Here is a 142,425-nt window from a genome sequence, read left to right as displayed (position 1 = left end):
TGTGTTTATTTAGCTTCTAACAATCCCAGTGTAAATGACCCAGGGCTGGTGCAGCCCCTCCATGGGATCAGGGGCCCAGGCACCAAGAAATCTCTTTTGGAATTCAAAGTCCAGCCAGAGGTAAGGGAGGGGAAGGAAAGGAGGTTGTATTCATTGCTTTCTTTCCATTGGTCAGAACTGAGTCACATGGTCACATTCAGCTCCAAGGGAGGCTGGGAAATGTAGTTCTTTTGTCCATGCAGCCCAGGGCACAGCTAAACATAGGTGGCGGCGGGGGTTGGGGTGGAAAGGGGCCGGTAAAGGCTACAGGAATAAGCAGAAGTCTCTACCATACCTATGTGAGCTCACTTTTCCTAAACTCAGGAGGCCTTCAAAGCCTTTTTCCATGCCACTTCCCTGACCAGGCTTCCCTAGACCAGGGGACTAGAGGATATACAATTTCTATTCCTGGATGTGAGACACTCAAGGCAGGTCTGGCTCAGTCTCCTGTGGCATCACTGCTCCTTTCTCCTGAGTCCTGGTGTGCACAAGGTTTTGTTTGTGCCCTCCAAGAGTCTGTTTTCCCGGTCCTGGGGAAGTGCCTATCTGGGCCACCTGGTTTGCCAGGATGGCTCATACGCCAGGCCAGAATACTGGAGTGGGCTGCCACGCCCTTCTCCAGGGGATCTTCCCGACCAAGGGATCGAACCCAGGTCTCCCACATTGCAGACGGAGTCTTTACCGGCTGAGCCACCAGGGAAGCCCAAGAATACTGGACTGGGTTGCCATGCCCTCCTTCGGGGAATCTTCCCAACCCAGGGATCAACCCAGGTCTCTCACACTGCAGGAGGATTCTGTACTGACTGAGCCACCAGGGAAGCCCGAATGTGAAGCAGGCACTGTCATAGTGGGATGGGTACCAGTGACAGGCAGACTGCAGGGGGCACCCCCCCCCCAGGAGGGTGGCAGGGAGGGGGCAGCCACATCAGGGCAGGGGTCTGCATTGCATTCTCCACCCTCCATCCCACTGCCCGCTCTTTTTCTCTCCTCTTCATGCCTAGTGATACCCGGAGCTCAGCTCTGGGAAGTAAGATTTAGGGAGATGACTCTGACTCATTTCTGTCATGCAGACATGAGTTTGGGGTTTACAGAGGGCATGGGGAATGGGGTGGGAAAAATCAGCCCATCTTGGGGGGTTCACCTATGCTAGTCTGAGCCAGCAGCTAGTCTGAGCCATCCTGGTAAACCAGGTGGCCCAGATAGGAAGGAGTTGGCCAGATCTGGACCTCTTTTGGGCCTCAACCCACAGGAAGTTGCCCAAGGTAGGCTGGGCCAGGGGGAGGTCAGTGCAGACTTCAACCTGACCCAGAACAAGAGATTATGACCCACCATGTGTCTTCAGAAGCAGAGGCTCTGAACCTTGTCCCTGTAGACACTTCCTAAGGTTACCTGGAAAAGACCAGAGCCAGCGACAGCTTACACTCACTGAGAGCTCACCATACTCTGGCATCATTGCCCCAGTTGCTTTCACACCAGGCCTTTGAACCGGATCCTGGGCTTCCCTGAGAGAGCGTGCTCTCGTGCACACCCTTACTTTCAGTGCTTCCGTGGAATTGTGGAATCGGAGCATGTGTGCAGGTGTCAATCACCTCCAGTCCCCACCCCAAAGACAGTCCCTTAGGATTTGAAACACCCCGCTTAGGAATCTGCTCTCCAGAAGGGGTCATATTAGCATTTTAAATATGTACTACTATTAAAACCTATACCCCAGAGTTGATTCATTAACAAAAGGATGCTAGAAATCATTTTTTGTAGGAGAAATATGAGGTGATAGAAATTAATGATTGATAGAAAGATCCCCAGAACTCTGCATCTCTGTACCAACTGGGAAGAGAACCCAAAGCCAGAGACTGTACTCTGGGGTCACTGGGGTCCTGAGTCCCCCAACTCCCTGGACAGACAAATGTTTTTAACCTTTTGCACCTGCTTGCTAGTACATATTTGGACATTTGGCAGAATTTGACCTAAAACTTGTTTTTGTTGTAACATTTCATCTGGTGGGAAGACTGCTGGGAAAGGGCTGTGGGGTCATCACCTACCTCTAATTAGAGCCCACATTTTTACCAGAAGACCCTGTTAGTTACAACTTGTGCCCAATGTCAAACGGTGGCTGAGAACCAGGGCTAATTCTAGAACCTGCACCCCTAACCACCACCCCACACTGCCTTCACATGTTGCCTTTGATTCACTCCCCTAGGTCTGGAGGACGGCTTCCCAGGTGGCGCTAGTGGTAAAGAACCCACCTGCCAATGCAGGAGACATAAGCGATGGGGGTTCAATCCCTGGGTCGGGAAAGATGCCCTGGAGGAGGGCACGGCAACCCACTCCAGTACTCTTACCTGGAGAATCCCGTGGACAGAGGAGCCTGGCGGGCTACAGGCCATGGGTTCGCAAAGAGTCGGACGCGCCTGAAGCGACTGCGCATGTGTCTGAAGGAGCGCTAGTGTCTTGAGCGAGGCTGGATGCTGGGTGCGCGGTGCGGCCACGGAGAGCGCCATCTTTGTACCCTCTTCTCTGCGGCTGCTTCAGCCTCCAAGTGGGAGTTACGTCGGGCCGTCCTCCAGCTTTGTCCCCCAGGTGGTGTTGGTCTGACGATTCCTTTCACAAAACCAACTCGGAACCACAACCTGTTCTTGCAGATGGCGGCTCGTTCTAATGCTGGCAGCTTGATCTCCTCAGCCTACACGTGGGCATGTCTTTCAGGAGCCTAGGGCCCAGAGCGATAACGTATTTCTAACCAGCAGTTATGCTCTTAATGTGACATTGCCTTTTATCGTCCTCCTAATTAATGCTTCCGCAGCAAACTCCAGAAGGCAAGGACTGTCCTCTCCTCTGATCCCTCCTCCCCCAAACACCCGGCACATGAAGGGACCACGCTGTGTGTGTCCAGCAAACATTTGGTTACTTAACTAGAGGGGAAAGAGGGGGTCCCTCCAAGATCCCAGGTTCCGGGCAGAGGGCAGCCATGCCGACCGCCAAGCCCTGGGGTGCCTTTCTGAGAGCCCCCATCAGGGCTACTTAGCTACCCACCTCCCCTCCCAGAACACTCCTCCACTCAATAAGCGACAAGTCTTTGGGCCCTTGTGCCTGACAAATGACAGGTGCAAAAGTTACATGCAGTTGAATATTTAGCCTGAATCCCCGGCAAACGGAGGCTGGACTCCTCTTTAGAATCCAGTTGGGGAGTTCCCTGGTGGTCCAGTGGTTAGGACTCAGCACTTTCACTATCAAGAGCCTGGGTTCAATCCCTGGTCAGAGAACTAGGACCCCACGAGCCACATGACGTGGCCAAAAAAATAAAACAGAACTCAGCTGGTTGTCCCCCAGTGTCAACAGCTCCCCAGGGGTTCCAGCGTGTGATCCCAGACCAGCAGCACCAGCAGGGTCTGAGAACTTGTTAGAAGTACATTCCTAAGCCCCAGCTCAAACCCAGTTAATCAGAAACTCTGGCGGTGAGGCTGGCATCCTGGGTTTCCACAAGCTCCCGGGTGATTCTGACAACACTCAGTCCTGAGCACCATTTGTCCGGGCCCACGTTTTCAAACATTGTTAAACCCTGTCGAGACCTGCAAGAGATGAAACAGGTGGGAACGGAAACACTGGGAGTGACTTGTGGGGTGGGCTCGAGGTTCATGCTGCTGAACCCATGCCTTCCACAGAAACTCTCCTGGAAACACTCTGGTTTGCTCACTATACCCAAGGTTCTCACTCTGCACATTCTTTCTCTCGGGGCAACTGGGTGGACAGCACCCAAAGCAAGAGAAACGGTGTCACAGGAGGAAGAAGAAACCTACCGTGAAACGAAAAAGAAACAGACAAAGCAACAGGTCCACACAAGGGAAGCAAAGACAAGTCAGGAAGCGTGTTTAATTGGCGTGACACGGACAACATACAACGGGAGCAGGAGAGGAGGCCTGGGCATGCTACGTGGCTTCTGTCCACCCCGGGTCCCACCCCACCCCCCAGGCGCACCACCAGGGCAAGGGCCTGCCCCTCCCCCAGAGACACCCACCAGCAGATTCAGACAGGACAGCACCCCGAAAGAAGTCCAGAGGGACTGGGGAGGCAAACAAAGGAAATCACCACCCAGGAAACATTCCTTTTCTTTTTTTTCTTTTTTGGTAAGAGTTGTCCAAATGCCTTTCCAAAGTCACAGGCTCTGGGTGGGGGGCACCATGACCATTCACATCTGCACTGGCCTTTCACCTTGACCAAAGGCTCTAATGGTTCCACTCATGGCTGCTCCCCACAACGACCCTGTGATAGGGCTTGAACAGAGACTCGCTCCCATCTGACGGATGGAGAAACTGAGTCCCAGCGAGCAGCAGAGACTTGCCCAGAGTCCTGGAGAAAGCTGATCGCTGAGTCAGACTGGGAGCTTGTGGCCCTCCCTGGGGCCGCCGGCTGTGGCAAAGGCACAGGGAGCACAGGATGCACAGCTTGGGTGGAGGGTGGGGGTCAGGGGTGGGTGGGGGTCAGGGGTGGGTGCGTGGGAAGGATTCTGAGTTCGTCCCAATTCCGGGGAGCAGACAAAGCCTGAGATGCCTAGATGCCAAGACAGAAGCTGGGACCAGCTGTTTATTCAACAAAAGCCTTTTTATTCATTCAAAAATCAACCATTGGGTTTATTCCGCAGATATTAAAAAAGAAGGGGGTGGGGGGCAAGGCTTCCCATCACAGTGCCCTTATGCTAATTCACTTGCTACCCCTGGGGTGGACCTAGAAGAGGGCCGTGTGGGACACATGCTGCCAATGAGGTGGGGCTGGAAGCCCAGGCCTGGGTGAGATCTTGGCCCCCCTCCTCAAATCCCCATCTGCAGCCTCCTTCTCAAACCATCCCTTTGGCTGAGCAAGTCCCCCAAATGTCTTTACTGCTCATCACCACCAGGGGGCGCTCCCTGCATTCCCCTCAATCAATACTTAGCCGCTGAAATCACTGGGAACCCTGTAGCTGTCACCTTGAACAGTGAAGCTGCCACTTCCCAGGAGACCCAGGACTCCCACCCACCACCACCCCCCAAACCCCGAGCGAAGAGACAATGTCCTCGAAAACCCAGGTGCATCCATCATCTAGGAAGTGTCTGTCAAAATGAAAAAACATTTCAGGGGATGGAGAGGACACACGTTTGCCTTGACCTTACTCTAAACATTGCTTGGTTGAATACTGGAAACGCATGGCGTTCTAAGTACCATCAACACGGAGCGGGGAGCGGACACTGTGAGGAAGGAGCCAGGGCTGCTGCAGACGCGCTGCCCGAGGCTGATTCCTGCTCCTGGGCCGGGGAGCAGGGGGTGGGAGGGGGCGGGGGGAGGCGAAGAGCCTGGCTTCCAGCCGGTCTGGAAGCCCCGGAGAGCAGCAGCTGATGGGGTTGGGCCTCGGGTGGGAAACGGTGGCAAGGAGACAGGCCCACGGACTGCTCGGGGTTCCAGGGTGCCGAGGCTGGAGGCCTGGTGAGAGGAGGCGATAGGCTTGTTGCTGTCCACAACCTCGGGCAAAAACGGCCAGTGTCCAGCACTCTCTGAACGGTCTCCAGGCAAGGACCCAAGGTGTCCTTGGGGCATGGGGCCACAATACCTCCTGCTAAGCCACACCTGTGGCTCCACACTAAAGGCCAAAGGTGAGAAGGTGGGAGGAAAGTCTGGCACTCAGATCTCCCCAGACACCTGGGTATCAATGCCTCAGCTGGTGGGACCCACATGCTGAACCCTGGAGAATTCTCAGCCACAAGCCCTTTCCGTGATGCCCTCGGGACAGTTGCACAACCGCTCCTGACCCCTGGACGAGAGACACAGATCGAGTCTCAGAAGTCATCTGACCTCCAGTCCCAAGTCACCAAGCTCACCTCCCACCCTAGGCCCCCAGGTCAGAGCCAGGACGAAGAATTGCAGGACTTGGTGATGAATCCCAGGGCCTCCTGAGTCAGTGGCCTGAGCAGGAAGGGGACTGCAGGATCCCCAAAGAGCCCAGGTTTCAAAGTTCCCCTTGAAAATGGAACTACCGATCCCACTCATGCAGGGTCTGTCTGGGGGGCTTCCAGGGGAGGCGGAGGGTCCACGAACGTCAGGAGGGAGAGGTGGGAGCTGGCTGAGTGGTCCAGCCTAGGGAGTGGACGCGCAAGGCCCACGCTGGCAGAGCTGCTCTCTGGCAGAGCGTCTGGTGGCTGAGGACTAAGGAGCAAGGGAATCTCTGGCCTCCTGGGAAAGTGAAAAGTAGAGGGTGAGGGCAATTCCCAGTGGGGGCTGAGCGCCAGCTCCTCATCTCCTGCGGCCGGGATAAGCAAGGAAGGGGTCAGCTGCTGACTGTGCAAAAAAGAAGCCGGGATTCTAAACTCCAGCCTGGCCCTACCACAGGCTGGGAGGCTGCTTCTGGCCCCCGAAGCCTTCCCTGGGGGAGGACAAATTCTGAGCCTGGAAGCTGGCTCAAGAGCCCAGGAGGACCAGGAAACTCTGCGGGGAGGGACAAGGCGTGTCATCGGACCCCACGCAACGCCACCAGGGGCTGCCGTGTCCCTGAAGAAATGTGCCAAGAGATGAGATGGTGGCTCAGACGGTCCCCGTGTCTGCTGGGGTCTGGAAACTTAGCCGCGACCACAGAGTCACAACAGCCGGAGACCCGGGCTTAGAATTAGACAGTGTCGGCAGGGATGGAGAAAAGCCTTCATATCCTCCAGCCCAGCCCCACCCCCGGGTCTGCAGCGACGGTGGAAGCTGGGGCCCAGAGAGGGCAAGGGGGTGCCCTCGATCACAGAGCAAGGGCCAGCCTTGGGCTCCCAGCCTCTGCTCCAAGGTCATCTGACTCTGGGGTTGCTCTGTCTCAGTGGCAGGCAGAGCTAGAAACTTCCGTGAGCACAGGCAGGTCACAGCCGGAGATGCCACCTGAATGGGATTGCCTGCAGCTCATCTCTCCCTGCCCCCTCCACCCTTCCTGGCTTTTCAGCTAAAGGAGGGAAGGGTACCGTGGTCCTCTGGACGAGGCAGACAGGGAGGCAGGAAAGCAGAGTGATCGGCGATTCTCAAAGCCCACCGAAGAGACAGAGTACCAGCCCTTAAACGCTGGCTCACTCCCTCATCACCTCTCCTAGCTTTGCGGTCTACCCCCCTCCCCCACCGGCCCACCTTCCTGGCTCCCAGTCTCAGCACAAACCTCGCAGCAGCAAACACCAGAGCGAGAACCAAGAAGCTCAGAGCTGTCCCCTGTCTGTCCTCAGAAAAGATGGGATGGACCCCGAGGAGGATACAGGACAGAGAGAGGTGTGAACTGGGAGCAGAGAATAGAGATCCAGAGAGGAGGCATTCGGGCAGAGGAAACAGTGCATTAGCCGTTGAAGAAGCCCACCTTTCCCCTCTCCAAACATCAAGCAAGCACAGTATCTAAATTTTAAAATTAAAAAAAAAAAAAAAAGATTTTTGGCTTCTCGGCCGCTGCAGGCCACCATCCTCCCAAGCGTGTGGGCAGGTGGGCGAGGGGTGCACACATGTAAACGGTGGGCCCCGCATCCCTGGGACCGTTGGACACACAGAAGCAGCAGCAACAGTTAACAACCAATAAATAAAAGATATCAATTATATATGTATATATATATATAAAAAAAAACCTCACTTTCCCCACCAAAAGCACAATACTGTTATCACAGAAAATCAGCATCATCGTAATTAACCATCCTAGCCAAGCAGGCGGTCTTGCTGCCCGAGGAAGGGGGGCGGCAACATCACATTACCCCCCACGCCCTGAGGCCCCGCAGCCGAAGCCAGGACTCCCGGGGCCTCTCTGGCTGCAAAGGTCAAGGTGGGAGGCAGGGTTCTCCGAGGCCTTCTCCCCATCTGTCAGTCGGAATCTTCTAGAACAGAAGGTAGTTTTGTTTTGTTGTTTTCTTTTTCAATGTCTGTTTGAAATTAAAAAAAAAAAAAAAAGCACACACGCAAGGAGAGCAGGAGAGACCGAGAGGCCCCTCCTGCGAAGCAGACGAGTCCTGGGTTCCGCAGAGGGCCGGAGCCTTTCCCATCCGTGTGGTCAATTTCCGGACAAGCAGAGATTGTTGGCGATTGGAGCCGGTGGCTTCAGGCGGCGGGTGGGTGCAGGGATGGGGGGAGCCGGCCTCGCGATTCCAGGGCAGCTCGGCTGGGCGTGGATGTGGAGGAAGGCTCGGTGGACACGGGAGTCGGGGGCGGGGGAGTCAGGGCGGAGGTGGCCTCATGGCACGGGAGGAGGTGACTGGTTCCCAGGCATCTGGAAGACACAGGAGGCGGGGCGGGCTCAGTGCTGGCTGCCAGGGGCACAGAGCGGGCGGGAGTCAACTGGAGGGGCCGTCCCCAACCCTGTTGGCACCAGGAACCGGTTTCATGGAAAACAGCTGCTCACTACATGCTGTGCAGCCCAGTTCCTAACAGGCCACCGACCAGTACCAGTCCATGGCCCAGGGACTGGGGACCCTGGAACTAGAGAATGAGGTGACGAGTCCTAAAAACGTGCACGCCCTCCGATCCCCACATTTGGTGCTTAAGTATGTGTGCTTAAGAAATAAACGCGATGCTTATGACAGTATCACCTGTAACAACAAAATTAAACAGGAGAGAACAAACAGTGTCCACGAGGGAGGGACGGGTTGGATCAATAAAGACAGAACCATGCGATAAAAGAATGCACAACCGTTAAGAACAAAGTGAGCAGGGGCCAATAAGCACAGGAAAAGATGCTCGACAGAATCAGCCATCAGGGAAAAGCAAACCAGAACCACAGGGAGGAACTGCCCTGGTGGTCCAGTGGTTAAGACTTTGTATTTCCAGTGCAAGGGGCCACAGGTTTGATCCCTGATCAGGGAACAAAGATCCCCACGCCTTGAGGAGAGGGGAAAAAAAAGAGAGAGAGAGAGAGAAAGAAACACCACTTCACAAATACTAGGATAAAACCTAAAACTAACAAGCGTTGGTGAGGGTGTGGAAAAATTGGAACCCTTGATCATCACTGGCAGGAACATAAAATGATGCAGATACTGTGGAAAAGTTTGGCAGTTCCCCCACCCACCCCAAAATAAACTCATCAAATGCATTTAAATCCCTAAACTCATAATTACACATATTGTTTTTATAAAACATCACTGGTCACTTCTAAAGGATGTGGGAAATCCAACTTGTTTTGAAAACTGATAAAGAATCGAGGATCCATCCTGCCCTCCCTGTGAACACTATACCCTGGGGATAACCCACGAGTGGATGAGGGGATATCTCCCTTTATAGAAGTGACGCAGCCAGCCATGAAGGAAAGACACCTGTAGGACATCACCATTTTGCACGACCTGATGAATGGATGCGGGTGGCAGTCAGCAAGAGCTGCTGATGTCACCGACATCACGGGTGCCTGCTGGACACACACAACCCCAGACACGAGACGGTCTCACCAAAAGTGGACCAAATCCAGTGGGAAGATCAACTGCCATTTCCAGGAAGAACAGGAAACAGGAGTCTGTAAGCAGCACGCCGGGGCACCGTTAGCAAACCCCAGACTGTGGGGACCCTACAGAACGCGCTTCTCAACAAACAGTGAGACGGAAAGGGATGGGGGAAAACTTAGAGATGAAAATAAACTTAAGAGGGGGCTTCCCTGGTGGTCCAGTGGTTAAAACTTTGCCTTCCAGTGCAGGGGCTGCAGGTTCCATCCCTGGTCAGGAAGCTAAGATCCCACATGCCTCTCAGCGAAAACAAAAACAAAACCCATGAAACAGAAGCGATATTGTAACAAATTCGGTAAAGAATTTTAAAATGTTCCACATAAAAAAATCTTTAATAAAAAAGATAAATAAAAGAGACCTACCAACCAATTGCCACCTGTGGCTTTTATTCCAATTCTGACTCCAATAATCAAAGTAAGAAAAAAACTGTGAAATAATGGGAAACTGGAATTTAAATGCTGATGGGAGCGTATTAAGGAATTACTTTTTTCTTGGTATTATGGATTTTTTTAAAGAATAATTATGTTTTAGAAATACATTTTGAAATATTTATGTATTAAATGATATGATGTCTTGAATTTTCTTCAAAACAACCCAGCTTGAGTGGTGTGTGGGGAGGGAATAGATGGTCAAGATTGCTATGAATTGGTGATTCTGAAGCTGGGTCAGCCCTGGGTATTCATTGGAGGGACTGATGCTGAAGCTGAAACGCCAATACTTTGGCCACCTGATGAGAAGAGCTGACTCATTTGAAAAGACCCTGATGCTGGGAAAGAGGAGAAGGGGACAACAGAGGATGAGATGGTTGGATGGCATCACTGACTCAATGGACATGCTTTTGGGTGGACTCCGGGAGTTGGTGACGGACAGCGGGGCCTGGCATGCTGTGGTTCATGGGGTCACAAAGAGTCAGACACGACTGAGCAACTGAACTGACTGATAGGTACATGGAGTTACATATTCTCCACTGTTGCCTGAGAATGTTTCCATAATTAAAATGGTTTTAATTCATCCTCAAATTTCCAACAACCTAAGTCTCCCATACCACAACACTGGTTAAAGTATGGTCCAGCCATAAATGGAATACTATGCAGCTATTAAAAAGGATGATCTCAAGCAAGATTTAGTGATGCAGAAAATATGCATGATCTCAGTTCCTGAATAATTCAATGAATTATATAACAGTAATTTATCTAAGAATTATGATACATCAGGAATCTCAGAAGGCAAATAAATCACAAAAACGACAGAACACAAGTTGGATGTAATTACAATCAGACAGGATCTGGGAAAGCCTGAGAAGAAATAGGAAGGGCAATTTTCGGGAAGAGCTTTAGAAAAGTGAAACTTGTCACCCTGAAAAGCTTGTCATGGAAATAAAGTTACACCGTCTTGGCCAACGCGGGAGGGTGAGGGTAAGATATATGGCTACGTAAATTGTGTTAAGGAAAGCCAGTGCAGACAAGCTGGATAAAACACGTTACAAACCTCTTGGTGTTGAGTCTCTAAAAGAAAAAATAAGTGTTTCCTACAAGTTGTTCTTTGAAAACACAAAACAAAAAAAAGAGAAAAACAGGCAACAGCATATGGCTATGAACTCATTGTTGTTGAGGAAATATGTGTATATATATATATATATATATATTCATAGAAAACTGTGAGGCAAAAACAAATAAGGTAATTCAAAAATAATCACACGCTTTAAAGAAATGAATTACACTGTACAACTTGTCCTTGGCGGGGAATACATCAAAACCCATGTTTGCGCCACTTTTCCATGGCCTGGAGGAAGTGAAGCAGTTGTTAGGTGGCAGTTGCTAAGAAGGCCTCTGGTGGTAATTCACAAAAAGGGACCGTGGAAATTAGACAACAGATCAGGATGTGCTCCAGGACCCAGAGCTGCATACTGAGCGTCTCTAAGATTACAGAAATATCTGTCACAGTTCCTTTACAAATTGGTTTGATTATTATGTTCCTATGTGACCTAGTTACTGAGCATTAAGTTTCTGTAAGTGTTCAATTCTTTCTGAATCATTCTAGACACAAAATGTTCACAGTGGTTATTTCTGGGCTATATGTGTGTATGTTCAGTCACTCAGTCATGTCCAACTCTTTGCGACCCTTTGGACTGTAGCCCGCCAGGCTCCATTGTCCATGGGATTTTTCAGGCAAGAATACTGGAGTGGGCTTCCATTTCCTCCTCCAGGGGAATCTTCCCGACCCAGGGATCAAACCTGCATGGCCTATGTCTTCTGCATTGCAGGTGGAGCCCCCACTCACTGAGCCATCGGGGTTATATATGAAGGCTTTTTTTTTAATGATAATTTTTAATGGAGGTTTTCTTTTTAAACATATTTTCTAATGTCCCTTCAATGAAAAAGGATTTAGTATGCAAAATAACATTAGAAGTTTCAAAACAGGCCTCCTAAACAAAATATCAGCAAATCAAATCTGATGATACATAAAAGCTTATCATGAGTGGCTTAGCATGCAAAAATCGATTGGTGTTAAGTCAGAAGGGCCATCATCACAAAATCCACAAGCAATAAAGGATGGAGAGGGCATGGAGAGAAGGGAACCCTCCTACGCTGTTGGTGGGAAAGTAAATTGGTACAGCTGCTCTGGAGGACAGTATGGAGGTTCCTTAAAAAACTAAAAATAGAGCTACCGTATGATCCTACAATCCCACTCCTGGGCATATATCCAGAGAAAAACATGGTTCCAAGGGATACATGCACCCCAGTGTTCACTGCAGCACTGTTGAAAACATCCATCAACAAATGAATGGATAAAGATGTGGTGCATACACACAATGGAACATTACTCAGCCGTTAAAAAGAACGGAATAAGGCCATTTGCCGCAACATGGATGAACCCAGAGATTGACTGAGTGAAGAAAGTCAGACAGAGAAAGACAAATACCATGTGGCCTCACTTATATGTAAAACTGGAAAAAAATTATACAACTGAATTTATTTACAAAATAGAAACAGACTCAGAGACTTAGAGAATGAACTTTTGGTTACCCAGGGGTAAGGCTGGAAGGGAGAGACAGTTAGGGAGTTTGGGGTTGACATGCACACGTTTCTATATTTAAAACAGGTAACCAAAAAGACCTACTGTATAGCACAGGGAACTCTGCTCAATATTATATAGCAACCTAAATGGGAAAAGAATTTGAAAAAGAACAGAAAAAGAAAAAAAACATAGACTATCTAAAAAACATAGAATATTTAAATAGGCAGGACTCCATGGATGAGCCACACAATATATACACACACACACACACACACACACCTATCACCTGGTGCAATTCATCGTCTTAACAACAAAGAAAGACAGAAAAGTCATATACGAATATTGATAAATGCAGAAAATTTTGATAAAATTCAACTCCACTAATGATTAAAAAAAAAAAAACAACTCCTAGAAGAAGAAAACTTCCTAAATCTGATCAAATCTATCTAACAACCTAACTAATAACAAATAACCTAACTAATGGGAAACCACTGAAAGCTTTCCCCCGACAGTTAGACCTTCATCACTCCTGTGTGACGGGAGGGCCCAACCAGCAAGGAAGCAGAAGAAAGGAACAAAGGCAGAGAGATGGGAAAGGAAGAAAGAGAATGGAAACAATCCAGAAGAATCTAAGGCAGAACCTAAGATTTAATAAATGAAGTTAGCAGGACCATGGTTATAGGATCAGTTTAAAAAAAAAATCACCTGAATTTCTATAAACCAGAAACAAATAGAAAATACAATTAAAATTACTACTTAAAACACTGTCAAAAGCATCAAATACCTAGGGATAAATCTATTAGAGATGTGAAAGACCTTTTAGCTAAAAAGAGCAAAATGCTACCAAGACAAAAATTCAAAGGATGGCATCACCAACTCAATGGATGTGAGTTTGAGTAAACTCCGGAAGTTGGTGATGGACAGGGAGGCCTAGCGTGCTGCAGTCCATGGGGCTGCAAAGAGTCGGACACGACTGAGCGACTGAACTGAACTGCACAGAAACAGACAGATATACCATCTTCATGGATTGGAACACCCATCATTATAAAGCTGCCAATTTTCCCCCAAGTTAAACAGTAGATTCAACTCTTGTATGCATGCTAAGTCACTTCAGTCATGTCCAACTCTTTGCAAGCTTATGGATGTAGCCTGCCAGGCTGCTCTGTACATGGGATTCTCCAGGCAAGAATATTGGAGTGGGTTGCCATGGCCTCCTCCAGAGGATCTTCCCAACCCAGGGATTGAACCCAAGTCTCTTACATCCCCTGCATTGGCAGGCAGGTTCTTTACCACTAGCAACACCTGGGAAGCCGAGATTCAACTCAGTCCCAATCAAAATCCAAGTACGTGTGTGTGTGTGTGTGCACATAGGCATTTATAAGTTGATTCTAAAATGTATATAGAAATACAAATAGCTTAAAGTAGTGAAGGCATTCTTGAGGAAGAAGCAATGGGATCTTGCTTCTCAAGATCGGGTTATAAAAAGACTGTGCTTTCACCTTGGGTTCTCTCCCTCCCAGAAATCTCACCCTCAGGGAAGCCAGTCACCATGCTGTTAGGCAGCCTTGTGCAGAGGGGCATGTGGTGAGGCTGCCAAGCCAAGTGAGTGAGCTTAGAAGTGGGTCAGCCCCAGCCACACCTTCAGATGAGACCACAGCCCTGGCCAACAGGGAGTGATCACTCTGGTTTACCTAACACAGAGGGGTTTCCCAGGACATAGGGCTTTCAGTGCTAAATTCAGGATTCTCTTGGGCCAACTGCGATGGGTTATCACCCTCCTGACAGCTCGGCTGTATCCTCATGACACACTTTGATCCGAAGGCACCAAAAAAAGCTGTATCCAAATTCCTGACATTTATTCTTTCCGGCTGCTGTTTTGCAAGATCTCAGTATGCAGCAACAGACGACTAAGACAGCACTGCAAATAAGGTGATGGAAAAAGGGAGGATGCACGCATAAGCTTCCCAGGTAGCTCAGCTGGTAAAGAATCTGCTTGCAATGCAAGAGACGCTGGTTCGATTTCTGGGTCGGGAAGATCCCCTGGAGAAGGGATAAGCTACCCACTCCAGTATTCTTGGGCTTCCCTGCTCAGATGGTAAAGAAGCCGCCTGCGATGCGGGAGACCTGGGTTCGATCCCTGGGTTGGGAAGATCCCCTGGAGAAGGGAACGGCAACCCATTCCAGTACTCTTGCCTGGAGAATTCCATGGACAGGGGAGCCTGGCAGGCCCAGTCCATGGGATCACAAGGAGTCTGACACGACTGAGCGATTTTCACTTTCACTTTCACATATGCCAATGTGCCCAACTTAAGCGCTCGTCAGAGACATGCAGATAAAGATTACAACAAGCTATCACTACAGGCTCACCAAAACGGCTGAAATTTAAGAAGACAGAGAAGATCCAAGGCTGGCCAGGAAATGGAGCACCGGGAGCACCCATACAGCACGAGTGGGAGTAGGGGATGGTACAACCACATTGGAAAACTGTCTGGTAGTACCAACTAAAGCTAAATATATACACACATTCTATGTTCCAGCAATTCTACTCTTAGGTCTGTACCGACAGAACGCATCATCCAGGAGACACGTACAAGAGTGCTAACAGCTGGACAAGACATGGGGGTCAGTTCTCTGCCAGCAACAGAAGCCTCTGCAGGCTATCATCCAGCACTAAGAGAAACAAACCAAAAGCTTATGGGTTAAAAATAATAAGAAACCATGTCTGAGCTACTGATCAAGAGAGTCAGAAGCTGAGGTCTTCAGCCACCCTGACCGAGAAGGGAGGAGAAACTTCTATTCTCCTAGGCCCCTGGCCTTGACTGGGAACTGGGATGCTATTTCAAAGTGTTTTCAACCCAGGGAAATTTCTACTCAAGTCAAGTCTCTGGCTGAATCTAGGTATATAAAAACGACAAAAACAGGGGAGCCCTGGCTGATCTGAAGGCCCTGCCTCCTGGGCCTCCCCCTACTAGCTGTATTTCACCTGGGCAGACCCCAAGGGCCCCTGAGAAACCCAGGCACTTATCTGCCAAACCCAGGTGTCCTCCGGCTGGGTGTGCCCCCTTGCCCCCACCCCACCCCCAGGCCCCCTCCACTCACCCCAGCTCTGGGCCTTGGACTATACCAGCCCATCATAGAGGGACAGTGCCTGCACGATGGACGGGTCCGCCTTGGATCCTTCCTGGAACTCCTGCAGCGTCAGCTTCCCATCGGCGTTCTGCAAGCAGAGAGGTGGGTAGAGGGGAGAGGGTGGCCAGCCTCCTAGGACAGGGGCCTCTGGCCCGGACCCTAAACACGCCCTCCCCAAGCCCAGCCCAGGGCTGGTCCCCAGAGTGCTTGCAAAGTTAGGTCAGGAGGGAGGCAACGTCGCTCATTAGGTGGGAGGAGCTGGGCACAGACAGACCCGGGCACTTCCTGGCTGCCTCACCTTGGGTGGGCGACCCACCTCTCGGGGTTCCTGTTTTCGCATCTGGGGAGTGGAGAGAACTGCCCTGCTTCTTCGGGGCACTGGGTGAGCCATCCTTGGGCTCAAGCTGTTGTAAAGGGCTTGGCTGACTGGCAGCGCCCCTTAGGGCCATGGTTATCATCCTTGCTGCTGTTTGTCCCCACAAAGGGTGTAAATCCCACAAGGCTGAGGGCCTGATGCGTGTCTCTGGGGTCACCCTTGGAAGGGTGTTTAAGCCGTTTCCTGGGACCCAGAGATCGGTGAGGAGGCTGGGCGGGACCCACGTAAGAGGGCTTTGGTGGATCTCTTGTGGGAGGAAATGATTGGGGCCAGAACTCCTTCCCCTGAAGCATCTTTCAGGGAAACACGTGAGGGCAAAGGAGAAAGGCCTTGGAGGCACCCCCGACCCTGCCACGTCCCACACCCAGAGAGGGGAGGCGTGATGAGGGTTCCACAGACTCAGCAGGCAGAGCTCGAGGGGTGCCCACTGTGGGTCCCACTCATGCTACACGGGTGCTTGGTCTAAGAAGAGGGGCTGGTCTTATCACCATCTTACCGGTGAGGATGCTAAAGCTCGTCACTGCCCAGGCCCCCTGGCTGCTAACTGGGGAAGCCGGGTTTGCACCCAATCTGACCCCAGCGTGTGCTTTGCTTCCCAAAATAAGGGAGGCCTGACTGGGGGTGACGGAGGGGGATTTAACACCTTGCCGTTGAATAGCGCTGAACCTCTCCGCAAGAAACTAGGATTCTCAGCCCACGCTCTGTGGACGCGTCTTTTGATTGTCACCAGGAGCCCAGCGCCGGCTGAGCCTCCGTGTCCGAGCCTCTCTGACATGAGCTGATCTCACTTTTTTAATTAAGGAAGTCAGGCCTCAGGCTCAAAGCTTTCAGGACAAGCACCTGCACCCTACCAGGATGTAATCACAAGCCCAAGGTCACTCTCATTCGTATTCTTTTTTGAAGGCAAGCAGTCCTGGGTTTCCGTACCATCCTGCTATCCAGTTACTATTTAAAAACAATGCTATTTCCGCTTTTAAAACTTTGGTATAAAGAAGGGTTTCTTATATGATATTGCTTATATGCAGAAGCTTAAAAAACTGATACAGATGAACTTATTTACAAAATAGAAACAGACTCACAGACTTAGAGAACGAATTTATGGTTACCAGCAGGGGAAGGGTCGGGGAGCAATAGACTGGGAGTTTGGAATTGACACATATGCACTGCTACACTTAAAATGGATAACCAACGAGGACCTGCTGTATAGCTCAGGGGAGTCTGCTCAGTGTCATGTGGCAGCCTGGATGGGAGGGGAGTTTGGGGGAGAATGGTTATGTGCTGAGTCTCTTTGTTGTCCACCTGAAACCATCACAACATTGTCAATCAGCTATACCCCAATACAAAATAAAAAGTTAAAAAAAAAGGATAAGAATGAACTTATTTACAAAACAGACTCACAGACTGAGAAATGAATTTATTCCCCCAGTGACCAGCTAGGGGGTAGAGTGAGGGCTAGACTGGGAGTTTGGGATTGCCAAGGACACACTGCTAATATTTAAAATAGATAACCAACAAGGGACTACTGTAAAAAATAATAATAAAAATAACAAACTCATTTTAAAAAGAAGGGTTTCTTAAACTGGGGTCTGTGGACAGAATTCAGCAGGTCTGTGAACTAAAATGGGAAAAAATGAGGCCATCCTTTTTGCTAACTTCTAACTGAAATTGAGCCCTTCCTTCCATAATGAATCTAGGTGACGATCCCCCACGGGACCGGAAGTACCTGTGACTTTGTCAACCGTGGGGATCTCGGCATTTTCATGACACATCACAGCTGCTGCAGGACCACCCGTACGTATCGCCCCGCTTCGGTATTACCGGATGCTTAAACCCACCTCTATATCTTATCCAACGTATTCATAAAGAAGCTCACATCACAAATTCTTTTTCAAAAAAGGTCTTGCCAGCTGTATTCCAAATAGCTCCCTTCGTAACCCTGTGGGTTTTATCTAATGCACTTAAAAATCATTATTCTGAGGAGTCCACAGCCAACTTGTCCAGAATGCCAACATCTCTGGTCCATGGCAAAAAATTTACAAGGTTGAGAATCTTAGTGGATCAAAGAGAAAGAGCTGGACAAATTTATTTAAAATGCTTGATGTTCAAAGGGGATGGCTGCCAGCCAGACCAGTGGACATCACACCAGTCATGACGCCTACCTGGAGCTGGACCCCTAGGTGGTCAGTGGAGCCTATGCGAGGGGTCTCACCTTGTCCATCATGGCAAAGATCCGGTCCACCCTCTTCTCCGGGGTGTTCTCCTCCTCAGGGAGCTCCACAGTGTTCCCCTGCCAGGGACAGATGAGGTAGGGACTGGCCCCTGCCACACCTGACCTGGGGCCCCTTGTTCAAAAATACACCCTCTCCCCAACCCCAGGACTTCCCACATGGTCCAGTGGTTAAGACTTCACGCTTCCAGTGCAGAGGGTGAGGGTTCGATCCCTACTCAGGGAACTAAGATCCCACATGACCTGGGGCACAGCCAAAAAAAAAATATGCCCCCCAGACCAGGGCAGTTCCAGATGAGGCCTGCCTCTCCCTCCCTCCGATTCCCTACAATGCCCCCACCATCTGTAATTCTGCTCCAGAACATCCCCTCCACCCCAGCCCCCATCTGCACAGAGCAACCCCGGGCAGTGACCCTCATCGGCCATCTCTTACCCCTGGCAGGAGAGCTGCCCCAGGGGGTGCTTCCTCTGGGCCAGGGCCAGTCACTAAATGTCATGTCCCTACGGCCTCCCCCAACCCCATACGACCCAAGCTTCTCACCACCATCTGGTAAATGGCGTCCACAATGTCCAGCATCTCATTCCTGGTGATGTAGCCGTCGTTGTCCAAGTCGTAGAGTTTGAAGGCCCCTGCAATCAGCCAGCCAGGACGGAATCACCCCTGGCCCAGGGCAGGGGAGCCGTCCCACCCTGCATCTCAGCATGCAGTCCAGCCAAGAGCCCCATCACTCATCCAGTCAATGAATATTTGTTGTCTATTCGCTCAGACGTCTCTGACTCTGTGCGACCCCACGGACTGTAGCCCACCAGGCTCCTCCTGTGCGACCCCACGGACTGTAGCCCACCAGGCTCCTCCGTCCATGCAATTCCCCAGACAAAAATACTGGAGTGGGTTTCCATTTCCTACTCCAGGGGCTCTTCCCCACCCAGGGATCAATCTCACATCTCCTGCATTAGCAGGCAGATGCTTTACTGCTAAGCCACCTGGGAAGCCCATTGAATATTTACATCAACACAGATGGGAGGAGACAGAGAGACACACACACAAAAGGGACACAGGCACCATTTCAACCAGAGTTATTGAAGATATATATATGCAAAGGAGACACCAGGTCTGCAAGAGCCGAGGCCCCAGGAGGATCTCCCAAACCACCGCTCTCCCTCCCCACCCACCAGCCTCTGCCTGCTCTCAGTCACTCCCTCTCCACACTGATGCTGTATCCTGCTAGGGTCACCTTAGAAAATAAAATCATATGCCTGGGAGACGGGGAGGAGCTTCTGCATAAATAAAATCCTCTTTTATTCCTAAAAGAAACCGCTGCATTTTCTTGGTGCCGATGCAAAGCGGTGAAGATGTCTCAGTGAGAAGTGGTGTTCAGTCGCTCAGTTGTGTCCGATTCTTTGTGACCTCATGGACTGCAGCATGCCAGGCTTCTCTGTCCTTCACCATCTCCCAGAGCTTGCTCAAACTCATGTCCATTGAGTCGGTGATGCCATCCAACCATCTCATCTTCTGTCATCCGCTTCCCCTCCTGCCCTCAATCTTTCCCAGCATCAGGGTCTTTTCTAATGAGTCGACTCCTCGCATTAGGTGGCTAAAGTATTGGAGCTTCAGGTTCAGCATCAGTCTTTCCAAAGAATATTCAGGACTGATTTCCTTTAGGATGGACCAGGTGGATCTCCTTGCAGTCCCAGGGACTCTCAAGAGTCTTCTCCAGCACTACAGTTCAAAAGCATCAATTCTTCAGCGCTCAGCCTTCTTTATGATCTAACTCTCATATCCATACATGACCACTGGAAAAACCATAGCTTTGACTAGACAGATCTTTGTTGGTAAAGTAATGCCTCTACTTTTTAAATACGCTGTCTAAGTTTATTATAGTTTTTCTTCCAAAGAGCAAGCGTCTTTTAGTTTCATGGCTGCAGTCACCATCTGCGGTGATTCTGGAGCCCGAGAAAATAAAGCCTGTCACTGTTTCATTGTTTCCCCATCTATTTGCCATGAAGTGATGGGAGCCGATGCCATGATCTTAGTTTTCTGAATGTTGAGTTTTAAGCCAGCTTTTTCATTTTCCTCTTTCACTTTCATCAAGAGATTCTTTAGTTCCTCTTCATAAGGGTGGTACCATAAGGGTGGTGTCATCTGCATATCTGAGGTTATTGATATTTCTCCCAGCAATCTTGATTCCAGCATGTGCTTCATCCAGCCCAGCATTTCACATGATGTACTCTGCATAAAAGTTAAATAAGCAGGGTGACAATAGACAGCCTTAACACACTCCTTTCCCAATTTGGAACCAGTCTGTTGTTCCATGTCCAGTTCTAACTGTTGCTTCTTGACCTGCATACAGGTTTCTCAGGAGGCAGGCAAGTTGGTCTGGCATTTCCATCTCTTTAAGAATTTCCCACAGTTTGTTGTGATCCACAGAGTCAAAGGCTTTTGTGTAGTCAATGAAGCAGAAGTGGATGTTTTCCTGGAATTCTCTTGCTTTTTTCTATGATCCAACGGATATTGGCAATTTGATCTCTGGTTCTTCTGCCTTTTCTAAATCCTGCTTGAACATCTGGAAGTTCTTGGTTCACATACTGTTGAAGCCTAGCTTGGAGAAAGCGTGTGAGATGACTGCAATTGTGCGGTAGTTTGAGCATTCTTTGGCATTGCCTTTCTTTGGGATTGGAATGAACACTGACCTTTTCCAGTCCTGTGGCCACTGCTGAGTTTTCCAAATGTGCTGGCATATTGAGTCCAGCACTTTCACAACATCATCTTTCAGGATTTGAAATAACTCAGCTGGAATTCCATCACCTCCACTAGCTTTGTTCATAGTGATGCTTCCTAAGGCCCACTTGACTTCACATTCCAGGATGTCTGGTTCTAGGTAAGTGATCACACCATCGTGGTTATCTGGGTCAAGAAGACCTTTTTTGTACAGTTCTTCTGTGTATTCTTGCCACTTCTTCTTAATATCTTCTGCTTCTGTTAGGTCCAAACCATTTCTGTCCTTTATCGTGCCCATCTTCGCATGAAATGTTCCCTTGGTATCTCTAATTTTCTTGAAAATCTCTCTCGTCTTCTCTCTCGTCTTTTCTGTTCTATTGTTTTCCTCTTTCTTTGCATCCATCACTGAGGAAGGCTTTCTTATCTCTCCTTGCTATTCTTGGGAACTCTGCATTCAGAGAGGAGTGAGTTCTAGCCCATGGCCTTTATCTTCTCTCCAGAGTCCCTCACTCTCTGCTCTGAATCCTTCTCTTGACCCTCTTCAGGGCCTCGCACATGCTGTTGCCCTGCCACGAGCGCTCTTCCCTCCAATCTCTCCCAGCTCACTCCCAGCACACAGCAGGGTCAGTTCCTATCCAGTCAGCTCACATCTCGCGCTTCCTGTCTCGGCTGCAGTTTTCTGGGACCTTATGGATAACGCCCCCATGCTAGACTGACAGCCACTAAGGCTGTCAGGCACCTGCCTGTCTATCTGATGCTCCAGTGGGTCCCAGTCTCTGTCCAGTACTGACACGTGGCCATGTTTGGTCAGTATCTGTTGGCTGAACCAGTACATAAGTGAATGAATTAGATCTGTCATCAAAACAGCCTCCAAAGCAGTGGGTCCAGCCCTGGAAGTGGAGCTCTTAGCTCCTTGCTGTCTTGCCTGAGGTCCCATGTCTGTGTGTGTTAGCCGCTCAGTCATGTCCGTCTCTTTGTGACCCCATGGACTATAGCCTGCCAGGCTCCTCTGTCCATGGAATTCTCCAGGCAAGAACACTGGAGTGGGTTGCCATTTCGTCCTCCAGGGGGCCTTCCCAACCCAGGGATCAAACCCAGGTCAGACTGCAGGCAGATTCCTTTACCACTGAACCTCGCATGTCAGCACCTGCTCAAATGTCCCTCTGCTCCTGCCCCATCTGTCCACCCGCCTAAAGAAGCCACGTTCCTCCTGCCTGGGCACCCCTGGGAAACCGCCTCTGACCTGGAAGGACAGGACATCTGTGCCACTGTCAGCCCCGGGCAGATGGCCTGGGCCCGGGTGTTTGGCCTCCCTCCAGCCTGGGACCTCCAGGGAGCGAGACTTACACCGCAGCTTCTCATCCAGGGTTCCCCTCGAGGTCACCGACAGCGCCTGGATGAACTCGGAGAACTCGATCCGCCCATCCTGCAGGAGAGAGAGGGGTGGGCGTGGCCTCAGTTAGTGGTGGTCAGGCCCCTCCTCCGACGGGTGGTGATGGACGGACGGTAGCAGGTACCAGACGCCCAAGTGCAGAGCATGGGAGGGAAGGGATGAGGTTCGGAGAAGATGGGGAGGGGCAGGGGAGGACTAGAAATGGGACAGGCCAGTAGGAGGGGCAGTGCCAGGGCAAGCCAGGGGGAGAGCCTGACTCCACAGCTGGTGGAAGGAACAGCCAGTGGCTCCATCAGCACAGCACACGGACCGCCAGGACCCCCTTCTCCTCAGCCTAGAACCACAGGCTCAGAGGCTTGAGAAGAAGGCGGGGCTCCGGACTGTCCGATCCTATTTGGTTTGCAGCTGAGGACACTGAGACCCTGGAGAGGCCACCGGAGCTCTTCCCAGGGCCAGGCAGCCTGCGGAGAAAGCCAGGGCAGGAAAGAGCAGAAACAAGCCTGAGTGCCCGACAGCATGGAGTGTGGAAATAAGTGATGGGACATCCACCGCGAACACGGGGGAAGCCAGGACACATGACGGCGTGGGACGGAGTCCAGAGGGCTGCAGACGCCCCGGCGGTGGGTACATGCCGACTGCCGGGCGGCCATCGCCTGGGGCGCAGGGGTGGACACCTACAACACGGATAAGCCTTGAAAACGTCACGCTCAGTGAAAGAAGCCAGGCACAAAGGATCTCATGGTATATGATTGTCAGTTTCCTCATCTGCTAAATGGGGGTAATTAAAAGGCATCCTTTACTGGTAGTCGATTGTAAGGTCTCAGTAAAAACAATGCACGTAAAGGGCTTAGTACGTAGTAAAGATTCAGTAAATGCCTGTTATGATTACAACTCCTATTATCATCCCTGGAGGCATTTGCCGTTCGTCCTTGTAAGAAAAGGGTCACAGCAGATGTATATGCGAGCATGTGTGTATACACACGTCTGTGCGGACGGTATGTGCGTGCGTACGTGGATCTCTGCGGGTGCCTTGTGCACACTGGAGCTCATGCAACGTATGCACGTGCATCATCTGTGTGCAATACGAGTGCATGTGTCAGTGTGTATATGCGTGCGTGTGTGCGCGTTTGTGTACAGGCATGTGTGGGCTGCATGCATGCGAGTGCATTTGTGTGTATGTGTATGTGTTTCTTCTCCAAAGGGAACATCAGCGGGTAAGCGTGGATGTGGAGACGCCTCAGGAAGGAGGGGACTCTGGGCTGGTTGTGGAGGGTGGAGGGGACTCCAGGCTGGTTTTGAGGGGGTGGGAGGGGACTCCGGGCTGGTGCAGGACCCGTCAATCACCAGCTCACCTTGTTCTCATCAAAGACATTGAAAACAAATGTGGCGAACTTGGTGGGGTCCCCAAATGGGAAGAACTGCTTGTAGATCTTCTGGAAGCCTGCCGCATCCAGCTGCCCGCTGGGGCAGTCCTTGATGAAGCCCTTGTACCTGGAGGTAGAGACCAGGCGAGAGACGGTGAAGGAGACTCCAGCACCACCACCTGCTGGGAGCTCCTGCCCAGCGCCCTGGAAGCCGGAGGCCCTGTCCTGGGAAACTGTCACATGGGGTCGTGAGCACAGACCTGGGCATCACAGGCCTGGGCTCATCCCACCCCTGCCTCTCGTTAGCTGTGTGACTGGCAAAAGGTGGCCACATCTCTCTGAGCCTCATCTCTCCCAGTGGGTGAGAGTCACGTGGCCACCTAACACCAAACTCACACAAACAACCTCCTCGAAGCCTCACTCTTGTGCAAGGCACTCCCGCCTCCCCCACTTTCTCCACTGAGCCCCTCCTAGAGCCGGGAAGGCTGGCAGCGCTGGTGGGCAGAGCCACCATCTGGGGCCTAGCAGCTGGCTCCTCCCACATGCCTGCACCCCCTCCGGTGTGCACACACCCGCTCCCCTGCCTCTGTTCCCAGGAAACTGGGTAAACAACGCAGGAGGAGCCCAGCAATCTCCCAGGGCACCTCGGGGGGTTCCAACTGGATCTGTCCCCCTGTATTCCCAAGGCCCATCACGGGACCCTCCAGACAGCCGGCCAGCTGATGGCAACGTGGCTTCGCAGCCCGCATCCTGGCTCTGCCATTTGCGGGCTGTGCATCCTCAGGCAAGCGGCTTCACTTCTCTGAGCCTAACTTGCTCCTCTACAAACAGGCACAGGTGTCACATCCGCCATGCAGGGACTGTGCGAGATGCTGACATAGCATCCTTGGCACAGGGGTGGACATAAAAAATAATTGATGGCAGGATCTTTAGTATCATGACCTCAGTGCTCTTTTAAATCAGTTCACCAGCTGGCTCCTGCATGGAGCTTGGCAACTCCAGCCAGGACATACCTTCCTCTGAGAAGGATTCCCAGCACAAATGGGGGTAGAGAGACGGATCAGCTTTTATCGGCTACCAGCTGTTACCTCCGCTCAGCCACTGTCTGCTGGGAGCTTTGCAAACCTGATTCTCTTGGGACACCCAAACAGGCCCACGAGCAAGGTGTCATGAATTTGGCCCTCCCACCATTTCTTTTTATGGTGTGGCATGTGGGATTTCAGTTCCCCGACCAGGGATTGAATCCCAGCCCTTGGCGGTGAAAGTGCAGAGTCCTAACCCCTGGACTGCCAAGGAATTCGCAAGGCCAGTTCAAAAATGAGGAAACTGAGGCTCCATCATGGAGAGATTTGCACGCAGCCTAGACTGGAGCTGAGGCAGGGTATGAAGTATCCACTGAGAGGGTCAGCTGCTCAGAGACACCAGCCCTGAAGATGTCCCCAGCTGCCCCACCCTTCTGCAGTCTTCTGGGGCCACTCTCCGATCAGGCCCTGGGGAAGTTACTGGAGACGTGTGACTGGGGGCCAACCAGGAGCCTGTGGGGAAGCCACAGTGCCCCCAGCCTTGGAGAACAATCTGAGGGGCTTGGGCTGGGGGAAGGGACGTGCAAGGCATAGGAAGGAGGGGGGCCTTGGCAATCGTGAAAGTGTTAATCGTTCAGGTGTGTCTGACTCTTTGCGACCCCATGGAGTGTAGCCTGCCAGGCTCCTCTGTCCGTGGGGTTCTCCAGGCAAGAGTACTGGAGTGGGTTGCCATTCCCTTCTTCAGGGGATCTTCCCCATCCAGTGACCGAACCTGGGTCTCCTGCACTGCAGGCGGATTCCTTACCATCTGAGCCACCAGGGAAGCCTGGGACCTAAGTGATTGAGGTCAGACATCAGAAAGAAAGCAAGACTCTTGCTAACATGTCAGTGTTCCTTCATGGGTGAAGGAGAGGCCGGGAGGAAGCCAGGAGATGGAGCAGGGCTCGGAATCCAGCTGGTGTGAGTTCTCATCATTGGCAGTGCCCATCACAAGCAAAGGGTCATAAAGGAGGCTGGGCCTCCATGTGCCCTCCCACCCACCCCCTGGGGCACCTCGAGGGGCCAGAGGCCCAGGGAGGTGGTCCAGGCTCAGTTGCCCTGTCTCATTACCTTTGACAACAGCCCCATGCTGGGCACTGGGCTAAGCCTTCGTGGACATTTCCTCCTGCAATCGCCACTCAGCCCTGCTCAGTGGGTTCAGTGACCCCACTTCACAGATGAAGGCACTGAGGCCAGGGCCCCTCCCACAGCAGGGACCAGGAAAGGGCTGGTCCCCCCCACAAAGCATCCTTCCCAGGTGTGTGTTCCAGGCACAAATCTCCACGCCTGGGCCAGGATGAAGAGCCAGGGAGGAGCATTTCGGAGCCGAGACCTGGTCTGTGACCCTCAGCTCTGGGTCAGGATGGGTCCCTGGGCATGAGGAGGGGGCAGGCCTGGCGCCAGGACGTGATGACCCACATCGGGGCACAGCAGGCCCTGGAGACCCAGATGGGGGCCACACTTCCCCTGGTGTCCCCCAGCGCTTCCCATTCCCCCCCAGGGGGCTGTGTGTTACTTGAGTGATTCTAAACGATTATTAAAAACAATAGAGGGAGACCTGAAGGTGCCCAAAGCCTTCTCCTGGCCGGGTCCCTGTGGCTGCCTAGCCCCTGGGAGAGGAAGGCGGGGCGGTGGGCAGGGAGCTGGCAGTGCTGTGTTTGCCTGCAGGGGGTGCTGGCAGCGGGGGCCCTGCAGCTTTCCTGGGGGTGCAGGGAGGCTGGCCTCAGTAGGGAACCTTGGGCTTGGGGGCGGGTGTCTAGTTTCCCTGGCAGAGACTGTCCCTGTCCCTGTGGGGCCCAGCCTCCTTGGTGCCATCAGCAGCAGCCCCACCCCAACCTGATGGCCCAGCCTCTCCTGCCCACTGTCCCCCCAAGGCCCATATTCCACACCCTGCGGCACTTTCCAGAGTTGTCCATGCCAGCCACCCCCCCGGTCTTCAGACCTGCAGGTTCCTGGGCCTGCAAAACACCTCCTTCTCCTCCTCTTCACCTGGCTAACGCACTCATCCACCAGGTCCCAGCTTCCCTCCAGGAAGTCTGCCCAGGCCCCCCCAGGGGCTGCATTGCTCATCTGCTCCCCCAGCCCTGGAAAGACCCCAGAGCAGCAGGACCGACACCGTACCACGCATACCTTCAGGCTGTGTCCCCCATCCGACTGCGAACCTGACGCCACAGTGCCCCCGTGCCTGGCCCAGGGCCTGCACGTAACGGGGGCTCAGTAAATGTCCACTGAGCTCAATGAATGAATGAATGAATGAATAAACACAAATAAAATTAATAAAAAGAGCCAAGGTGTCGCGGGCATTCTTCCTGAGCCCCGGTTCCCTCGTCGGAATCTGAGAACTCCAGGCAGATGGTTAGAGAACTACAGGTACACTCCCACCCCGCCATGGATCGATGTGAAACTGGGGGCCCAGAGAGGGAGAGAGACTGGCCCAAGGTCACACAGCAGACACTGGGCTCCGTCCCGGGACTCCTGCTTCCCAGGCTTGCTCTTCATCCGCCTCTCCTGCGAGCCAAGCTGCATGAAAGGCAAGTGCTTGCTCTCCAAACACTGTAACCCCATCATCAGAAGATGGGGGCACCCCATCTCACTGAAGCAGAGAGGAGTCTGGGCCCAGACGCTCCAGTGGCCCCCAGGGCCCTGAATTTGCTCTTCAAGCCCTCATGGCTCTGAGACCAGGACTTCCTGCCAAGGTCCGGTTCTGAGGTGCAGCTCAGCACCCCTGGCTGGCAGAGCCGGGACACACACCCCAGGCACACACCCCCTCCCCACCGCGGGCACGCAAGGGAGCCGCTGCTTAATAACTGAGTTCCTGCCCAGGAATTCCATCCCAGGATAACAAGAGACATACGTGACTGCACCCCCATCCTCAGCCCTGGCTCAGGTTCCAACAGGCCCAGGACCTCCTCCCTCTCCCCCCACCACCCCTCTCTCTCTGCTCAGACACACAGCTGCCTGGAAACCTGCTCCGGAGCCCGCCCTGTGCTCCAGTCCTGGCTCATTGTGTCTCACTGTAAGAGGGGCCCGAGGAAAGCCCTTTCCCGCAATCTCCCACAGTTTCTCTGCTGGTAAAATAAATGGCTTAGACTAGATCAGGGTTTTCCACCAACACTATTGACATCTGGAGTCAGATGATTCTCGGTCGTGGGGGCCTGTCCAATGAGATAGAATATTTGACGGCCTCCCTGGCCTCCCCCTGATAGATGCCAGAAGCATCCCCACCCCAAGTTATGACAACCCAAGGTGTCTCCAGACAATGCCAACATCCCCCCTGGGGCAGAGCCACTCCAGGGGAGGACCAGAGGACTAGAAGGTCTCCGGGGAGCCCCACAGAGCAGAGAGAGGATCTTCCCCAGTGTCTGCTTTCCAGTGGTCCAGGATTCCTAACAACAGGGACCTGGGCTTCCCTGGCGGCTCAGTAGTAAAAGAATCCGCCTGCAATGCAAAAACCACAGGAGATGCAGATTTGATTCCTGGAAGATTTCCCGGAGGAGGGCATGACAACCCACTCCAGTATTCTTGTGTGGGGAGTCCCATGGACAGAGGAGCCTGGCAGGTTACAGTCCATAGGGCGGCAAAGAGTTGGACATGACTGGAGTGACTTAGCACGCATGCACAGACATGGGGCTATGTGATTTCCAGGCACCATTTCACCAAATCGTCCCAACAAACCCAGGAAGTGGAGACTATTACACCCATTGTATAGATGGGGAAACTGAGGCTGGGAGCGGTTACATTTCCTCTTGGCTCAGGGCCGCCACATGGCATTTCTTCAGCCCAGCAGACTCCTTCCCTCCTCCTTCCCTCTTTTGTTCTTAGCTTCAGTGCATCTCCCCTAGAGAAGCCCTCTCTGCCCACCCCAGACAGAGCCAGGCTCCAGCACACACACTCACAGCACCACAGCACCCTGTCCCTGGCCTGGGCCTCGCAGTGGTGCCCGGAGCCTCTGTGATGACAGGCCAGTGAGTGCATCACAGAGTCTATTGAGGCAGGAACCCCACATCTTCTAGTTCACCCTGAATCTGCAGGGTGTTCTGACACACAGCAAAAAAATAAATATAGCGTTAAGGCATGTCCGACTCTCACGATCCCACAAACTGCAGGCCGTTAGCGTCCATGGGATTCTGCAGGCAAGAATACTGGAGTGGGTTGCCGTTTCTTCTCCAGGGGATCTTTCCAACCCAGGAACTGAACCCAGGTCTTCTGTATTGCAGGCAGATGCTTTACCGACTCAGCTACGCAGGAAGCCCAAGACACACAGCAAGGGCTCGGTAAACACCTAGCAAGTCGCACAGTGGGCAAACGGGGGGACCGAAGTGGAGCCCCACCACCACCTCTGTGTGTGGCCAGTCACCAGCCGTGGCCCCAAACCTCCACAGCCTGTTTTCCTGGGCGCCTTCTGCCTGGTTCCAGCCCAGTGGCGGAAGCGACAGAAGCCCTGGCGTTGATGCTGGTGAAGGTCAGGCCGGGGGAGGGGAGAGGCACGAAGCGTCCTCACACAACCTTGTCTCAGAGCAGGGGTCTTAGCTCCCTTTAGGAATCAGAGGAGAAGCCATGGAGCCGAATCCAGGACACAGCCCTGACCCAGAGCTCCGCACATGCGACTTCCAGCCACCAGAGCACAGCCGTCTGACGAGGCTGACTGTGCCTGAGAGTCAGCTCTCCACGACAGGGTGGAGACGAGCGAAGAAAAGCCTAGATTCGACAACTGCCTTCTGACGCCTCTTTAAGAGGGAAAGGGAAGGAAGAGAAATCTGTCATTTCATAAAAACACTGCAGGCTGAATACCACTTACAAAACACTCCTTCCTGTGCGCCTCCCACCATGGCACCAGCCTGTGTCTGCCCCCCACTGTGCCAGCCTGGGCCCCCGGGAGATTCCAGCGCCTCGTCTCCCCCAGCCCCTACTGCCTCTGGTGCTGGGAAGGTGCCTGGCACAGAGTAGGTCCTCAGTAAAGATTTATTGAATGAATGGACCAACAGATGAATGAATGAATGAGGGAGTGAAGGAAAGGGGGAGTGGGTGAATGAATGAAGGAACAAGGAAGTAAGTGAATGAAAGTGAGCCAATGAATGAGAGTAGGGCATGGATGAGTGAATGAGAGAGTGGGCAAATGAACGAAGGTATAAGGGAGTGAATGAGAGTGAATTAATGAGTGAACGAGTGGGTGAAGGAATGAGGGAGGGAGGGAGTGAATGAATGAGGGATGGTGAATGAATGAGTGAATGAGGGTGTGAATTAATGAATGAATGAGCGATGAGGGAATGAATGAACACCGGCCATGACCCACGGGTCTGATTCCAACTCAGCTTCCCATTCTCTACAGGCCCCGCGGCCCCAAGGCCACCAAGGCCTCATTCCCCAAGGCCCGGCCTTCCAGGCCTTCCTGGGATCCACTGCTCTCAGATCCCACAGAGCCTTGTTCTCTAGGACCCAGCTTGAAGCGAGTCCTGCCATACTCACCCACCTCCCTGCCAAGGGTTAAGTGTGGCGGACGCTGCCTTCTGCAGTGTGAAAAGCGGGAAATAAATAGGTGGAGGAAGAAGAAAGCATAACCCCCAGCTGCAATCAGCCAAACACAGCTGGGGCTGCCTACCGCAGCATCCCTGGCAAACGGTTCCCCATTATCTTTTCAAACACCTCCTTTCCCATGGCATTCCCCTCCCAGCTCCCTGGAGACCAGCCTTCAGACGATCCGGAGGAGGGGCTCAAAGACTTCCCTGTGGCTGGGGCCTCTTCCCTGCACCTCTCCCCTCCCCCTCCTAAGTCCTCCCACCCTCCCACCCTCCGCAGCCCTCAGCTTTGTAAGATTTGCCAAAGCCAGAGCGGGCAGGGCTGAGCCCCTGTACCCCTGGCCACGTAGGCCAGCAATCTGGACCCAGACTCCACACACACACCCACACACAGAGCTGGGTGACCCAGGCAAGTGTCTCAGAGCCTCAGTTTCTTCATCTGTAAAATGGGCTGCTCCTAACCTGACCTCACGGGATTGTTCTAAGCACCTGGCCCACAGGAGGCGCCCACAGATGTTAAGGAGAGGCAGCCTCCTGACCCAGGGCTGTGACTGCGGACAAGGATCCAGGATTGACAGCTGGCCCTTTCGAGCCGGCTGCAGAATTCTTCCTGCCTCGCCCACTGTCTCTGTCACAATGCCATCGGGCTATTTGGTTATCATAAACATAATAAAAAGCGTTACGGAAAACTTATAAAATAGAAAATGTGAGAGAAAGAAAATACCCATAATCCGTGAGGCCACCACCCCCAACACACCCACTACCAGCCTCTGGCCAGTTTCCTCCCCATCTGCTGTTCCCTCCGCACATTCTTCATCACAAAACTGTGTTGGGGGCACTATTTATGCCCTGTTGCTCCCATTCGGGATCATGTTCCCTTCACTCTCCAGGTGACCACGATGTCACAATCGATTGTAAGGCCTGGGGCCTGCTATGGCAGGGGTCCCCAACCTCTAGGCTGCAGATCAGTACCTCTGGTCTGGTCAGCGGCAGCATCAGATTAGAAATACAGCGCATGATAAATGGAATGTGCTTGAATCATCCCCAAACCATCCCCCTGCTTCCTGGTCCATGGGAAAACTGTCTCCCGTGAAATGGGTCCCTGGGGCCAAAAAGGTTGGGGACCACTGTCTGCGGTTTCCTATTCAGCCCCCATCGAGGTCTTCAATCTTCCATTGTGATGAATGGAGCTCAGGGCAGGAAATGAGATGGTCACGATGGTCAAGGGGATGGCTGTGGACCCAGACCTCACACCAGCCCCACCTCCCTGAGCCCCCAGCCTCCCTCTCTGAGAATACAGAGCTGGGGGCAGCCGAAGGGGCGACGAGCATGAAGCCATGTGGGTGGCGAGAGCCCACATGGCCCAGCCCAGCCTCGCATCACTGTGGCCTGGTTTGTGCTCCTGACCACCTGGGACCCAGGCCTGCCCGGGGGGACCTGGCACCTGCCCAGCTCTGCTTCTGCTCACTGCGTGGCCCAGGACCAGTCACAGAGTCACAGAAGACCCTGGGCCTGGCTCCTCTTCTGTGGAGCAGCTAGTGAAAGTCAGCCCCAGACAAGACCACCCTGGGACGGGCTGGAGAGACAGGGAGGGTGGTCAGTGTGACCTCTCCCACAAGGTGACGCTGCAGCAAAGATGCCAAGATCTGGGGCTGAGGGAACAGCAGGAATGGAGGCCCTGAGGCAGGAAGGAGCCTGGTATGGCTGGTGCCTGGTAAACCAGCAGATGAGGCCGGAGACTTCGGGGAGCCTTGAGGGCCAGGCAAGGGGTTGGGCCTTTATGTTAAGTGCAGTAAGAAGCCATGAGGGGCTTTTTAATATATATATATTCATTTGTTTGTTTGGCTGCCCCGGGTCTTAGTCGAGGCATGCAGGATCTTTGCTCTTCATTGTCGCATGTGGGATCTAGTTCTTTGACCAAGGATGGAACCCCCTGCCTTGGGAGCTCGGAGTCTCAGCCACTGGACCACCGGGGAAGTCCCCACAAAGGGGCTTTAAGCAAAAGAAAAACACAGCAGGAAGGCGGGGTGAGGCGATCCAGGAGGGTGAGCCTGGAGGATAACGACCTAGAAGCAGGAGTATTTCTGGAACGCCCACCTGGGGGAGTGGCGAAGCGGAAAATGAGGTCGGAGGTGGGTCAGGCCCACCTGTCAGGGCGGAGGACATGGGGAAGGAAGGAAGAGGCGGCATTGCTCCCGCCCACCCTCCATCCCTGCAGTCAGCTCACCGCCCAGGGGCTGCCCACCTGGCCGGGGTCTCTGGCAAGGGGTCAGCCGAGCTGGGCAGGGCAGCCACAGCTCTCCCCCTCTGCCGCCTGGACTCAGGGTCAGGGAGGTGTAGGCAGGGCTCCCCCAGGAGTCTCGGGGCCTGCGGCCTTCCCAGGTGTGGCCTCCGCGGCCTGCTGTGATGGAGTGCACGTCTGAACAGTGGACGGAAGACCACCGTCAACGGCTGTCAGCCCTTGGGCCCTGTGCTGTGACCTTTACAGGGACTACCACTGCAATCCCTCATTATTCCTACACAGGGAAACAGAGGCTCAGAGGCCAAAGAGATGGGAAGAGGCAAGGTTGGGACTCTAGAGTCCATTTCTAAGCCACCAAACTTTCTAGAAGGTCTCCAAGCTCCCCTCCTTGCTCACCTATCCACTCCCAACTCAGGTTCACCTAACAGTGAGCCTCCCCTGGGGGCTTCAGATTCACCATTCTCCCCTCCTCGCCCCGGGGCAGGCATCGCTAATCCATCACAGACCTCATTGATGCCTCACTGCAATACTTTCCATTTGCTCCACGATGTACGGCCTCAGAATCCTCCTTAACACACCACTCCAGGCAGCTACTGTGGACTGATCAGAGCTGGCATTCAAGAAAAAAACTATCTACCATCCTTGATCCAATCTATTCAATCGCTTTACTAGAGAGAGTGGATGAACCCCAGAGAGGGGAAGAGATTTCTCAAGACCATGTGATAATCTAGTGACAAAGCTGGGCCTGGGATCCAGTCTCCTGACTTTTTTCTGGTTCAAACCCCTCCCTCGGGTGAGCAGCGTCTGAAATTAACACTGGTGGTCCTCAGAGATGCCATGCGGTCACCACCAACCCACCACCATCCCCAACCACAGTTCAACTGGATCTAAGTTAGTTCCTTGTGAACAAAGGAATCTGAACCCAAGGCTGCCTGGACCTGTGTGTGGATAAGCCCCTCTCAGAGGGCCCTCCATGTGCCCCTGACCTGGGCAGCTGGGCTGCCGGCTCATCAGCACGAAGCCAACACTCCCAACCCACCCAACAGTTTTGGGAAAATGCGGCTACTCACCACTGCTGAACTTCCTTCTCAGTAACTGCAAGAGAAAAGAGAAAAGTGGCCTTTTAGCTTAGGGAGGTGTCCTAGAGGACAGACAGACACAGGGGAGCCTCCTTCCTGCCCTCCCCGCCCCCACCCACGGCCATGCTGCCCATGTCTGGACATTTCTGGACACCAGCCAGCTCTGAACAAGAAGATGCCTGCGGTCCCCTACTCCCAGCTGGTGAGCAGTCTTAGTCTGATCATCCTGACCCCAGGGGGTGACCATGGCCCATCCCTTCCAGATGTCCACTGAGCTGCTGGGAGGACTGTCAAGATCAGCTTCTTGCAGGCAGGGGCTGGCCTCTCCCTGCTGTCCTGGGCAGGGCAGGCAGGACTGCATGCCTGGGCCAACACGGAGGATTAGTCGTCCCCATCTGGCATCCCTGGGGACAGGATGGTCAGAGAAGTCACTGGTGTCCCCAGGCACTCAGCCGCCCTGCCAGCACATGGAGGGCCGGGGCAGAAAACCTGAACCCCCTCCTCCGCCCTGGAAGCACCCAGCACCCTCCCCTCCTCCACCCAGCCCTCCAGCCCCTCAAAGCATTCAGCCCCAGGTTCTTTTTACAGGCAAGGCAAGAACGGAGCCATGAACAAAAAGCTAGAACGAGCCATATAAAGTAGCAGAACCTCCAGCTGAGCCCAAATAGTCATTCTTTACTGAACCGTGAAATAAACAACAAAAAAAAAGTTTTTTTCTGAAAAGTACTGAATCAGTTCAGGTTGGAACAAAACCAGTAATTTCTCTAAAGTCACTGAACAAGAACATCTAACCACCTCCAAGGCCTCACTCATTCCCAGGGTGGGGGGTTGACCTTGGGAGAGCACCTCCAGCACTCTGTGCCTCAGTTTCCCTGTTTGTAAATGGGAATAACAATTACAGTGCCTGCCACACTAGCTGTCCTGGGAATTCAATCAGAACAGGTGTGAATACTCCTGAGCCCCCAGCACAGGGCCTGGCACTCGGATGTGCTCAGTACAGACTTGGAGAATGAATGGATGAGTGAACAGACAGGAAGGTGGGTGCTGGGTGCAGGTCAGGTGAGTAAAAGAACTGAAATCCCTTCCCAGCGATGTGGGAAGGGAGGCCCAAGGGGGTCCACCTCACCATGTGTGCCTGATCAGACTCGATCGAGGTCACTTTTCAAGAAACCATTCAGAGCAAGCTCGTAACAGCTGCCAAGTCCCGAGCGCCCACCACGAGCCTCGATCTGGAGCAGGGCGGGCCTCTGTGCTTCGGTTCAGCCGCCCTGACGATGCTCCCAGGGAAGCCACCACTCTGCCCTGGTTGCTGATGGGGAAACTGAGGCACGAAGGGAGGCAGGACGTGCCGCGGGAGGGCGAGGGTCTGCATTCGAGTCTGTCGCTCAGCCACCCGCCCACAGCCGGACCCTGGTGGTTAGACTCCTGGGGCAGGTGGCAAGACTCCGTCAAGCCCCCCTGGTCAGCACTCTCCTCCCACAAGAGGCTGGAGGAGATGCCCTGTCCACGGGCACAACGCTGAGTCTGCCATACAGAGTCAGGAAAACAAATGTCATATATTAACACACACATGTGGAATCCAGAGAAATGGCACTGGTGAGCCTATTTACAGGGCAGGAATAGAGACGCAGACAGGAGAGAACGGACTTGACACGGAGAAGGAAAGGGTGGGACGAACCAAGAGAGCGGGGTTCACATATATCCACGACCGTGTGTCAAACAGACAGCTAGCGGGAAGCTGCCATGTACATAACGCAGGGAGCTCAGCTCAAGGCTCTGTGACGACCTAGAGGGATGGGATGGGGTGGGGGAGGGAGGTTCAAGGAGGAGGGGATACATGGACACAAATAGCTAATTCTCGATGTTGTGCAGCAGAAACCAACATAGCACTGTAAAGCAATTACACTCCAATTTAAAAAGAGACAGACAGCAAAGGCAACAGTGAGAGTGTAGGTTACCAGGAACAGCCAGACCTGGTGTAAGAGAATGCAGTTTTCCAAGAGTTTTGGCAGAGGGTAGAGAGTCCCTTGGACAGCAAGGAGATCAAACCAGTCCATCCTAAAGGAAATCAACCCTGAATATTCACTGGAAGGACTGATGCTGAAGCTGAAGCTCCAATACTTCGGCCACCTGATGCAAACAGCCAACTCGTTAGAAAAGACCCTGATGCTGGGAAAGATTGAGGGCAGGAGGAGAAGGGGACGACAGAGGATGAGATGGTTGGATGACATCATCGACTCAGTGGACATGAGGCTGAGCAAACTCCAGGAGATAGTGAAGGACAGGGAGTGCTGCAGTTCATGGGGTCACAAAGAGTCTAACATGACTGAGTGACTGAACAACAGGAGAGTGGGAAGGGAATCAGGCAGGAGGGTGGCGAGGGAAATCGTCCCTGGTCTAACAGAGACTGGGCAGCCCTACACTCACCACCCATACTTGGTAGAGAAGGGCAGCGGGAGCCAAGGGACTGATCCTTAAATATTCAACCTGGAGACACAGGAGATCCATCATAGCATAGCCAGGAGCTTAGGGTCTCATACTCTGGAGCCAGAATGGACAGCCCGAGTTTAAACCTAGCTCCGCAGCTTACTAGCTGTGTGTCCCCCGGGTGAAGTACTTCCCCTCACTCGAGCCTCAGTTTCTTCTTCTGTCAAATGGGCTAACTGTGAAGATTAAAGTGCTTGGTGCTCTTCATAGGCATAAAATCCCATGGATAGGTGTGATCCTGTTTTCCCAATGAGGAGATTGAGGCTCAGGCAGACCTGCTTACTTGGCTGAGTTACCTGAGGTGGCTGGGTGGGGCCAGGGGCAAGGACTATGCCTTCAGCGCCCAGGACGGATGCCCAAGTGGACGCCTCCCACTACTTCGAGTCATCCAATGAGCTGTGTGACCTTGTGTGACCTTGGCATCATATGATATAAACAGGAGGAGCAGGGTAGCAAGCGCTGGGGTGCTGGTCCACTGCTGACCTTAGGCGAGGCCCCCCTCAAGGTCAAAGGAGGAGACTTCCCTGGAATCTCCCAGCTCAGAAGTCCTGACCCTCTCCTGACCATACCCCCTGCCCATTCCCCAGCAGCAGCCCCACCCCAGGGCCTCTCAGCCTCCACCTCCTCCCCCGTGCCCTTCACCAGCCCCCGTACCCAATAAGCCCTCAAGACACAGACACAGTTGGCTGCCCTTTCCCCATTACAAGGGCCCCCAAAACAGAGCGCAGAGTGGTTAGCAGGCGGCCAAGCTCTGTGGGCTGTGAGCTGGGAAGGGGGAGACAGGCCCTGCCCCTGCTTTATGCAGCTAATTAACCAGGATACAGGTATCCCCTGGCCCCATGCCAGGCCCAGCAGCTGCCACTGCTTCACTGCCTATAGCCCTGGGGTCTGTTGCAGGGGGGGTGAGCAGCAGGCAGATCTCAGAGGAGCTTGGCCACCTGCCCCCGCTCCACAAAGGTCAGGCAGGCCTGGCTCCAAATTCCAGCTCCCAGTCTAATCATGAAGATACAACCGGACAAACGCAGAATGTGGGACATTCGACAAGACAACTGTCCAGGATACTTAAATGTTGGTGCGGAAACGTAGAAAACAAGGCAGGGGATTGTTCCAGATGAAACAAAAAAAAAAAAGATTAAAGAGACAAGGCCATCAAATGCAACTCAAAATGCCTGGCTTGTGTCCTGAATCTGGAGTCAAAGACCAGCTACTCTGGGTGCAGATGACACCACCCTCATGGCAGAAAGCAAAGAGGAACCAAAGAGCCTCCTGACGAAGGTGAAAGAGGAGAGTGAAAAACCTGGCTTAAAATGCAACATTCAAAAAATGAAGATCATGGCATCCGGTCCTATCACTTCATGGCAAATAGAAGGGGAAAAAATGGAAACTGGCAGATTTTCTTTTCTTGGGCTCCAAAATCACTGTGTACAGTGACTGCAGCCATGAAATTAAAAGACGCTTGCTCCTTGGAAGAAAAGCTATGACTAACCTAGACAGTATATTAAAAAGTGGAGACACCACTTTGCCGACAAAGGTCCATCTAGTTAGTTTTTCCAATAGTCACGTATGGACGTGAGAGTTGGAACATAAAGAACGCTGAGCACTGAAGAACTGATGCTTTCCAACTGTGGTGTTGGAGAAGACTCTTGAGAGTCTCTTGGACTGCAAGGAGATCCAACCAGTCCATCCTAAAGGAAATCAGTCCTGAATATTCATTGGAAGGACTGATGCTGAAGCTGAAACTCCAATATTTTGGCCACCGGATGCGAAGAGCCAACTCATTAGAAAAGACCCTGATGCTGGGAAAGACTGAGGGCAGGAGGAGGAGGGGACGACAGAGGATGAGATGGTTGGATGGCATCACGGACTCAACGAACCTGAGTTTGAGCAAACTCCAGGAGATAGTGAAGGAAAAGCAACCTTGGCGTGCTGAAGTCCATGGGGTCACAGAATCGGACACGACTGAGCGACTGAACCACAACAACTATGGGTGTGAGAGATATGATGGGGATGGTGGGGGAAGCTGCCCAGAGGCAGGCACTCAGATGCCCGGACAGACTCACTGCTCGTTTCGTTAGGAGCAACTGCAGTACGGAGGTGACGTGGGACCGTGTCCTCTTCCCCTGGGATGTGCCCTGAAGTATTTAGGGGTGACAGTCAGGATGCCTGCAGCCTCCCTCGAGAGGTTCAGAAATACACATGCACATATTTAGAAAGAGACAGGAAGCAAACGTGGCAAATGCTGACAGCTGGCGCATCGAGACGACGGACACACAGGTGCTCACGGCCCCAGAGCTGCGCTTGAGCTTTCAAGACAAAACGCTGGGGGGAAGCTGTGGCCTCATCAGCCCACCGCCTGTGTGCACCCGCTCACAGCGCCAGAAGAGCTGAGGGTCCTGCTGGGGGGCCACGCCCCCGGCAGCTCCAAGGACCACAGGCAGTAGGAGGGAGGAGAGGGCGAGGGGACAGTCATGGGGCCCCTCCGTCTTCGCTCTCTGCCCAGATACTAGAGAGACATTCCCAGGCTCAGGCTCCCTGCTTGGTCCCATCCCCCCATCCCTCCGAGTCTCCACTCAAGTGTGAAATTAACATGCGTCCACCGTGGACTCCGCAGGTCCGTGCTCAGGGCTCAGGGCCCAGGATGCATGAAGGTCATTTTCAGGGCGACCAACCCCCGGCCCCTGCCCGCCCCAGTCCTGTGACGCCCTCAAGCTTCTCTCATCGGTCCCACCTCCAGGCCTTTGCACTGGCTGCTCCTTCTGCCCAGAACCCTCGCCCTCACCTCTGTCACCTGGGTAACCTCTACAACACTTTTCAAGTCCCATCTAGGAAGCCCCCTCTTTGGGAACCCCCTTTGTGTGTGGGAAGCACAGTTTACATGGAGTCTTGTCTTTCCATCAACTGTACAACAGAGGCTCAGACAGGGCGCTGCAGACAGGGCCACGCCAGGGAGAAGGGGTTACAGGACATTGGAAAAATAGGGCAGACCGCACAGAAAGCTCTGGCCGTGTGCCCCTGGGCGAATGAACTCACATCTCTGAGCCTTGGTTTGCTCATCTGCGAACGTTAAAGTGTTAGTCGCTTACTTGCGTCGGACTCTTTGCAACCCCATAGACTGTAGCCTGCAAGGCTCCTCTGTCGTTGAAATTTTCCAAGCAAGAATATGGGAGTGGGTAGCCATTCCCTTCTCCAGGGATCTTCCTGACCCAGGGGTCAAACCCGGATCTCCTGCACTGCACGTGGCAGTCTGAGCCACCGACGGGAGAGCAGCCTCTCTCTGAGAGAAGGGGTGAAGTTAGAGTGCTTGGTGTGACGCCTGGCACCCAGCAAGGGCTCATGAGAAGCCCTTTTCCCCCTCATTTTCCCAGATGGATGCTAAGCCCCCAGTGGTCAAACGCTTCTCCTAGCATCACCCTCAAAGCCCAGCCCCAGTGTCCCGACGTGGGAGGCAGAGAATAGACCCTGTTGATTCCCACATCGTCACCACACCACTCGGCTGGGTTGGGAACGTGTCCTAAAACATATTTCTCACAACGTGTTTACCTTCACCATTACGACTGGCTCCGGCCAGTTTTAAAAACAAGCTGCCTTTCTCCAGCTTGCTCCCACCTCCAGGCTCATTAGGGAAACCGGTATTTTAAGACCACACGGCCCAAACTTGGAGAGGCTCTGGGTCAGCAGCCTGTCTCAACTGCTGGTAGACTGGCTGGCTCCAAAACAAGTGACTTACCCTCTCTGCGCCTCGGGGTCCTCATCCGAAGGATGGGTACAGATGCCTAGCAGGCAGAGCCATCGGGAGGATTCTGGATAGAAAATTCCCAGCTTAGAAGACAGCTGGGTGTCCACTGGACTCCCTCCCGCTGACCTGCCCTGAGCACCGGGAGCAGCGGAGCTAGAACGGGCTGCTGGGGGCTCAGTGTGGAAGGCAGGGCCTAGCCCCTGCCCCCCAATCCAGTCTTCATCCCTGGCTGTGGTGGGGGTCCGCCCAGGCCCCCTGCTCCCCTCCCACGCCCAGAGCCATGTTCCCGGGCACTCCTCCTCCCTTGCCCACAGCTCTGTCTGCTGGGAAAGAACATGAGAGCCGGTCCCTGGAGTCCAGGATAAATGTTGAGTCTGATTTTGATTTCCCTAAAGCAAAATACCTCTCTCCTGATGGAAGCTCAGCTCAAACACGGTGGGAACAGACAGCAGGGGCTGCAGCCCCCACAGAGGCGCTTGGAGGACCCCCTGCGGGTGGCCTCCCCGGGCCGTTCTGCGGGGGTCCCTTTCCATCTGCAGGGACAAAGGCTGCAAGAATGTCGGTCATGCCTCCCCCGCCCCCACGGCGGCTGAAGGAAAACCCATCAGCAAAGGGGCGTCCGTTTTGATTCACACAAAAAGAAAACATGGGGGCCGTTTGGACCTGGCCACCCGCAACCCCTCATCACAGAATCCCACCCTCTGACATCACAGATCCTGCTCCTTCCGGAAGTGCGCCCCACCCCAAAGCTCCCCCCCAGGCCCCGGGCCTCCTTCTTTGCTAGGCCTCCAAATATTGGGGTTATCCAAGTCCCCGCCTAGAGCCGTCCTCTGTGCTCTCTGGGGGGGTGGCAGCACATGCACCCCACACCCCTCCCTCCAGACTTCTAGCTCCTCTTGACAACCCAGGGACCCCTCATGGACCACATGGCCCAAATGCACCCCCATCCCAGACCAGACCTCCCCTCCTGGGTCCCCAACCTGTAAGCACTCCTTCTTCTTGCCTTACCAGGCAGTCCCACCCATCCTGGCTCCCTGAAGAACACAAGAACACCCCCACCATCCAGGGCCGACCCGGAGACCCTAACCCCAGCCCAGGGCTGTGCCAACCTTTTCCCATCCTCCCATCTGGGCCCCACCCGGCAGTGGCCAGAGGCCCTAATTTGGTCACGTCCCTCCCCTCCCAGCAAAGCTTCTTCAGAGAAGGGAGGGAACGTGCTAGTGGGCCAGGTTGCAGCCCCCTGCACCGCCGCAGCCTGGCCCCCCCAGCCCAGGGTCACGGACACCCACCCTCCCCCAAGGGGCAGTTGCCCGTAGGGAGGATGGTGGCCTTGGGACATTGTGGATTTCAGGGCTCTGCGGCTCCCTTCCTGAGTGACCTGTCACTTCCCAGGTCTGGGCCTCAGTTTTCCTGCCCCTCCTGCTGCTCACGGCAGTGTCACCTGCTGTGCCAAGTGTGAAGGGTGGCACCAGGGGGATGGGAAGACAAGAAAGAGTGTTCGATAAGGCCTCCGAGGTTTCCCACTGGAAGGGGCTGGCCGCCCGAGGGCTGTGTGAGCAGGGCTCTCTCTGATCCCCCAGGAACCACAAGCTCCCCGAGCCCCGATCACTCCCCACCTGAGCTGTCCCAGACCGATGGGTCACATACAGGTCCTGGGGTGAGCCCGCATAGACCCCATGGGCACATCCCGGTGCTCCAGAGAGGAGCAGACGAATCGTGGCTGCCCCCAACCTGGGGCCACCTGTGGCTTCCCCTCTGCGGGGGCAGGGGTGGGGGGGGGGCTCCTGAGACCTCCATGCCTCCACGAGTCAATGACCATGGAGGCTCACAGGCCCCCAGGCAGGAGGCCCCATGGGGGAACACCAGGAGGGGGCTGAGAGGAGACTGCAGGGTGAGCACCCGCCCTGGAGCAGATGACCTGGTGACCTTGGCCAGGGGCGGCAGGCGGGCTCATCCGTGACACGGACCCTCCAGCAGAGCCGCCGCTAGAGGAGAGGTAAGGCGTGCCTCCCACTGCCATAGCCCTGCAATGAGATCGGACCGTGCCTCTACCGAGCTGGGCACAGAGAGGACCGGGTGCCCTCCAGCCCGCCCTGCACCTATTTTCCATAAATGCCCAGATGCGGGGGAGCTGGGCTCCAGGGCCAGCCTGAGTTTCATCAGGAAGGAGGCCTGGCCTCCTGCCCAGGCCTCCCGCCCAGCACTCCTGGGCGCTCCGGGAGCCCCTCGCCCTCACCCAGAAGGAGCCAGTCTCCCAGAGCCCAGCCCGCTCAGACCTCCCCAAGGGTGGGGGGCAGCGGCCCGGCCCCCATGGCTATTTCCACCCTCATTGGCTGAGCTCCGGCTGGTGGGGGCCCACGGCTCCCTGCAGGGGCCCCCCTCCCCTGCCTGCCTCACCACCCTGCACCCTCTGTGCAGGCTCGCTGAGGGGGAGGACCCAGGGCCTCAGACTGTCAGCCCTGGGGAGATAAAGACCAGAGCCGTGAGCCACTATTACAGCCGCCGGCCCTGCACCCTGCCCTCCACGTGGGACCCCGGAGACCCTCACAGAACCCCAGGCTCCTGGGGTGTGCAGGGAGCCACGTTTATAGTCACCCATGAGCTGACCCAGCTCTGACCGCTCCTGGCCCCTGCTCCTTACCCGCTCACGGTGCCCCCATCCTCCACACTAAGAGGGATCAGGGTGCTGGGTGGCAGGATGACTGAGCAGTCCTGGGGCTGCTTCGTCTGCCAAAGGGCCCACTGGGGGGTCTGGGGAGAGCGCCGGGGCCCCCTGACTTCAGGAACCCCGAGTAAATGTCAGTTCCCTGACCACAGAGGGTGGGTTCGGGCGGGGAGGGGCCCAGCCAGGCCCCAGGCTCCCAGACCTGTTCTTTGCTACCCTGAACTCAGGCCTGGAGGACCCTGACCGTGGCCCCAAAGAAGCTGGGCTCTCTCCCACTGCGGGGACGGGTCCACCCACTATGTGTGTCCCCGGTCAGTGCAGTCCCCTCTCTGAGCTGTGGTTTCTTCCTCCATCACAGGGCTGCTACTGCAGCCAACAAGAAGAGGTTGAAGGCGCTGAGCCCAGCAAGTGATGAGTGCTCCACATGGAGCCATGGACTCGCATGCCAACAGTCACGGTATCGGTAGAAAACGTCAGGGGTCTCACTGCGGTTGTGGCAGGATGGCACAAGTGGCTAGCGGAGCCGGGCGGTGGGGCCCGGGCTAAGACTGGACGCAGAGAGGAGAAGCCCTCAAGGGAACCCAGGCCTGAGAGGCTGCTCAGGCCACTCAGATCCCAGTTCAGAGGCCCCTGATCCCACGTGGCCCCTCAGGTTCCTCCCTGAGCTCCAGACCACCCCACTGGCTGAGTTCTCGGGCTGTACCAGCCCTTATGCTGAGAGGTGAAGGGTCCCCAACAGCCCAGGCTTCACAAGAGGCAAAGGCCCTCGTCCCAGGTCACGTTCATGGTCAGTAGTGGAGGAGTGGAGGTGGGAGGTCAGGTCGACGTGACTCCAGAGCCCAAAGGTAAGAAGGCTTTAGCCTGGAGATGGTCATCTCCAAGAAGAGAGCCACCCACCCTGTGCCCCCAGGCCACAGCAAGCCTCCTGCAAGCACCTATTGAGGGCCAGGCACTGGGGTGCATGAGACTTGGAGAGCAGCAGCTCCTGCCCATCAAAGTGCCCCTTACCTCTCCTGGAGAGTAAGGCCCCCAAACCCCATCTTTCTCCTGGATGCTGTAATCTTTCTGGCTTTCAGATTTCCCAAAGAGCTTGAATCTTTGTGATTCATTTCCCACTCCAAGCCTCAGTTTTCTCCTCTGACAAATGGAATAGGAATGTTCACTCGGACCCACTCACAGGTAGGTTTCCAAGGTCTCCCCAAAGGTGCCCTCCCCAGATCCCTTAAGGGAACAGGGCCAGGGCCCCCCACCCCAGGAGAGAGGGGCAGGGTCCAGGAAATCACCGAAAAAAGGTGTATCTCAAGTCATGTGTTTTAGTTCAAATTTTTCTTAGTTCAAACAGATTTTGCAGTCTATTTCATCATTTACAGATGTTTGTTTTGCTTTAAAATTAAAGTTTCAAAATGCACTGATTTTAATTTCTATGTAAGTTGAATAACTGTTCCCAAAATGTTCTCAAGTCAAACTGCAGGAAGATGTCATTTGTCTCGTGGCTTCCAGGAATAGCAAGATGAAAGAGCTGCCATATATCAGGCATGACTCTGTGTGTGTCCTAGACAAGGAACGTCTCATGCCTGAAGCTCATCCAGTGCCCAAATGATGCTGTGAGGCAAGGATTCTGAATATCCCCATTATACTGATCAGGAAACTGAGACCCCAGGGGAAAAGCCATTTGCCCAAGGACCAAAGTTAGCCTGCAGTGGAGCTGGAGCCAGAACCAGGGTCTGAGTGACAGCAGAGTTTGTCCGGAAGTGCGGTGTTTGAAACATCACACAGATGTATTCTGAGAATAACCTTGCTTAACATGCTGCCTGATTCCTGCACTTCACCATCTGTCCCCCTGAATCTTTGGCTTCTCTGAATCCCCAGAAAAGGGCCACCAGGGCTGGGAAGCAGAAGTCCATAGTATCTGCTGATCTCTTAATGACTTGCTTTGATGAGGGAACCAGACCAAGGCACACTGACACAGGTTCAAATCCCGGCTCTCCCGCGTCCCAGCTGTGCATCCTTGAATGAGTCGGTTAACCTCTCTGAAGCTCATCTGAAAACTGAGCGTGCTAAAACCTACATACATAGCGAAGAGGCTAGAAGGAACTGGCAAAAGTGTTCACAACAGTGACATCAGAGAAACGGTACAAGGAATGCCTGTATCTTCCAAGTTTGTCCTTCCCCAGCGGCTGAAGCTGTGGGCAGGATCTGGGTCTGCCCACATCACAAGCATAGAACAGCATCCGACACACAGTGCACGCTCTGCGCGTGTTCGTCCTTGTAGAAGGCACGCGTTATGCTTGATTTAGGTGGGTAAGTTGGAAAGTAGACATGCCTACCTTTAGTGTCTGAAACTCAGTTATTTCTGGCTAATAATGGACTGACCTTGGTGACTACACATGTGTTCGCTCACTCTCTCACACACGCACACACACACCAAGGTAAGACTCCAATGACTCCCTGGTTCAAGTCCTCTCTACTGACAGACTCTGAATCTTCCAGAAGAGTGGTTGATCCTGAGGGATGCGAACCACACCTTCTGCTTCCTTTGAGACCTTGAGGAAAGGCTGACATGCGAGATTTTCTCAGGACTCCTGGGGGAGAACCTCTCAAACATTTCAGAGCAGAGTGGAGTGCTCAGGGATTTGGTGCAGCCCAATTTCACGAATATTTTCCAAGCACCTGCCAAGGTCAGGGGCTTCCCTTGTGGCTCAGCTGGTAGGGAATTTGCCTGCAATGCAGGAGACCTGGGTTTGAGGTCAGAGGCTGCAGGAGGGACTGAAGCACCTGGCCAACAGGAAGGGTCTATTTCTGAGTCGAGTAATTCATTCTTTAGCTCCTATGTGACCTTGAGAAACTGAGTTCACCTCTCTGAGCCTCAGTCTCCTCACCTGTAAAATGGGGATAGTGGTGGTGGTGCCAAAACCTTCCTTCCAGGGTGGTTAGAAAGAACAAACAGGATTTCTCACCCCTTCGTTCATCCAGCAATTAATTTCTGAGAACTCATATGGGAACGCAACAGTGACCTAGACACCAGTCCTTGTCCTCCAAGGCCCTGATGGAACTGTAGATTCCGACCTACAGCAGGGGACTACAGGGCTGTCTAATTATCTGTCATGTAAAGCAGGAAACTGACCCAAGTAGGGGTCAGGGTGTGCTCCCCAAGGACGGGGCCCTTACACTGACCTATAAAGGCAATCAGACCTCAGCAGGCAGAGAGAAAGGGCTTGCCAGCACTGGGGCTGCTGATGTCCAAAGTTCAGAGCATGGTGAGATCTGGGGACCACCAGAAGGGGCCAGGGAACATTCAAGAGGAACAAAGCACTAAGCCAGAAGAAGCACCATGGGACACACCTGGTGGTCCAGTGGCGAACACTCTGCACTCCCAATGCAGAGGGCCCAGGTTCGATCCCTGGTCAGGGAACGAGATCCCACTTGCCGCAACAAAGATTGAAGATCCCACGTGCCACAACTAAGACTCAATGCGGCCAACTAAATGTTTAAAAGAAGAAGCCTATGATCCAGGCAGATGGAGCACAGCAAAGACTCCAAAATGTTAGCAATTGCTACTATCATTAATAAAGATGTCACAACACACAAAGGCAGGGCAGAACCAGGGCTGGTAACATGAGCGCCTGGGAGGGGAGGGGGCAACAAGAGCCACGGATAGTCACCCTCCGCCTATCCACCCTGTCCTGGGGCACATGGTCTCTGCCTCCTCTGACCCATAGCCCCACTTACTTGCTTTGTTCCTAGTCCTGGGAAAGGGAGGGACATGCGGGCTGGCCTTCATCACAGGGGCCCCCAAGGGTTCCAGGGCACACATCCCAGGGCCTGCGAGGGTGGAGCCCCAGGAGCCCAGGGTTCACGGCCCTGAGGGTTCCAACTCCAGCTCTGGCCCTTTAAGAGCTATGAGTGGGTCATTCATTGTCCTGGACTCCGAGAAAGTCACACCCGCACACCCGCCAGCCTGACCAGAACCCACCAGAGGCAGGACCATGCCCCTGAGCACCCGCTGCTGCCTCCTCGGCCAAGGCGGGCCCCCTTTCTCCTTCCCTGCACCCCGTGTCCTCACCGGTTCCCAAGGCTGGCCCCGCCAGTGTGGCCTCTGGGTGGAGCCCTGCCTGCTGGTCAGCTGCTTCCCGGAAGGGCTCCCCGATCGGCCTCTGGCTCCGGGGCACCCCCTCTATACTCCCACCCCTGCTCCTTCGGGTTTCCAGGGCCTCCAAGTTGCCACAGCTTGATGCCTCCGGACCCAGAACACACTGTTCCTTCTCTGTGAAACACTCCCAGCATCTCCCATAAACCACCCCTCCCCCCAGATCTCCCGTGGCTTCTCAGCTCCTACGTCTCCCTCGGGTCACACTGCCAAAGTGAGCAAATCAAAATTTAGATTTCACATAAACAACGAATAACCGTTTAGCATATCTGGCAACCCTCCCCTTGCTGTTCTTCCGTTGCTAAGTCCTGTCCAACTCTTTGCGACCCCCGGGACTGCAGCACGCCAGGCTTCTCTGACCTTCACCATCTCCCGGAGCTTGCTTAGATTCATGTCCATTGTGTCGGTGATGCCATCCAACCGTTTCATCCTCTGTCGCCCCTTCTCCTTGGCCCTCAATCTTTCCCGGAATCAGGGTCTTTTCCAATGAGTCAGCTCTTCGCATCAGGTGGCCAAAGTATTGGAGCTTCAGCATCTATCCTTCCAATGAATATCCAGGGTTGATTTCCTATAGGATTGACTGGTTTGATCCTGCTGTCCAAGGGACTCTCAAGTGTCTTCTCCAGCACCGCAGTTCGAAAGCATCAATTCTTTGGTGCTCAGCCTTCTTTATGGTTCAACTCTCGCATCCGTACGTGGTAACCGTCCCTCCTAAAACACTGCCTCCTCCAGGAAGCCCTCCCAGGTGCACCCTAGACCCGGTGGACTCGCGTTGCATCGCACAACACTCTATCTTGTTTCCCTGCCAAACTGAATACCAGGAGGGCCAGAAATCCATCCATCCAATCTACCCTATGTCTTGGCACTCCCATGACTTTCTGGATTGGGGAGTGAGAGGTAGCATAGTGGCCCAGGGATGCCCTTGGCCAGATTCGCCCACAGGGGCACCCAGGGCCTCCACCCGTTCTCGCACGGCGGGCTGGCCCTCCTTCTCAGAGATGTGCCCAGAATGCTTCTCATGACCACCCAGCCCCCTCCACGGAGCCAGGGCAGAGGAAACACGCATCAAGGTGGGAGCAGCTAGCAGGCTCCTCTCCTTTATTTTGACGACTACTGTTGGTTTTAATTAAGATCCCATTCCGCTCAGGCCTAGCAAGGAAACAATAGCTGCCCAACGTGGCCGTGTGGGCTAGCGAGCCATGGAGAGTGGCAGGGCCACAGGGGCCTGGGGCAGGACCCCCTCCCTGCCAGCAGAGGCTTTGAGCTCCGCCAAGCTCTCCGCCTGCCCAGCACACACACCATATATTTTTGAACAGAAGGGAAGCATTCGTTTTTTTTTCCCCCACAGTGCCAAAAATAGCCCCATCTCCTGCCTTTGAACAGGAATCTTGTGGTTCCTACAAAGAGACAGGGGCAGGAGGGGCCTCAAAGGAGGGGCTGAGCTGATTGGCTGGACCCCCTCCTTGTCTCCCCAGCCCCAGCAGGAGACAGGGGCTGGGGTCCTCGCTAGGCCTGACCTGCTGAGGCCCAGCCTCCCAGCACCTCTCCGAGGCCCACCTCTCCCCAAGATGTGGCAAGCCCCCTATCACCCGGGCCAGGAGGTGGGCGGAGGCCAGGCAAAGGAATAGCAGAGACAAAGATGGATGAGAAGAAACGTCCCTCATCCACTAGCGTGTGAGCTGGTGGGTTTGTTTCCTTCCTTTTGACAAACGTATTCCAGGCTCTGTCCGAGGACCAGGGGTAGAGCAGTGAACTGTGAGACCAGACGCGGTCGCATCCACAAGGTGCCCACAGCCCGATGGAAGTAGGGTGGGTTACACGTGTTCTCATTGCCAGATCTGGGGCAGGCACTGGCTGGGCCCAGGGCACCTGTGTGGAGGGGACTTGGGCGCTGGTTTAAGCCGAGTGTGGGCGGGGGTGGGGGGTCCCGGGGTCAGAGGAACGAGACAAATGGAAGGGTCAGATGAAAAGCTGTCCTAGTGGGCACTCATCCCTGGCGAGGACCCTCATGTCACCTGGCTGCAGGCCCGCAGTGGGGGGCATTTTCCCATTTTACGCGTGAGGCCCCCAGGACTCAGAGAAGGGTTTTCGAGTCTAGGATGTCCAGGCCCTCTGGCCAATGTTTTCCACCTTCATTTCATCCACCACCCCGGGAGGCGGGGCTATCGTCACCGGCCCATTTTACAGATGAAGTGAGGAGGCTCCATAAGAAAGGGCTTCGCCAAGATCGCAAAGCTGACAAGAGGAGCTGGGAGTTGTACTCAGGCCTGGCTGGTCCCTGAGGGGGAACTCCTGACACTACTGACAAGCCATCTCAAATCCTGTCCCCTCCCCCGCCTCCACCAGGTCACTGGATCTCAGATCCTATTTCCTCCCCCACCCCTAGTAGAGAAAGCAGGTGTCAAGGTCCGAAGACCACAGGCCTGGGAAATGGAGTTGTCGTTGTCCAGTCACTAAGTTGTGTCTGACTCTTTGCGACCCCATGGACTGCAGCACATCAGGCTTCCCTGTCCTTCACTACCACCCACAGTTGGCTCAAACTCATGTCCATCGAGTCGGTGATGCCATCCAGCCACCTCATCCTCTGTCATCCCCTTCTCCTCCTGCCCTCAATCTTTCCCAGCATCAGGGTCTTTTTCAATGGAAATAGAGAACCGGGGATGTAAACCCAACCAACTCTGCCTTCCTCCAAATCCAGGGTCCTTTCTGGTTCCCACAGCAGCTTCCCAGTTTAAAAAAAAAAAAAAAAAAGAGGCCACTTTTTGCCCCCAAAGGCTAGAGCAGTCGGGGAGCCAGAGGCTGAAGAAAGAGAGAATGGCACTCTGAGCCCACTTCCTAGCTGAAAACCCAAGCTTGGAATGAAAAAAAAAAAAAAAGCAGAGTGCTATTTCTGCCTTGGGTTAAACATTCCTCAAAGCCACATTCCTCTGCCCTCCTCCTCCTCCCCTGCCAGGGAGTCCAGAGCTCAGTGTGGCCCGGACGCCCCGCCAGCTTCCGGGGCCACCTCGTGAGAGCAGGAGTGCCGGAGCCAGCAGCTGGCCCGCACCCGTCCCGAGCACCCCGCTGGGCTCCCAAGGTAGGGAGCACGGCCTCCCTGGGGGCACGGTCAGTCAGGCTTCCCTGCCGCTGAGAAAAGGCCCATCTTACTGAGAGTGCAACAGGTGGGGAATGGAGACCCTGAGAAGCGCCACCCAAGGCCACGGCAAGTCATGGGCTGGAACGGGGATCCCAGACTCTGACTCCCTGGCAACTCCCCGCCCCCATCAGATGGCAGGGCTGGGGCACAGATGGGTCCCACCCAGGTCATCGGAGGAGCAAAACAAAGCAACACGTGGACAAGCACGTTGGGAAAACCAAGCTTTCTCCAGAAGCACACACAGGCCTGCACGGTGCTCCAGGCTGGGCACTGAGCAAAGCCCTAAATCCACCAGATGTGTCCCAGCTCTCAAGTCGCAGACGGTGACCCAGGGCCCTGCGACCTGGCCTCCAGACCCCACGGTCCTCTGTGTCACTGTGCCTGTGAGCCCCCGTGAGGACTCCGCGTCTTCCTTGGTCCAACAGACACTTCCCAACGCACCCCACCCATGCCAGGCAGGGGCAGGGCAGGGCAGGGTGACCGGGGCACTCTGGGCCTCCACGGCCTCACCTTGGGCTGCCCCTCCTCAGGCTGCCCCCGATCAGCTTCCCAGCCCCCAGTCTGTAGGCTCCCTGAAAGCAGGGGACACTGCACAGTGGGGTGCTCTGCTCCAGAGCTCACAGGCTGGGAGGCTTCCCTGAGGTCAGCACAGGGTCCACACAGGTCAGAACCCAAGGCCCCCCCATGGATGGGGCAGAGCTAAGAAAGCCTCAGAGACGGGGGTGCGGCCCTGCCCACTGCATGCACGCTCCTGGTGGGGCTCCCTGGACTCGTCCCAGCCCTTCTCCTGCCACCTGCCTGCAGGTCTCAGCTCTGCCCCAGAGGAAGCCAAGCGCAGCTGCCTCCAGTCCCCTGCAGAAATCAGAACAGCAAGACCAGTGGGGCTGGGAATTCCCTGGCGGCCCAGTACTTTGGACTCCACACTTTCACTGCCAAGGGCATGAGTTCAATCCCTAGTGGAGAAACTAAGATCCTGCAAGCCACACGGCACCATAAAAAATAAATAAGATCAGTAGGGCTGTGTGTGTTTCCAGCTGGAAGGATCCTACCACCACCCCACCATCCAACCTCCCATCCGGCCCAGGCATCCAGGAACACCTTGCAATGTCTGATACTCTGGCAGTTGCTTGAATGCCTCCACTGATGGGACACTCACTACCTTCAGCCCAGCTCCAAGGTTATAAGGCTCACAGAGATGGGACGCTGGCACGGGGTGGGAAGGGCATGGCGTTGGCAAGACAAAGGTCTAAGTCTAAGCCTGAGCCCCATCTTGGCCGCTGACTGGCTGGGCGGTCTTAGGCATGTCCCTGAACCTGCCTGGGCCTTGTTTCCCTCATCAGTAAAATGGACACAATAGTTCTCACTGCAGTGAGAACACAGGAGGGAATTCTGTACTCAGCATGCTTGGCACTGAGTGCCCACTTGGTAAACAGGATGCATCCTTACTCTCATTCCTCCCAGTGACATTTCCCCACGGCTCGAGGGCAGGGGGCTCCCAGAGACCAAAGCCTGGAGGCCAGGGCAGGAAGGGAGAGACGTGGCAGCCACGTCACCTGGCCCTGGGGCAGGCAGTTGAGCAATGAGTTCTGGCCCAGCCCCAGCCTGTCTCTGCCTCCCACCCAAGTGCCCCCACCCCCACTCTCCTTGCACACCTACATCACAACCTGCTCAGACCTGCCTTCACACACACCGACATGCCGCTCACCCACTCCTGACACACGCCACGACCCCATCACTCACACTCGGTGCGTGCCCACGTGAGCCAGGGCTGAACACCCACTCCCAGCACCCACAGTCACTCACGCTCACCCACACCCGTGCCCTTAGCGTCTCGGCGCACCCCCACCCCCAGCCGCACAGGACCCCTCCTCCAGGCCCAGAGTCAATTTCCCCCACACCCCCCGCCTGCATCACTCACCAGGTGTGTGCCCTGGGCCAGCTGCAGTCCCCTCTGAGCCTCAGTTTCCTCATCTGTAAAGCGGGGACCACGTAGAGCTCCCAGGAGGAGTGGGTGACAAACATGTGAACCCTAAGCTGGGCCTGCATCCCACAGACGTGATTTAAGGCCCAACTCTTGCTGTGGCGACAGCTTCTGATCCCCACGAGTCACTGCTCACAGGCCCCCCGTCACCAGTGACGCACTCAGAGGGAGCACCGAGTGAGCCACCAAACTCAGTGTCTCTGCCATGTCTGACCTCACACACAACACCCTGTGTTATGGGGGGCTTATGATCCCCTGGTGGCTCAGAGGTTAAAGCGTCTGCCTAGAATGTGGGAGACTAGGGTTCGAACCCTGGGTCGGGAAGATCCCCTGGAGAACGAAATGGCAACCCACTCCAGTACTCTTGCCTGGAGAATCCCATGGAGGGAGGAGCCTGGTAGGCTACAGTCCATGGGGTCGCAAAGAGTTGGACATGACTGAGCAACTTCACTTCACTTTCACTTATGATCCCCAGCTCACAGATGAGAAAACGGAGGCATCAGTAGAGGAAGGACGTGCCTGTGGCCAAGCCAAGTCATCAGACGCCGGAGCCCAAGCACATCCCATCCCTGGGGTCCAGGATGGGGATGGGAGGCGCTTCCCCAAAGAAAGTCCCACCATCCGGCAACCTGAACACTGTACAGAAAGGGAAACCGAGGCCCAGAAGGGGCTAGCGACTCCAGTCGCTGTCCAGGCTGCAGCGGTTCTGGGACAGAACCCCAGGCAAATGTGTCTCCAGTCCCCCCAGGCCCACGTCCACGCTGGATCCTAAAACCCAGCCTTCAGGAGCCGGCCTACCCTCCCCACCTCCCAGAACAATCTAGCCACCAACCCGCCAGGCCAAACACGGAAGTCTTCTGCATTTGCCACTTACTCCCAATTCAGTCAAGGGCCCGTGACACTCTACCCCGTAACCTCCCAGGGGGGTGGCCATGAACTGTCCCCTGATTCTGATGGCCAATCAGCTTCCATCCCGTGAGGTCAATTACTGGCACTTACTGGCATCGGTTCCTGTGCCTGCTGATGGGCACACACCAGGCACCCAGAGCTCAGAGATACACGGGGAAACACAGCCAACACACGCTTGAGCCCTCACCACTCTGCTGTTCCATCCCTAGCTGGGAATCTGACCCCAATTTCACATTATCTAGAAATTTGGAGTGTTAATTTATGATGATCTCTGCCCCGGCTTCCCTTGTGGCTCAGATGGTAAAGAATCTGCCTGCAAAGCAGGAGACCCAGGTTTGATCCCTGGGTCGGGAAGATCCCATGGAGAAGGGAATGGTAATCCACTCCAATACTCTTGCCTGGAGAATTTCACGGACAGAGGAGCCTGGCGGGCTACAGTCCATGGGGTCGCAAAGAGTCAGACACAACTGAGCGACTAACACTCTCACTTTCTTCCCTGGTAGATAGGCCACATGCAATACCAACTATTTCATCTCATAAGGACAGTAAGAAGGAATCTCTTTTTAATTTCTGTCTGTTTGTTTTTCCTTACCTGAGAGCAAGAGAGATTTAGGACAAGATGAACCCCATCAAATTCAATGACATCCTCATCTCTACCCCAAAGGCCAACTCATCATGGCACCGTGGGAGGGACCCGACGGGAATGAGCCATCCTAGGTTCCTGCCCTGTGTATTTGCCACGTGGCCTTGGGAGAGATATTTCACCTCTCAGGTACTCGACTGGTCCGCTAGTAAAATGAGAACATTGAACTGCCTGACCCCAAAGTCTCCTCTAGCTCAAAGATTCCAGGATTTTATTTTATAGTAATCAAAGAAATGCATATTGAAATAGCGAGCTACTTTTTTCTTCATCAAGTTGGCAATTATTAAGAAAAGAATAATACTCGGTGCTGGCAAGAATACAGTGAAATAGGCACTCCCTCATCCACTTTTGCTGAAAATATAAATGGGAACATATTGATACTTTGTGGAGAGCAACTGAACAATTTTTCAATCAAAGGCCTATTAAGATGTTCCCAGCCTGTAATGCCACAACTTCATTTGGGGAAATTTATCTTCAAGAAGAGACACGTGCAAAAATTTACTACAGAGATGTTTATGCCAAGATTTGGTACAAAGATGGTTGTCACAGCACTGTTTACACTGGGGAGAAAAGAGCAATCTACCTGTCCAGCGGCCTGGGATTAAATAAAATATGCTGCACTTATATGATGCATCATTTAAAAATCATGTTTTAGAAGAGCAGTTAATGATGTGGGCAAACATTCACAATTGTCAGATTTTTAAAAGTTAAAGAGTATATAATCTCAAATTCACAAGGTAATGAAACCTATGTACCAAGTCCTATTGAGTCTTCCTCCTAAATATATGTAGGATCTGTCTTAACACCACCTCCTCTGATGAACCCCCAGTCTATCACCACAATCACACGACTTTGATTGCAACCCTCTTCTCCAATCCACTCACTGATAAAAGGTAAAGATGCTTGCTCAGTAGCGTCTGACTCTGCGATCTCATGGACTGTAGCCCACCAGGCTCCTTCGTCCATGGAATTTTCCAGGCAAGAGTAGTGGAGTGGGTTGCCATCTCCTTTCTAGTGGGTCTTACCGACCCAGAGATCGAACCCTCGTCTCTTGCATCTTCTGCATTAGAAGGCGGATTCTTTACCACTGAGCCACCTGGGAAGCCCTCCATTCATTGGACTATGTGCTAAAACCATATCTAAACCCAAATCTAATGTCTCCACCACCTCCATCCATGGACTCCCATCCCACCCATCTCAGAAAATGTCCAAGTCCCTTCCTATGGTCTTTGGATGAGGGATGGCACGAGCCCCGTGCACTGGCCGGCTATGTCGGCCCCAGAGGGGCTCAGGCCTGGCCTTGGGAGCAGAGGAGGCTGGGTCCAGTCCCGAGGCTGCCACCAGGAGAAAGAGCTTTCCCTGACACTGTGAGATGTGAGATGCCAGAACTCTCTGGGGTGGGGGTGGCGACAGATGGAGCTGGAGGAGGCAGAAAGCCGGAAGAGGTGTTTGGAGGTGGCCCGGGCCCTGGGGGCATCCCTGCCCCTCTCTGGCCTCTGTTTCTCTCATCAAGGGACAGAATGTAAACCAGTGAGACTGTCCCGCTCAGGAGGACAAGGACTTGCCTCCAAGAACCAGCTGCGTCCGGGAGAGGCTTAAAGGGTCCCCCCCAGAACCAGGCAGTGTGCTAAACCCTCTGACTCTGGGGCCCCTGTGATGTCTGTTTTTGAGAGGAAAGTGAGGCCCCAGGACATGAGGCTTGCCCAAGGAAAGGACCAGAACCCCAGCACATCCGGCCCCTGGGGTCTACGGCCCTCTCAGAGACTCTGTGGCTGAACACCCCCCACTCCCCTCCAGCCCACGCTTGGACCTCAAAGCCCTCTCCCCTTTAGACCCACAGAGTCACTTGGGCAGGTATTGCAGATGAGCAAACTGGGCTCAGAGAGGGTGAGCGACTCGCCCAAGGTCAGAGAGCGTGAATGAGGACCCGGCCCCATTCTCCAGAATACGGAGTTTACAACGGACTTGATATTTCTTGCCCAAAGGCCCAGCCCAGCATTAAGAGTCTAACCTCGATTCCTCCTGCTGGTGCTCTGTTTAGTTTTCAGTGGAGTCAGGGAGCAGCCTCCTGGGTCTTACCCGTATGCACATGGGATGCAGAGGGTTTGCAGAAGCCACCTTCCTTCCTAAGGGCCTTCCTTGTCCTGAGTGGCTTATCCTTTGCCTGGTGGTGGGGCCCTCCACACCCCGACTCGCTCATTTATCTTAGATCCTGCCTTCCCCACGGCAATGTCTTGCCCTCTCTGGCCAAGCAGATTGGGAGGGGGAAGTGACCCTCAGAGAGTATCCCTTACCCTATAGGAAGGGACCCTCTTGGATCCTTCCCAAAGCCAGAGAGACTGGTGACAACCAGCATCTCTCAACCAGACCTGGGATCCCCTTCTCTGCTCTGGGTCGCAGAGGCCTTAGCTGCTGGCTCCCCCAAAAGCCCAGCCAGCTGCTCCTCCCTCCACATTCTGGGCATCAGGGAAAAGGCCAAAGAGACTCCAGGCTGGCGACCAAGAATGGAGGGAGAGGTGACCTCCTTTGAGTCTTGGAAAGAGGGTCCATGGGGAGAGCAGTGAGCACCGTGAGGAGAGAATAAAGGGGGAGAGAGGTGGAGCTTTCTGCCTCTTGGAACCGGCTGGCCTGGGTCCAGAAGCCTTTAAATGGAGGCAGCTCAGATCACAACAAATGGCTGAGTCCCACAAGCTCAGATTTCCGGATGACCTGCCTGGTTTCCACCTGAGGGCAGGAATTACATCTCTCTCATTCACATTTCCATCTCTGGGCCTGGCACAGAGTGAGCATTCAGGGAATGGTAGATCAGGGCAGCCTCAAAATTAACAAGTGCTGGGGATGGGGGCAGGGAGACTGCTGCGGGTACAAGAACCTGCTAAGACTCGGGCCAACCAAAAGTCTCATCATTCTATGCCCCCTGAGTGCCAGGCACAAAGACCAGGGTCATGGAAGATTCCTCTGCAGAGAGATGAGAGGTACTTTGCCCACAAGATATATCTGCGACCAGTTCAGGATGAAGCTGAACTGTATAGTCAAAACAATGCATTAATTATGATCACTAACATGTATCCTTAAATCCTTGACAAGTGTGTGTCACATGTTAAGGAGCCAGGTGGCTCAGAGTTAAAGAATCCACCTGCCAACGCAGGAGACATAAAAGACGCAGGTTCGATCCCTGGGTCAGGAAGATCCCCTGTAGAAGGAAATGGCAACCCACTCCAGTATTCTTGCCTGGGAAATCCGATGGACAGAGGAGACTAGCGGGCTAGAGTCCATGAGGTCACAAAACAGTCAGACACAACTGAGCGATTAAATAGCAACAACCATTCACCTTGTATCATATTGTGTGCAAATTATCTTGTTGCCTTGTCACATACCCTCGGAATCAGGTACCATGAGCACACCCATTTTGCAGATGAGGAAACTGAGGCTCAGTTAGGTGAAGAGCTGGCCTGTCCCATAGCCTGGGCACACAGGGTTGACAACAGCCTTAACAACAAGCTGGACACGAGCAGGCCAGACCTCATAGAAACCAGGCCGCTGGCCACACCGAGCACTGTTCGATGAGTCCCAGCTGGGCAGGGCCTGCACCTCCCGCAAACCCCCTGCTGCCCCTGGATGTGAACTGTGCCGGAAAGGGGTGAGGATTGGGTTACGGGGTGCTGATGACTTACAAATTCTTATATGCAGGGGAGGAAAGAAGTCTGCTTTGCAGTGTCAAGGCTGAATGATGAAGCGGTTCAGCTAGGCTGAATCCAGATGTGCCTAGGGAGGGCCGCATAGTGGGAGCTTCAAGACTGCCTCCTGCTTACACACATACATACACACAGACAGACAGACAGACACACACACACACACACACCACCACCACCACCAAGATCGTCTCTTCCAAAAACAGGAGACTCCCCACCAAGGATGGCAGCTGGCACTGAGGCATGAACATCTGGGGATCCCCTGGGGGTCCCCTGTAGCCTTTGGCAGCGGGTTGTGGGTCACCCGAGGTGGTGACCTAGGCCACCAGGTGATGCTGACACATGCTGGGACCCCCAGAACCAGCTGTGGGTCTTGAGCCCAGAATCCTCGGAACCAAGGTCTGCATGACAGACACTCGTCAAGGAGACAAATGCCTGGGCCCAGCTCAGACTCTGAGAATCGGAAATCTGGGAAGCAACCAGATCCGGGCACCTTGGTATTTAACTGGGGCTCTCCAGGAGATTCTGACATTTGAGAGTCCTCCCTAAGTGCTCCTCTCTGGACCCTGTACAAAACACAGAATCCCTTGAACAAAGAGCAGATGGCTCCACGCCCTGTCACCAGGAGGCCCAGCTGGGGGCTTTAGAACCAGCTGGAGGCTTTCTCTGCTGTTCCTGCTGGGAGGTTCTTCATTCAATAGAGACCTGTGGCCCTACTAAGTGCCAGCACAATCAGAGAAGGAAGGGCCTGCCCTAGGGGAGCGGACACCGGCAAGGGAGACAGACAAAAGGCCCGTGAGCCCGCCACCATCTCCGTCAGCCCAAACCCAGTAAGAGATCCTGAGAAAAAGTACCCAGCTCATTCACTCCCTCAGCGAAACGGTTCCAGGTCTCCAAAGGCCTTTAAAAATAGCCCGGCCCGGCCCAGCACCACGGGGCTGGTTCCCAACAAGGCCTTGTTGACTCAACTTCTTCCGAACTTGCTAGATCTGCCCAGAGAGAGGGGAGTGGACAAAATGACCTCCCCAGGAACCTTCCCATCTGAGTCTACCAACATGAGCTTAGAAACCAGAAAGAGGAGAAGCGTCTCTGGATTTCTCAGGGTGAGTTTTGAGGTCTCTCGAAGGGCATAACTTGGGAGCCGGACAGCCCTGGGTTTGAGTCCTGGCATCGCCTGGTGACAGGGGTGCTGTGGGATCTTGGGTCCTGGGACCACTGTGAAGACAATGCATTAGCAAAGCAAGGAGCGTGCCGCGTGATGCGCTCCAGGGGCAGGAACCTGGGCTTCACTCAGCTCACAGGACCTCCCCGCTCCCCTCCATGACGGAGACACCCTGGAGCACCCAAGCCCACCCCTCCTTTGAAGCCCACTGTGCTCTCTGCCTGGAAAGACCCTCCATGCAGCCTGCCTGCTGACAGCTATGGGTCACATCCAGACGGAGCCTGCAGGAAGGCCCAGCAAACCTCACAAAACCGCAGCCGAACTGGAAAGGACCACCTGCCCAGCTCGGAAAGAGGATGAGAGGAATAAGGATGGAGTCCTCCAAGCCTCACTCCCTTTGAGGAGCAGCTGCTGGGATGTGAGCACTGTGCTGCAGAATTCCACTGGAGAAGAGCCAGTACCTCTAGCGGACGAGCTCCCACTCAGGAAAGCCCCCTTCATTCCAAGCACATGGGGACCAAGGGGCACGGACTGGAAGTGTGGGCTCCGGCAGACCTGCAAACGTGCTCAGAAGATCAACGGAATGGGGTTGGGGGGCGGGGAGCAGAGGTTGTGCAATGCACCACCAGAAGCGGAGCCTCCATCAACGGTGCAGCTGGTGGTCAGTCTGCCACCTCCAGGGACGGCGCAGAGCTGCCGGATCCACACAGCTGCCCAGGTACGGGTTCTGAATTCCAACCCAAGCCCAGAATCTCTGCCCCCTTCCCAGTCAGATCCAGGCAGAAGCCCTTCCCCACCCCTCAGCAGTCTTTCTTGAAAGCCCCCAAAAGAGAACCTCTGTGGGTCAGGACCCAGCGCCATTAACCCTTGGCGTGCCAGGGGTATCTCCCAGAGGCTTGCAGGGAAGGGAGAAGTCTAGGATGGAGAAACTGGAGATGTGAGCGAACTGGAGAGGTGTGGAGTCGGACAAGTGGAGAGAGACACACTGGGACAGACCTAGCAACATCTGAGATGGGCAGACCCTCCTCTCAGGGGTGCCCCAGATGGTTACAGGATGCGTCGGGCCAGATCACCTGGGGCTGCAGAAACCCACTTCCCAGTCTGGCAAGTAGAGGTGGAAGCCAGGAAGATGAGACCAGGGCCAGAGCAGAGATCAGCGCCAGAGGAGAGATCAGCCTGGAAGTCCTGCAGCCAAGAGTGCGCCCAGGACCCTTCGCTGCCGCCACCTCTCTGGCAAGTCTCGCCCCTCCCCAACACCCCGCTAACACACGATCAGGGCCAGGGAGGGGGCGACAGGCCAACCTCGCAGCAGTGATAGCGGCAGTAGCAGCAGCGGCATCATGATGCATGAATCACCCGCCCCGCCGCCAGTCGGCTCAGCGCAGCCGGAACCACCTCGCTAGCGGGCGCCCCCTCCGCGGCCCACCGCCCCTCGCTCGTGCCCATCCCTGCCCTTCTGGACAGCTCTGCTGGGAGGGGGCCGCGAAGGGGCCGGGGCCTGCCTCCCGTCCCGGGGGTGGCCCGGCGCACGCTGACAGGCGGCAGACGTCCGGGGTGCGCGTGGAGACGGGGTGGGAGGGAGGGGGTGCCCTAGAACAATAGGGCCAGGTGTGAGGCTGGGGGCGCGGCCGCGAGCTTCCGAGGGCCCCGGGGCGTTGGGGGGCAGAGCAGGGAACGGCCGAGGAAGGGTGGCTGCCTCGCGGGGAGCTGGCCCCTTGGGGGCGGACACGGGGGGCGCGGAGCGGGCTGGTGGGGGCGGGGGGCGCGCGTGGGGGGAGGGGCGCGAGGGGACGGAGGCAGCGCCCGGGGGCGCGGGGCGGGGGTCCCAGCGCGCGCACTCACAGTAGGTTTTCCTGGTCAGCTCCTCCACAACTTCAGGCTTCAACTTGCTGTTGGATTTCCCCATCCTCGGCGGCCGCGGCCCCCGCGCCCCGGGCCGGACCCCGTCGGGGCACCCAGCGGGAGCGGCTGGGCCGGGGCGGGGCGCGCGGAGTTGGGGGGGCGGCGGGCCGGGCCGGGCCGGGGCCGCGCCTTTGTCTGCGCCGGGCCGGCGGGGCCGGGGCGCGGGGGCACCTCTCGGCAGGCCCGGGCCGTCCGGCCGCCGCCCTCTCCGGGCGCCGCGGCGCGGAGCTGCGCTGGGCTGGGCGCCGACGCGGCCGCGCTGTCGCCGCGGTCGTCCCTGGTTACTGAGCTCCGCGGCACATGCTCGCTGCTGCGCTTTGCTCTCGCCGCCGCCCCTGCGCTCCCCGCCTCCCGCCCGCACCGGCGCGCCGGGGGTGGACCCGGAGCCGCCACTCAGCGCCCGGCGCCACCTCCCGCCCCGCACCCGCCCGCCCGGCCGGGCCTGCGCCGGCGGATCGGCGGCCCCGGGGAGGGCCGAGCCGGGCCCGCGGAGGGGCGTCCCCCCACCCCCGGCTTCATCGGTCCCCGGGCCGGGAGGGCGAGGTCACCCCCACCCCCGTCACCTCCCTGGCGGCGATCCGCGGCGCTCCGGCCCCCGCACCCAACCCCACCCAGGGCGGAGCCGGGCCGGGGAGGGCCCGGAAGATCTGACGTGAATGAGGCCGAGGCTCGGGCCCGGAGACATTCATTCATTCGACACGGATTTGTGGGGCGCTGGGGATGCCGTGGAACAAGACCGGCGCGGTCCCAGCCCTCATGAGGCGAGGGGTGGGAGAGGGGACCACAGGGCTCCGCAGGATGGCATGTGTGGTGGCGGGGGGCACCTACCTGCCCGGGGAAGGTGACCTCCAAGCCCGGAGAAAGAGAGGGGGGCAGGGTGGCTGGGAACATGTTCAAGGCCCCGAAAACCTGGAGGAGGGAAGGAGGCCTGAGTCCCAGGAAGAGCGCCTCTCGGGCACATGCACATCCCGGGGGTATGATGAGCCAGAAGGGCGAGGGCCGGTGGGGACAGGCCTGCCCTCTCACCAAGGAGCTGGGCCTCCGCGATTTAACAGGGTCAAATCTGCCTTCTCTGCATCTCCGGCCTCAGTGTGGAGGGGCTCTCTGGGCCTGAGCTGAGGCCCAGACCAGTAGCCAGGGCTCCACCTGCGTGGACAGAGGCCACGGATGCGGTGGGGGGAAGTGAATGGTTAGGGAGCATCTACAGGGCCTTCCCCGGCCACCTCATCTCCAATGTCAATGTGATGGGATCTCTCCTCTCCCTTCCCCAGCTTCATCTGTTTTTCTCTTTAGCAACCATCACAGATTTCATTAGCAGATTTTTTTCATCATGGTTCGCTGTCCCCTCTGCTAGAGTACCATCTCCACGCCCCCTGCCCCCACCCCAGGGAGTCTTGTCTTACCTGTAAATGTATCTCCAACACCTAGAAGGCCCCTGACTTGCAGTGGCCATTCCGCAAAGCTCTGTGAAGGACGGAAGGGCTTTCGGAGGAAGGACACCAGTGCTGGGGCCTGGGGGTGGACAGAGCGAGGCAGGAAGTGTGGCCCTCCCTTAGGCCCGAGGGGATGAGGTGGTGGGCTTGGTCTCTTTTCATCCCCGTGTTGCACAGTGTTCAGACCTCAGGGGATCCGGGAAGCCCAGAGGAACTGGGGAGACAGAGAAATCCTGCTTCCCAGCCCCTCCAATTGCTTCCTCCTCCCTCCAGATATGTCCAATCCAGCTTTTCCCCTGAAGGCCTTGCCTGGGTCTCTGGCCCAGGAGGACTTGCTGGCCTCCTGGAGTTCATTCTGTCAAGAAAGTGGGGAGGGCATGGACCCCAAGATCTGGGCCCACAGTTGGAGGCACCTGGGTTAGACTTGGGAGCAGGATGTCTCAACTGCAAGGCCTGGCTCAGAATGGACCCCAGGGAGGGGCTCGGAGCTGACCAGCCCAGCCCGAGTGTCCTGTCTGGGAGGAGGGGCAGCCAATACGGGGACCAGGGGCAGATCAGGATGGCAGTGACAGCTGTAGCAGTTGAAGGACTTCCCCTGGTGGTCCAGGGGCTAAGACTCCACGCCCCTACTGCAGGGGGCTGGGGCTCCATCGCTGCTCAGGGAACGTAACCCCACATGTTGCAACTGCGAGTGTGCACGCAGCAACTAAAATTCCCACGTGCTGCAATCGAGACCTGGAGCAGCCAAATAAATACAGAAAAATAAATGTTAAAAAGATATCGCTTTACTGGGGGGAAAAAAGTACTCGATTCAGGGGAAACCTGTGGTCCATTTCCTCAGGGAGCTCAGGGACCCCCTCCTCCCCTGCCTGCCCCACAGCGGTCCCCAAATCACACTCATAACGAATGCCATGAAAGGACGTGAACCAGGCACAGAAATGCCTGTGGGGGCAGGGAGGCTCCTGGGGGCTTCCCAGATTCACAAATGGTCACTCAGCAAATATTTACTGAGCACCTATTATGTGCGGGGCCCCACAGGATAGAGACCAAACTCTTCCTGTTGGGGAGCACACAGTTAACGAGTACTTTTCTGAGCTAAGTCGCTTCAGTTGTGTCTGACCCTTTGCGACCCTATGGACCATAGCCCACCAAGCTCTTCTGTCCTTGGGATTCTCCAGGCAAGAATACTGTGGGTTGCTGTGCCGGAGAGTGATATAAACATAAAATTCATGAGTGAAATATATAATGTCAGAGATGAAAACATAATAAGGCAGAGAAGGGAGATGGTAAGTGCTGGAGCGGGAAGTCAGGGGTGTTCACTAGCAGTGAGGCCTCACTGAGGATGTGCTGTTTGAACAAGGACCTGAAGGAGGGGTCTCCCTGAAGTGGAGCCCAGTCGGCCTCTGGGTGGCCTGGCAGGGGTGCAGCGAGGTGAGGCTTGGAGAGTATAGAAGAGGCAGGAGATGAGGTCAGACTCAGAAATCTGTTGATACTCACCTGGATCCCTGGGCTGCTGAGCACTGATGCCAGGCAGGCAGGGTGAAAACAGGGACCTTTGGGAGGTCACAGTCATCAACGGGGATGGTGGTGGGCGGGCCTAGCGCGGCAGGGAGGATATGGAGAGAACTGGTTAGACTCGGTTAAATTTTGGAGGCAGCGATGGTGAGATAACTGAATAGATTGGGTGGGGGTGTGAGACAAAGAGAGAAGGGAGTCAAGGTCCAGGCTTGGGATTTGATCTGAGGAGTGGGGAGTGGTCGGGTTTGCAGGTGGGAAGAGCAGGAGTCTGGTTCTGGATGCTAGAGGTATGAGATGCTTCTTAGATGCCCAAAGCAGAGATGCTGAAGAAGCAAGTGATACAGGCACCTGGAGTTCGTGAGCAGGCCCAGGCTGCAGGGAGTAGCTGAGGAGTCCTGCTGGCAGAGACGCAAGTTAAAGTTCTATGACAGGATGGTCAGTAAGGGAGCTAGTGTTGTCAGAGGACTGAGCCCCAGGGGTATAGGCTGGGGAGACAGGAGATGTGGGCAATGAGGTAGGAAGAACACCAGGAGCCTGGGGTGTCCCACAAGTCACCAGAAAGAGGGAAGAACACGTATTAGGAAGAGAAAGAGAGATACACAGAAGCTGGTCTGGGGCGAGGCTGGGCAGGGTGTTCTGGGTCCTCATGATGTGGGAACACACGTGGGGAGGTGCTGGGTCTTGAGGCCAGCCTTCCCCTCTTTCCTAACCTGGATTTGGGCCCAAAGGATCCCCGCCCACACCCAAATGCCTTACCCCGAACCATGCTAGACTCAGCACTCAGATTCACTCTCTGAGGCCTTGGTCGTTCTCACGAGAGCACTGGTTCCAGTTCTTTCTGCCACAGGAATTTGGTGTTTAAGGTGAAGAAAAATGTGTAGCTGGGCTTCGAACCAGGATTTCACAACCAGATTTCCACCTCAGAGGTTCCTCTCTGCTGCTATGGATTGGAGGGGGCCAATGAGGGACAGAGGCCAGTGAGGAGCCAGGGAATCAGGCCCAATGATTAGATGGGGGTTGGGAGTGAGAGAGGGGAAGGGACCCAATGGATCCCTGGTGGAGGGGGAGCCCGGCAAGGAGCAGGTCATAAACCAGCGCATATAGAATAATCAAATTAGTTCCATATACCCATGTAGAAAGCGGTCTGAGGGGTATAAGGAGGTGTGTGTGTCCGGAGAAAGTCCGTTCCATTCCATCAGTCAGGTGGAGGCCAGTGAGGGCTGCCCAGGTACAGCCAGCTGCTAGGAGCGGGGGTATGCTGGAATCTGGCCCAGTGGAGGGGGAGTGGAAGGAGGGGAAGGGACCCACTGAACCCCCAGCCTTGAGCAGGCATCCTGAGGCCCAGGCTCAGGCCTGATCACGTTCCTTACGCACCACTCGAAAGTGTGTAAATGTTAGTCGCTCAGTCGTGTTCAGCTCTTTGCAACCCCATAGACTCTAGCCCGCCAGGCTCCTCTGTCCATGGGATTCTCCAGGCAAGAATACTGGAGTGGGTTGCCATTTCCTCCTCCAGGAGATCTTCCTGACCCAGGGATTGAACCCAGGTCTCCCACATTGTAGGTGGATTCTTTACCGTCTGAGCCACCAGGGAAGCCCCACTCACTGTGACTTTTGCAAATCATTTCCCATCTCATAGATGAAGCGGATCTTCTCACGGGAGAAGGATTTACAAGCATCAGAAATGCTTTGTACAGGCTCACAACAGAGTTAATATCTCTAACCTATTAAGAACTTTGAGGGGCTGCCCTGGTGACTCAGTGCAAACAGTCTTCCTGCCAATGTGGGGGACAGAGTTCAATCCCTGGTCTGGGAAGATCCCACGTGCCAGAAAGCAACTAAGCCGGAGCCCCACAGCTATTGAGCCTGTGCTCTAAGGCATGGGAACTGCAGCTACTGAAGTCCTCCCGCCCTAGAGCCTGCACTCTGCAACAAGAGAAGCCACTGCAATGAGAAGCCCAAGCACCTCAACCAGAGAGTAGCCCCCATTCGCCACAACTAGATAAAAGCCCTCGGAGCAACAAAGATCCAGCACAGCCAAAAATAAATAAAATTTTAAAAAGAACTTTCAGAACTTCCCTGGTGATCCAGAGGCTGAAATTCCAACACAGGGGGCACAGTTCAATCTCTGGTCAGGGAACTAAGACCCCATGTGCTGAGAGGTATGGAGGCCAAAAAAAAAAAGAACTTTCAAGCTAATAAGAAAAAGATGAGCCCTCAAAACCTCCATAGAAATTGGGACTGCATATATATGGAATCTAGAAACGTAGTATGGATGATTCTACGTGCAGGGCAGCAAAGGAGACGAGAACATGAAGAACATAGCTTTGGACACAGTTGGAGGAAAAAAGGGTGGAATGATTTGAGAGAACAGCACTGAAGCATGTCCATTACCATATGTTAAATAGACAGCCAGTGGGAGTTTGATACATGATGCAGGGAGCCCAGAGCCGGTGCTCCGGATGGGGTGGGGAGGGAAGAGGGATGGGCTTCAAGAGGGAGGGGATATATGTATACCCATGGCCCGTTCACGGTGATATATGGCAAAAAGCATCATAATATTGTAAAGTAATTATCCTCCAATTAACAAATAATAAAAAATAAAGAAATTGGGGGAAGGGCTCAAAGAGGAAACAGGAGGACAACAAAAGCTGTCCCTGACAACTCATCAGAGGCGCACAAAACCAAAAAAAAAAAGGAGTCAATGCCCATAACCCCGTGTTGGCAAAGGAGTGAGAAAGTGGGCATCCGGACACTGCCAGGCAGGGTGTGAGCTGGTACAACCTTTCTGAAGAACATTTTGGCAGTAAATAGCCATATTCTCTGACTCAGCAATTCCACTTCTAGGAAATTATCCGAAGTCAACAATTAGAGCTCTGTACAAGTGGTTAGCTGCAAAGATGCTACTGTGGCAGCATTTCTAACAACAACAACAACAAAATGGAAACAACTTACAAATCAAAAAAAACGAGGCATTCATTTATCCATACCATGGAATCCTGTCCAATGACACTAAATTCTAGCATGAATGGAAATCTGCTTATGTGAGACAGATCAGTTAACAGCACAAAATTTTCAAAAATCCTAGGATGATGCCAATTGTGAGACTGAAAAAAAAAAAGTGTTCCTCATTGTGGGTTTTTTTTTTTTTTTTTTTGGTCATGTTGTGTGGCTTGTGGTATCTTAGGTCCCCAACCAGGGAGCCAACCCATATCCCCTGCAGTGGAAGTATGGAGGCTTGGGCTTTCTTAATTAAGTAGTTTTTAATCATATTTTAAATTGAAGAAAGTAGGGAAAACCACTAGACCATTCAGGTATGACCTAAATCAAATCCCTTATGATTATACAGTGGAAGTGAGAAATAGATTTAGGGACTAGATCTGATAGACAGAGTGCCTGATGAACTATGGACGGAGGTTCGTGACATTGTACAGTAGACAGGGATCAAGACCATCCCCATGGAAAAGAAATGCAAAAAAGTAAAATGGCTGTCTGAAAAGGCCTTAGAAATAGCTGTGAAAAGAAGAGAAGTGAAAAGCAAAGGAGAAAAGGAAAGATATAAGCATCTGAATGCAGAGTTCCAAAGAACAGCAAGGAGAGATAAGAAAGCCTTCCTCAGCAATCAGTGCAAAGAAATAAAGGAAAACAACAGAATGGGAAAGACTAGAGATCTTTTCAAGAAACTTAGAGATACCAAGGGAATATTTCATGCAAAGATGGGCTCAATAAAGGACAGAAATGGTTTGGACCTAACAGAAGCAGAAGATATTAAGAAGAGATGGCAAGAATACACAGAAGAACTGTACAAAAAAGATCTTCACGACTCAGATATTCACGATGGTGTGATCACTCACCTAGAGCCAGACGTCCTGGAATGTGAAGTCAAATGGGCCTTAGAAAGCATCACTACAAACAAAGCTAGTGGAGGTGATAGAATTCCAGTGGAGCTATTTCAAATCCTGAAAGATGATGCTGTGAAAGTGCTGCACTCAATATGCCAGCACCTTTGGAAAACTCAGCAGTGGCCACAGGACTGGAAAAGGTCAGTTTTCATTCCAATCCCAAAGAAAGGCAATGCCAAAGAATGCTCAAACTAACACATAATTGCACTCATCTCACATGCTAGTAAAGTAATGTTCAAAATTCTCCAAGCCAGGCTTCAGCAGTACGTGAACTGTGAACTTCCAGATGTTCAAGCTGGTTTTAGAAAAGGCAGAGGAACCAGAGATCAAATTGCCAACATCTGCTGGGTCATCGAAAAATCAAGAGAGTTCCAGAAAAACATCTATTTCTGCTTTATTGACTATGCCAATGCATTTGACTGTGTGGATCACAATAAACTGTGGAAAATTCTGAAAGAGATGGGAATACCAGACAACCTGACCTGCCTCTTGAGAAACCTATATGCAGGTCAGGAAACAACAGTTAGAACTGGACATGGAACAACAGACTGGTTCCAAATAGGAAAAGGAGTACATCAAGGCTGTATATTGTCACCCTGCTTATTTAACGCATATGCAGAATACATCATGAGAAACGCTGGGCTGGAAGAAGCACAAGCTGGAATCAAGATTGCCGGGAGAAATATCAATAACCTCAGATATGCAGATGACACCACCCTTATGGCAGAAAGTGAAGAGGAACTAAAAAGCCTCTTGATGAAAGTGAAAGAGGAAAGTGAAAAAGTTGGCTTACAGCTCAACATTCAGAAAACTAAGATCATGGCATCTGGTCTCATCACTTCCGGGAAATAGATGGGGAAACAGTGGAAACAGTGTCAGACTTTATTTTTGGGGGCTCCAAATTCACTGCAGATGGTGATTGCAGCCATGAAATTAAAAGACACTTGGAAGGAAAGTTATGACCAACCTAGACAGCATATTGAAAAGCAGAGACATTACTTTGCCAACCAAGGTCCGTCTAGTCAAGGCTATGGTTTTTCCAGTGGTCATGTATGCATGTGAGAGTTGGACTGTGAAGAAAGCTGAGCGCCAAAGAATTGATACTTTTGAACTGTGGTGTTGGAGAAGACTCTTGAGAGTCCCTTGGACTGCAAGGATATCCAACCAGTCCATTCTAAAGGAGATCAGTCCTGGGTGTTCATTGGAAGGACTGATGTTGAAGCGGAAACTCCAATACTTTGGCCACCTCATGCGAAGAGTTGACTCATTGGAAAAGACCCTGATGCTGGGAGGGATTGGGGGCAGGAGGAGAAGGGGACAACAGAAGATGAGATGGCTGGATGATTCCCAACCCAGGAATCGGACCTGGGTCTCCTGCATTGCAGGCAGATTCTTTACCAACTAAGCTATGAGGGAAGCCCACTTAAACTCCTTAAACCTCAGCTTCCATATCTGGAAAGTGGATATAATAAAAATACCACCTCCCCATAGAATCGTTAGGAGAATTACGTGATGTATGGAGATACTTAGTGCTCCTTAGTAAAGACGGGCTATTATTATCTTGTGCGTGAGTCTCTAAGTTGTGTCCGACTCTTTTGAGCTCATGGACTGTAACCCACCAGGCTCCTCTGTCCATGGGATTTCCCAGGCAAGAATACTGGAGTGGGTTGCCATTTCCTCCTCCAGGGGATCTTCCCGACCCGGGGAGGGCAGCTGTGTCTCCTGTGTCACTTGCATTGGCAGGTGGATTCTTTACCACTAAGCCATTTGGGAAGCCATTATTATTTTTGATGCATAATAATACATGTTTTAATAACATTATAGCTATTGTTATTGACAAAGGAAACGAGAAATCATTTAATGCCACTATCAGTGGAAAGGACCCTGAACCGAGTGTGAATGCCGGTCGTAGGGTCGGGCCCAGGGCCCCTCTGAGCTCGGTCTCCTCACTCATAAATTGGGATGGTGGTGCCCTGGGGAGCCTGCTGCCCCTCAGGGCTGCTTATGGGCCTTGCAATGGGCTTCCCTGGGGCGGAAGGCGAGGCTGTCTGTCTCAGGAGCAGCTGAACGAGTGGGTCTGTGAACAAGAAGAGGGTGCAGAGCTCACCGGCCTGGGGACAGAGGTCTCCCTCTCCAGTTCTCATGGGCGCCCAGGGAAGTGAGAAAGGAGCTCTTTGCTCCCGCAATGCCTGTCGCTCCTGCTCGCCATTGACAGGCAGTGTTCTAGTCCTCAGAGTCTCTGCCCCGCGAGCTTGGGAGACATACCTTCTCTGAATCTCCCCTCCCCAGGAAAGCTTTCTGTAAGGGTCTCAAGTGAGGTGCTTCTTACAAGTGGGCAGCTAGAGGCACACACTCACACACACACACACACACACACACACACACACACACTCCTACTGTCCCACGGTGAGCCTCACGCCCAGACAAAGGGGACCGGTCTGCTGGCTGATGCTCCCCTGCCCTTGCCAACCACACTGAGGATTGGGGTCAGGGGAGGGTCAGAAATCCATGCTTGTCCCCGACCCAGCTGAAGCGAAACGGGCACTCAGGGCACCTCATGGTGAGGGCAGCCTTGGGGCAGTGCTGGTTCTTCACTGACATCCCAAGCCCCCAGATCCCAGAGACTGAAGCCCATTGATGGTAGCAGAACCAGCGATGTCTGTACACACAGAAGCGCTCAAGGAACTAGGGCAAACGACCAGAGACCCGGCTGCGGAGGGGCAGGAGCCAGAGTCTCCAGGGTGTGGGAGCTAGCAGCAGAGACAAGGAAGCCCTGTCTCCAGGCTGGGGTGTCCTCTGGCCTCTTCCTCCTGCTCTGCAGCCCTTTGTGCAAACTCCAGTCCCGAGAGAGACTGTGTGATGGCCACATGGGGGTTCTGGGGACCACACTGGATGGGGGATGGGCAGGGCAGCTGGTCGGACAGCTCTCCCACTCCAGGAGGGAGACTTAGGTCTCCTTCCTAAGTAAACTGGATATGTTTTCCAGACGAATGGGGTTCGGGTTAGCAGATGATGACCGGGACCCTGCTTCTCAGGGGGATGTTTCTGCCTCTGCTGACAGTATCCCCTGTGCCTGCTGCCCAGCTCAGCCTTCTATTCCCTCCTGCCCACCAGGCTGAGTCACAAAGCCCAATCCCGGGAGAGGATCTGATGGGCTTGCGTGAATCAAGTATTTGCCTGGTCCAATCAGCCCTGGCCAGCAAGGTTAGGTCCCACAGTTCCAGCTTCAGAGGTCCACCCTCCAGGAAGGGGAGCTGGACAGACTTCCCGAATGCCAGTGACCACTGCACTTGAAAATCCTCAAAACTGGGAGCTTCTATTTGAAGCTCACCAGGTCCAACGTGCCCACCTTGTGGATGGGAGAAAGGCAGACAGAGGCTTGCTTCTCTCTGCGGGGCGGGAGCTGGGTCCTCTGGCTTCTGCCGGGCATGGTGAAGCCTCCAGACACCAGTGGGCTCTTCAGGGTCAAGCTCGGACATGCTCAGAGCAGAAGTGGGAAGAGGGACAGCTCTCCTGGAGGCACAAACCCTGGAGCCCGTGATCACCCTGGGTGCCAGCAAGCTGCCCACCCCCTGGCCCACCCCCAGCACATCAGTGAGATGCCTGTTGGTTTCTGAGCCGGGCCCAGCCCCTCTTCGTCCTCAGGAGTGCCAGAGCCAGTGTCAGGACCCATGACTCCTGTGGGCAGATCCAAGAGACACTTCCTAGGAGAGGGCCTGACAGTCGCTGGGGCCTGGCCCAGCTCTCCCAGGGTCCCGGCCCCCATGAAGCAGTTATCTCTGTGCCAACCCAGCAGCCGCATGAGGGCACCAATGCTTGAGTCTTGTCACTGCTGCCTGGCCAGGGCCCAGTCCAGCAAAAGCTCAGACCAGGCTGATGAATGGGGGTGGTGACTCTTCAGCCCCTGATGCCCCTTCAGCCATGATGTTAGATCAATCCATCTCCTTGAGGTTGACCATGCACTGAATACAATAATGCCCAGGCCACTATCCTGGGCTCCAGCCCACCAAGCTCCTTCCAGTACAGACTTGGACAATCGCTCTCGCTCTCCGGATCTCAGTTTTCCCATCTGTACATTGAGGGGCTTCACGGTCCCTTCCGGCTGTGACACTGGGTGGTGTAACAGTTCCAAGTTGGGGCTCGGTTTTGAAGCATCGGAGCTGACCAGCGTGCAAGCGGGGCACGTGGCCATCTCATAGAGTCCTTCAGCAGCTCTTGCATTCAGACTTGAACTTGGTGAAGAGCAAGTCCTGCAGTAACAGTGGCAGCTACCGCTCACTGCGCTGCTGCTGTGTGCCAGGCTGTGCGCCAGGTGCTTCCGGAGTGCCAACTCATGGGCCTCGGCAAATCCTGTGGGTTAGGCAGCCAGGCCCAGAGAGGTTGAGGAGCTGGGTCTCAGTCACACAGCTCTGGCCATAGGGATTCAAGTCAAGCTTGTCTGATCTCTGGCCTGTGAGTTCACTATGTGGTACAGAAACATTCTGAAATCTGGGAACTCAACCAGGGGGCTTTGAAACAACTCAGAGCGGCTGGATGGAGTGGGAGGCGGGAGGGAGGTTCGAGAGAGAGGGGTTATAGATACATCTATGGCTGATTCATGTTGATGCTAGGCAGAAATCAACATAATTATTCTGGATAATTGTGTTGGATAAAAGATAAAAACAAAAAACAAACAAACAAACAGATAAAAACAATAAGGATAAGGCTAAAAGCAATTATCCTTCAATTAAAAATAAATACATTTAAAAATAAATAAAAATTTTAAAAATCCTGAAATCTGAGTACAAAGACACGTGTGCTTTGCAGAGACCCATCTTCTGTAACTGCTTGGCTTTAGGGCTCACCAATGCCGGCAGAAGGCAGGGCATCCGCACGATTTGGGACTACCTACTAAGGCATGGTAGGTCATCCCTGTAGCTCAAATGGTAAAGAATCTGCCTGCAATGCAGGAGACCCGGGTTCGACCCCTGGGTTGAGAAGATCCTCTGGAGAAGGGAATGGCAAGCCACTCCAGTATTCTTGCCTGGAGAATCCCATGGACAGAGGAGCCTAGTGGGCTATAGTCCGTGGGATCGCAAAGAGTCGGTCACGACTGAGCGACTAACACTGCCACTGCCACTAAGGCATGGGGGCTTTCCAGGTGGCGCTAGTGATAAAGAACAAACCTACCATGCAGGAAACATAAGAGACGCGGGTTCCATCCCTGGGTCGGGAAGATCCCCTGCAGGAGATCATGGCAACCCACTCTAGTATTCTTGCCTGGAGAATCCCATGGACAGAGGAGCCTGGTGGGCTACAGTCCACGGGGTCACAAAGAGTCCGATACGACTGAAGCGACTTAGCATGCACGCGTGCGCTGAGGCATGAATAAGTGAGCACCGCCACCTCTGCAAAGCCTCTTCCTCCAAAACTCCTGGGGGGCCAGGAGGGCTGCATCTCTTTGGCCTCTGACGTTTCGGGGAGGCAGCCTGACATCACCTCTTGGGGTCCAGCTAGCGGCAGACAATCATCAGCTGTGCATCTTGAAAGCCCTCAGTCTCCACGGCCGCTGGGCCATCACTAACATGTCAATGTGCAGACCACACGCCCTCTCCCCCGGCCACGTTCCCTCACTGACCACTGGCCGAGGATGCCTGACCCAGGGCTCTATGCCCAGCACAGGATCCTTGCCTGCCCTTCGAAGCCCAACCCACTGGGCAGGGCAGGTGGAGTCATAGGAGGTCTTTGGATTCTGGGAACAGAGTGGCAGAATGCCATACATTAGGATGTAGGACCAGCCACTCTGGGAGGTGGGGGCACAGGGCCGAGAGCTTGGAGGTGGAGCTCTAGAACTGTCTTTCCTGGGCTCCCCAGCCCCCATCTCTCTGCACCTTCATTTATAAGAGAATGGCCTCTGTTCCTCCTAACTCCGAACTGCTTCTAGGGCTGACATCCAGCCCGCCCCCTGCCAAGCCCCAGTGGGTTAAATATGGGCTGGGGACATCCCTTCTCCCCCCACCTCCACTCCGAGACTGCGTCCAGCAACATACCCACCAAGCACCACCTCGCTGGCAGCTGGATGGCTCCCAGGCTGGGGGCGGGAGGGCAGAAAAGACCCGCGGGCCCATGGAAGTGGCCTCTCTCACTTCCTGCCTAGCCCAGCAGCTGCTGCTGCTTGTGGTTCTCTGCCTCCTCTCTCTACCTGAAGGACACCTGCCAACATCTAGCTGATGGCAGGGCCCTGCTGGAGTCAGAGCACCCCTGGAGCCCGGGGCCTGGGGACAGACTGAAGGCAGCAAACCAGAGGCAAAGGGAGGTGTCACTTTCGGCTCCTCCTAAACGGACTGCCAGCTCGGGGGTCACTTGTCTCCAAGGGCGAGGTTTGGCCCTTAGCCTGAAAGACCGTGGAAGTCAGCACAGTCTAAGGGGCGGCGGGGGAGGCCCTGTAAGGACTTGGCCCCCGACTGCCCGTGTAGCCCGAGGTTCTCCCTGGTCTGCTGTGTGGCTGGGTTTCCCGGCAGGCCGCTCTGGAAGAGTAAATAAAGTCTTGTTAATAATTCTGTCTGAATCACCTGGCATGGCCTCTGGATGCTCTGTGCTAAGAGTGGTTCATAGGGGCCTGGAGAGACTCATTACTGGGAGGTAAAATGATTGAACATCCACGAGGCCACCTGCTAATGGGTTTTATGAGGCCTGGACCAGGCAAAGGTAGGAGTCCCACTACTGAGGGCCACCGATATGCAGGGTGGGCAAAAGAGCCTGCATGCGAATTCCGGAAGGGGTAAAATGAGCTTTATCTCAAAACCAAGGACATCAGTTTTAAAGATCAAATCAGTCAATCCTAAAGGAAATCAACCTTGAATATTCATTGCAAGGACTGATGCTGAACCTGAAGCTCCAATACTTTGGCCACCTGATGCAGAGTCGACTCACTGGAAAAGATCCTGATGCTGGGAAAGACTGAGGGCAAAAGGAGAAGGGGGCGACAGGATGAGATGAGAGGATGGCATCACCAGCTCAATGGACATGAGTTTGAACAAGCTCCGGGAGGTGGTGAAGAACAGGGAAGCCTGGCATGCTTTGGTTCATGGGGCGGCAAAGAGTCAGACATGACTGATTGAACAACAACAAAACGGGCTAAAGCATAAAGGGAACTTTATTGACCCATGCAACTCAGGAATCCAGCAGGATCTGCCTTCAGGCAACGCTTGATCCAGGTGTACAGGCTCTGAGAGGATCCAGGTCTCCCCTCTCCATTTCTGGCTCTGCATCCTCAGCACTGAGACCATTCTCAGGAAGGTTCTCCAACCTGCTGCAGGGGGCAGTTTAGGCGGCCCACTTGGTGTTTGCATCTTGCTGAAAGTGACCTACTTCCTCCCCTGCTAGCCAATCTATGTGGTGGGGTGGGGAGACAAGGGATGTGCTGACCAGTCTAAACCAGTTGAGAGCTTCAAGCCTAGAGCGGGGAGTATGGGGTCAGTCTCACCTGCACCACAAGTCTGAGAAACCTGAGGTTCCAGTGTGGGATAGAGAAGAGGAGATAAAAGTGTGAGAGGCAGCAGCAAAGTCCCTCACGGCGCTCCTTTGTGCTGTAATTATCAATACACTGATGTGATCCAATACACAGATCTGGGTGCAGTCTGAGCATGTTCAGTTCAGTTCAGTTGCTCAGTCGTGTCCGACTCTTTGCAACCCCATGGACTGCAGCACTCTAGGCCTCCCTGTCCATCACCAACTCCCGAAGTTTACTCAAACTCGTGTCCATTGAGTCAGTGATCCCATCCAACTATCTCATCCTCTGTCATCCCCTTCTCCTCTTGCTTTCAATCTTTCCCAGCATCAGGGTTTTTCAAATGAGTCCGCTCTTCACATCAGGTGGCCAAAGTATTGGAGTTTCAGCCTCAGCATCAGTCCTTCCAACGAACACCCAGGACTGATCTCCTTCAGAATGGACTGGTTGGATCTCCTTGCAGTCCAAGGGACTCTCAAGAGTCTTCTCTAACACCACAGTTCAAAAGCATCCATTCTTCAGTGCTCAGCTTTCTTCACAGTCCAACTTTCATATCCATACATGACCACTGGAAAAACCATAGCCTTGACTAGATGGACCTTTGTTGGCAAAGGAATGTCTCTGCTTTTTAATATGCTATCTAGGTTGGTCATAACTTTCCTTCCAAGGAGTAAGCGTCTTTTAATTTCATGGCTGCAATCACCATCTGCAGTGAATTTGGAGCCCACAAAAATAAAGTCTGCCACTGTTTCCCATCTATTTGCCATGAAGTGATGGGACCGGATGCCATGATCTTAGTTTTCTGAATGTTGGGCTTTAGGCCAACTTTTTCACTCTCCTCTTTCACTTTCATCAAGAGGCTCTTTAGTTCTTCTTCACTTTCTGCCATAAGCGTTGTATCATCTGCATATCCGAGGTTATTGATATTTCTCCCGGCAATCTTGGATGAATGGATAAACAAAATATGGTATGTGTGAGTATGTATATAAAATGGAATGTTACCCAGCCTTAAAAAGGAAGGAAATTCTGAGACATGTCACAAACGAACGTTGAAATTATTATGTGAAGCCAAACGCCTATTCAGATCTTTTGCGCATTTGAAAAATGGGTTACCTTTTTATTGAGTCATATGAGTTCTTCATACATCCTGGAAACAAGACCATTCTGAGATATATGATTTGCAAATATTCGGGCTGTCTTTTCAGCTTCTTGATGATGCCCTTTGAATAAGTTTTAATTTGCATCAACTCCAATTTACCTTTTCTTTGTTGCTTGTCTCTGGTGTCATACATAAGAAACCATTGTCTAATACAGGGTCATAAAGATTTACCCCATGTTCTCTTGTAAGAGTGTTATAGCTTCAAGTGTATAGATCCATTGAGGTAATTTGTGTATATGGTGTGAGATACGGTTACAAATTTACTTTCTACATGTGAATGTCCAGTTTTCCTTAGCAGCATTGGTTGGGGAGGAAAAAAGATCCTTTTCAGATTGAATTGAATGGTTTTGGCACCCTTCTCATAAATGCTTGGGTTTATTTCAGGACTTTGTATTTTATATTATTGAGCTATACATTCATACTTATACCAATACCACATTCTCTTGATCATGACAGCTTTGTAGTATTTTTGAAATTGAGAAATGGGAGTCCATCAGCTTTGTTCTTTTTCAAGATTGTTCTGGCTACTGTGAGAGTGTTAGTCACTCAGTTGTATCCAGTTCTTTTTTTTTTTTTTTTTTACAGGCCGGGGTCTGGATCCCGGGGCACCGAAGGGCCGCGGACTCTCTCGGGGCAGCCCCGCGCTCCGCCTGCTGGGGCCCGGCCGAGGCGCCCCGGGGTCCCTTCGCCGCCCGCACCCCCAGTGCCGCGCCGCTGTATCCAGTTCTTTGTGACCCCTTGGACTGTAACCTGCCAGGCTGCCTTGTCCATGGGATTCTCCAAGCAAGAATACTGGAGTGGGTAGCCATTCCCTTCTCCAGGGGATCTTCCTAACCCAGGGATTGAACTCTGGTCTCCTGCATTGCAGGCAGATTCTGCTACTATGAATTCCTCAAATTTGCACATGAATTTGAAGAACAAATGGTGAACTTCTGCAAAGAAAGCTGCTGGGATTTGGGCAGGGATTACATCGAATTCTAAGATCAATTTGGGGAGTACTGTCCTCTTTAACAATATTGTTTCCTGATCCATGAGTATGAGATTGCTTTCTATTTATTTCAGCTCAGTTCAGTCGCTCAGTCGTGTCCAACTCTCTGCGACCCCATGGACTGCGGCACACCAGGCTTCCCTGCCCATCACCAACTCCCGGAGCTTGCTCAAACTCATGTCCATCAAGTCGGTGATGCCATCCAACTGCCTCATCCTCTGTCATCCCCTTCTCCTCCTGCCTTCAATCTTTCCCAGCATCAGGGTCTTTTCCAATGAGCCAGTTCTTCACATCAGGTGGCCAAAGTATTGGAGTTTCAGCTTCAGCATCAGTCCTTCCAATGAATATTCAGGACTGATTTCCTTTAGGATGGACTGGTTAGATCTCCTTGCTGTCCAATGGACTCTATTTAAATCATCTTTCAGAGCTTCCCTGGTGGCTAAGCTGGTAAAGAATCCCCCTGCAATGTGGGAGACCTGGGTTCCATCCCTGGGTTGGGAATATCCCCTGGGGGAGAATGGCTACCCACTCCAGTATTCTGGCCCAGGGAATTACATGGACCGTATAGTCCATGGGGTCACAAAGAGTCGGCCATGACCGAGTGACTTTCACTAATTTCTTTCAATGCTTTCAGAGTATAAATTTTACACTTCTGTTAAATTTGTCTGTTTTATTCTCTCTGATGCTATTGTAAATGGAAATGTTTTACTTTCATTGTATGGACTGTTCATTCCAAGTGTACAGAAAGGGTTGATCTTTGCATATTGACCTTGCATCGCCCTTGCTTTTGCGTCTCCATGCTTTACACAGCAGGCAGTCACTGTGGCAAAGCCTGCGGGTGGGGCAAGACTCGGGGCCAGGCCGCCAGCGGCAAGGCAGCAGCTGATGTTGTAATCCAGGTGACAGGTGTGCGTGGCTGGCCTGGCAAAGTGGGGAAAGAGAAATGGGTGGGCTGGAGCCACAGGACTGGGATGGGGTGGGAGAAAAGGAGTTGTCGAGGATAAGGCCCATACACCCCACTACATATAAAATAGGTAACAGGGAATGCTACTCAGTACTCTATAATGGCCCATACGGGAAAAGACCCTAAAAAAGAGTAGATATGTGTGTATGTATAGCTGATTCACTTTGCCGTACACCTGAAATGAATACAACATTGTAAATCAACTATATGCTGAAAAAATGTTTTTTAAATGAACAACAACAACAAAAAAAGGGTAAGGCCCTAAGTTTTTGGCCTGGATCACATTTACCAGGAATTTCATTTTGAAAATGTGGCTTTGAAGTGCCTTTAAAACAAGCCAAAGGAAGGGAATTAATTCCTGGCAGTCTAGTGGCTAGGACTTAGCACTCTTTCTGCCAAGTACCTGGGTTCAATCCCTGTTGGGGAACAAAAAAGTTCCATAAGCCACAAGGCACAGCGAGAAGAAAAAAAAAAAAAAAGCCACCAGTTCCAGAGGCAGCTGAATAAGCCATTAGTAGCTCAGGGCAGCTCTAGGCTGGAAATAAAATCCTGGGTGTCAGAGAGCGGGAAAAGACAGCTGGGCAGTGGCCGAGAAGCTAACACCAAATGCATGGACACAGGAAGCCAGCTGTGGCCAGGCAGCTGAAGGAAGCTGGGGGTGAAGCCTCCAGGGGGAGGGTCCCACGGTGCCGTAAGCTGCTGAAGTCACAGCAGGTAGTAACCCAGCCTCAAAGACTGCAGGAGACTTCGGCCAATGGAACCCAGACTGCACTGAGGTGGGTGTGCGTGCGTGCGTGTGTACACACACTCAGTCGCATCCGATTCATTTCTGACCCCACGGACTGTAGCCCACCAGGCTCCTCTGTCCATGGCATTTTCCAGGCAGGAATACTGGGGTGGGTAGCCATTTCTTTCTCCAGAGCATCTTCCTGACCCAGGGATCGAACCCGCACCTCCTATATTGGCCGGCAGATTCCTGAACCTGTGCCTGGGAGGGAAAGCAGACCTAAGAAGCTTGCCCTGTAAGTTGGGGGTGGGGGCTGCTGCTTAGCCTGGGGAGACTTAGTTTTTTTCCCCAAGATTTTTGGGAAAAACTTCAACAAGCTGTATTGCTGGTGGAAAGGGGTCAGTTAAACTGGAAAGGGTGGGAGGAAAGAGGGGAGGAAGTAGGGGCAGCGGTCATGTGCTCAACTCTGCCCCATCCACCCCCATTCCCTGCCACAGCTCTCTCATCAGGCAGTGGAAGCCAAACTATTTATACTCTAGTTCTGCAAATACTAGTGTATTACATGCCTTCAGCCCTTATTGAGCCTGGAAGACTAGAGCCCAAGACCTGAATGAGACGCCTGCTACACGCATAATTGAGAATGGCTGATGCAGAGATTCAAGTTCAGTTCTGCATGTTCTCATGAGCAGTTTCGTCGGTTTTTATGAAGGTCAGCATCCGTGGCAACTGGGAAGGACTGGTGTAGGGTGTGGTTCCTGCAAGGGGCACGACCCCATAAAATCCAGCCCCCAAACCGCACAGGCAGCTGCTCCCCATGTGTAGGGCCGGACCAGCGTGAGGGCTGGATGGATGTTCAGCAGTGCCCGCTGGGCACGCAGCTCAAGCCGGGGATGGCTCAGGTCTGCAGGAAGTCAGCGCTTTCTCACCCCACTTAGCAGCCGCGTTGTTGCACAGCCTGAGGGACCGTGCACCTCTCCACCTGCTGACCTGACGGATTCCAGGGAAGGGAAGGGCGTCCGGAGGAGGTGGCTGCCACAGGGAAGCAGCCCACGTGGGCACCAGGAGGACTCCATGGGCTCCTGGGGGCGGTGGGCTGCTCTCCGCCAGCAGATCTGGGTCAGCCCTGTATGACCAGCTCGTTAGAGAAACCAGAAGGCAGCTCAGACCCACCGGCACGGGCCTTCCTGCCCGAGTGGCACCCCGAGATAGAGGGTCCAGGTAGTGTCTTCTGCAGCCTGTGAAGCTCGTGTGTAGTTGACTCAGATACCTGTGATTCTAACCGGGGAGGACGAAGCCTCCTTGTTCCAAGGAGGGGAGTGGTTCAGCTGGCACCCCAGCCCCTGCCTGTACCCTCCTCACCCGATTACTGCTGCAACCCCGCCAGGTGGGCCCAGAGGATGCCAGCTCACTGCTGTGGGTCCAGGAGTCTGCATGGGTGGGCACTCAACACAGCCTGTGAAGTCCTGGGGCAGGTCTCAACCAGGGAGCTGGGCTCTCGAGGTGTGACCTGGCACAGCTGAGGCGGCATTGCCTGGGAGCTTGTTAGCCATGCAACCTCTCAGGCCTGGAGGAGACCTACTGAATCACAAGCCCTGGGCCCTTCGGGGGACTCACGCTTGCTCAGGTCTGAGACGCACTGGTCTGAGACGGTCCCTGGGTCCTTCCCGCACCTTCCCTCAGCTGTCCCCTTCCTGCCTCAGCACCTCGCGCTCTTGACAGCCTCACCTGACTCCTGAGCTGTCCACTCTCAGAACACCCTGTCCCCTCTCCTCAGGCTTCATTCCACAGATACCCCTGATAACCCAAGGCCTGGGTAGAGTCAGGAAGGTGCTGCGGGCGAGGCATGGCCAGTAACTGGAAAATCTGGGCCAGAGGACAAGGACCTGAGCTTCTGTGAGACAGCGAACAGAGGGTCATCCGAACGTTCCTATCAGCACAGCAGCAGTGCCTGAGGCCCGTGACTCTACCTTCATTACCCCAAGGCTGGAGTCAGGAGACCCGGGTTCTCCTTTCGGCTCCGACGCTCAGCAGGTGGGCGAGGTGGAGGGTGGGACACAACCTTGTCCAGGCCCCCATTTTTGCTGCTTTACAGCCAGGGATCTAAATGGACAAGTCACAGACATCTCCTGATGGAGGAAGCCATATACCCAAGTGGGATCCCACGCACGCGACCTTCCAGAATAGACCAAACCACGGCATAGACATCAGAGCAGCAGCTGTGGCAGCTGTAGAAAGGGGGTGGTGTAGACCGACAAGGGGCACAGGGGACCTTATGGGGTCATGGAAATGTTCCACCTCAGTTATGGGACAGCTGGAGCTGTTTATACACACTTAAAACTCATCCAACTGTATGTCTGAAAGGTAAATTTTACTGTATGTAAGTTAAACCTCCATTTAAAACATTTCTAGTAAAATAAGGGATTTGGGATTAATGACTTCCAAAAATGCTCCAAGTCTAAAATCTTGGATATCCTGATTTGTCTTTTTAGAACCATTTTTTCCCTTGGGCCGTACCGGGTCATCACTGCTGTATGCGAGCCTTTTCTAGCTGCGGCAAGCGGAGGCTCCTCTTCACTGCTGTACAGGGCATCTCACTGCGGTGGCTTCTCTTGCTGCCGAGCCGGCTCCAGGTGTGCGGGCTTCAGCAACTGCAGCTCGAGGGCGCTAGGGTGCAGGCTCGGCAGTTGTGGCCCCCGGGGTTAGTTGCCTGAGGCACGTGGACTCTTCCCAGACTAGGGATGGAACCTGTGTCCCCCTGCCACTGGCAGGCGGATTCTTAACCACTGGACCACCAGGGCAGTCCGGATTGTTTGGATTCTGATGTGGGATAACTAGCAGGGCTGATGTGGGATAGCCAGCCTCGAAAGGGGGCAGACCTAAGCCTGTCGAGGTGTCGGCTTTGCCCCAGGTCTCTGCCGTCAGAGCCCCTCCAGGGGCAGCAGCGCGCAGGACCGGGCTCAGAAGGCACCCCCGCCCCGTGGAGGCAGGACCCTGTCAATGACAGCTGTTCTTCCATCTGTTCTAAGACACGGCCTCTGGAGTTGCAGCCACGTCTGTGTTTCGGTAGCAGCTGCACAGATCCGCTAAGACACAGGAACTTCTCTAGTAGGTGTCACTATTGTCAGCAGGAGTGAGTGGGAGGCATTCACTAATTTAATGAACAAAAAGTCACAAAGGAAAAAATGATGAGGGAAGTGGAGAGACAGCAGTCAGGAGTTGGCGACTTGGCTCGGATCACAAACATACATTTCCGCCATAGAATCTTTATTTTACATGTTTGCGTCACAGCAAGAGAATCCATCCTCTATATCACCCTGATCGGAACCCCCACCCGTTATGTTTACATAAATACTCTTCAATGATCATCAGCGTTTAAAAAAGAAAAAAAAATACTGACAACTCCCTCTGCATCCCAAACTAACCCGGAAAGCAAAGAATATTTACAGACATTTTCTCCCCCAAATGAAACTTATTTTCTGGATTGGATGTGTCTGAGTTCTTTTGAGGTCACATGACCAGGCAAATCCAATTTTACGATCTGCAGAAGCTGCTTAAGGCGTCAAGAAACCCCCTTGTGCAGACAGGATTTTTGGATCCTTTTGTAATGAGTATTTTAAATGCTAAGAACGCTGACAGCTGGCTCCCTGACTGATCTGCCTGCCCACCACCAAACCTCAGACCCTGCCTCGAGACAAGCTTGCTGTCTTGGGAGTAAGCTAAGTTCTCTGTCTGATCTTGACCTTTACTGACTTCATCGGGGACCCCCTTCCCAAACGGCCGGAAGCCCAAAGGTCCCTGGTGTGACAACAAGCGAATCCTGGCTCCAGCATCTCCCTGTCCCTCCCCTGGCTGCATTTTTCACACAGCCCCGCAGGGGAGGTGCGTGTCCATGTCCCAGAAACACTATCTGTCAGGCACACACCGTGCAGAGTGGGCGGGTGCATTGCCAGGCGAGAGGAGAGGCCCCGGGGGAAGCTGGAGAGCGTCCCGCTTGCCAATCAATAACTGCGTTCCAGGTGGAAGTGACAAGGACTAGCCATCAACTCAGGTGAAGCTCTTAAGACCTCCTGCCCGAAAACACCGGGAGAGAAGCGGAGTAAAGGAGCAGATCTTCTAGAAAGTCTGGTGTGGTTTGTTTCTGATATACCAAGAGGTATCAAGACAAAATCTAATTTAACTTCTTCAGTGGGAAAACCATCAATTTACTGAATTCTTAAGAAGAAGAAGAAGAAAAAGCCGCAGGCCACAGCACCCTGGACTCAGCCGATTCTGAATCTGCTCAAGGTTGGGGTGGGTCAAGGAAACAAGGGTGAGGCATGGCGTGTGGGGCAGGAGGAGGGGTGGGCAAGGACCCGGCTCCTCTGAAGTTCAGCTGCTGGGCAGCAGGAAGCACCAATGGCCCCAGTGCTCCGTGGGGTGTGTGCGGCAGACTGTCTCAGGCCCCAGGAGACGGCCAGAGCCGCTCACAGTGAAAACCAGCATCTGTGACAGGGCTCCTTGGTTGGTGAGGACTAAAACAAGACATCCGTTTCCATGTGGGGGCAGAACACCACACACGGTCGAAAGCGATCAGACGTGCTCGGGATGAAATTCTCCTGAGCTTGGAAAATACATCCTTCTCACAGCTGCTGGCAGAAAATGATGCAATGCACCAAGGGCTTCAGCCTGTGTTCCCAGGCTGAGCCCACGTGGGACTGACAGGCCTGGGCCAGGAGGGGGGGAGGGGGAGGGGCATGTGGGTCGTGGGGACCCACAACGAGGGAGCAGACCCCTTGCCCTGACAGCCCTACAGAGTGGCATTATGAAGAGACTGGGTGCTGCCTTCACTGGCTGGATATGTCCAAGGGCAAAAAAAAAAAACAACCCTGTAAATTTTACTCTAGAGTGGTTTCTGGAAAGAAAACTGGGCTCAGGCTCTGATCTGAGAAACCATCTTTTACACTAGAACGAGCTTCTCCTCACGAGAGCGCGAGCCCCCAGGGGTGCTCAGCAGACGCACCGCTGCTAAATGTCACAGCACCCAGGGACGGAGAACTAGGCTAGTGGGGTCTTTGGCCACTGCTAAGAGCCACGGTTAAGAGATCAGTGACTTCAATCTAGAGAAGGAAATGGCAACCCACTCCAGTATTCTTGCCTGGAGAATCCCATGGAGGAGCCCGGCAGGCTACAGTCCATGGGGCCGCAAGAGTCGGACTTGACTCAGTGACTAAACCACCACCACAAGAACATCGTGACCTGACCACGCCCTGACATCAAGAACAAAGACTCTGACCCCAGAAGTCAACAGGCCACTCCCTCAGCTTTCCTAGAAAAGCACTTTGCTGAGTTTTCTGGGTGCTCAGCATTTTTTGTTTGTTTGTCTTTTCTCCTTGTGTGGCCCTGCAGGAAGGCTTTCTCTCCTCAATGTGTGTTAGGAGCACAAACTTGTAATCAGTACCAAGATGATATTCTAATCAATAATAGAATCTGTTTTTATTCTCAATGTGTTAGATTTGTCCCTCCTCACCCCAAAATGTTTACTATCAGCTATGCTTGGGGACAGAACATTTTCATTCATATAAATTATTTTCATAATCAGAGAGGAATGTGTGAGCCTGAGATTCAATTTTTGAAATAAAATGTTTACTCTGAAAAGCTAAACTTGTCCATAGAATCACAGTAGCAGTTGGACAGTGGCAGTTGGACTCATCCTGTGCAGAGTTCAGTTAATTCTGAAGGTTCTGTGATGTGTGGTTGCCATGGTAATGTGGTGATACACATTCCGCATTCAGTGTGTTTGCAAGCTGAGAGCTTCATGTATGGTGGCAAAGAGAAATGGGTAACCTGAATTGTTTGGGAGAATGTCTCATCCAGAAGGCGAGAAGAAACACCCCTCAAATGTCAAGAACATCAAGAGCCAGCTGGATGAAGAGAGTTTGTTTTTGGCCACATAATAGGGTGCACCCTTTAACTGACTCAACTGAAGAGCTCCCAGAGGACCAGCTGGAGGAGCTATCCGTTTCAACGTTGGAGGAAGAGGCTCTGCCCAACTCCACAGCCTGTGAACAAGCCAGTGAACACGCTCCCCAGGAGGACATGGCGGTGGAGCCACCTCAGGCCGGGGCTGAGGACGAGCCTCTGAGGACGGTGGACGAATCCGGGGAAGCCTATGAACACGCTCCCCAGGAGGATGTGGTGTTGGATCTGTCCCAGGCTGGGGCTGAGGAACCGCCCCTGCATCCCCTGGAGGCAGCCGGAGCAGCCAATGAACACGGTTTCACTGAGGACCTGCCAGTCAACCCAACTTGTGACAAGACCAAAGAGACTCCATGTGTCTCCAAGGTGGCCCTTTCAGAATGTGAAAGTGACTGCTTCCTGGAAAATATTAGCAACAGTGATGCAGAAGAGAACTCAGCCTCTCCATATGACTGCTGCCCTCAGACACCAGACGAGTACATGGCAGATAATGAAGATTCAGAGACGATGTCAGACAACTCTCTAATCAGCTCTTTGGAGAATGGCAAAAATGTCATCAGTGATGATGAAAAAGACCAGGAGGAAGTGTGAACGCGGGGCCCAAGTTGAAAAGGCTCTCGTCTGAATCCCTGAAGACCTGGACCTGGACCCCATCCTGGACCCCAGAGGCGGTGGGGCCCACACAGCACGAGGAGCCTCATTTGGATCAGATTAGGGGAGGCCTCACTGCTTCTCTCCTGAGGGCCCTCATTTAGTACAGCTTCAGTTGTTTTGTTGTATAGATTTAGTATTAGTTTTATCTAGTTTTATCTACAAGTTCTGTATGTATCTGTATGTTCAATGTTTATACGTAAGGTTTTTCATTAAAGTTTTAAAGTCTAAAAAAAAAAAAAGAGATCAGTGACTTCAAAAAATAAAAAAGGGAGAGATCAGCGATTGTTCTTACTGTCCAAGAAGTACTTTTCTATCAAAATACACACAGCTTATTAAAGGAAAACAGATCCTTTACCTCCTAGAATCTCGCAGCCAGTGGCACTTCCGGTCCACAGCCGGTTTCTCAGAGGAGGCAAGGGTGTTTCTCGCAGGCAGATACGGGGAGCAGGGGCAGAAGGCGAAGCTATAAATACCACTGATCACTCCTGACACGCACAATCCTCTCTGCCCGATCCTCCAACACTGAAAGGGAGGGTTTAACCGCCCCGACAGCGCCCAGCACGGGCTGCGCAGGCTCTAACCGTCAGGCTGCAGCGAGCGGCTGTCAGCTGGGCAGAAGACCTGGCTCTGGACCCCAACCCCCATCCTCACTCCAGGGTGAGAGCTGAGCGCTGCTCACAGCTATTCAAGCGACAGAGGGACACCACGTGTTTATGGAACAGGACGAGGAGCTTAAATAATTTTGAAAACACTTGCATTACCACCGCCTGGTCTCAGACTGGGGCCTTGATTTTCCTTGCTCATCGGCCTGACTTCAAACCTTCTTGCCAGTTACAACACAGGAGGTGGGCAGATGACCTATTTGTTAGGAAGGCAGCGGCCTGACTTTCACTTCGGATCCACTACCTTCTCTCACCCATACCGTCCTGGTCCTGAAGGGTCAGGGCTGTACAACTGCAGCCAACTCAGCCCTTCCGTGAGCCTAGAGGTGCCCAGAGAGGGGGACACGGGGGTTTGAAGATGGTCGAGCCTGGGGGCTCCCGCCCACCTGTGACTGCGGGGGGCCAGGGCCTGCCCACACCTGCGCCCTCATCTGCGTGTACTGTCGTCCCTGTTTCCAGGCCAGGAACTGAAGACACCTCCATGGAGACCCTCAGGGTGGCAGGGGTGGGGGCTGGGGAGAGGAGGGGGTGTCCCTCAAACCTTTGGTTCCTGCCAAGAAGTCTATGGCCTTGTCAAGGACAGCAGCTCGCAGGACAAACAGCAAACGTGTCCTTCGGAGGGGAGCACCGGAGGGGGTATGGGCCACGGCAGGAGACACGGTCCTGAAGTGCGGGGATGGCGTCTACACACAGGCAGACAGGAGTCTGGAAAAATGTCCCTGTTCTCCGGGCCACTTCCTTCTGTCACACGGCTCCGAGTTAACTCAAAAAGAAAAGTCCCTTAGATAATACTCAGGGCATATTTCCTGGCTCCTGATGACAGGAGAACACACAAACCTCCCCGAAAATATCTGTGGAAAGGCAAAGGGCAGGGTCAGGCCAGGGGCTCGCTCCTCTCCACACTGGGCCGGGACCGAGCCCCGTGGAGGTCTGCCAGGAGAGCACAGGGGGATATCAAAGAGCGCACAAGGGCACGTGCGTCCTCACGGTCAGCTGGGAGGAGACGGGCACAGGGGAGGGGAACCACTGTTTTCTCAGTAGAGACTCTTCAGGTTCCTAAACCGGAGATGCTGAGCGGCACCCCTAAATCTTGTGGCTTCTCATCGACCCTTCCAGGCCAGCGGTCTGAGAAGCACCCCCAGCCGCCGTCACCGTCTGGCACTCAGGAGGCGAGGGAGGGCTCAGGCTTCTGACACACACGCGGGTGCTGGGAGCCACCTGCATGGCCAGCACCCCACATTCCTGACACGGTGTCTGAGTCCCCGTCTCGGGCCCCGCTACGCCCTGGGTCACGGTGGACCTTCTGGGCTTGCCCCGTTATTCAAAGGCCTCGGCTCCGAGCGCAGCGGCAGTGCCGTTCCCACCCATGCTCAGCCCCACGCTCTGCAAGTTTGGAAGAGAACCTCACTGAGATTCCTGAAAGGGGCTCCCCACCCCCAGACCCCGAGAGTAAAACCACTCAGTCACACTGGAACACAGGGACGAGGTCCGCGCCACTCCTCCGTTCCTAAGTCCTGCCCGGCTCACAGGGAAAGCTTGCTTAGACTAAGGGTTTGCTTTAACAGGACCCCTCCTGCCCCAGGCTGCTCCTGAAGGAAAGTCCTTCCCATTCCCCCGCTTCTGAGCACACAGAACAGGGGCAGCTGTGAGAGGAGGGCCAGGGCCGCTGGAGACGGCGCTGCCCTGGGCTGCTGGGGAAGCCAGGGAAATCCCAGCAGGGGCGGCTTTTCGAGCTTAAGAACACAATTCTGTCCGTCCATCAGGCAGCAAACCATTTGCCACCAGCAGAGCCCCGATGGACGGTGACACCGCGGCCCTCAGACAACCGCTGCCCCTGGTCACTTTCAGAATTCGGGACGAAAGTCTGGGGCGACACCCGGGGCCGGGAACCCTGGGGCAGGCTCCTCATGCCTCACTGAGTCTCGACTTCCTTAGTAAAGTAACCTCATCTGTTTTCTCCCCGTGGACGCAGCGACACTTGTCCCCCGCCCCCGCCCCGGCCTTCTCTGTGAGTCCCTGAGCCCCCTCTCGACAGCGGCTCGCCTCCTGATGCCCCTTCCCGGGCCGGCGGGCTCCCCCATCTGCCAGCGCTCCCTGCTACACACTGGGTCCCAACTGCGTCTCCCTGAAGAGCTCCCCAATTAAAAAGCGGAAATAGAAATTAAAAACAAAGGCTTCCTTTCCCCTGCCTCCTCTTACACTCCCTCCCCGCCACTACCACCTGAAGGAGAATGCGAGCTGCCTGTCACCAGCGCGCACCCGGCATCCAGAAAAGAGTGAAAAGTTGGGTCTCCGTGGCGCTTGGCTCCAGCCGCGAGCTTTGCGGTGTCGCCGTCGCGAGGGGCTGACGCTCCCGCTGACCAACCGGACTGCGAATAAATTAGAAGTCTCTGCCAGCGCCCCTCCGAGCCGCTCCGTCACGCGCTGCCTTCCCAGTCGGCCTGCGGCTCCACCGAGCCATTGGTCACCTTCTTGACTTTCTTCATATTCTCCATTACCCCTGATGTCGTCACTCTGAGTGAGGGAAAAAACAACAACGAGGGAAACCTCAGTCTTTGAGTGAAAGGCTGCCCGCACTGCAGCCCAGCGGCAACCAGGGGTGCAGGGTGTTGGCTCTGAAGTCGGACAGACCCGGGTTCAAATCCTGGCCTGCTTGATGCGAGCTGAGCTGTGTGAGCGTGCCTGGTCACGTGACCCCGCCTTGTGCTGCAGGATAAACATGATCCTGACTTCCTAGAACTGTCATGACAGGCAGCCAGGTGCTCTGCTGTGCTGAGTCACGGCACGTCAGCTGTTAGCACAACCAACGTTAATCTCTCTCTCTTCCCGTCACAAAGTTATATATATATATATATATAAAACTAGTCACAATTATGACACTATTATCTGTGTCGTAATTAACATTCTGGGGAAAAAAAGCTAATCAGCTATAGATACTTTATACTAAACAGCCACAGTGGCTCACTTCTGAGACCTGGGATAGAACCACGGGTTTGGAGGAACCTTCTGGGCCCAAAGACTCTTTGACGGTTACAGAGACTAGGAGTGAATCACGACATCCCTTGAGGAGGTAGGGTCCAGGAGAGGACAACCTCCTGCCTCACAAAGTGGGAGCCAGACAGAGCCTGAGGCTCTCCGTGTTCACGACGCAGCCGCGTGGCTCCACCACAGGAACACCAAGCAGACACGAGCTCCCCCGGTCGGCGGAGCCCGGGGGACTTCAGGGCGCCGCAGCGACGCTGTACGCCTCTGTAACGGCGGGTACACATCTGTCCAAACCCGCAGAGTGCGCAACACCAAGAGCGAGCCCTGCTGTAAACTACGGGCTGGGGTTACGATGGTGAGTCAGCGCAGGTTCATCAGTTGTAAGGAAAGGGCCCTGTGGAGGGGATGCTGCTGATGGAGGAAGCTACGCACATGTGGGGTGGGGGGCACACGGAGGGAATATCTGCATCCTCTGTTCAATTCTGTTCAATGTTATGAAGCTAAAAACGTTCTACGAAAGAGCCTTAAAAACAAACACCCCGGCCCAGCATCTCTGAAGTACTCTAAGAAACATAAGGCACCTCTGTCCCCCATCGTGGACCAAGAGGAATTTCCTAATCAGTGAAGTAAAATTCACAGCCAACCCAGCACTCTCTCTCCAAGGACCCTTCCCATGCCCCCACCAACTCCCAGATCCTGTTACCTACAAATGGCAACTCAGTGGCTCTACACAAGACACATCTAGTGTCTGTCCAGCTGGATCTATACAGTAGACAAACGACTGCACGTGGAGTGAGGAAAGAGAAGTTTTTCTCCCTTCTTTTCTGTTGTCATGTTGCTGCTGTGACCAAGCCTCGGGGTCATGCAGTCCTCCCCCAGGGCTGGGCTTTTCTCTTGGGTTATCTGTACTTCTGATAAAGCCACGACTGGGAGGTGGTTCCTGTAGGAACCGAAGGATTCCTGCAGAGGCTGCTGGTGAGTGTAAAGTGTTGGTTCTGTGGCTGCCGCACCGTGTTAAGAAGGCAGAGGAGCTCAACACATGCGGACGCCGAGGGCAGGGCACCAGGCATCACAACCCAGGGATGGCTCAGACGGCAGGCTTGGGACAGCCTTTGCTCCCTTGCTTTCCCTAAGGAAATACTCCTTGCCACATGATGGCCCAAAAGAGAAAACCACATTCCCTCTATCATGACAGGCCTGGGGTGAGAACAGAGAGTGATGAAGCTGGAACTGGTGCTCTCAGGGGGCCTAGTGCCCAGCAGAACGGACAGTCTTTCAGATGGACACGCAGAGCCACCCCAGACATACAGGATGGAAGTGCCAGGACGCAGGCCTGATGACGGCCCAGGATGAGGAACCACCTCTACCGGGGTTGGGTAGGGGACGGGGGGATGCTCTGAAGCTTGTATTGAAAGATGAGGAACAGCAGCAAGATGCAGGTGGAGGGAGGAGGGCAGGGGAGTTTCTGAAAAGCAACCTAACAGAAGAGGCGTTTTGTAAAATGTGGTCCCAAACAAATTACAGCAAAAAATAAATGTATACTTAACTCTGGGCTCCCCAGGTGGTGCTGGTGGTATAGAACCCACCTGCCAATGCAAGAGACATAAGAGACGCCAGTGCGATCCCTGGGTCAGAAAGATTCCCTGGAGGAAGGCATGGCAACCCACTGCAGTATTCTTATCTGGAGAACCCCATGGACAGAGGAGCCTGGTGGACTGCAGTCCACAGGGTTGCAAAGAGTCAGACACGACTGAGCAACTTAGCACACACGCATGCTCAACTCCAGGTGGACTCTCATCTGTGCCTTTTCAACCAGCGGTCCTGGCTCGGATTCTGTTACTTCTAGAAAAGGTATATCTGGCGGTTCCCCTGCGCTCCCCTCCACAGGGGTTTCTTCCTCTGCACAACAGGAAGCTGGTGTTTGGGGCCCAGAAGTAGGCTCTGCTTCCAATTACTATTTCCACAGAGGAGCTGAATGCATCCTACGCTGCCCGACCTGCCCGCCAGCCCAGCAGAGCCTGCCGTGGGTCAAGGCTCAGCCTCTGAACTGGGAAGAGAGAAAAGCTGCCTGTGCTGGAGGCCACACACTTCAAAGAGTGGACAGGGAGGGAGGAACTCAGCCGCAGGGGCGTCATCAGATACAACTGCGGACCTAGCCCATCAGAACTCATCAGTTTACAAGCAAATACTCTCAATCACTATTCACTTCTCTAGAAAATGACTGCCCCTTCCCGGAAAACAGGACCCTAGAGTCACTTAGCCTGTGACTCAGAAAAGCTCTTTTTACAGCTCAGATATAGGTCAAGTCACTGTGCTAACTGGGAAAAGCCATCAAGTTATCTGATAATGAAGGCCATGCGAGGATCATTAGCAGACCTACAGATGACTTGGATGATTACACTGTCAGACCTGAGCTTCCACCGGCAGGCCCAATGGGAAGTGGGGCTACGCATCCCCAGTAGTTCTGAACAGGCCAAGGATATCCCCAAGATCTTGCTGCTAAGTTGCTGGCAGCAGGCTCCAAGGATGCCTCAGATGATGGCAAGTTCTACTTCCCCTGAAAAGACTAAGTGATGCTTGGCAGATACTGGACCTCAAACTGAATACACAAGCCTGGGGCCTGAGTGTCCATCTCCTGCACCTAAACGCAGAGGGACCAGCTCTGGAGCGATAATCTGCAGAGAGCAGCTGCTCCCATTCACACCACGCTGCTCAGTGAGGCAGGCGCGAGGCCGGGGAGGGAAGGAAGGGGGGCGATAATCTGCAGAGAGCAGCAGCTGCTCCCGTTCACACCACGCTGCTCAGTGAGGCAGGCGCGAGGCCGGGGAGGGAAGGAAGGGGGGCGATAATCTGCAGAGAGCAGCAGCTGCTCCCGTTCACACCACGCTGCTCAGTGAGGCAGGCGCGAGGCCGGGGAGGGAAGAAAGGGGGGCGATAATCTGCAGAGAGCAGCAGCTGCTCCCGTTCACACCATGCTGCTCAGTGAGGCAGGCGCGAGGCCGGGGAGGGAAGAAAGGGGGGCGATAATCTGCAGAGAGCAGCTGCTCCCGTTCACACCACGCTGCTCAATGAGGCAGGCGCGAGGCCGGGGAGGGAAGAAAGGAGATTCTTACACAGATTCCATTTCCAAGTCATCTTCTTCCTGAGAAAGTTGTAGGTATGGGTTGTCTGAAGCTGGACGGAACTTATACCCCGTGAGAACAAAGAACACCAGCGTGGCCATTTCATCCAGGAGCTGCGAATTTTAAAATCACCACCAAGTAAAGGGATTAGAATATCGCTCTTCAGAAAGCAGTGGAACCAAACAAACTGCCCCCCACCCCGCCCCCCAGTAACCCACCGCTCACTGATCTGCCACTCAAACGCAAAGCTGACCGTTGGGGACCATGTTCCTTAGGGGACTTGCTGAAGCCTTCTGCCTAGAGAGGGCTTCCCTTGTGGCTCAGCTGGTAAAGAATCCACCTGCCACGTGGGAGATTCAATCCCTGAAGGTTCAATCCCTGGACTGGGAAGATCCCTTGGAGAAGGGAAAAGCTATCCACTCCAGTATTCTGTCCCACAGAATTCCACTGACTGTATAGTTCATGGGGTCGCAAAGAGTCGGACATGACTGAATGACTTTCACTTCTTCCCAGAGAGGACATTTGAGAGTCCTTGCTTTAAGTCTTCACTGGCATCTTTGAAGAGCTCATTATATACATACATTTCCCTATAACGTCCAAAGCACCAAGTGAGAGCTTCCAAAAACTAGTCTCTAAATCATTTGGTGACTACCCAGTAGTTAAACTAGCTCTAGAATACTACAAAGACAACTTTATTACTGAAATAATAACAATAGGCAAGAAGAAGGGAGGTCTGGATTCTAAGCTATTCTAAGCCCTATAACTGAAGGATTGGGCCCCATTTCATTGAGGTTTGAATTATACTGGGCAAGGCTTTCTCTGCCTGGGGTTTTTTTTCTCTTCAAGGACTTTTAAAATTGAAAACTACATCAGTTCCAGATTTCTCACGTAATCCAGCAGCTTTCCTGGACAAACACATCTTAACTGTGGACCAGAAGAGACAGACGGTCTTAGTGGCCACTGCCAAATAAATCTGGAACCATCTCAAGTTACCCTGAGACTTCCTGCTCAGACACAAGTTCCCTGGCACTGTCCCCTGAGCCGCATACCTGGTAGAGCCACTTCCACTGGAACGGAACAGCAAGTTTGAGGAGAAATGCAATAATCCTGGTGAAGTATATGTAACATACGATCTAATGAGGAACAGAGAGACAAGAATAAAGTCAGTGCAGAAATCATAGCACTGCTTTCTTCCAACCGTCTGCTAAGGGGAAAGCAGCTACCTGAAGAAAATTATTTGACACTTACAGTGCTAATTAATCAGAGAAGGCAATGGCACCCCACTCCAGTACTTTTGCCTAGAAAATCCCATGGTCAGAGGAGCCTGGTGGGCTGCAGTCCATGGAGTCACGAAGAGTCAGACACGACTGAGCGACTTCACTTTCACTTTTCACTTTCATGCACTGGAGAAGGAAATGGCAACCCACTCCAGTGTTCTTGCCCGGAGAATCCCAGGGACGGGGAGCCTGGTGGGCTGCCGTCTATGGGGTCGCACAGAGTCGGACACGACTGAAGCGACTTAGCAGCAGCAGCAGTGCTGATTAATAAATCAGCAGAGAGAGAAACTCTCCACTACTTGAGAGGATGTCCTCTTTTTCTCTAGGTGACTAAGATATTGATAACAATCACTTTCGTGAACAGGATATTTTGCTCTTAACTCCTGAGTAACCTCCTTCTCACCTAATTCTCATATATTTTTGGTGGTGGTGGTGTTCAGTTGCTAAGTCATGTCCAACTCTTTGTGACCCCGTGGACTGCAGCATGCCAAGCTTCCCTTCACTATCTCCCAGAGTTTGCTCAAACTTATGTTCATTGAGTTGGCAATGCCATCCAACCATTCATCCTCTGTGGCCCCTTCTCCTTTTGCCCTCAATCTTTCCCAGCATCAGGGTCTTTTCCAATGAGTCAGCTCTTCTCATCAGGTGGCCAAAGTATTAGAGCTTCAGCATCCTTCCTTTCAATGAATATTCAGGGTTGATTTCCTGTAGGATTGACTGGTTTGAACTCCTTGCAGTCGAAGTGACTCTCTCAAGAGTCTTCTCCAGCACCACAATTCAAAAGCATCAATTCTTCAGCGCTCAGCCTTCTTTATGGTCCAACTCTCACATCCTTACATGACTACTGGAAAAACCACAGCTTTGACTTCATGGACCTTAGTCGACAAAATGATGTCTCTGCTTTTTAATAAGCTATCTGGGTGTGTCAGATGTCCTTTAAAGGAGTAAGTGTCTTCTAATTTCATGGTTGTAGTCACTGTCCACAGTGATTTTGGAGCCCAAGAAAATAAAATTCTCATACATAACCCACCGATTTCCAGCCCCAAAGGCTAACAGTTTTTCAGTCCCAGGCTTTGAGAAATGTTTTCCAGCAATAACAGCAAAATAAAACCATACGGGGAAAACAATGGCTTTTAGTCCCTTCAGGAGATCCTGTGAATGTTCGAGGTCTACAGTCAAGAGGAAGGACCAGTCATCCTAAGTGCCCTAGAAAGAAGGCCATGACAAGGATTCAACATGTGGACCCACCGGAGCGGACAGCTCACTGGGCTGTGCCCAGGGCAGACAGACAGGCTTACGGGGAAGGGACTGTGCAGAGCGACAGTGAGTGCCAAAACCACAGATGAAAACTACTCTGAAACTTTCGTCTGGAAGTAGGCAAGCAAAATTCTAGGAGATCCATAGCTTATACATTCCGGGAAATTATGACCCTAATATTTTATAGCGAGTTCTCCTTTTGGTGGTACGCTTATATGGACTTTTTGTGTTCACTTCAGTCATGTTTTTAGACATGATCCCAATTTTGTAAGCCAATTTTTTAAAAAAGTTAAAGGAACAGCTATGCATGGCGTTCGCCTGTACATGGCGTTTGCCTAGAAAAGAATCTAGAGAAATAATGACTGAACTGTAAACTGTAATACCTGGGGGAGGAGTAAGAAAAGGGAAGGAACAGAAGGTTCAGGGTCATAAATGGCTTTCACTGTGTTCCTATCATTCTGCATTTAAAAACTATCAAGCATGTGTTACTTTTCTGAGTATGTAAAGCCAGATGTAAAACTAAAACCTAGTAGTAAGTAACTCAGGTACTCCGGGGAGCTAGTTCATTAGCTCTATTTCTTGAATTGACCTTATTCACAGACTTAGGGATTTTTTACTCACCAAGACGTAGTAATGTCTGAAAAGTTTCAGCTTCGCTAAGTTAATAGCAGCTGGGGAGAAGAAGACAACACCATGAGAGGCTGCTGCTTTTCTCATTTTTAAAGCTTGTCACCAGCAAGCACACTCGCGGTCCAGAGGCCGAGGCTAACGCAGATGGGGGCGCCACCAGGGGGCACCTCTGTGGTTCTGGACATGAAGCCTGGCAGGGTCTCCCCCCATCTCCAGGAAGGATCTGGGAGTCGTGGGGGCAGCAGGCTGGCGCCCCCAGCTCCAGCAAACCAGCGCTCCTTCCCGTCCCGGGTTCAGAAGCTTTAAACGGCCTTCCTGGGAGGATAGTGACACCACAGAAATTAGCAGACACTATAAATCCCGACTCTTCCAACCCGCAAAGCCATCATTAAACATTTCAGCTCTGCCACTGCGGCTACAGAGCTGCAACTCTACTAGGAATGGTCTCAGGGGACTCTCCAGCTAACTGAGGGTGTAAACCCAATTAACCCATGGGTGTGTGTTGCAAATTTCACTTAGGTTTTCACTGTGTCTTGTAACAAAACCCTTTAAAAACGACCTCCCCAGCTTTGTCCTACCTCCCAGAGTGCTCAAGGTCAGGGAGCCAGGAACAGCTAACTTCCTGCCACCACCAACCGCCATGAAATATTGATGACCACAGAGGGTAGCCTAGCTCCCTCTCCGATTAGCAAGCCTTTCATTCATCATCAACCTTCCGGCAGGAGGCAAATTAATTTTGCTTAACGGCATTTAATTACTGGTTCCCTTTAGGAATGGAACTGTGGATGGTGACGGATTGACTTCCCGTCTCCCTCCTCTGGCCCGTGATTAGTGGGGGGGCAGTTGAGCTTAGGTTCCCAAAGAGATTCCTGAAATCCTAAATTAACCTTCAAGGTGATCACCAACTAATAGTATCTGTAAGAACCTGCTCTGAGAAACAGAGTGGGCCGATGAGGTTCAAAAAATCTGGGCAATTCTAATGCCCCAAACTGAGAGGCTCTGACACCCGTGTCTACAGCGCGATGGACTCACGCATTCATGTGGCACCTGAAGGAGCTAAATGAAGGAGCCAGATAACCCAAAGCTCTCTTATCGAGCAACCCCTCTGGTGGTCCTGCTGTTATTATGTCTCTCTGGTTCTCTGTCCTTTTTAATCTACGCTGACTCTGGGCTGGGCCCCGGGATGCAGCAGTGACTGCGGAGCCTGCCCCAGGGGCAGCGGCTTCCATCCCTCAGGGAAGGAGAGGCGCTGGATCAGGGCCGCCCCCTCACCACGCCCGGCCCACAGAGACCCGGGCGGTGCGGTGTGGGGTCAGGGACTCCCCACTGCCTGCAGGACAGGAGAGGTTTCACTGAGGACAAGATGTTTACACCAAGAAGTGACAGATAACTGTGTCACCAGATTTAAAACTCTGCACGTTTGTATAAAGCAGTGCTCCTCCTGTGCACGTGCACGAATCTGCTCACGCCGGCAGCGGTCAAAGAGGCGGCTGGCTCGTGCTGCACTCTGCCCCACAAATCCAGGTGGCCTCTGAGACCTGGGGCCCTTCCACACAAGCAAATCGCTCCTACATTTGGACGTTTAATCTGCGTCATCGTGAGTAATTGAGAAAGAATGGCACCAACAATCGGACCATTTAAATGATGAAAACGCTTTAGAAGTCTCTTCTGAATTTTGCTTGCTGAAATAGATCCTGGCAAATGAAACTCCTGCCTTTGCTTCAGCAAGAACCCAAAGGAAAGAAGCGGCGTGTTTCTATTCCTGGACTTCAAGGTGCTGTGCTGGGATGTGCATGGTTGCCATGGCCACCCCCAATGAAGGGCTCCCGAGGCAGACCAAGGGGACAGCGGGGAGGGTCAGGATTCCCAAAGGAGGTGGTGTCCCAGCAGAGGCCTGACTGGGGCTCAGGAGGGAGTGAGAGTGGAGAGGTCGAGCCAAGAGGACGCTTGGGAGGAGCAGGCACCCAGGTCTGGAGGTGCCAGAGAGGCAGGGGACTCTGCTGGGTGGAGGACAAAACCCGAGACTGAGTCAGACACAGACCACAAGCGGCCCTCCTTGAGGGTGCCAAGGCCCCAGGGAGCCTCGAGGGTCTCGAGCAGGGCAGAGCCTGGATCACATTAGCATTTTTGAACAACCTCTTTGAAGAAAGGATGGAAGAATTAAGAATAAGAGCCCAGGGAGTTCCCTGATGGTCCAGTAGTTAAGACTGCTCTTTCACTGCCAGGGTGTGGGCTCAATCCCTGGCCAAGGAACTAAGATCCCACAAGACATGTGGTGTGGCTCAAAAAAAAAGAAAGAATAGAATCCAACTGAGAGCAAAACCTTTGAATTTTTGGAGGTTCCTCTAAGATGTGGTGGGGTCCCTGTCAGTGCAGAGTGGGGAACAAGGTGACCTCGTCTTAGTGGCTGGGGAGCAGGGGTGACATTGAGGATACCGGAGAATTCTTCAGGGGAAGTCTGAATCCACTCCCCCTCCCTGCCGCTATCACAAGGAAGGAAATCAGGGGCAGAGGCAGAGCTGACCAAGAGGAGGCAGGGGGTTAGGACACTGCAGGTCTCGTGGGGGTGAGAGGAGAGGAGAGGACAGGAAGGCACCACATTGCTACCTCCCTGGGACGCGTGCCAGCAGGCTGCCCATCAGACACTCGGAAGAGAGGCAGGCCAGGAAGCACACGACGAGTGAGCCTGCACACCCACGTCCAGGCCCTACGGGGAAACACCAGCGTGGGCAACGCCACCAGGCCATCCCAGGGCTGTGCGAAGATGAGTAAATGGACCTTAGGAACAATCAGCGGTGACTCTGACAGACGCAGTCGCAACGCACAGAGCTCAAGTTTGATCTGCAAACCCACCCGTCACGACGGACGTCACTTCCAGTCACGAGAAAGACATCTGTTTGCGAGACTGCTGCTTATGGGATCAGGCTCCGGGGTCCCATAAGGTGTTCTTGCCACAACCCAGGCTGCGAAGGCAGGAATGAAGCTCACTTACTGTGAGAAATAAGTGGGTAACAACACAGGCCCCGCGCATCTGAACACCTTGGGGTCAAATTCCATCTGTGCTGCTTACGGGCTGTGTGACCTCAGGTAAGTCGGCTGACTTCTCTGAGCCTCAGTTCCTTCACCTGCAATACAAGACCACCGCCACCACCTACCACTGGGGCTGTTGAGGGATGGATGAGGCGGTACGTGGAAACCAAACAGCACACGGGTTTAAGCAGTGGAGGAGCGTCTGATGTTAAAGCACTAGGATTATATTAGGATTAAGTTGATCCCTGAGCAACACAGATTCGAGCTGCTCCGGTTCAGGTCAAACATGCGGATTTCTTTCCCCGATGGTAAATACTACAGCACTACAGGACCTGCGGTGTGTAGGGTGTAGGAACAACAGTGACGGAGGGCCAGCCGAAGCTGTACTTTGATTTTCAGCTGCGCAAAGAGTGAGCACCCCCAACTCCTGTTTTGTTCAAGTGGATGCAGTTCCAGTCCGGTAGTGACTGCGCTGCAGCAGCTGCCACCTCTGGCAGGAGCCCAGGCTCTCGTAAGTGACTGGGAACCAGCGGTGGCCCCGGGCTCTCCTGGCAGCGGGGCAGCCGTATGCACACGCTGCGTCAGCCTGCTGGGCGGGGGAGGTACCGGCTCCGAGGGGGCAGCCTCGCCAGCATGATGCAAGGAGCAGTGATGGAGCAGGTCGCAGCCTGGAATCTCAAGCCTCCCGTGGCTTTCCTTCCAGAAAAGCTTTCCCGGCAGTTAAGGACCACGGCGGGGCTGGGCTCCCGTGGGAGTGTAGGCTCCCCGGCCTGGGCTATTTCTGACCCACCACGAGGAGCAGCAAATATGGTAAAAGAATGAGTGTGGTGGCAGGAAAAATCCCTCGGACAGGAGCCAGGAGACCTGCACTCCGATCCCTGCGACATCAGAACACCGTAGGCCTGTGCCCAGTCTGCACTGCCTTCTCTGGGCATCAGTCGCCTTCATGGGAGAATTTCTTTACGGTGGGTTACAACTTCTTCCCGGCAATGGCTCTTAACTAGGGTAAGCACCAGAATGCCCTGGAGGGCTTTACCGATAAGACAGATGCCCAACTTGCCCCTGACTCTTCTGGAACTGGGCCGGGCTGGAAGGTTCTGAAAAGCCTCCCAGGGATCAGGGAAGGACAGGGATGGGAGGCAAGGAAGGGGAGCAGCCCAGCCACTTCAAGAGCTCCTACAAGGCTATGGCTTGTGGGTTCCTCTCCCTCCCACTCATGCTCAGGAAAACAGCCTTGACTCTGGGTTCTGGCAGACAGTTTTTACCGATGGGAACAGAACAGGTGCCCGCCAAGGCAGGAGGAGCCCAGGCCTCTCACATGCTTAACAAGATAGTCCTCTGACGCAGCAGCACATGAGCAGATGTAAGCCGTCCAGAGGAAAGGCCACCCCCTCCCTGGACCGTCACCTCACCTTCCCTCTTTACACCACAAGGTTACTACACAGGCTGGCAAGAAGACAGACCGTGCCCTTACTCCCCAAGTGGTCTTCCCTGATGGTCCTGGAACCGGGACCATGAAAAAAACAATAGGGCTGGCTGTCACAGGGCTTCTCTGGTGGCTCAGATGGTAAAGAATCTGCCTGCCAATGCAGAAAACACAGGTTCGATCCCTGGGTCGGGAAGATACCCTGGAGAAGAAAACGGTAACCTACTCCAGTTCTTGCCTGGGAAATCCCATAAACAGAGGGGCCTGGCAGGCTACAGTCACAGGGTTGCCAAGAGACACGACTGAGCAACTCAACAACAACAAGCTGGTCGTCACATCTACTGAGCAGTAACCAGGCACCAGGCTGCGCACCCTTCAAGCTTCATCTCATGTGATCCTCACAAGAGACTCTATGAGGGCAGGGGCGTCGCCTCCAATGCCTCATACATGAAGGATTCAGGCCTGCAGGGTTCAGTACATTACCAAGGTCACACAGCTTGCAAGTAAGGAGGGCACCGCTTAAACCCAAGACCCTCTCTCCAAGGACCAAGCTTTTAATCCCCACACTTTGTGCTGAAAGAAAGGCAATTCACAGCCTTGTAAATTCACCAGTAGCCTGGGGACATGATGGTGGCTTGAAATGCTCATCAATGCCCGGGAGCTGCCAGAGATCCATCCTGAGGGGTTAATACGGGTAGATCTATGGGACACACAGAGGCGAAGGCCCACAAGAGTCACCTACAGGTGGAAAATTTCCCAAACAATCCTTTCCCAGAAAGCCTCGAGGCTTAAACACATCTGCCCTACCCATCAGCTTTCTCCCTGCTTCCTCCCTGCTGCTTTGGAGGAATTCTGAGTCAAATACAAAAATTACAGAAATGAGTGTGATGGCAAAGCCAAGCCAGTGGGAGACTCGGGCTGACTCACTCTCAACAGTACGGGCTCCACAGTCTGCCTCCACTCCGGACGCGGGCCTGCTCTGGGCGGGGGACAGACCTAAGAGAGCCTGGCCACTCCTGACCTGGGACCACCCTGCTCCAAAAGCATCCTTTCTGGGGAGCGATTAGCTCACGGGGCGCCTTCTGGCCTCATTAAGAAGAGACCCCACTAACCTATCTCACAGAGAAGGTATCAGGAACCAGGGCAGGAAAGGGTCTGCTAAGAAAAAAGGACTCCTAACAGGATGAAATTTTTGACCTTCACTCTGTTGAGGCTCATGTGAAAAAGTGGTGCAAAATGTTTCCAAAATCCACTTAAAACATCCACTCCAGTGACCCAGGAGTGATCAAAAGTCACTGAACAGTTATGAGCTCTGCGCACATCTCCTTGTAAGCAAAAGCTTACCTTCAATGACTAGTAAAAAGAAACAAGAATGGCCCCAGAGAGTGGCTGACAGGAAAGTAACTCTAATAAGAGCTTTGCTGAGTCAAGCATGCTTCTGCCTCTCTCTTCCCTTCTGCTCTGGAACTGCACCAGAGAAGCCCCTGCTAGGGGCTGAAGGTCCTCAGGGCCGAGCAGTCTCTGCCTCTGCTGCGGTCAGCACTCACCCCATCACAGCGTCTCCAGCAGCCACCATGATGAGCTGCGCTGAGCAGCATGTCTGGGCCCCACCCTCCCCACCCCCAAGGCTGTGCCCACGGCACGTATTCAGTCCACTGCGGCGAGGAAGATGGATAGACATCCTACTGCTCGAAGACACAGCCTGGTCAGCAGCAGACAACGTCTCTGCAAGAAGAGAACCTGACCTCCCTGAGCGCTGCAGCAGTCGACAAGAGCTGCTTTCAACTGTGTCTGCCTCGAGACCCGGAGTCAAATGCGTGCTGATACCCTCCAGACAAAGAACCCAGATGGCTGAGCAGGCCTGCCGGGGGCCGAGGGAGGGACCCCTCAGGCAATTACGTCCCCAATGTTTCAAAGGCCTAATAAAACACAGGGGCTTCCCAGGTGGCATAGTGGTAAAGAATGCCAGTGCAGCAGACCCAAGAGACATGGGTTCGATCCCTGGGTCAGGAAGATCCCCTGGAGGAGGGCATAGCAACCCACTCCAATATTCTTGCCTGGAGTATCCCATGGACAGAGGAGCCTGGTGGGCTACAGCCCATGGGGTTGCGAAGAGTCAGTCAGACACCACTGAGCGATGGAGCGCACACAGGCTAAAAACCGGCGGTGTGTCCGTGACGAGGCGGGTTCTCAGCCTCGGGATGTGAGAGGCCCCGTTGCTTTCCGCTGTAGGTTACACATACTCAGGGTGGTATCCCCGGTTAAGTGACTATTTCAAAATGTTGACCAGAAGCTGTGACCAGGATGACGACAGAGAGGAATTTTGGGTGATCTGAGATGGGAAAGGTTTTGGAGTTTAAAGAAATTAAAAATCACTGTATTAAGCCAATCTCAAAAACTAGATATTTTTTTTCTCTCATTCTCTCTAATGACAGTCTACTTAGCCATAGTTTTCACCCTCCCAAGGGTCACAGACTTGTTTGAAATTTTGCTGAAGGCCATACAACCCTGCCCACACCTGTGGTGCTGGGTGCCACATGCCGGGGTAGGGCATCACGGACGCCACGGGACAAACAGCAGAGTCAGAGGGTTGCCACGTGCTTTGGTAAGGCAGCCCTGAGCACAGGATGGAACCCTCCAAAGGCTTGACCCATGCCCCCTCACCTCACGCCTGACCTACGCCACCTCACCTCACACCATAGGAGATGCGGGCGTTTTATGAATGCTTCTGTCACACCACCCAGAGAGAGAGCCATCGGGTTACTTAAAGAAAATCATGGATTCCCATTAGAGTAACAGGTTAGGAAAATATCAGGGCAGAGGATGACATAAAAGTTATTGTTCCAATCAAACAACAACACACACAGTTCTGGACACAGAGCTGGAGTTCAGTAAATAGTTAAAAGCAGTGTGAGCTTTACAGTTTTCTCAGTGCTCAGTACACAGTGAAGTCAGTCAACACCGCTACACTGTAGGTGTGGTTTCTAAGACAGTATCTCTTGAATGTCTACAGCAGCCAGGAGCCGGCAAACTCTTTGTACGGGCTGGAGAGCAAGTGTTTCAGACCCTCTGGGCCGGGTGGTCTCTGCCACAGCCCCTCAGCCCTGCCACCGCAGCACAAAAGCAGCCACAGACCACAGACGTACACAGGGACACAGCTGTGTTCCAATAAAACTTTATCTACAAAAACAGGCAGAGGGTTATTTCTCTTCCTTTCTCAGCAGTGGGTTTTTTGTTTGGCCTATTTATATGAATAAACCCAAATAAAACATTTCCCCCCGCCATTAATTGTCCAGAATGAACAGGCATCTTCGTCACAAGAATATGGCCAACTAAGTCTGAAACAGGCTCAGCGGGCACAGGAGCAGAGAGCCAGGCAGCCTTCTGCTCCCGCTCGTGGCCCTCGTGACCAGCAGAGCCTCAACAAGTCTCATCCCTAACACACAGCTCCCAGACTTTTGGTCTCGGGACCCCTTCCCACTTTCAAGAGCTTCTGTTACTGTGGGTCAAGTCTACCAGGACCTACCATATTAGAAACTGACACAAGTTTTTTAAATAATTAATAATTCATTTATAGGTTAACAAAAATAAATCCATTATGTGTTAATATAAACAATGTTTTCCTCATAAAATAGAAAACTCAAATTTCAGGAGAAGAGTAAAACTGTTTCCCATTTTTGTAAATCCCTTTAACGTCTGGCCTAATAGAACAGAACTGGATTCTCATATTTGCTTCTGCCTTCAATCTGGTGTGAGGGAGTGTTCTGATTGAAGTTTATAAAACAAAACAAAAAAATAGGGCCTGATCAGAGGCAGGCCTTCTCAGAGAACTGCAAACAGTCGTCTTTGATTTTGCATTAAAGCTTGACAAGTGGTAGCTTCTTAAAGATAACTAAGATGGGAAATCTGAAACTGTAGCAATGAACTTTCACACTGTCACAGTAAAATCTGCTGGTCCATCTCAAACTCTGAACAGATCTTTTATTCATGCATGTGTAACATGCATTCATCAGGTGGAAAATATTCTCACTGAGTTAAAGGAGATCTCTAAAATACTGAAACTCTTCATCATAAAATATTTACATTTATTAATATCACCTCTGTTCATATCAGATGTCTGTTAAAAATTGGGAAGCCGTCAAGTTTACAGGGGTAGATTCTACGTTTTCCTAAATTAAAACCTGTGTTTTTAAGCGAAAATGAGATCACTGACAACATATACTTTTTGTTTTCCTGAAGTGACATACACACTTCATTCATTTTCAAGAAAATGTCTGTCAAAAGCCCAGGCCTGAGTAACTAGTCTGACCGTCATCATTCCTTCCCTCGGCCTTCCATGGTTAGGAATCTGCCTGCCAACGCAGGCGACATGGGTTGATCCCTGGGTCTGGGAAGATGCTACATGCTGCGGGGCCTGTGTGCCACGACTACTGAAGCCCGTGCTCCCTAGAGCCCGTGCTCCACAAGAGAAGCCGCTGCCATGGGAAGATCTCACACCCCAACCAGAGAAAGCCCGTGCAAAAGTAACAAAGGCCCAGCACAGCCCAAAATACGTCCTGAGAGAAAGCAGCTAGCGGAGCTCACAGCTCACACAACTGCACACGTGCTTTTCCTCAAGATGACCACCACGCTCCAGATGGAAGCAGAAGTGCTTCCTGGGCGTGTCCCATTCCACACGGAGCGGTGAAAGACATAGTCCAAGGGCTGCGATGTACCGACGTTAAAGGTTTCTCCTAACTCATCAAGGGCTCTCTTCAGTGACATGCGCCTTCTCCACCCCTGCGAGGAGGTGAAATGAGAAGGCAGCGGCCACAGCAGTTTGGTGCCCCGGCTGTGCAGCCTGCTGAGGCTCCAGCTGGTTTACCCACCAGTGCTTCTGCGCTATCAGTGCAAAGATCAACAGCAAAGAAGGCTGATGACGTCGCACTACGAAGAAAGTTCTGACCCCGAGGACCCTCTGGAGGACGGTTGCCCTGACGAACCGCTGTGACCTCTCGAGGTCACAGCTACTTTCAGAACATGGCGGTGGCTGGAATGAAGCCACTTCTCCACTCCCCCAGCAACCAGCCAACCACCATTTGTTTCAGGGCTTTTGAAGCTTATATGAAAGCTAAGATTCCCCAGAACGCATCCTCTGAAATTTTCCTCAGAAACTCAAGGGGGTGGGGGGGAGGGAGATGCTCAGAAGCAGAGACTGTTAATTAGACACAGGGTGTGTATCCCCAAGGCACCCTCTAGGTAATGACACTGGAGAGAGAGAAGGGAATAGGAAGGCAGGCTCAAGGGCAGAGACGCGATTCCTGGCAGGCTTGAAACGCAGCGGCAGCAGAGTCGGACGTGCCTGTGAAGACTCCGTGAAGCCGCCTCTCAGAATGCATCGCAGCAGTGACTCTAAATGACAAAGGACGTGAGAAGAGCCACCGTGTGTGACAGACGAGACAAACGCATGACTTCAGGACAGTGGGCAGCTTCGCCCTTCATGCTTTCCTTGATACTCTCTCAGCTTCAGTCAGAAGGAATCCAGAGACGAAGAAGTCAACAACTCCAAACCCACCTCTCTGAAAGCACCGTGAACCCCAAGTGCAGGGAGAACGACGACAAGCAGCGCTTCCCCCGCTTGCCATCAGTCAGCCTGGACGGCACATTCTTAAGAAGCTATCATTCTTAAGCCAAGTCACTGTCAAGGTCATGTAATTAGTCAGTGGAATAATGAGCCTAAGAATAAGAACCAAAGTGTCAGGCTCCATCCAGCGAAAAGCTTCCAAATCCAGTAGGAGATGTTATCGTCTACGGGCTTCACTCTGTCAGCTGTCTCAAGGATGGGCAAGATCTCAGGAAGGGTGAACGGAGGAGCAGAGGGGCAACACCGCATTCCAGACCCAGGGGCCCACGGGCGGTGTGCTCATTCGAGCCTGCCCGTGCCGCCTCACCGCTGTCCTGGGCGGCAGAGCGGGGCACGGCCACTCAGCAGTCACGCCTGAGGAGGGCCTGCCAGCACAGCCAGCTGTCCCTGAGTTCTCTGCAGGGGAGACATCAATCGCAGGGACACAGCTGCCCTGACTCTGCAAGGGTCATAGTTTTCAAAGTACAGAGTGAAATATGCATCTGAAGATGAGCTCAAAAGCATCCCCCAGCCTAAGTCAGTTCAATGAAAGAACTCGGACCAAGAAGACACCCCTATTCTCATCTACTCTGTCCCCCTTTCAAAGGGTTTGAGATATCTGCTGATAGGAAATGGGTGCTTTCTTAATGGCCTGTCCCCCTGAGAATGGTGGACGCGAGCCCTGGTGTGCCCTCACGACTTCCGGCTCTCAGACTGGCCCTCCACTCAAGAGGCCCCTTGCTGTCACCTGGTGGAAGGAATAGGAAACTGCCTCGTGTGCCCTCAACGATGACAAAAGCATGCCTGCTCCACGATGCTTCTCTTCACTACGGATGTGGGCGGACAGGGGTGACCCCTCCTGGCTGCACCATCTACCCCACGGAGAACACTTCACTGGATGCTCAGCCAACGGTCAACTTCTCATGAAATAAATGGTCACAGAGATAATTAACTGCCACAGTCACCCTTCAAGTCCTCTAAAAGGAAGGTGGAAAAGGCAGAGAGGCATCAGAGGGTCAGGACGGCGGAGAGAACGGGAGCAGGCAGCGCTGAGGAAGAGCCAGGAACTCACCAAGGGGAAGAGGAAGACAGATAAAACTGAACTGGAGGACATTACCCTTGGGGTTTTTAGACATTTTCAGTTGAATAGTCAGAAAAATGAACCCAGAACCACAAGTGTAAAAAGATTAAAACAAAAAGTTAAAATGTCACATCTCAACACATTAAAGTCAGAGAAAGATCTATTAAGTTACAAAAATAATAAAACAGGACTCCCCTGGTGGTGTGGTGGGTAAGAATCCACCGGCCAACACAAGGGACACAGCCCATGCCTGGTCCGTGGAAGCTCCATGTGTCCCGGGGCAACGAGGCCCACAAGCCACAAGTACTGAGCCGACTTGCTGCAACTGTGGAGGCCCACGTGCCTCGAGCCCACACTCCAGAACAAGAGAAGCTGCCGCAGTGAGAAGCCCACGCCCCTTGACTGAAGAAAGACCGCGAGCAGCAACAAAGATCAAACCCGACCAAAAAATAAATAAGTAAATAAATACAGCAGTATGTACACGTTAAAAATAATAATAAAACTAACTTTACATACAACATGCATAGAAGAAGGAAAAAAATAAAGTCAAGAAAACGCCCAAACAATACGTATTCCCAGAAGGTGGGTTTTTTTTTCTACTTTGGATTCTCTTGTTTGTGCCAAGATGCTTTATGAAGACTCTCATTTGTGGTTTGTTTTCTGTAGCTTTCCTTTATCCATTGAGAGAAGGCAGGAGAGTTCTCTGATATCCACGGCTCAGAGGAAGGCTATGTAGCCAGGCTAAAAGCAAAAGATTTCTGCAGAGCACAGTCCAGCTTCAGCTCACTGAAAAGAATCTATCACCGAGGGCATTCCAGAGGGAGAAGGGAACCCAGGGCCTTTGAAAGAAGACAGTAAAAAACACAAGAGAGCTATTTCCTGGGACAAGAAAGAAAATGAGCTGGCACATTCTGCGAGGGGTGGGCCTGTGGCCCCCCGGGGAGCCGAGGGACCTTGGGAGCCTGGAATCTGAGCACTGACTGGGGCTCCCAGCCTGGCATGACCTTCACACACCAGGCTACCCACAGCAAGACCCGGATAGCAGGAATCTCAACAGGAACTACTCTGGGCCCCGGACTGTGTACTGTGCTCTCAGTAAGAACCCCAGATTGTGCCTGACACTGGTGGGAAGGCTTCAAGTCAGGTTAATTCAAATTAGAGAAAATGATATGATACTCGTTGTACAGCAAGTGTGAAGGAGGATTCCTACCTACTATTAACCAAATTTTCCAAAATGAATCCACATTACTTTTACAATCAGAAAACAGATCGACAACATATTTTATCTAACGACAAGTGAATAATCTGCCTTAAAGAACATTAGTACAGCACTGGGTGTGTGACTTCATGGATCCAGAGGCAGGTGGGACCTTTGCGAGTCTGGCTCTTTGACCCCTGCGGCCTGAAATCCCCACTTGGCCCACGGCACCCTGCAGTCCTGGACATGATTCAAATAAGCCCAGAGACACACACAACACTTTCTCTGTGGTTTCTTTTCTGACTTAGGAGGCCGGGTCGGAAAACCAAGATGCAGGAGGGTTCTAACTGCACGACAACTTAAAAATCAGAGCGCTTTAGAGGTTCTTTCTGGCATCAGTCTCTTTTTAAATTAATACCGACACATCTATTTTGAAAGTGTGTTAAGTCAGCAGGAAGGGACGCTTTACACATAGCCATCCCGGATCCATAAAACCTTCTGTTCGCACGGGGAGGTGTTATCTGGTCCTTCCAAGACAACGTTTGCTCCTCCTGACTCAGTTTTGAGAAGGTGAGGATCACACTCACGAATGGAAATGCGGTGAATCATCTGGTAAGCAGTCACCCCCAAGCCTTATACAGCTGGGCTCAGCAACGCTCCCCACCTGCCTCGCGACCCAACAACCGGGCTGCTCTTACAAAGCCCCTGCCCACCCACCCCTCCCCACAGGAAGTCAGCATCGTGGGCCCCCGCCTTCCCTCTCCCCCTCCGCAGTGCCCAGGCACGAGGCTTTAGGGAAGGCTGGCCAAAAGAACAAAAAGAACACAAAGGAACTTGCCTTTTCCATCTGTGGCTGATGCTTCTTGTAAATGCCTGATTGACCTAAAAATAAACATTTGCAGAACAAAAGGTTAGCTAATGAATTTGCATTCCTCTCCATTTTCAGAGCTAGTAACTTGAGGCCTTGAATTTCTCCACAGAAACTGAAAGGCTGGAATGGATGACTTTATAGAGCACTCCCTAGACATGGTGATGGTTGACAACCAAGCCTCAGGCATGTGTGGCTCTCAAGCCTGAGAGTTAAAGACGCCCTCTGCTGGCTGCAAGAAGTCTGGCAAGGGCCTGGTGTGAGGGGAGAGATCAAAACACAGTCGTGAGCAGTCTGCATCTTCTGTTGCTGCTAAGTCGCTTCAGTCGTATCTGACTGTGCGACCCCATAGACGGCAGCCTACCAGGCTCCTCCATCCCTGGGATTCTCCAGGCAAGAACATTGGAGTGGGTTTCCATTTCCTTCTCCAATGCGTGAAAGTGAAGTCGCTCAGTCGTGTCGGACTCTTAGCGACCTCATGGACTGCAGCCTACCAGGCTCCTCCATGCATGGGATTTTCCAGGCAATAGTACTGGAGTGGGGTGCCACTGCCTTCTCCATTGCATCTTCTGTTAGGTTGGTGCAAAAATAACTATGGTTTTGCACTGTTGAACTTTGCTGTTTGATTTTGGAATACATTCTTAAATAAATGTGGTTATGTTATACATCACTTTAATGCACATTCCTCGCTTTATTACTTGCTGTTTATTTTATATTTATTTTAAACTAGGGAAATGACTACCATTCCTTCAAGCATCTTGACAACTTCTTGCAGGGAAAATGCTTCCAGAACCAGCAGGAGGCAGAAAATGCTTTCCAAGAGCTCGCTGAATCCCAAAGCATGGGTTTTTATGCTACAAGAATAAACAAACTTATTTCTCGTTGGCAAAAATGTGTTGATGGTAACGGTTCCTATTTTGATTAATAAAGCTGTGCTTGAGCATAGTTATAGTGATTTAAGGGCTTCCCTGGCGACTCAAACAGTAAAGAATCCATCTGCAATGCAGGAGACCTGGATTCAATCCCTGGGTTGGGAAGATTCCCTGGAGGAGGGCATGGCAACCAGCTCCAGTATTCTTGCCTGGAGAATCCCCATGGACAGAGGTGTCTGGCAGGCTAAGTCCATTGGGTCGCAAACAGTCAGACATGACCGAACAACTAAGCACACACAGTGATTTAAAATTCACGGTCCAAAAAAAAATTAAAAAAAAAATAAATAAATAAAATAAAATTCACGGTCCAAAACTGCAATTACTTTTCACCAGCCTAATATCTAATCTCAGTCCCACAGCTATGCCCGCACCCCAAACGGACTAAGACAATGCAGGTTCAGGGAGCTCACCTGCCACCTGGAGAGAACGGACCCTATAAGGTCACAGGCCGACCTCTAAAGCCTAGATCTGGGGGCTGTGAGCACAAGGATTCATGCAAACTTCTAACTTTGCTGAAAAAATGCTGGCCTCCAAGGAGTCTTTTCCAGCTAGGAAGTGCTGGCAACTAATTACCATTAGTACAGTTCAGACAGGGGAACAGGAACGTTCTTAAGGAAGGTGTGGACCAGAGTTCCAGGCAGAGCTGAAAGGCACGGAAGGAGGGACTGTCTGAGAGGAAGGGCACAGCGCGAGCAGACCCGCTGCAGCGGGAGGGCCGGGGTCTCATGGACCTGGGCTGCAGACCTAGCCCAGCCAACCACTCTCGACTGGACTGTGAGTAAGTCATTCCTCCCCAAAACCCTGTAGTCTGCCCACCTCGGAGAACCGAATGGCACAACACGTGAAATTAAGGAGCACAAAGATGACACAAACCGATGCTGGCTGAATCTGAGTGTCCAAAAGAAATCCTGAGTTTCTTAAATTACTTCTCCAGTACTTGAGTTTTTCTCATTTTACAGCAATTTTCAGAACATCTACCGTGAAGAATCTTGCCATTTGGCATCTGCTCCTTAGTGTTGCAATGAATGACCAGCAGGAAGTGACCCCTTGTAGCTCCACAGTGCATCTCGGCCTTCCTCAATTTCCCAGGTCCCTTCTTTTTTGGCCGCACTCTGTGGCTTGCAGGATCCTAGTTCCCGGACCAGGGATTCCAACCGGAGCCCCCAGCAGTGGAAGCTCAGAGTCCTAACCACTGGACCACCAGGGAACCTCCCCACAGGTCCCTTCTATGTTAGTGTGCTGAGGGTGACAGACGTCAGAGTGGGGGCTGAGGCTCTGTTCCCTAGTAGGAAGACGCTCTTTCCAACTGGAGACGATGCTAGTCGTCCTGTTTCAAATGTGTGGGTCGCTATTCCTGAACAGGATACGGGGCGGTTGTGGAGACTAAGAAGACTCATTTATGCTCTCTCCTAAGCAGGCAGCTGTCTGCTGAACTGATATGTGAACATGTGTGATGTATGAGTTAGGTTAAGAGTGAATCTAACATGCTTGGGACTTTCCCGGTGGACCAGCAGTTAAGACTCTGTGCTCCAAATGCAGGGGCCCAGTCTTGATCCTTGGTCAGGAAACTAGATCCCACATGCCGCAGCTAACATCCAGTGGGCCCCAATAAATTTTTAAAAAGTGGATCTAACTGACTGAAACGAGGATTACACTCCACTGACACCAGGTTCTAAATAATCGGAATAATGAACGACCCCATCAACTCCAGGAGCATAAAAATACTAATTCACTGTGCGGGGCACTGCAGTATGGGAACATCTCACTTCTGAGAGAAGACAGCTAAGTCTATTTTTTAAAACTTTATTCTAAAAGAACCGATTGCTTTCAAGTGGCCACAGAACTAGATCATAATGAGGGCGAGCGTCTGATTTCTGTGAGCCTTTCTTTCGCTACTTTCTTTCTTCCTATTGAAGCAAGAATTTCCTTCACTTGGATGCGCTCTGAGGATATTCTTCCTCTTCAGTCGCTGACTTGGCACTAACACGTCTTTACATAGTCAAAGCCCAGCACATGCATCCATAGTCTGCCAACCCCAGGAGTGCAGCGAGTCCATCTGACGACACCACATCTATGGGCTGAGAACTGCCCCTGGTTTCATGTGACGCACTTCCTCAGTTTCCATCTAACTTGGCAAGAAGAGGCCATCTGTAGGCTTCCTTCAACTTCAACTCCCTTTCCTTCAAATTCACACGGCTGTTTTATGTTGCTACTGAGTTCTCGTCTCCAAACCCTTCTCCAGCATCTGAAGTGCTAAAAGTCGGTGCCAGGTGAGCACTACTGCAGTCCCCTGAGGAACCTAACAGAGACACAAACTCCCCGGTCCAGCCTGGAGACTAACTCAGGTCAGCCTGGGACCCAGGAAGCTGTCGTGGGCCCCGGGTGACTCTGACCAGTTTGGGTTCGGCGGGTCCAGCTGCCAGGCTGGATGGACATGCCCGTGGCGCAGGAGTGGCCTCCCCGCCCAGGGGCACTCACCACACCACCGGGAAGAGGATGGCCCCGCAGCACAGCAGGTCAACCAGAAACAGGGAGTCCTTCCACAGGCCGTACTCTGTCGTCCCCTCCTCGGTGGACTCTATGATGATGTAGGCCACATTGGCCAGGACCTGTGGGACACAGGAAGTGTGGACAGATCTGTGAGACAGAGCCCCAGGGCGGCGGACACCCGGGCCTACAGGCTGGGCTGTGCTGCTCCGTCCTGTCATTAAGCGATTAGCATGCTATGAAAAGTCCCTCGGCTGGTCAGACAGAAGGCAACAGTTTAAAACCTGTGACACCTCTGAGCACAAGGGAAACACATCCGATGAACTATTCTTCGGAAGATTATCACTAGGTAAGAAAGCAGAGGAACCCCACCTCTGCTCCATGCAAAGTCCATGGTCCCAAACACTCTGCTTCACTGCTCTCCAGGGAATTCTCCATAGTGCCACAAAAATGGGAAACCCGTCGTGCTATGACTTAGAAGGGTAGTTTCTCTTTCCGTCTAGGACGTATCAGTTAAATCATCACTGAAGCCACACTTAATACAAATGCAAAAATTAGCCTGAAATTTCAGTCTCCCAATGACACCCAGCCTCTGGGCTCCTCCAGAAGCCTGGTCCGTTGTACAGGTCTGCATCTGTGGCTCCGTCTAAGAAGGCAAACCGGGAAATAAACAGCTGAATTCCATTTCACCCTCAGGTCGCACGCTGGACACAAGGCACGAGGGGTTCCCGAGGCACTGGTGTGGGACCAAGCGCCAAGAGTGCTCCTGAAACGCGTGGTCTGCTTCGCCCACTCCCTACTCAGGAACGTGCACTGGCTCCCATGACCAGAAGGAAACAGTTTCAACTTGTCAAGGCTGATGTTCAAGGACTTCCCAGACCAGCCCTTGCATTGAAATACTCGTTACTTCCTTATATTTGATTGTCTAAATGGCCTTGCTTCCTCAGAGTGACCTGCCTTGTAACCTTGTGTTTTTGTTCCTTCTGGGGAACAGAAGAGGGAAAGCTGGGAAGAGCCTCCATTACGTCACTCCGGGCTGCGTGAAGAAGAGTGGGGCTGAAGGGGAGGGCAGCCGCTCCTGGGCGGAGGGGGAGACGGGGCAGGACCCCAGCCACCGTCTCCCAGCTCTTGAGGCCTTGGCAGGCTGGAGAACACTACCCGGCAGAGAAGTGGCCGTGGTGGCTCAACAGCCAAGGCCCGTCCAGCGCCTCAGCCTCTCCTGCTCGCCCCACGTTGTCACGTTTGCCTCCGTCACGTGTCCTTCCTTAAAATCTAGGCCAGGCCCATCTCCACCAGACAGCTCTTCCAGATCATCTGAATTGAAGTGAATACTCTCTCGTTGGAAACCTACAGAGACCGGTCTGTAGCATTTACGTGGCACTAACACATGTCTGTGATGATTGAAAGTGAAGACGGTTTTGCCACAAACACTGCCAAACCATCAATCACCAGGTGAGTGGGCTGCCCTGGGTGCCTGGGGAGTGGCACCACTCCAATCCTCACCCGCCACACTTGCAGTGGGCCCCAAACGATCACGGGCGAGAACGACTTTATCAATCAGATGCTCTCTGGCCAAGCAGAGCTGAGGAGCTGTGTGTCCCTGCCGGGATCTGTTTATCATGCATCCTTCACGTCCAGCTTCTACCTCCAATAAGACTGCTACGCGTAAGACAAAGTTCCTCTCCTGAAGGGCTCACAGTTTTACAAAGCTGGCCTCAGTCCAAGGCCCCTGACACATGCAGCTCTTAATAAACATTTGCCCCAGTGTCTCGTATTCTACCTTGTGGAAACTCACTGGTATCATTCACATTTTACAATAATTTGCTGGGAATTTCCTGGCGGTCCAGTGGTTAGGACTTAGTGCTTTCACTGCCATGGTCCAGGTTCAATCCCTGGTTGGGGAACTAAGATCCTGCAAGCCAGGCAGCACAGCCAGAAAAAAAAGAAATCGTTAACCAAGTCACGGTGTACCCAAGCTTCTCTGCTAAGAGGACCATCAGATGCAGAAAAGGCAGCAGTACATTTCCCTAACTTCTCAGCAGCTCCCTGTTCATGTGCTGTTTAAAGACGACAGATGGTGGAGCATCTCCCAGTGCAAGAACCTGAGATCTGGGTCCATCAGAATCCAGAAAGACAGGCCCAGGCTTCAACCCCAAAGGCAGAGGAGGGGGTTTTCCAGGAGACCCAACTCCCTCTCCCCAGACAGGCCTGGAGCTAAGCCCAGCAAAGGCTCGAGAGAAGGAGGACGAGCAGGGTTAGGGATCCTTTACCTGCAGCGGGATGACAACCATGAAGACCTTCTTGTCTTTATCAGAAAGGATGTGCTTAATGAAAGCCCAGCCAGTGCCGATGAGCGCAATGGTGATGAACAGCAGTGCCCCCTTCAAGCTGCAAAAGGGAAGAATGAACAGACATCAACGGGTCTCTTTAGCCTTTCACTCTGAGTCACAGTCTACAGCTCATTCTATGGTTTCATGCACTTCCTCCAAAAGACAGATGGCCAGACATAGGGAACGCACGTCAGTGAACAGGGTTTCTTTTCCGGCACAGAAATAGTTAGCTACACGGCCCATTGCTGTGCTGGAAGGCCCCTTTGGGAACATGCTGACAGCCCCAAGTTCTCCAGTCAGGACAGCCATCCACATGCCACACGACGGCCCTGGAGGGCGGGGCCATCTCCCTCGCCCTGGGGCAGGTCTCCTGCAAGCTCGGCTCCCTCGCCTTGCCCAGCCATTACGTCACAGGACGGGTACTTCCCGAGGCGCTCTCAGTACTCACAGGTGAGTGATGTAGTACACCACAGCCCACCCTTCAATCGGGAAGCCCTGGGAGGAGATGTAGTGGTAGTCGATCTGCAAGAAAACAAGTGCGTCTCAGAAAGGTCGTCTACCAATGCCTTACCCACAGGAAACGCCACCAGAGGCCCTTGTGACGGGGATACCCGCCCCCACTCCCTAACCCTGCACTTGCGGACGCACAGTGAAGCGTGTGAGCACACTGCGAACGGCAGGGAGCTTGAGAAACTAGAGAAGGGCTCCACGTCACTAACCCCTAGTCCAGGTCCCTCTCTTTTTTTTTTGGCCCCACTGCATACCATGTGGGATCTTAGTCCCTGACCAGGGATCGAACGTGCAGCCCCTGCAGTTGAAGCATGGAGTCTTAACCTCTGTTCCGGCAAGCAAGTCCCAAGGTCCCTCTCTTGAGGCAGATGATTCACTCTGGCAAATGGCTGCCTATTCTCTTCTTATAAGAAATCTCCAAGGGAGTCCCTGGTAGTTAGGAGTCCAGGTTTTCACTGCTGGGTCCCGGGTTCAATCCTTGGGCAGGGAAACTGAGATTCCGCAAGCGGTACTAAATGGCTAATTAATGAATTAATATATAAAAGTAAAGATGTAAAAAACCAAAAAACAAAAAAATCCTCCAAATGTCACAGGTATTTTCAATCCCAGGCAACAGCTTTCTCTCTCATAGCCTTGCTGCTTACATAAGAAATAACTCAGTTAAAAAACCTATGTGGAACCACCCAGCTTCAACTCTATTTTCTTTGGGGGGAAAAAAAGAACCAAACCTGTAAATTTAGAGCTACCTGAAGCTACCAATGAATTTCCACTAAAGTGGCCAGCTTCAGTAGTGCCCCAAATGCTTGCAGGCAGGACGCCCAAAGCTGACATCAGTTCCTTCGTGCACCTTTCATTCCTCCTCACGTGGCTGTCTGGATATGAAAGTGACCCAAGAATCCCATGACTCGTCATCTGCATGATTCCAGAAGGAATCTTTTTACCTTAATCCAAATGGGAAACTAGCCAAATAATCGTCATTTCTTGAAACTACAACTGGATACGTTATTACTTTTTCTAGGACAACATTTTTAAGGGCAGTAGGCTCCTGAGAGTCTGGAGACTGTCACCCTCACAGATGGGGCCCACAGATATCTCGCAGGCGTACAAAGTGGGGAAGCTGTGATTGTCTCCCACGGGCTGGCTCATTTCAGTCTGCATCGGCACTAAACATTCAGAGCTTGACTCAATTCTTATGCCTCAATCTTTAGAGTGTCAGTTTCCTCTCAAACAAGTATGCTAACAGTGAATTTCAAATCAAATGGGAACATGGGGGAATATTTCAAAAAATAAAGGAAGCTGTGGAAACAATTCATGAGGTGGCCCTCTAATCTCAAGAAATGACTAGAAGGGTGAAAAAATAAACACCTACAAGAGAAAACTCTGAGTCTGTAGATAATATCTAAAGATGTCTTAAGTCTAGCACTAGGGAGGCTATGATGATTTATCCCATGACCAGCCCTTCCTGGACCAAAGGAGGCTTCATGGCAAAGGCATTCTTTTATCTGTTGTTGGATGTAGCCTGTCTTCCAACTTATTTTCCCTGATAGTATAGGTATTTCATAAATGACTCCAAAACATGAATACGTACTGCGTGGAACACCAAGGAAAGAGACTTGGTGAAAGGAAGGGCAGCCATCAGCCAGTGAATTTTAAATACATCATTCCTATAAAACAGAAAGAAAAGAATTTAAGGACAATTTTACACTCCCAAAGGATAGCTGAAGCCCCACCCATCATATATTTATAAGGAAGTCGTAAATATGATCTAAGCAAACCACAAACACAAAGCTTTTTTAAAAAGTGGTTGCTGCCAGCAGAGAAGGCGTGGAATGGGGTTCCAAGTCATCTCTACCATGTAATCCAACTCTGTGAATGGAGCCAAGTTATGCACAATGGGTTCCCAGGCCTGATAAGATAGAAATCTAAACAGGTTGCCAGTTTCCTCTCCGGAAACCACCCTGGAAAGCCCACAGAGGCAAGAAAGAGGCAGATGGATCTATGAAAATGGCACAAAATCCCCAAGAAGGCAGAGGTGACTGGGCACAGCTCTAGGGAAAATTGCTAGCCCAGAGGAGAGGTGGGCTTGGTGCTAGGTAGCAGGGATGGTCAAAGACCGTGCCCCTCTCTGTCCCCTCAAGGCTGGAACCTGCCAAACACACCAGGCCAGTGAGACACAGCACCCACTCCCCCCCACATCCTCTACGGGCACTAGTCCACCCTCAGGCTGCCAGACATTCAATTCCTCTACCCCTTCCCGCCTCGCCCTAGGAGTTAACCTGTGAGACACACAAAACCATGACAGAGAAAAAGTTTTAAACCCTATGAAAGAAAGCAAAGACTTGAGGAAGAGCGACAGGGGGAATTCCCACTCTCTGATATCAAGACAATCTGCAAAGATACACCAGTTAAAATATGGGGGACAGTGAGCATCAGAGAAATAAACCAACAGAACAGACTAGAAAGCTTATGGATAGATTTGTGCATGTATGGAAGCTTAATATTTAAGGTGACACCAAGTCAATGGGAAAAGAAGAGGCTGCTTAATAACTGGCACTGGAGGAAAAAAAAAACCAACCTCAGCTCAAACCTATATAATAAATGAAGAAAGCTGACCTCAGCTTCACACTTACCTATACCCCAGGGGGATTTGGCTGCTAAACAGAAAATAGACATTTTGTGATCTGGAGTAGGAATGGGCCTCTCAGGATCCACGAGGCACGACCCAGAAGGCTACAACTACATGGCCTCGACTCCATCAACGTGAAAGATTTTCCCTCAACAATTCAACTGGGAAAAGAAATCGCCAATGTCTTAAGACATACGAGGGACTGAGACTCCAATGTGCACGAACTCAAGCACAGCAACCAGGGACAGACAGCAAACCCGGCAGAAGGATAATGCAAACACGGGCCGTCACACGGGGAAGCCCGGGAGGCTGAAGACACGCCAGAGAAAACCAGGCACCGGCTCAGGTGTCAGTGCTGGCGCGTGCGGGAGCAGCACCACCCGCCCAGGCCCTGCGGGAAGCAACCTGGCAGCGCTCGGTGAAACTGAAGAAGTGCACGCCCCACGCGCAGCGCGCCTCCTTCCGGAATGAACCTCAGAGGCTGCCCAAGCCGTCTGGGGACAGGCAGGCGGGCGGGTGACAGGGTAGGGGAGCAGGGAGATGAGAACAAGCTAAGGGTCCACCACGAAGGGGGCGGGCAAGCGAAACGGGGCGCCCACTGGATGACACGGAGGAGCTGAACAGCCATGAACTGGACGCACATGCAGCGATGTGCCTGCATCTTAAAGAGGATGTTACCAAGTGAAACAAGGTACGAAAACAATACCTACAGACAGGACAGTTCATATAAATTAAAAACACATTCAATACCAGTAAACGTGATTTGTTTATCAAGATACACAAATACCCCAAAACACAAACGAAACACATTTGGGCGGCTGGCCGTGGGTGGGAAGGAACGAGAGAGGGGACAGGAAGTCAAACAGGAGAGGGCCTTGCACAGAACGATAAGGAGGGCGGGTCGTGAGTGACGCACACCAGTTTCCGGGCTGGCTTCCTCCCTGGTTCTTTCCTGCTCCAGGGCCTACCTACTTGAAGGTCGAAAGGGAAGTCAAGGCCAGAGGAGTCTGTCGGTCCTCAGTAGCCACGAGACTCACCCAGGCTGCAGAGCCGGCAAGGGCTAGGCTCACCCTCACGGCCTGGCCCTCTCGACCTGCAGCCTGGGGGACAGCGGCGACGGGAGGTGAAGGCAGGCAAGAGTTCGAGCTCTGGGGGGGCAGCGACCGGGCTCACACACGGGCTCTACCCTGACCACCCTCCTCTCACGAGGCCTCAGAAACCTCTGCTGAAAATGGCACCACCACACCCAGCACCGTGCTGGGCGGAGAGCGGCTCCAAGCGGGCCAGCTGTGCGTGTTCCCTCCCCGGCTCCCCATGCTCCGGGGCCACGACAGAACTCGCAGACGTGAGAGAGGCCACGACGGCACAGCAGACCAACGTGGGCCCAGGCCAGCTGTGCCCGGGACGCCAACTGTGGCTCTCACCTCCCCTCTCGAGGCCTCAACAAGCCAAGGCCCAAGTCTCTCAGCTCCCTCCAACTCTAGGGGCTGCAAGTCTCTCAAAGAGCCCTGGAGGCACATCCGTGATGTGACTCAAATCACCAACCCCCCGTGGCTCAAGACTCCTGGAAAAACACGGCGGGTGGGGGTGGGCAGAGGGCCAGAATGACATGTTTCTGGATCTACACTACACTTCAACAAGAAGTTTAAAATACACTGCCCAAAGCAGGTCAGCCTCGTTTAACCACAGGTTTTAAACTGTCATCACGGTTTTATATAAAAGTGAACCAGTGACAGTGACTGTTGCCTCGCTAAATAAAGGGAATTTAAAATACCAATGAACATCTGGCTAAGCTATTTTGCATGTGCCTCATCTTTGCATAGCACTCTGATTTGCAAAGCCCTCTTGTACACATCATTTCAGGGGAAATCACATAAGAAATCTGAAGATCTAAGACTTTGAGAGGAAGGCAGATTATGGCAGATTATGACTGTTTCAGTTCTGCAGCTGAGGAAAAAGAGAATTACAGAGTGAAGCCAGGTACACTTCAATCAGTAGCAACAACAGTCAGCATTTACATTTGAAAACCAGGTTTCCAACTCCTAGTTCTTACTTGTCTACTAAAGGTAAGAGCAAAACCTTAACAACAACAACAAAAAAAACCACCCTCCACCATCTTTTACGGCCTGAATTTGCAGGATTCTTTTTTTCTTATTAATGGTTTCCCGATCTCTAGTCCAAACATGATTATGTAGAGTCCTTCACAAGCAAACAAGACGTTCTTTGCATCCAGTGGGTGTAAAAGATTTACAACAAACAGGAAACAGCAAACCGCACCCAGCAGAGCCCAGTATTCAAGCTGAGCCATGTCCACTAGAAGACAGGCAGGCTACCAGGGCTTAGAGGTCTCCATTTCTGGCCCACTGCTCCAGAGGAGGCATCTGGTATTTGGGGTACTCATTTATTGTGTGAATTTAAATCTCTATTATGATACTGTATTTCCATACCTTCCTTTACTTCCATACCTTACATACTTCCTTTATAAAGTTTATGGACTTTATAACAAACACTATTCTTTAACTGAAAACTAGCATTTCGTTTCCACCTTGGGGGAGGGACACAGAATTAATCACTAGTTCCACTCATACGCTGCTGCTCCCCTCAAATACCAAGAAGAGGAAGTTAAAGCCTCGGGGGTTTCAGGAGAAAGGCCAAGAGTCAGGCAGGTAGGCCTTGAAGAGGTTTTCTTGAGCTTCTGGAGGGCAATGTCTACCCTGGCTGGGCCTTCAGAGCTCGGCAGCAGCTCCAGGCTCCCACCAGGCCCTGGGCCACGGTCACGCCTCTTGTCTTAAGAACAAATAGCCCCTGAATGTGACCAATGCATTCACTCTGAGTCCTGAGCTGGGGTGTCCTTGCTATGGAAAGTGAAGTCGCTCAGTCGCTCAGTCATGTCCAACTCTTTGTGACCCCGTGGACTCTAGCCTACCATGCTCCTCCGTCCATGGGATTTTCCAGGCAAGAGTACTGCAGTGGGTTGCCACTTCCTTCTCCAGACCTTGCTATGGAAACACTTGGCTTATATATTTTACTTCGATTGTATATTACTGAAGTATTTGGATTTGCTTTTTAAACCAAGCAATAGGAAGTAAACAAACATCATGGCATGCAAAGGCCTCCCACACTGTAAGGCTTCTGCAGAGTCCCCCTTGTTTCAGGGAAGATGCCCTTTGAAGAGGACGGGACTGCTAGTGACAAGGTCTCCTGGTTGGGAAGACAGCAACAGGTGAAACTAAACAAACACATCCCCAAACCCTGGGGGCTGAAGGGCTCAAGAAGGTGATAATTTACCGTCGTTTTCGAAGGATGTGAATCCAGATGGTCCCAGAGAGAAAGAAGAAGAAGGCCATGGAAATGTATAATTTGGGGAGAGGAATTTCTCCTGCTGAGAGGTAGCTGTCAGGATTCTTCTCTGTGATCTCGATCTGAAACCAACATGAGACTATTTTCACTTTTCAGAAACAGATCATCCCATATTCAGTAATTTGGAATCTCTGCTATTTCACAGAAGCTCAAGAAAGTGAGTACCGGAAGGTAACAACCATATTCTTTTAGGAAACAGAGCATAGATGACTTATAGACACTGTGACACTTTATTTTTTGGCTGCACCCTGAGGCGTGTGGGGGTCTCAGTTCCCTGCATCCCCGCCTTATTAGTGCAGAGTCTTAACCACTGGACCACATAGGAAGTCCAAACAACCACATTCTTAATGCACAGGCTGAAGTGTAAACACATCCTAATATAAATCCCTTATATTTCCTTTTGAAGAATCCTCTGCTGAAGTATGCTGGCCACTGGCAGAAATGTTATTCTGGCCATGTTTTTCTCTAACTCTGCTTAAATGTTCTTAAAACTGCTCTTAGAAAGAAAAAAACCATCTTGCATTTTACACAGCTGACAACATCTGTGTGGAGCAGTTTTCATATGGTACTCACATCAAGGCTGAACGAAAACTTGTCATTAGACCAAGCGTCACTTCCAAGACACTTATGAAAATAAAGACTGTAGAGGCCTTCTTGGTCATCAGTACTGATGTTAAAGAAAAACTGAAAATGAAGAAAAAAAAAGTTTAAGGATATCCAAATCCTCAGCTAAATTTTTAAATCTCAGAAAGAAATCATGAATACTACGAATAGAAGAAAACAGACCGTTTACTTAAGTTAATCAAACTCTCCTAGAGCAGAGTTCCAATACACTTTTTCTTATTCTATGATACCCTCCTAATATTTTAATGATTTTCAAGCGAACAGAAAAGTAGACTGGATTATACGGTCAACAGCTATGTACCCACTACCTAGACTCTACACTTTACTACACTTCCCTTATCACGTATCTATCCATCAGTGATGGGTTTTTGCCGAAGTCTGCAGAGCTAACTTAAGATGCGGTTACCTAGCTTTCAAGCCCACACATTACTGTTTTGCCCTTTAGGTAAAAAATACTTCTAAGAAAGAAAGGAGGTTCTTCTGGTACTTGAAAAACTAAAGGACCAGTATTTCCTCATCAAAATGTACCTGTATGATTTTAGACAACAGTAACAGAGGCTACATCTACTATGTTTAGAGATTTTTCTTTGTTTTTCAATATATTTCATGTATTCAAGTGAAGCTTAATGTAAATCAAAAAATGTTATTTATATATATACACACATATATATAATCACAGAATGTGACTGTTTGATCAATTCTAGGGAACATTTTACTGCAAGTCTAAAATATTAATATACTGTTTAGGGCTACATATACAAGTGGTGAACAATGAAGAAAACAAGGAAATGGTTATGGTAACATCTTTCATGACAGGAGTCACTCTAAAGAACATGAGGGACACAGGCATGGTAAGCATGGTCTAGTTCCTGTACCAGGTGATGGCTATGAAGGTGATTACTGATAATCACATATACTCAAGGTAAGTACGATACACTCTTCTATAGGTACCGTACCTCAAAATTTTAAAGAAGGGAAAAAAAGAGACATCTGTAAAAGGGGACTAATACAAGTACCGACTTTCATAGCTTGCTGGGAGGATGAACTGAGACAAGGTAAGGTGTGATACTTAGCAGGATGTCTGACATTCGTTCATACATTCATTCATCTCAGTAATTACTGATAGGAAGACTACTAGGGCCAGGCCCAAGATAAGGAATTTCACACAGAGCAGCAAGAAAGCAGACAGAAATCCCTGCCCGTATAGTTACCTTCTAAAGACAGAGAAACAATAAATATAACAAATACAGTATGCTGTACGCTGGAAAGAAGTATTAAGGGAAAAGGTAGAGCCGGGGGGTGGGCGGTGGGCTGCATTTAAAACAGTGCAACCGGAGGAAGCTTTGCTGAAAAGGTGACATTTGAGCCAAGACTTGAAGGAGGAAGAAAGTAAGCGTGAAGACTCTGTGGACGAGCTCTTCCCCAGTGGGGGCTGCGGGAGCAGAAGCCAGGCTTCACCTTCCCCAGGAGCAGCACGGCGGCCGCTGTGGCTGCAGCACAGCAACACAGAGAGCGCGGGGAGGAGACAGGACTGAGCTCAGAGTCGACAGCGGCCAGACCACGTGTGCTCGGAGACCAGCAGGAGGACTTGGGCTTCTACTATGAGACAGAGGGGAAGCTGCTGAGGGTTCAGAGCAGATGAGCACCCCATAAACTCTCAAGTCAGCTGTTAATACCGATGGCTACTAAAGTTAAATAACATCAACACTGTTACAGCAGCAAAAGAATCTATGGTGAGAACTCAGACCTGCAGATGCAGGGGCGGGGGCCTTTCAGAAGTGGTACAAATACAGAGAGTCTTGAGCACGGGTAAGGGCAGGGGTGCAGGCCATTGTCAGAAATGACAGAACCACACACTCAGGAGCTACGCATTTCACTCGAAGTAAATGATGCCTCAATGAAAACTGCTTAGAAAAAGAGGTAGTTATTCTTACAAGTTAATGGTAAGAGACTATTTGTACAGTGCTTTACAAAGCACTTTTATTTTTAAAAAATGATACACCTAACCACCCTGTGAGATGGGTGTCATCATTTTCCATTTTCAGATGATTAAAGAGTGAGGTTCAGAGGTTAAGTGAGTTGTCCAAGGTCACCACCTAGCATGTGGGCTCTGAGATCCAATTCAATGTCCTACCCCACACCCCACACACAGGCTGTGATGCTGCATGAACACTCGTGTGCAGTTAACGACGGTGACGGCTGAGCAGCTCACTCAGGCCTCTAAGTCTCAGTGAACTCGTCTCTGAAATGACAACATCATCCAAAAGATGACAATCATCCTTTCAGGTGGAGAATTCTGGGTTTCTGACACACTCTGAATGGGAGGCAGTGTGGGATTAGACAGGCAGAGTTGTGGGGACAGCCAGGGAGAACCGGGTTGGAACCTGGGCCTTGATGCTCACACTGGATACACAGTTATTCTCTCTCAGAGAAACATGGTTTGATAAGCAGCGGGTAACAATATCCACCTTGGAGGTTTGTTACGGAGAGAGTTCCTATATTCAAATGACTGGCACACAGCATATGTAAGTTGTTATTCCTAAATTGAAAGTTTCTTTAAAAATTCACCCTTTTACATGGCAGAGATAAATTCTACAAAGCTTGACTCAAAGAGATTACGTACCTGGAATGAAACCGCCCCATCATTATTATGAACAGAAAAGGATTTCTCTCCTGTTGCCTAAAAAAGACATTAACAACCTATTTTAGATGAGACCATCCAAAAAAACATGCTAGTAAAAATAAAAATTTCAAAGCTCCAAAACATGTTTTTCTAAAATCCTAGATTCGCTGGTCTTCAAAAGCTCAATGGAAAAGAAATTCACCATCTTTTCAATATGAATGAAATCCTGTTTTACAAAAAAAGGTAAACCTTTACCCGTTTCCTTTTCTCAGTTACGTCTCCTGTCGCCCCAACAGCCCCCTGCTCCCCGCTGAGCACCTCTCCAGTCTTACAGCTTTAGTAAGACAACGGACGCCAACCCAGGCCACGCCTCCACGCCCAACGTCAAACGACCGACACGCTGCCGCGGGCGCAGCGGACTACAGCCAAGTAACAGAGAGGACTACTGAGACGTGCGACGACACAGGAACCTCAGAGACTCACACTCCACGAGAGCACCTAGGGACAGGTCAGCGGCACCTCAGGACAGGAGGGGACGGATACGCTGTGGTGCTGGTTTCACAGGTGCACGTCAAGTCAGAACTTACTCAACTGCCACTTCAAATACGCACAGTTTGTAGTCTATCAATCTTACTTCAATAAAGCTGTTACAATGAAACCCTGCCATCTGGATGCTCCATCACTCAAATATTAAGATAACCCAAACTAAAACTTTCCCACGTGTCCTTCTGTTATTTCTGTTCCCCACCTCGCTGGGGGCAGGAAAGCAACCCCCTCTTCTCCCCGCTCCCCGCCGCCCTGGCCTCCCAGCCTGCTGCTCACTTCCTCCACATTCCGAAGCTCGGCGCTGGCTCAGATGCTCAACACCCGAAACCGCACGGTTACGACGGCACTCCTCCTGGTCCCTCTCAGGTCCCCGGCCCCCTCACCGCCGCCACCCTGCACGCTCCTTCTGAACAACGACTTTCCCTTAACATGTTCGGTATCACGTTCCATGCTGACCAAGGACACACGATGACTTCCTGTTTTCTGTGCATCGATATCTTCAATTTTTTGGCCCTCTATAATCTAAGATACCTCTCTCTGGTCCCAAATATATGTTATGTTTTACTTTCAGCAGGCCAGTGCCCAGCACTCGTCAGTGCTCATGTCCACTTCCAGTCTTTGCTCATGATGGTCTTCAGCCCCTTTTTTCTCATCTTCTTCCCCAAACAATCCACCACACTTCAAGCCCCAGTGACATCTCCCTCCAGGCGACTCTCAGATACCCCACTTCCCTCTCCCCTCACCATCTGAGCTTCTATCACATAAGGGCTGTGTAACTCAGCACTCAGTCTTACTCTGAAATTATTTCAGAGCATCCAAGTTCTCTCCCCAAACAGAAGGCAACCGCCTGCAGACTGAGCATGCAGATGTGTGTGTGTGTGTATACATATGCACAAGGACAGTCCTACATGCGCGTGAGCACACACACCTGGAAAAGCTGAGAGCGCACAGGTTGGGGTTAGTTCTTACCTTTGAATCCACGGTACTTCTTTTAGACTTTCCACTTTCTAAAAGAAGAATCATTTAAAAGATATTATTGCATGATTCAGCTCATAAGTATACTACGGTATCACTTTATGAGACTCTAGCTCATCTAACATCAAATAATTCAAACAAATAAACAAAATGGTGAGGCCACATGCCATCTTACAAACTTGCAATTCCTCAAAACCCCAAACATTCTTGAGCTGTAGAAGCCGCAAATTGGACATGTTCTATTACGAACACAATTTAATAAATGGCAACACTCAGCATCAACGAAGGAAATCGTCTCTAAATAACCTAGTGCATGTAACTGCCAAAGATACCACGTGGAATGACTTTTTTTCTAAGTGATGACACTTGAAACCAGATCACTGTTTAAAATATATACGTATGAGATTTATTTACATATGTAGAAAAAACAGCAAATATTACTAGCATAAAGCATACTTTTTTCTCACAGCAAGGAGTGTAAAGATTGCTAATGATTTCTTTCAATGAAAAGAGAGGGCCTCTGTGTCTTATTTTTACTTAAGTCGTTCTTTCTGAGGAAGAAACTCTCAAACTATATAGGAAGGGAGAGAGTTTCAGAATAAAAAGAAGGACGAAAATGTTCTGCCTAGGGAATGGTCACGTGAGCTCAAGGAACCTAGACGAGGAGAAGACGGTGCACATACATGGAGCCGCACCATCACACACGTGGAACACTCTGCACGTCTTTTAGTGTGTGTTAGAACGTTGACAAACTGAGAAAATAATACATAAATAATACTGTAACTAATAAAGTTATCTTTAAAGAACTCATATAAATTACTAGATAAACCTGATGGTCAATAAAAGAGGTGATAAATCTAAACTGGTAAATCAACATAGGGAGAAAAAGTGCGATCTCAGTGATAAGAGTGACTTCAAAACCAAGGACACCCCTTTGCCTTTCACTTTAGGATTTAAAAAACAAACACAACCAAAAACCCACTGCTGGCTAGGACTTGGTGATGTGGGTGCTATGATTATATATTTCCTAAAAGGAGTATAAATTCACACAACTCATGTGGAAAGGAATGAAAATATGTATCAATGTTCCCAAAAGTATTCATATCTTTTGAACCAGAAATTCCAGTTCCTGGAACTCAGCCTAAAAAAAAACGTTCTACATATGAAAAAAAAAAAAAATCTACAAATAAAGACGTCTGATGCAGCAATGCTTTATAATAGCATCAAAATAGAACTATGTCTCTTTAAGGGAAAATGCCAAGCAAACTATAGTATCCATTTAATGGGGCATCTGATAAGTATAAAAAAATTTTTAAGCTGAGTGAACAGGGATCTTATAAAATTATAAGATGACTATTAATTTTTAAAATCAAATGTTCTAGACTTAGGAAACAAGTTTAGAAGGAAATAGAAATTACTGATTATTCTAACATAGAGAATAAGGAAAAATGACTATTCTTTCTCCATCTTTCCTGTATTTTTCTTTGTTATGCATTTTTATATCACCTCAAAAGTAAAATAACGCTAAATAAAATCATGTTTGTTTTTAAGTAGGAACAAAAATGGATCTAGGAAGCAAGGTAGTGAAGGAAAGGCTAGTGTCTACCTTACAGTTACCTTGTTCTTTCGGAGCCTGGCTGCCTGATGAGACAGGGTTAACACCAGGCTCCTGGCTCTGACCAACAACCTTCTCATCCTTGGTAAAGATGATCTTTGGTAACTGGGCACCAGCTTCTGGTGGAGATCTTATTTTCACTCTATATTCAAGTAAGACAGAAGAAAAAGAGAAAGAGATCAAAGTAAAGCTTACGGCGGGTAGGTGTTGTCAGTTAGGTGTTGTTTCCAGCTCTAAGCCCATCATCTCATGCAGTCCGTGATGGACTGGATACAGATTCTATTATCTGCCTTTTACAGATGCTGAAATGGAAGCTAAAAGGTTAAAGAACTTGCCCAAGAGTAGCAAGCTAGTCAGCAGCTGGGGCAGCCCCACTCCAAAGTTTGAGTCTGTAGCAACCATTTGATTCTGAGGTATATATTTCCTCCCTAAGTATGTGTAATGTGTTCAACAAACTGATGATGATCAAGCTGAATGAACAGGGACGCTTATAAAATTATAAAATGACTATGGATTTTTAAAATCAGATGTTCTAGACTTAGGAAACAAGTTTAGAAGGAAATATAAATGACTGAGTATTCTAACGTGGGGAATCAGGAGAAATGACTATTCTTTCCCCATCTTTCCTGCACTTTGTGCACACGGGAAAAGGAACAAGAGGTTAAAAAAACCCAGTAAGACGTTAAAACAGGCCTCGGGGAGCAAGCGAAGGGCAGAAAAACGACTCGCAGCCCATGAAAGGTGCATGTCCTCCCTCTCCCTGCTGACCAGACCCCAATTGTGTGAGACCCATCCCGCCTGAGGAGGGGCCCGCAAGTTTCGATGCCGGAGTGGACACGTGCCCTCAGGTGGCACTATCGCACACGTCAAGGGGAGCACGTCCAGCATGGGATAGGCAGAAACCTCCCTCTTCCCCTTAGCTGGCGCGAACAACACACTCACTTCACTGAACACGTGCCATGCTAGCGCACGCTACTCTGCCTCGGTGCAACACGTTCTCTTTGCTGGGAATGCACTTCCCTTTCTTATTCCTCTGCAAAGTCTCCTCACGAGAAAGCTGGCTGCGCCAACACTTCTCTGAAGCCTTCCCTTCCTGCCCACAAACCACCGTCCCTCTGCCCTACTGCTCCTCCAGGTTGCTGCCACCACTGGTATCGCTGCTGTCTCATCTAGAAGCTCCTCCAGGACTGCACCTCCACCTGATCTCCAGCACTCGGCAAAGTATTTGGCGTGTGGCAGATGATACGCGTCTTAGCTTAACTACCGAAGTCCCCCAACTTTACTCGAGGGTTGAACTGAAGGATCTTAGCGTTACTTACTCACTTCTGGAGATGTCTAGGATTAAAAGCGTGACAGAGGCAGACTGCTTCTTTAAAATACAGTAATTCACATCTTCATCCTGAGAAGGAAGACCCAGTTACACATCATGTTATTCAGTCACACTACAACAAGAACAAAAGGTTTACATGAACAAAGCAAGTAAGTGGCCCAGCCTCCACTCAAAAGACACAACTGCGGCTGCTCAGACGCCTGGAAGTCGAAGCTGCCACCTCAGGAAGCAGCGCTGACAGGGGCAGGGCACTCCCACCCAGGGCTTGGGCGCAAGTGCAGGGGGCGTCAGGTCACGCACTCGATGCTCACCAGATACGAAGAAAAGCCATCGTTCTTTGTTCGGTCTAGGCTGAATCCAATCTAAGAGGAGGTGAAAACGGTAGAAGTGAATTACCACTGATGCCCCGACGTCCATACCTTTCTTAGCCCAAGAGAAGAAAAGGTGATTATTTTGGCCTGGCCTTCCTCTCGGTTTTCTTAGCGTGTATTTTGTAAGAAGGATCAGCTGTAACTGAAATTATTCAAGAATTGTAACTTCAGTGTTAAAAAATAAAACTATTGCTGTCTGCTCACAAGTTTAACTTTCTACATATTCTAATATTCCATGTTTAAAAATGGGGGACGCTCTTACCTGAGCAACAGAAAAGGGTTTACCCTTGCTCCTGGAAAGGCACTTACAGTGAAGTCCTTGTCTGTGGCTCCTTTAGGTTCATTCACTGAAAGGCTGCTGACATTCACCTTCATGTACCCATTCTTGAAGAATCCAAAGGTGTTCAGATGAACCTTATGCCTCACGTCATCCTGAAAAGATGTGCAGTAGAAGAATTAGTAATCTGGAGAAGTTGATTAGTAAACCTATTCATTTGCTTGGAAAACTGCGATATCTAGTTCCTTGTCAGCTAACCAATGTCTCCATATATTCAGTAATACTGACCACTGTGGGACTTGATCTTGCTCCAAAAGCTGAAGAAGACTCATCAGAAATTCATATGACAGCAACAATTTTGCAGAGGGAAACACACAATAGATTCGATTCAGTCCAGTGCATTTGGAAGGGTCCCGGGGGCAGACTCGATGGCCTGCTGGAACGTGAATTCCAGGGAAGGAAGAACAATGTTTTAGTCATCCTCCTATCCTTCCTTCAAGTACAAGGCCTGGCATCCAGCAGGCACTCAAAACAGGGAGGGGGGTGATGAGGGGGAAGTAGCCAAAGCTGCTCCAAGAATACACTTGGCTCCTCCCCCCGAAGAACAAGAGACACCTGCCCATTACTTGAAACTGTCTCAGAGTTGTGACTCCAATCTCAGCTCAGTCCACAAATTTTAAGTCCAAGAGAACAATGGGATCAGTGGATACTCCCAAAGCTGAGGTTCCACAAAGGCACTTCACGTTGTGTAAAGTCATGAGTTTCATATTGGGAATTATCTGCCCAAATGTTCAGTTATCACATAGATCCTAAATACAAAACACTAGGCTAAGTATTTTTCTAAAACTTGGATTTGGTTCTTCCCCAAATCCACACCATTATTTTTGCTAGTGTTTGTTTTCCGTTTGTATTTTAAAATTCTGTTCATTGTTTCTTTCACTTTGTTGTTCAGTCGCTCAGTCACATCTGACTCTTTGCAACCCCAAGGACTGCAGCACACCAGGCTTCCCTGTCCTTCGCCATCTACCAGAGTTGCCTCAAACTCATGCCCATTGAGTTGATGATGCCATCCAACCATCTCATCTTCCATCATCCCCTTCTCCTCCTGCCCTCAATCTTTCCAAGGATCAGGGTCTTTGCAAATGAGTTGGCTCTTTGCATCAAGTTGCCAAAGTACTGGAGCTTCAGCATCAGGCCTTCCAATGAATACATGAATATTCAGGACTGATTTTCTTTAGGCTTGTAGACTGGTTTGATCTTGCTTGCTGTCCAAGGGACCACACTTCAAAAGCATCAGTTCTTCGGTGCTCTGCCTTCCTCATGGTCTAACTCCCACATCCATACACAACTACAGGAAAAACCACAGCTTTGACTGTACAGACCTTTGTTGGCAAAGCTATGTCTCTGTTTTTTAATATACTATCTAGGTTTGTCATAGCTTTTCTTCCAAGGAGCAAATGTCTTTTAATTTCATGGTGGCAGTCACCGTCCACAGTGATTTTGGAGCCCAAGAATATAAAATCTGTCACTGTTTCCACTTTTCCTCATCTGCTTGCCATGAAGTGATGTGACCAGAAGCCATAATCTGAGTTTATTGAATGTTGAGTTTTAAGCCAGCTTTTTCACTCTCCTCTTTCACCCTCATCAAGAGGTTCTTTAGTTCCTCTTTGCTTTCTGCCATTAGAGTGGTATCATCTGCATTATCTGAGGTTGTAGATATTTCTCCCAGCAATCTTGATTCCAGCTTGAGAGGCACTCAGTCCAGCATTTCGCATGATATACTCTGTATAGAGATTAAATAAGCAGAGTGACAATATACAGCCTTGACGTACTCCTTTCCCAATTCTGAACCAGTCAGTTGTTCCATGTAAGGTTCTGTTGCTTCTTGTCCTGCCTACACGTTTCTCAGGACATAGGTAAGGTGGTCTGGTGTTCCTATCTCTGGAAGAGTTTTCCAGTTTACTGTGATCCACACAAAGGCTTTAGTGTAGTCAATGAAGCAGATTTCTTTTGGAATTCCCTTGCTTTCTCTATAATCCAAAGAACACTGGCAATTTGATCTCTGGTTCCTCTCCCTTTTCTAAATCCAGCTTGTACATCTGGAATTTCTCAGTTTATGAACTGCCAAAGCCTAGCTTGAAGGATTTTGAGCATTACCTTGCTAACATGGGAAATAAATTAGTACATGGTCTTTGTTAGGAATCTGTATTTTCTAAATTCCTAACAAAGACCATGTACTAACCTATAATCACTAAAAAATAGTTATTTTCAACAATTATTATTTGCCAGCAATATATTAATTGCAGGACCCTCATCTAACCTTGGAGAAGGAAATGGCAACCCACTCCAGTGTTCTTGCCTGGAGAATCCCAGGGATGGGGGAGCCTGGTGGCTGCCGTCTATGGGGTCGCACAGAGTCAGACACGACTGAAGTGACTTAGCATCTAACCTAATTTCCAACACTCCCTTTTAAGCGATCATGTTACCACATCAAATAAGATACACGTAAAGAAGGCACTCTGTAAACTGTATTTCACTATACAAATAAAAGACACAAAATTTCAGATTAATAGGAACCAAGAAAGTCAAACACACTAATCACTCATTCAACTTTGATTTAATTCAAATGTAAATAAACCAGTATTTACAAAATGCCACTAATGACTAAGGCCCGAGAAGTGATAAAAGACTCAACTCTCAAAAAAAAAAGTCTCCCAACAGCCTTCTTACAGTCCAGGAATAAGGAAACCTCTTCTTCCACCACAGGGAAGCCAGAAATCTCCCCAAGGACAATCAATGGTCAGCGAGACAAGAGAGCCCTTTCCCCCAGGAGGCTCAAAATCCCCTTCGCTGTAGAAAAATAAAAGGAATAACAACAAATATCCATCTACCCACTGCTCACAATTACGACATGTCTACATCGAAGCTGCTTCAGAACCATCAGAACACAGAGAGGGCAAGGAGCAGGAAGAGGAAGAGAATAAATCCTATTCCCCTCGACCATCCCTTCCCAAGTTCATATCCATAACCATAAACATCAATACAGTATCATGATGTTTTTAAAAGTTTGATAAACTGTGTTACAATGTATGTGCACATCTGGCAACATGCATTTTTCAGACAGCATTGCATTCTTTGAGGCCCTATCTGTGTTGACACATTGAATATGCTCTGGTTCCTCATTTTATCTGCTTGTGTTCCATCGCATGTACATCTATTTCCCCAAAGCATCACCTGGGCATTCAGGTAAAGCCCAATCACTCCTGGGCATTCAGGTAATTTCCAATCATTTGCTGTGACAACACTGTTACGAGAATTCCTTGTACATATCTTTTTTTTTTTTTTTTCTTTAAACTGTGCTATTTTTAAGACGTATTTATTTCTCTTATGCTTTGGCTGTGCTGGGTCCTCACTGCTACACACAGGCTTTCTCTAGTTGCGGTGCACAGGCTCCTGCCTGCAGGGGCTTCTCTTTTTGCGGAGCATGGGTTCTAGGGCATGCAGGCTTCCGCAGCTGCAGCAAGTGGGCTCAGCAGTTGTGGTTCTCTCGCTCTAGAATGCACTCAGTAGCTGTGATGCACAGGCTCAGCTGCTCCGTGGCATGTGGGACTTTCCCCGATCGGGGATCCAACTGGTGTTCCTTATATTGCAAGGTGGATTCTCAACCACTGGACCACCAGAGAAGCCCCCCTTGCACATACGCTATGTATTATCTGGGTGGGGATTAAGGGTATATACATCTAGATGGAAAATCCTAGGACACAGGGTGTGCACATTTTCAATTTTAGTAGAAATTGACAAATGAATTTCCAAAGCATAAGAAAGTTTCCTTACATCCTTACTGAACCTTGATGTCATTAGACATTTCATTTTTCCCAGTTTGGGGGAAAATCAATATTGATGATTCAATTTGCATTTCCTGGTACTTCATGAGTTTGAGCACCTCATCTAGGTTTATTAGCCATTTGAGTTTTTGTTTTGTAAAATGCTTTTTTAAAAACATATCATAAAAAAAAATTAAAAAATAAAATTGTTTTCCCCCCACCGCCCCAAAAAAACCCATATCATATGTCAGACTTCCCCAGCAGTCCAGTGGTTAAGACTTTGCACTTCCAATGCAGGTTCCAACCCTGGTTGGAAAAGTTAAGATCCCGCACGCCAGGCAGCGTGGCCTAAAAAGTAAAAATTTAGAAAACTAAATAAATAAACATCATATGTCCATTTTCCTTTTGGATTTTTTCCCTTAAATTCTTTATATATTCTGGGTACTAATTTTGACTTTGATGCTGCAAGTATCTTTTCCCGGTCTCTTTTTTAAACTGTGGTATCTTTCGTTATACAAGTCTTTTTATATTTTGTAAGAGAAAATCTATTGATCTTTATTCCTGACAGTTTTCATCTTCAAAAAAATCTATCAGGGGTGTGGGGGAGGGAAGTACTGAAAGTTTGGAATTAATAGATGCAAACTATTATATACCATAGGATGGATAAACAACAAGCGCCTACTGTATAACCCAGGGAACTGTAGTCAGTACCCTGCGGTAAACCACAATGATAAAGAATACGGAGAAGAAAATATGTATGCATAACTGAGTCACTCTGCTGTTCACAGAAGTTAACACTGCAAATCAACTATATTTCAATAAAATTTCTAAAAATTCAATGTTTATTCCTGATAACAATTTTAAATGTCTTTTAAAAAACGTCCTTCTCTACCCCAAAGTCTAAAATATTTGTGATAGTGAAAGTCAGTCAGTTGTGTCTGCCTCTTTGCGACCCATGTATAGTCCATGGAATTCTCCAGGCCAGAATACTGGAGTGGGTAGCTTTTCCCTTCTCCAGGGGATCTTCCCAACCCAGGGATCAAACCCAGGTCTCCCACATTGCAGATGAATTCTTTACCAGCTGAGCCACAAGGGCAGCCCAAGAATACTGGAGTAGGTGGCCTATCCCTTCTCCAGAGGATCTTCCCGATCCAGGAATTGAACCGGGATCTCCTGCATTGCAGGTGGATTCTTTACCAACTGAGCTATCAGGGAAGCCCAAAAATATTCACGATATGTTATTCCAGAAGTTTGAGAGTTCTGTTTTCACATTTAGTCTGTAATTCACCTGGAATATATTTTGTTTGTGGGATAGCATCTCTTTCCCCACCCCTACTCCCATGGAGACCAGCGAGGTGTCCTGAGGCCACTCCAGAGCGATCTGTCCTAACTTTCACTGCCCTACGGTGCCGCCTCTGCTGCACATCAAGTTTGCACTAGGATGAATCTCTCATCTGCGCTTCCAATTCTGCCCCATCGATCTGCTTGATCCCCACTACAGAGTCACGTGCCATTATGGTTCAAAACTGAGCAGGATAAGACCTTGCTCCTTCTCCTGTTTTGATGTGTGCTGGGTATTATAAGACTTTTAGTGACTGGGAGAGACAATCAAGGGGGCTTCTGGGGTATTAGTAAAGTCCTTCTTCTTGACCTGGGTGCTGGTTACCTGGGTACATTCAGACATTAAAAAAATTCAGGAAACTGCACACATATGAACTAAGAAATTAAAGAAAGGCAGGGCAATGACAGCAGAGAGGAGACTGGCAGTCGAAGCACTGAGAGTTCCCCCTCAGGGGCACAGGGTGCCACCAATGGGCTTAAAAGGGGAGTGTCATGACTGGCTTTGGCTTTTAGGAAGATAAGGCTACAAAACAAAATAGGAACTAAGATAATGCTAGGAAAACAGGTATGAGGAGACCTCCCTGGTCCAAGGATGGCCTAGACCTATCAGTCACAGTGGCAATGACAGCAGTGAATGGATTGGAGAGCTTTGTATTTACAACACAAATCTATGAAACTTGGTGATGAGAAGATAAGAATAAAAGATTTCTGACTTAAGAAAATGAGTAGCTGGTGGTCCCAGTTACTAAGAAAAGAAAAACTGGACAAAGAGTACGTACAGATTGGGGGTGAAGGGTGAGGATGTTTCTAACATACAGAGATGATTATGAGCCACTTAAGTGGAAATGGGGGTTAAGAAACTGGATACACTTGTCCAGAGCTCAGAAGAAAGGGCAGAGCTGGAGACAAAACTAAAAAAAAAAAAAAATTCCCATAACCCTTATAGACAGCTACTATATTTTTCTCCTTTTCCCCGTTATTTTAGAAAGTTGTTTTAAACTTTTCACTAAATATTGGAATATAAGAAATGGTTTACGTTCCTCAATAACTTCACATTTTAGACTGCTTTCAAATATAAAGCAAGTGGGGTAATGATACGTCAATTTAGGTTTTCTCACAAACTGAATTTTAGAAAACAGAGTAACATTTAACTGAGCTAGCTTATGGTCACCTACCTGGCCACTTCTTTATTTTAAACAGCTCCTCAACTGGCGATCCACTGACTATGCTGGCCCACAAATGTGCTACATGTGGCCAACACAGTGCTTTGTTTTTGTTTTTAAATTTGAGTTTGAGCTAGCTAGTTTCACTTGAAAGCCTGGATTTCTAGTTTTTCTTAAACACACATAATCCAGCAAATCTAGGTCACACAGGACGGAAGCATAGATGAACATACTAAACTACACTACAAGGAAATAATCAGCAAAATCCAGGACAGGGGAGCTGGAAGGAGTGAGCCGCCCCCCCCAGATCAACACAGACAGAGAGGTATATTAACCAATCATAATGTGAGGACACTACTTAGATTCTGATTTTTAAAAAGTTTAAATCCATTTATGACCAATGGAAATTTGAACCTGATTTGGTATTTCATGATATTAAACATTATCTTTCTTTCTGTTAAAACGACATTGTTGTCGTTGTTGTTCAGTCACTCAGTCACGTCTAATTCTTTGCAATCCCATGGACTGCAGCACACCAGGCTTCCCTGTCCTTCACCATCTCCCAGAGCTAGCTCAAACTGGTGTCCATTGAGTCAGTGATGCCATCCAACCATCTCATCCTCTGTCATCCCCTTCTCCTCCTGCCTTCAGTCTTTCCTAGCATCAGCATCTTCTCCAGTAAGTCAGTTCTTCTCATCAAGTGGCCAAAGTGGAGCTTCAGCCTCAGCATCAGTCCCTCCAATGAATATTCAGGATTGATTTCCTTAGGATTGACTGGTTTGATCTCCTTGCAGTCCAAGGGACTCTCAAGAGTCTTCTCCAACACCATTCAAAAGGATCAATTCTTCAATGCTCAGCCTTCTTTATGGTCCAACTCTCACATCCATACACGACTACTAGAAAAACCACAGCTTTGACTAGACAGACCTTTGTTGGCAAAGTAATGTCACTGCTTTTTAATATGCTGTCTAGGTTGGTCATAGCTTTTCTTCCAAGGAGCAAGTGTTTCTTAATTTCATGGCTGCAGTCACCATTTGCAGTGATTTTGGAGCCCAAGAAAAATCTGTCACTGTTTCCATTTTTTCCACAACTATTTGCCATGAAGTGATGGGACCGAATGCCATGATCTTAGTTTTTGAATGTTGAGTTTTAAGCCAGCTTTTTCACGCTCCTCTTTCACCTTCATCAAGAGGCTCTTTAGTGCCTCTTCGCCTGAAAGCCTTATGGCTGAAACCATAAGGGTGTCATCTGATACTGCAGTTACGTTTTTAAGAGTCCCTATTTCTTATAGGTACATACTGAAATATATACTGAAACATTTATGGATTTTAAGGATCAAACAATATGATGACTTTGATTGACTCGAAAATAATATGAGAAGGACAAATGTTGGCATATATGTTGAAAGCAGAACCCTCACAAATTGCTGGTAGGACTGCAAAATGGTACTGTTGCTTTAGAAAGTACTTTGGCAGTTTCTTAAGAAGTTAAATATAGATCTACCATGAAAAAAAAAAGTGCAAGTGTTAGTCGCTCAGTCGTGTCTGACTCTTTTGTGACCCCATGGATTGTAGCATGCCAGGCTCCTCTGTCCATGGGATTTTCCAGGCAGGAATACTGGAGCGGGTAGCCATTCCCTTCTTCAGGGGATCTTCCCAATCCAAGGATTGAACTCCAATCTCCTGCATTGCAGGCAGATTCTTTACCTTCTGAGCCACCAGAGAAGCCCAAAGAATACTGGAACAGGTTGCCATTTCTTACCCCAGGGGATCTTCCCAACCCAGGGATCGAATCCACATCTCTGTGTCTCCTGCACTGGCAGGTGGATTCTTTACCATCTGAGCCACCCGGGAAGCTATCTACCAACAATGACCCAACCATTCTACTCCACTCCTAGCTATCAACCCCCCAAAACGAAAACATGTTTCCCAAAGACTTGCATGTAAATGTTTGCAGCAATATTACTCACAACAGCCAAAAATGGAAACCCAAACGTTCAAATGTCCTAGTAAATGGCTGAGCATAGGTGATATATTCATACAATGAAAAACTATTTGGCCATTAAAAGGAATGAATTGCTAATACACAGTACAACATGGATGAACCTCAATAACATAAGTAAAAGAAGCCAGACAAAAAGGACCATATACTGTGTGACTCCATTTATTTGAAACACTCAGAAAGGGCAAATCTATAGAGACAGAAAGTAGATTAGTGGTTGTCTGGGGCTGGAGGTCGGACTAGGAATTAACTGTAAACCAACAAAAGAGCTCTTACACGGGTGATGGAAATGTTCTATGGCTGGATTGTGGTGACAGCTGCATAACTCAGTCAATTTACCAACAAGCACTAAATTGTGCATTTACAATGTATGGATTTTAATGTATACAAACTATGCCTCAAGAGTTTCCAAAAGTTAAGGAAGCTAAAAAACAAAAGACAAGGAATTTGAGAAGACTAGAAGAAGAATGGGAAATGTAACATGGAATGAGGAAACGGAATAAAGAATGAAAGGGGGACGTCTCTGGTGACCTGGCGGTTGAAACTCTGCCTTGCAGTGCAGGGGATGTCGGTTCGATCATGGTTGGGGAACTGAGACCCCACTTGCTTCAACTAAGACCAGAGGCAGCCACATAAGTAAACACATTAAACAGAAAAAAAGATTTGTTTTCTAGTTAAAAAATAAAGAATGCACCTGAGAAGGGATGCATGTGGGGATAGAGCAGAATTAGCCACTGGTTAATGGTTACAGCTACATGGGAATTCACTATACTATTCTTTCTATTCTGGTGTGTGGCTGAAATTCTCTCTCAATCTCAAGCAAAATAAGACAATCTAACGTTGCTGCTCTGACAAGCTCCCTTCAGGTGACTTCACTTTCTTGGGCAAAATGTCAGACTGTTTAAGAGGAGAGAAACAAGTACAATACTGATTATGGAACAGGCACCTAGTATTTGAGAAAACAAAGATGAAAAACATTAAGCAATGTAGCTTACTCCTTGGAAGTAAAGTTATGACCAACCTAGATAGCATATTCAAAAGCAGAGACATTACTTTGCCAACAAAGGTCCGTCTAGTCAAGGCTATGGTTTTTCTAGTAGTCATGTATGGATGTGAGAGTTGGACTGTGAAGAAAGCTGAGCGCCGAAGAATTGATGCTTTTGAACTGTGGTGTTGGAGAAGACTCTTGAGAGTCCCTTGGACTGCAAGGAGATCCAACCAGTCCATTCTGAAGGAGATCAGCCCTGGGATTTCTTTGGAAGGAATGATGCTAAAGCTGAAACTCCAGTACTTTGGCCACCTCATGCGAAGAGCTGACTCATTGGAAAAGACTCTGATGCTGGGAGGGATTGGGGGCAGGAGGAAAAGGGGACGACAGAGGATGAGATGGCTGGATGGCATCACCAACTCGATGGATGTGAGTCTGAGTGAACTCTGGGAGTTGGTGACAGACAGGGAGGCCTGGCATGCTGCAGTTCATGGGGTTGCAAAGAGTCGGACACGACTGAGCAACTGAACTGAACTGAACTGAACTGAAGCAATGTAGCACAATATGGAGAAATCAATCACCAGAATTACACTAACTCAGGTTGCTTCTCCCATTGAGGGTAGTATATTTTTCCTTCTATATTGTTAATATTTACCTAATGATGCTGGCCATCTGACATTTTAATTCTAGACATGCCTAAAGCCAAGAGACATGGTTCAGTGCGTTCAAGGTTCAGTATTAGTTTTGTTCTCTAATTTATAAGCTACAAAAACTCAGTTACATGATTTCACCTAAGACTCAAGATTCTAAATTATAAAGTGAAAGAATTTTAGGAGTTCATCACTTGGAGTCACAGGCCTGGGGACTAAGACCTATGGATAAGCTTTGGCAGGATTACAAAGCCCTATAAATTCCAAGAAGTTTTGCCTACATTTCTACCTGCATTTTCTGGGAAGAGATTCAATATCTTTCAGCATATTCTCAAAAGGAGCCAAGACTCACTTCTCTCCCTGCAGTTGACAACCATTTTAATCAGGATATTTATTGTTTACAAATAACAGTATGGGTCTAGTCAGGTTTTTTTAATCCAGATTCTGTATTCTTTAAACTATAGTCACAAAATACATTGCTTTGTTAATGTACTGGGTTTTAATAAGATAAACTTTCTCACTGCTGAAACCTCATTCTGCTAAGAATACCTTACAGAATGAAAATTATGTACAAGGTTTGGGGTCACAACGATTTATTTTTCCTGGTCTCATATATTAACCAGCTAAATCGCCTGGAGGCATGTTTTGAATTAAAAAGCAGGATACAAAGGGTTCAGTCTAGGCCTATCGTAAATTTCTTCCCTAGACAGACAATGACAGAAGCGAGGGATAAAAAGGGCCTCTAATCAAAAACATATTTTCATTGCTGGGCTTAAATTTCCGGTAACGGATTTCAAGCGAGATTTGAAATTCCTCCTGGAGATGCTCACTTTGCTCAGGCCAGAGACCGCCACGCCCACCAGGGAAACTGAGGCAAAGGTTCCGCGCACCTTCCAACTGCCGCGCACCTTCCAACTGCCAGGCACCAGGGGGATGGACCAAAGGAGACGGCGGACGAGCGAAGTCGGGGGTAGAAGTTGGAGATGAAAGGGAGGAGGAAGATCAAGTTGCTCTAGGCAAGGAAGTCAGGGAAGCCAACAGGACTGCAAGCACAGCCCCCTGAAAGTCCTTCGGGGTTACACCGCAGTTCGGCCCCTTTCCCTCTTAGTTCGAATCTTCCTACCCTTTCCAGACCGACCGAGGACTCCCGCCATTCCCACAGTTCCCAACAGACCCCTATGAGAGGGAGGCCGCGACTGGGAATAGAGGCGGGAATCCAATCGCTCATAGACAACCCCCCGACCCCCGCTTCCCCTGGGCCAAAAGTTGCCCCTCGGCATCAGGGAGCGGCCTCGGCCTCTGTCCCCCGCCCTGGTCTTGCAAGGCCCTGGTCGCCCTTACCTTGAGCGCCAGGTGGTGGACGCGGCCCAGGCCGGGCTCGGCCAGCAGCTGCAGCAGCCCCAACAGCGGGAACAGCCGGAGACCGGAGGCTAGCCGAGGACTGCGGGAGCCCGAGAGGCCAACGGGCGCCGGGGCGGCCATATTTGTTCCAGCATCACCAGCTGCTTCCTCTCCCGCCCACTTCCGGGGCTAAAGAGCGGCGGCTGCCGGAAGCGCCTGAAAGCGGGCTCTCTGCTGCCAGCGGCGGGGAGATTGTAGCCTTTTTCCTGGAGTTTGCGGTCCCGGGAGCGGGGCGGGTACACTTCGGGGCCGTTCAGTTGGCCTCTGCTGTGAGGACTTTTCGGTTTAGCCAGAAGAGGTGAGCCCGCAGTGGGTAGCCGTGGCGGTTGCCATGGTAACAGTCGCTGGGCTGGACAAACCCCGGCGTTGCCTCCGCCCCGCGGAGCTTGGAAAGCGACCTTGGGCCTGCGCGGCCGTCGGCCCACCGAGGGACCTGGCGTTCCTAGGCGGGGAATGCCTCCTGGGTGCCTGGCGGTTGATGGGACCGATTGCCCCGAGCAGCCTTCACTCGATAGAAAAACCAAGTTCGTGGCTTGTCATCAGTCCTTGGGTGGTTTTGTTTTTGTGTTTTGAGGCACTTAACGCAAATTTTTGATGAGGTGGTTTTAGTAATTTATTGCGCCTTTATGAGGTACTTCTTCCCCAGTGGCTCAGCGGTAAAGAAGCCACCTGCGGTGCAGGAGACACAGAGACTCTGGTTCCATCCTTGGGTTGGGAAGATCCCCTGGAGGAGGAAATGGCAACTCACTCCAGTATTCTTGTCTGGGAAATCCTATGGACAGAAAGGAGCCTGTCCATGGGGTCGCAAAAGAATCGGACATAGCTGAGCGACTAAACAAGGACAACGTATCAGGCACTTCGTTAAGCCTTTTGGGTGCATTTTTGCATGTAATCCTTGGAACAGTCTGATGAGATAGGAGGTAGGTGTAAGTATTAACCTCCCCGCCCCCCCCCCCCCCCCACACATACACACACACTTTACTGGTAAGCAAACTGAAGTTGAGAGATTGTCATTTGTTCCAGGTTGAAGTGGGAATCACGTGGAAAATGCTAAATACTGTTATATCGCTTCATGCTATTTCATCCAACCACTAGAGTATGAATCTCTTAATCCTGTGTGGAAACTTGCCTTGCTTCTAATCTTTTGAATTTGTAGAGAGACCTTTAATGAAAGAATTCAGTAGTTTGTTCCCTCCAAATCGCTATTTTGATCATGGAGTTATAAAAAAAGATAATGCTTATTAAAATTACCAATAGACTAGCTAGGTTTATTTAGTTTTTCGGTGTATTTTTGTTTTGCTTTTTTTTTTTGGCTTGCCACACAATGCATGCTCTTTGTGGGCAATCATTTAAACAAAAGAGAAGAAAATAAAAACCACAAGGAATCCCCCAATACTGCATGACTATCAGTGTTTTATGACAGAATCAGATTCCTAATCTTTTTAACTGGAACTAGGAACTGAAGTTAACATGATATATCTAAATGAAGATAAAGTGAATAAACTGCTGCACTCAGGTTAACAAAAATCAGGAGGGGAAGTACAGAGTAGAGGAGTGAGAGTCCCAGATCTTTTAGCTGTGCAATCTCCAAGTCATGAATCTATGAATTCTTGAAAGTGAAAGTGGCTCAGTTGGGTTGTCCGTGGAATTCTCCAGGCCAAAATACTGGAGTGGGTAGCGTTTCCCTTCTCCAGGGGATCTTCCCAAGCCAGGTCTCCTGCATTACAGGCAGATTCTTCACCAGCTGAGCCACAGGAAAGTCCAAGAATACTGGAGTGGGTAGCCTATCCCTTCTCCAGCAGATCTTCCTGACTCAAGAATCTGCACTGCTGGGAGGTCAAAAACTAGTACAGGTTCTGTCACACCCTCTGTAAGAACAAAAGTAGGGCACTAAGGTGTAGCCAGGAAGATAGAAAGGCAATGTTTACTAGTTGGTAGTTTAATTTCTTTCTACAACCTAAGATTTTTAGCCATGTATTATGGATATGTCATCTTACTTCTATGAACAAAATTCTCGTCTGATCTTACTACACAATTTTACAGATGAAGAAGCTTAGAACAAGAAACTTTATTGTCTTAGAAATCCACAAATGAGATAATAGTTAATCTATTTATCAAGCAGTTAAGTTTGCCAAATATTCTGCTAAGTACTCTATATGTTGTTGTTGTTGTTTAGTCACTAAGTCATGTCCTACACTTTGTGATCCCATGGACTGCAGCACACCAGGCTCCTCTGTCCTCCATTGTCTCCTAGAGTTTGCTCAAATTCATGTCCATTGTGTCAGATGCTGTCTAACACATCTCACCCTCTACCACACCCTTCTCCTTTTGCCTTCAGTCTTTCCTAGCATCAGGGTCTTTGTGCACATTATCTCATTTAAGACCACAAAATCTTTGTATGGTCTGTATTTTTGTTCCTTTCTTAAAGACAAGACTTGGTTAGAAAAATGTATTCAAG

General features: G+C 51.4%; 2 protein-coding genes and 1 long non-coding RNA gene across 4 annotated transcripts; 1 reads left to right on the top strand and 2 right to left on the bottom strand.

Annotated features, from left to right (window-relative positions):
- Window positions 1-4,616: 4,616 nt before the first annotated feature.
- Window positions 4,617-60,155, bottom strand: NCS1 (neuronal calcium sensor 1). Of its 2 annotated transcripts, none has more exons than XM_061433839.1 (8): window positions 60,010-60,155; window positions 33,601-33,625; window positions 23,700-23,838; window positions 22,302-22,380; window positions 18,777-18,865; window positions 18,218-18,295; window positions 15,603-15,720; window positions 4,617-8,266 (listed from the first exon to the last, which is right to left on the bottom strand). In XM_061433839.1, the coding sequence occupies exons 1-7, from the start codon at window positions 60,071-60,073 to the stop codon at window positions 15,622-15,624; spliced, it is 573 nt and encodes a 190-aa protein (XP_061289823.1). In that variant the 5' UTR covers window positions 60,074-60,155; the 3' UTR covers window positions 4,617-8,266; window positions 15,603-15,621. The 2 variants fall into 2 exon arrangements, with proteins under 2 accessions (XP_061289823.1, XP_061289824.1); XM_061433840.1 differs by lacking the exon at window positions 60,010-60,155 and adding an exon at window positions 52,594-52,639.
- A 16,016-nt stretch (window positions 60,156-76,171) lies between these two features.
- LOC133257643 (uncharacterized) lies at window positions 76,172-77,269 on the top strand. Its single transcript, XR_009739632.1, has 2 exons — window positions 76,172-76,364; window positions 76,630-77,269. It is a non-coding gene; the product is annotated as an uncharacterized LOC133257643 (long non-coding RNA).
- A 4,220-nt stretch (window positions 77,270-81,489) lies between these two features.
- On the bottom strand, window positions 81,490-140,379 carry GPR107 (G protein-coupled receptor 107). Its single transcript, XM_061433838.1, has 18 exons — window positions 139,908-140,379; window positions 128,632-128,754; window positions 128,263-128,313; window positions 127,941-128,020; window positions 126,624-126,763; window positions 125,001-125,038; window positions 123,486-123,542; window positions 120,812-120,922; window positions 120,167-120,300; window positions 115,841-115,916; window positions 114,191-114,264; window positions 113,683-113,800; window positions 111,404-111,534; window positions 107,964-108,007; window positions 94,780-94,829; window positions 92,674-92,757; window positions 91,616-91,737; window positions 81,490-88,031 (listed from the first exon to the last, which is right to left on the bottom strand). The coding sequence occupies exons 1-18, from the start codon at window positions 140,046-140,048 to the stop codon at window positions 87,935-87,937; spliced, it is 1,671 nt and encodes a 556-aa protein (XP_061289822.1). The 5' UTR covers window positions 140,049-140,379; the 3' UTR covers window positions 81,490-87,934.
- Window positions 140,380-142,425: the final 2,046 nt, after the last annotated feature.

This window comes from Bos javanicus, chromosome 11, assembly GCF_032452875.1.
Source record: "Bos javanicus breed banteng chromosome 11, ARS-OSU_banteng_1.0, whole genome shotgun sequence".
NCBI classification, from domain to species: domain Eukaryota; kingdom Metazoa; phylum Chordata; class Mammalia; order Artiodactyla; family Bovidae; genus Bos; species Bos javanicus.
This window is presented reverse-complemented; position numbering and strand designations above follow the sequence as displayed.

Bases quoted from the DNA above. Each gene is read 5' to 3' on its own strand.
- NCS1 (XM_061433839.1), bottom strand. From the start codon at position 60,073: ATGGGGAAATCCAACAGCAAGTTGAAGCCTGAAGTTGTGGAGGAGCTG. The intron at 18,866-22,301 runs GTAAGTCTCGCT...GGCTGATTGCAG, and splicing joins CCTGGATGAGAAGCTGCGGT to GGGCCTTCAAACTCTACGAC. The intron at 18,296-18,776 runs GTGAGAAGCTTG...TGTCCCTGGCAG, and splicing joins ACGCCATTTACCAGATGGTG to GGGAACACTGTGGAGCTCCC.
- GPR107 (XM_061433838.1), bottom strand. From the start codon at position 140,048: ATGGCCGCCCCGGCGCCCGTTGGCCTCTCGGGCTCCCGCAGTCCTCGG. The intron at 94,830-107,963 runs GCAAGTTCCTTT...TCTTCTCCCCAG, and splicing joins ATCAGCCACAGATGGAAAAG to CTGCTATTAACTTAGCGAAG. The intron at 91,738-92,673 runs GTATGCGGCTCA...TAAAATTCGCAG, and splicing joins AGTGGAAGTGGCTCTACCAG to CTCCTGGATGAAATGGCCAC.